At 40.0% G+C, this 126710-nt stretch overlaps 2 protein-coding genes across 2 annotated transcripts; one reads left to right on the top strand and one right to left on the bottom strand.

Moving 5' to 3' along the window:
- Positions 1-5261: 5261 nt before the first annotated feature.
- CEP126 (centrosomal protein 126) lies at positions 5262-50966 on the bottom strand. The gene is given in 13 exon segments (XM_063338363.1): positions 5262-5398; positions 8986-9050; positions 11495-11704; positions 12239-12326; positions 12623-12729; positions 15439-15543; positions 15546-15593; positions 17840-19964; positions 30599-30797; positions 36225-36330; positions 37678-37823; positions 50576-50701; positions 50938-50966. Coding segments are annotated over 13 exon segments (3459 nt in total). The 3' UTR covers positions 5262-5293.
- Positions 50967-55348: 4382 nt separating this feature from the next.
- ANGPTL5 (angiopoietin like 5) lies at positions 55349-68346 on the top strand. The gene is made up of 8 exons (XM_063337308.1): positions 55349-55447; positions 57173-57320; positions 58298-58401; positions 58981-59074; positions 59987-60087; positions 64949-65069; positions 66082-66267; positions 67471-68346. Exons 1-8 carry the CDS (start codon positions 55349-55351, stop codon positions 67788-67790), a joined length of 1173 nt encoding a protein of 390 aa, XP_063193378.1. The 3' UTR covers positions 67791-68346.
- Positions 68347-126710: the final 58364 nt, after the last annotated feature.

Genomic DNA, 126710 nt, shown 5'->3' with positions numbered 1-126710 from the left:
GTAGGAAAAATTAAATATGAATAGACATTGCTGAAAATTGGACAAAAGGCATAGGAAAGTGGGTTTTCTCTTTCTTCTCCTCCTCTCCTCTCCTCTCCTCTCCTCTCCTCTCCTCTCCTCTCCTCTCCTCTCCTCTCCTCTCCTCTCCTCTCCTCTCCTCTCCTCTCCTCTCCTCTCCTCTCCTCTCCTCTCCTCTCCTCTCCTCTCCTCTCCTCCTCTCCCTTTTCTCCTTTCTTCTTTGCTTTGCTTCTTGTTGCTTTTCTTTTTCTCTTTTTCTTTTTTCTTTTTCTTTTAACTTTTTTCTTTTTCTTTTTCCCACTCTGAAAAAGCATGAACTATTGGATACAGATTAAATAAAAATGTTGGACAACTCCTTCCTTTTCAAAACAAACACAAAATTAATATATACAATAATAGAGACTTTATATGTAGATTTGTGTCACCCACAGCCACTTCTGTCACCTGGATCATTGCCACCATTGTTGCTGGCTTGGGATTTATATTCAATATTGAAGGAATCCTGCGGCTACAATTTGAAATACAATTCCAAAACCACTGTGGAATCATCTCTAGTTATATGGGGTCAAATTCACCCTGGGTGAATTCTCTCTTATGAAGCAGTGGTGTTAGAACAGGAATCATTATGAGCCAGACTATTATGAATATGATGATGAGGACAATTAAAGAATATGGAACCTCCTCTCTACTTGATTGAGCAGATTTAAGTGTTTCAGTGTATTTGATGACAAGTGAGTCTCATTATTCCCACACACCAACAGCCATGTTTCAGATGGCAGTCCCCAATTCACTCCGCCCATATTTTGCTGATTTCTTTTCTAGTGTGCATTGTCATTCCTGTTTTGTCAGCAGAATTTGACAGCATCAGTCAGGTTCTCCTCCCCAGTAGGAGCTTTACCAAAGCTTCTGCCGCACAACTCAAGACTTGTGTACTAAATACTGGCCTGAGACAGGGAAAGCCACATTTCAAGGGTGCCTTTTAGTCTCAAATGCTTTGAGGTACCCTCAGTCCTGCGGCTGTGTAGAACAACAGTGTTCACTAATGAAATTTTACACAAAAGTTGGCTGCCCCCAGACACTGTCACAGAATCACAGAATCATAGGGTTGGAAGGGACCTCTGGAGATCATCTAGTCCAACCCCCCTGCCAGAGCATGAAGTAAAGGTTTATTTGTGCCCCCTTGGGCTGCAAACCATGGTGTTTAAAGTGGTTGAGACACAGAGTACAGCTGTCAATAGTGGCTCTGCAAAGGCCTTCATCCCTTCACAAGGCTGCAGTTCTGTTCGCTTGGGAATCTAGTAGCTACAGAAATACTTTTTCCCCATGAAAGCAAATTGTCCAGGAACAGTGGTTGGAAGAGGAAAGTTTCTGCCTCTCCCAGTTCCCCTCTTCCCTCCCATTACCACTGCAGTTCTTGCTACCACCAAGACCTTATCAACCAGCACAGGCCAAGACCCCTGCTGCCTGCTGCCCTTTGGCTGGCAGAAAGCTCCAGAAGAAGATGGAGAATCAGAGTCTTGTTCAGATACACCAGGCTGCTGTGGCAGCTCCAGCTGCAGCTCAACCAGTCCCTGTCTCCCTGCCTGTCCCTGCCAGCACTGAGGACATGGCACAGTCCCTGTGTGGCTGCAGCTTCACCCATCCCTCCCATCCACAGCGCCTTCATGCCTGTCACCTCTGCCTCCAGTGCCAACAGCAGGCAGGGGCCCTTCCCACCCTGACCCTCAGGTCCATTACCTCCTGTCACCCTTAACACCTAGCTGCAGGTGCTGTGGCTGGTGGCTATTAGCCTGTGGTGCCCTCCCAGATGTCGAGTGAGATAATATTCTTCCTGGCATTGGAGGCTGCTACATCAGAGATGGAGGAGAAGGTGGACCTTGGCAGGGGTGCTTTCACACCCTGCAAACCTCTGATGGGGCGTAAAGATTGTGTTAACATCAGGACCTTTCTTCTAACCCTGGCCTTCTCCTGGCCATGTCTGTGCTCAGGAGGCTGCTTGTCAATGACACCCTCATCTGGCTCTGCTCCCATCTGGTACATTCTCCCTAGCTGCCACCTTGTATTAGCCGATGGGCTGAAGGCAATGCTGTGTCTGTGTCTACACCACTACTGTAACTTTCCCTGAGTAAAACTAGAATGGATTTATCATCACACACCCCAGACTGCCACAGAAGAGCTGCGGAGCTGCCATCTTGTGCTGAAATCTTGCCTTCATTTGACCCTGGACCATTACTGCTCAATTACAGGCCTCAGATTTGTACGGTGTTCATCACAATCAAGTTTTCCTGGGCATTGCAGTAGTATAACAAAATATTATGCCACAGGTAAATTTCCTTTATAAGTCCATGATTTACGGATGGGCCAGTTTACTCAGCGTTGCGACTTAAGGAGCAAATTAGACTAAGAAGCTGAATGTAAAGCAGCAAATTTCTTTCCAAGAAGAACACGCTTGCTTTCCGTGAAATGTGAAAATTTAATTTTATCAAAGAAAAATTAATTATATGCTCCAGCCCCCCTGTACAACTTCATGTGACCTGTTGGTCTTTAGCCTTTTGCTTAAAGTGTATTTCGTTACATGGGAAAGGATATGTACTGAGGACACATGGCTATTTTTTGGGCTCATTTGCATGTCGTTCTCTGTAAAAGCACCGAGGTGTACTTGCACCTGAAACCATCCCTGTGGGTGTTCAATGAAGTTGAAAATCAGGCACAGAGGTGCACATTTAAAGAAGCTTTGTGGGTGTGTTGTATTTAGGCTTGTACTGGAAACTATAAGTTTAACCTGTTTTTCATGTTTTCTTTTTATGGCAAAATTTTATTGTAGAAAGTCATGGACAAATTTTTTTTAAAAAGCAGCAAAAATGGTGGGCAGAGTGAAGTTTTTGAAAGAAATCTAAGGTATGTAAATTTTAGTATGTTCATGTCTAAACCAAGCTTGTTGATTTTAACATAGTTTTCTTCATACTTGAAGAATAAAATTCAGCCTTTTACTTTTTTTTTTTTTAATTTCTATATGATAAACAGAAAAGCCTGGAAACATCAATTTGAAGAATAACCATCAACTAATGGGAACAAAAGACCTTGTTGGCTCTTCACAAGTGCTCAGAATCCAGCAGCTGCCTCTGGGTCCACTCACACATTCCTGATGCCCGAGAGTCACGCTGTTTAGACACCTAAACAAAAACTATACTTTAGTATTGTCAAAAGTGCCAAAGTGATCTAGGAAACAAGGTTATTATCTTTGTGTTGAAGCCTGTAACCCTAAATCAAATATAACTAATTTGAAAATATTTTCCTAGAACCATAAATGCAGGCATCTGTTTTTGAATGAACTCTCTCCGTGTAATTGAGGAAGCTGACTCATGGGCTTTGCTTTCGCCACCTGAACCGATTAACAGGAGAAGAAACCTGGTTAAGCTGGTGCTCTGGCTTGCTGACTAGCAGGGTTGGTTTTGATCCATGGCCTCTGGTATTTGGATTATTTGCTTTCCCCTCTCTTAAGTTCTGTGGGGAAACTTCCCCTCACTATTTAAATATTAAATCCTCACCCTACTGGAATGTCGCAGTGTACTGCGTACAGAGATGTAAGGGCTCAGTATTTTCAGTGCAAACCAATTTTGAGTTCCAACTCAGAAGGCCTTTGTTCATCTGCTCTGAGGAGACACGCATGTCTTTTGCTGGGAATTTTACAGGTCTTTGAGCACCAAAGATCCAATAAGTACAGACACACAACAGAATCCTTTAGGCATGGGGACTGCAGCTACAGTTTCCCTCTTCTGGCAGCAGCGTCAGGACAGATGGCAACAGCAAATGTAAGACACCAGGTTTCTATAATTTTGATGTTTAAATACAATTCATCTTAACAGGCTCCTGACTGAAGTCAGCCCCTTTGAGCCTACCAGATTATTCCTCCAAAGATGCTGCAATGCCTAGCTAGAGGAGAAAGGTAGCATTATTGCAGTCTTCAAAACATCGTTTTGAAAAAATTAATCTTTCCCTAAACCTACTTTGTAAAATTTCAGTTGCTGACTATTTGCTACGTATGCAACTCGCCTTAATCTTGGCTGATATCGCGCACTGGCAGGTAGCTCTAATCCTCTGATAAATTGTCCATTGTTATGATGGGCACGTGTTTTCCTCTTGTCTCCTTTTTACAGGCTGGTTCCCTCCTAAGCAATGACAGCACTTACAGTGTTGATGATCATGGTATGATCATGGTATGACCATGGTATGATGATCATGGTATGATGGAGAATAACACAATTTTTAAAATACTGTTGCCAAATAATTGTTTCTTTTGGGAAGATGCATTCTATTCAGAGAAATGCCAGTGTCCCTCTGGGTGCATGATCCCATGGGTGCACCAGTACAGCACTGAGCCCACTCCTGAAATGCAGCTCTTCTAAGCTCCCATACACTTTAACAAAGACTAACAGTAACGGTGTGGGGTTCAGGCACATTTCTCGTGGAAATACAGTCGTGTTTAAGTCCCCAGACTAAGCCCACAATTCTTGCTGTATAGCTACGAACAGAAAATCAGGCATCCAATATGGAGTTAATTTTCTTTAATTTTCTTTAATTTTTCTTTCTAATTTTCTGACCGTTTCAGCCTGGGGTTCTTCACATGAAGAGCCGAGTAAGAATTGCTCTTTAAGTGCGAGTGTTGATAAACATTGCTGTGAAAATCTGGAGAACAGGAATCTCCAACCAATTGAACAAGACCTACAGGAGCAGCTGCTGGGAGAGGTACGATGTTGGGAACACAGTCAGTTTTAGAGCCATCAGATGAAGCTACTGAGTAAGGGCAACACCCAGTCTGCAGTAATTTGCAATACAGCCACCAATATAAAGAGAAAAGGTGAAACTCCACGTATTATTTAGCAATAATCAAATCACTTTTAAAATATATCTTTTATGATTGTAACAGAATCTATTAGCGAATCTTAAAAAACTGGAGAAGTTAGGAAAGTAGTGTATACATAATCTAAATAATAAAATATTTGTTTTCCTTTCACTCTAATTACAGGCACAGGAAATTTACACAATCAATGCAAATGCTAAAAATGTGAAGTATTTTCATTCTTTTAATTTTACAACACAGTGCATCATAAAAAAGACTTAATTATCCTAAAAATGCTTACCAGTCAATTGACATTCATTATTTGAGCTACCGCTTTCATCTTTATTTTGTTGCTAATTTTATAATGTCAAATAGTAGATACATTATATATAAAGTACCTAAAGCTGTAGTATCCTGGAGCGGATAACGTCAGTATCACCTGTGCAGCTGCAGTCGATTGCTAACTGAGGCATTCTGGTACTGCTGTGAGGCTTTTGTAGTGTTCATCACCAAAGGGGAGGATAGACATTGCTGAATACTCTAGAATAGAATGGAGAATAATGAGGTATACATGTACATAAACAGAAATGCCATTGTGTATAATATGACATTCCAGAAACAACATTTGAGGACATCATGTGATTTGTTTTCTGTTATATAAACAATTGTGCTCCTTCATCTGGATTTAGAGGTTGGTATTACAGGGTACAGTGTCATTCCCAGAATTACTGAGTGAATATCCATCCTTCTTGAAGAAGTAAGGAAGGGGGTTAGTACAACTGCCACCTTGGACTTCTGAAGGTCAGACTTTGACCTGATTAGGAGACGGTTGACAGAGTCCCCTGGGAGGCAGTCCTGAAGGGCAAAGGAGTCCGGGAAGGCTGGACATTCTTCAAGAAGGAAATCTTTAAGGTGCATGAGGTGGCTGTCCCCACGTGCCATAAAACGAGCTGGTGGGGAAGAAGACTGGCCTGGCTAAACCGAGAGCTTTGGCTGGAACTCAGGAAGAAAAGGGAAGTTTATGGCCTATGGAAGGAAGGACAGGCCACTCAGGAAGACTACAAAGATTTTGTGAGGCTATGCAGGAAGAAAATTAGAAGGGCCGAAGCACAACTACAACTTAATCTGGCTACTGCCATAAAAGACAATAAAAATGTTTCTATAAATACATTAACAACAAAAGGAGGACTTAGGAGAATCTCCATCCTTTATTGGATGTGGGAGAAAACATAGTGTCCAAGGATGAGGAAAAAGCTGAGGTACTTAATGTCTTTGCCTCAGCTTTTATTAGCAAGACGCCTTGTTCTCAGGGTACTCAGCACAGAGCTGGATGACAGGGATGGAGAGCAGAATGAAGCCCCCATAATCCAAGACGAAATGGCCAGTGGGCTGCTACACCACTTAGATGCACACAAGTCTATGGGGCCAGATGGGTCCACCCGAGGGTACTGAGGGAGCTGATAGAAGTGCTCACCAAGCCATTTCTCATCATTTATCAGCAGTCCTGGCAAACTGGGAGGGTCCCAGCCCACTGGAAGGTAGCAAATGTGATGCTCATCCACAAGAAGGGCCACAAGGAGGATTACAGGCATGTCAGTCTGACCTCAGGTTATGGAGCAGATCATCTTGAGTACCATCACACAGCACATACAGGACAACCAGGAGATCAGGACTAGTCAGTATGGGTTTATGAAAGGCAGGTCCTGCTTGACTAACATGATCTCCTTCTGTGGCAAGGTGACCTGCTTAGTGGACAAAGGAAAGGCTGTAGATGTTGTAAACGTAGACTTTAGTAAAGCCTTCGACACTGTTTCCCACAGCATTCTCCTGGAGAAACTGGCTGCCCATGGCTTGGATGGGAGTACTCTCTGATGGGTAAAAAACTGGCTGGATGGCCAGGCCCAGAGGGTGGTAGTGAATGGAGTTAAATCCAGTTAGCAGCCAGTCACAAGTGGTGTTCCCCAGGGCTCAGTATTGGGGCCAGTTCTCTTCTTTAATATTTTTATCAATGGTCTGGACGAGGGCATTGAGTGCACCCTCAGTAAGCTTGCAGACGACACCAAGTTGGGTGGGAGTGTCAACCTGCTTGACACTTGCTAGGATGGCTCTACATATGTATCTGGACAGGCTGGATCAGTGGGCCGAGGCCAACTGTATGAGGTTCAACAAGGCCAAGTGCCAGGTCCTGCACATGGGTCACAACAACCCCATGCGACGCTACAGGCTTGGGGAAGAGTGGCTGGAGAGCTGCCTGGCAGAAAAGGACCTGGGAATGTTGGTCGACAGCCGGCTGAGTATGAGCCAGCAGTGTGCCCAGGTGGCCAAGACGACCAACAGCATCCTGGCTTGTATCAGCAGTAGTGTGGTGAGCAGGACTAGGGAAGTGATTGTACCTCTGTACTCAGCATTGGTGAGGCCTCAACTCGAATACTGCGTCCAGTTTTGGGGCCCTCACTACAGGAAAGACATTGAGGCACTAGAGTGAGTTCAGAGAAAGGCAATGAAGCTGGTGAGGGGTCTGGAGAACAAGTCTTATGAGGAGCTGCTGAGGGAGCTGGGGTTGTTCAGCCTGGAGAAAAGGAGGCTGAGGGGAGACCTTCTTGCTCTCTACAACTACCTGAAAGGAGGCTGTAGCGAGGTGGGGGTTGGTCTCTTCTCCCAAGTAACAAGTGATAGGACAAGAGGAAATGGCCTCACGTTGTGCCAGGGGAGGTTTAGATTGGATATTAGGAAAAAATTCTTCATAGAAAGGGTTATCAAGCATTGGAACAGGCTGCCCAGGGAAGTGGTTGACTCACCATTCCTGGAGGTACTTAAAAGACAGGTAGATGTAGTGCTGAGGGACATGGTTTAGTGGTGGACTTGGCAGTGTTAGGTTAATGGTTGAACTTGATGATCTTAAAGGTCTCTTCCAACCAAAATGATTCTATGATTCTATAGTTCTGTGGGTTCTATAGGATTCTATGGTAGGACAGGCTATGAAGAAAGTCTCAGAGAACATACAAGGTCAAAAATGCTTTAGTAAAACACAGTTAGATCCAATAAAGGTAACTATACTACACTAGTTGCTGGAAAACACAAAATTTACATGCTGTTAAGCCATAAGAAATTAAATTTGTAAGATAGGAGGCAGAAGAGAGGAAGCTGAGGTTCCAAGTCGCACCCACTACTAGGATTCACTAGAAGAGAGGTAATGATGTGCTCTGTGTTCTTTCCACTGTCCCATTTTAAAACCAGGCAATCATTTTGAATTTAGGAGCCTGGATACCGTCTGGGGTTTTTCAGTCTCAAACTCAGATGGCAAAAGCCTTCTTAATAAAGAGTATTTTCTCTAACATTTTTGGTAACATTTTATCCAGTAAAGTATATGAACTATGTGAAAGTATATAAAGGATGTGAAGTACACAGGCATCTGTCTATAGTTTTTCCTCAGTACAAATATATAGTAAAGGAGGAGACTAATAATACAGAATTATAAATACTAACTCCTGCATTATAAACTGAACATTTGAAATGTAAATTTTGTACTTCAGACACTCATCTGCCTGTTCGGTTCTTTATATTCCAGCTATCACGATTATTTTGCTTCAAACTGACAAGGTCTAGAATATACGAAAAAAATACACTTATTGAAGAAAGGTAGTACCTATCATCTATAGAACACAGCATATCTGCAGTCAAAGCAAGAATTCATTGAATTACCAATTATTTTATGCAGTACCATGCATCATTCCCCCTTTCATCTCTACGTTATTAAGAAATACAAATTAATTATGAGCTATATATAGTTCAAATCGACCCTGCTAAATTACTATTCCTTAAAGGTTCTTGGAACTTCCTGGACTTTGCAAGTGTCTTCAGATTCCAAAAGGAAAATGAAACCAGAGGATGAGGCAGTCTGGTAAAGCCTGTTTACAGTACTATAAAAATTCATATGTGTATTTTTTTTTAGATTTTTTTAACATTTTTTTACATACATACACATTTACAGAAATCAAAATCTGAAAATCTGTCAAGCCAGTGAATAGATTGATGTCAATATTTCCAATTATTTCTTTTTCTGTAAAATAAGCCATGAGATCAATTTGTAGGAACTAAAGCTGAACATATTTAAATTAAATACTTACTAAAGGGGTGATTAGCTGCAAAACATTTGAAGCAGATGGGTTTCTGGTAATGGCTTCTTGAAGATCTAAAAATTGCATGAAAGCGTATCATAAATATTATGTAAACCAAGTACCGCAATAGAAATGTGATTCACAGTCAAATATTCAACACAAAACTTCCGGAAGATTATGGAAATGTAGTTTAATTGCACTGTTCTTTTTTCTCCTACCAACAGCTGCTGAAGTGTATGTCATATCTGTATTTTTAAAATTTGCAGCTAGATATTATCATCTGAACAAAAAATTCAGTGTCCATAAAGAAATCTAAAGCTAGAAAAAAGAATGCCAGCTACTCAAAGCTGGCAACAAAAATTCCAGACTTTGGTTAGTGAGTGACTAACTGTTATTCATTAAAAAGACTGCTGTGAATGCACACAGTTTTAGTTGCTTAATTTGGTAACATGTGAAAACAAAGCCAAAAAAAGGGGTTCAAAAAGGTCACTGTTTAAAAAAAGCAATGTACTTACATGACATGTGAGTACTTACAACACTTTATGCACTTACTTACAGGTACCAACTTACATGTACTTACATGTCCTATAAGTCTACCTGTAAAATTCCCCAGCTTCTTGTTACCAATTTTAATCCCCAAATAATTAGGCAAGCTAATTACATTTCTAAGATACATACATATATATGTATTACAATCATTTGCAGTTTCTTCATTTGCAATCTGTTAACTCCTATGATTCTTTCATTGTTTCTGTCATATTCCTTATGTACTTTTCTGACAGTTTTCAAATTTTTCCTTTTCACGCTTTGCAAACTTCAGCTTTCTTGCTCCCAGTTCCTTTGCTGCGTTTGCCTTTGCTCCTGTTTCTTTGTTATTTCTCTGTTATTTATACAGCAATTTATTTTCTATTTTCTTGTATTTCTCTTTTCATATCTACTTGCTTAACCCGAGCACATCATACTAAATCTCCTCTCTGACAAAAGACAGAATTCTTCACTTCTATTTGCCTGGAAGCAATATCCATGAGGTACATACAGTAAAATGAAATTCTGAAGCACTGTTTGATGGGAGCAGGAATTGTAAGCCACAGCTGCAGAAAGTTTCTAAGCAGTTGCAAAGGTCTTTTATTCTGCTGTTGCAGTTTACAGGAAACTGAAGCCTTTTTCCTCAAAGTCAAGCAATCCACCAGTTGATGTAGAAATGTATGGATAGTGTGCAGGAGCTTAATAAGCTCTGCTTTAGTTTGATTCCAGTCAATAGGGAGGTAAATGTGGGTAACCTGATCGTGAAATGGTGCAGTCCACAAGGAAAAGAAGTAGAATAGTAAAATAAAATCAATGGACTTCAAGAAAGCAGACTCTTATAAACTCAAATAATTGGCATGTAAAATTTTATATGAAAAAAGTCCAAGGAAAATATAAAATTCATGAGAGTCGGCAGTTCCATAAACAGCAAAAATGTCAAGCAGAATTTATTCCAATGATATGGAAAGCCAGGCAGTCCAGTGAAGAGACCACAAGGTCCCCATTGATTTCAAATACAGAATGGAGCACACAAAATGCAAAAACTATGTCAAACTAATGAGAATTTTTATGGAAGACCCGTATGATCATGTTGGTCAAAGCAAATAGTAACCATTGGATACAGTAGCAAGAGACCCCAAAAGTAAGTTTGTTCTACGAGTATGTTAGTTATAATAGGATGACGAATGAAAGTGTTGGCTAACGAATCACTGGAGAGAAAAATATATCAAGAATGAGTACAGACTTTTATCCCCACATTCTTCAATGAAATGTCAACTGCAATGCGACAGCTCATATAAAAAGCACTTCTTAAAGCAGGTAAGAAATCATCCTGGGATACAAAAAGAATAGGTTAGGGAATGCTCAAGTAAGTTTGAGATTTTTAAAGTAGTTGTGCAAGTGATATTCACATAAACATTCAGATTTGGCTGCAGCAATCTCAGAACCGTATTTGTGATATGGAGAAGAAGAGGAACACCCTAAAAGACTAGAAGAAAGGAAATGAAAAGCCATTCATTATAAAGGGCTACATTTGCAAAAAAATATAGGGTGTATAATATAAAGCGTAATTACTTGCAAAAATAATTGCAAAAAAATTAAGATGGATAAACATTGGAACAGATTCCTAAGTGAGGCTGATACATCTGTATCTTTACACTTTCACTTTAAAGAACAGTTTTGACAAACATCTATTAGATACAACATCTACAGTTGGGCTGAGGCAGTTTCTGAAGGCATCCTGCAGTCACATTTTGAAATTTTTTTTTGACCAAGGCAAAGTCACCATTATTTTAAATTAATTTCATTGACTCTAAGAAAGGTTTCATGATTTTGATTTCCTGTTTGCTATATTTAGTAAAGAATAATAAGAATAAAATAAGAAGAAACATATTTCTACCACAGGATTCACGTTTTTAATCCAATTTAAGCCATGACAACAAATATAAAGTTACTTAATCACTTGATGTGGGATCCTATTTATTATCAAACTTACTTTGTAGCCTTTGATTGAGACGATCAAGAGACTGGAAAATCTTCTGTTCTTCTACTGAAAGTGCACTCGTGCCTAGACACGGAGCCCTGTTGAGCAGTGAGGGCTGGCTGGCTGGTTGCACATTTTCCATAGCTGCCAGGATTTCACCTTCTGAGGCTGGTGTACTTGCTAGTTTTTCTGCCATAAGAAACTGAACAGTGCTTTCTGAAACTGAAGAGATTACAGGGGTAACTTCAAATGAGAAGAGCTCACGACATTTAAATATGCTGCTTGTTTTCATTACTATAGGTCTGTGAAACCCACAAAATGCACATTAAAAGATCAACAAAGTGGCAAAGTCAAAAAGCACGACATGTTAGAAAATGCCATAATTCAGATCACTAGTGCATCTTACAATTGGCACCACAGCAAGTTCTACTGGGTTCAGAAACATATAATGATAGCAAGCAATACCTGTCCCTATCATAGTTATGTATGATACATCCAGCTATCATACAGTTAAATACAAACAGGAATGGAATGAAACTTGAGTATATGTTGTAGTGCATTTATAAAACCATCAATATCGTGACATATGACGCTATATCTTACATTTCCGTGGAAAAAAAACAGGTCTAGACAACAAACTACCCTTTCTTACTTAGAATCACTGATGCCAAAACACAGAAGTGATGTTACGCAGTGGATGTATTAGGTCACGACTTTATGTATAATAAAGAATTGAAGTGAGATGTGGTACTGTACCTTCATCAGACTTATAGGTGTTATTCCTATTTTGTACTGGATCAAATGCAGATTGAACAGGACTCAGCTCGACGGTACATAATGAATTCTATCAAAAATATTGTAAGAATATTTTAAGTGTAATTTAAGGTAACTATACTACTTTCTGAACATTTTTTATTTATTATTTCATATTACTAAATGTTTTCAGGTGCAAAAATATTAGTGTATATTAATACAGTGATGTATTCGAGTTGGTTTTATTCTTTTTATTAGCAGTGACAGCAAGCTGACTAAGCACATTGATTCAAAATTGTGTGACGCTGAACAAATCTTTGATATTCCTGAAACTCTTTCCATTTTGAAGAGAAATAAGCTTTTTTTTTAATAGTATTTAATATTTACCTGTGCATGATAAGTAGGCTTCCATCTTTTAGAGGCTACACTTTGTCTTCTGTGTTTATTTTCATGGTTGTCAAAAGCCTGCTTTTGTCCTGTAACAGGAACAACACCTTAAATAACAGGCATGCAAAAATAAACCAAAAATGTGTAAAAACATGATAAAGATAGTAGTAACAAATCTAACAATGGTGAGTAAACATCTCTGTCCAAATTTAGATGCTTACCTTGTATATGTTTACATCCGATCTCGCTGAATGTATTTTCTGATAGTAAAAAGATAGAAACAGGCACTTCTAAAGCATATTTAATTTCGTGTTAGCATAGGACTGTAAGATACAGATGTGGATCGTACGTGGACATTTATAAGCAGGTTAAGTGAAACCCCACTTTGAATCCCTCATAACAAAGATGGTCTGTACAATGATACAAGGTGGTCTTACAAAGTAAGAGGGAGAATGAACAGTGAACTATGACATAACAAATAGCACATAATGTACCAAAAAGTAATGTTTTGCCAAGATGCTGTGCCTTATATCTTAATGGATTCAACTTTTGTTAAGATTGCATAGCACCGTGCAGAAAATGTGTAATGGTTCACACAGTTTATTTGATTCACAGAATCCCAAAATGGTAGAGGTGGGAAAGGATGTCTCGGGATCATCCAGTCCAACACCCCTGATTGAAGCAGGGCCACCTAGATCTTGCTGCCCAGTACCATGTCCAGGTGGCTTTTGAGTATCTGTAAGGATAGAGACTCTACAAAGTCTCTGGGCAACTTATACCAGTGCTCTGTTACCCTCATGGTAAAAAAAAAGTGTTTCCTGATGTTCAGAGGGAACCTCCTGTGTTTCAGTTTGTGCTCATTGCTTCTGGTCCTTTCAGTGGGCACCACTGAAAAGAGCCTGGCTCCACCCTCTTTGCACCTTCCTTCCAGGTATTTATAGATGTTGATAATATCCGCCATGGCCTTCTCTTCTCCAGGCTGAACAATCCCAGCTCTCTCAGCCTTTCCTTCCAGGAGAGATGCTCCAGTCCCTTCATTGTCTTCGTGGCCCTTCATTGGACTCTCTCCAATCTGTCCGTGTCTCTCTTGTACTGAGGAGCTCAGAACTGAACACAGTCCTCCAGGTGTGGCCTCACAGGTGTGATTCAAATGCAAAGTCATGGTGTAAAACCTTAGCTCTACAGCTTGGGGTTTTGTAGTTAATCTCACTGATTTATACATCTGTACACTAATTTTAATGACAGTACTGCTGTATAGTATTTTCCCTCAGCTGGAGAGAGATGCAAATCAGCATTTTCGTGTGCACGTCATGAATCCACATATCCAAGGAGATATTACATTCTCATTTGTAAACACAGTTACTTGATTTGTAAATGCAGTTACTTGATTTATACTTGGGAAGATAAATTACCTATTTATTCGCATAATAAATATTTCCATATGCAGTTAAACTACAGTTCATGATTAGACCAATAGGTATTTTAGTGATTTTAACAGAATTTTATTTCTTTATTTGTTATTACAGTGGTATTTCGATTCAATATTTCTCAGTGATTGAGACAGCCAGCATGGCTTCACCAAGGACAAGTCCTACCTGACCAACCAGTGGCCTTCTATGATGGAATGACTACCTCAGTGGACAAGGGAAGAGCTCTGGATGTCATCTATCCGGACTTCTGTAAGGCCTTTGACACGGTCCTCTACAACATCCTCTTCTCTAAGTTGGATAGCTATGGATTTGATGGGTGGACTGTTAATGGATGAGGAATTGGTTGGATGGTCACATCCAGAGGGTAGTGGTCAATGGCTCAATGTCCAGATGGAGACTGGTGACAAGTGGTGTCCCTCAGGGGTCCATATTGGGAGCAGTACTGTTCAACATCTTCGTCAATGACATAGACAGTGGGATCGAGTACACATTCAGCAAGTTTGACGACAACATCAAGCTATCTGGAGCAGTTGACACACCTGAGGGACAGGATGCCATCCAGAGGGACCTGGACAAGATCAAGAAGGGGGTCTGTGTGAATCTCATGAGGTTCAACAAGGCCAAGTGCAGGGTCCTGCACCGTGATCAGGGCAACCCCCAGTCTCAATACAGGCTGGGGAATGAAAGTATTGAGAGTGGCCCTGCTGAGAAGGACTTGGGGGTATGGGTGGATGAGAAGCTGGACATAAGCCAGCAATCCTTGCTACATCAAAAGAAGTGTGGCCAGCAGGTTGAGAGAGGTGATTCTCCCCCTCTACTCTGCTCTCATGAGAGCCCACCTGGAGTACTGCATCCAGCTCTGGAGCCCTCAGCACAGAAAAGACATGGGCCTGTTGGAATGCGTCCAGAGGAGGGCCACAAAAATGACCAGTGGGCTGGAGCACCTCTCCTGTGAGGAAAGGTTGAGTGAGTTGGGGTTGTTCAGCCTGGAGAAGAGAAGGCTCTGAGGAGACCTTATTGCAGCCTTTCAGTACTTAAAGGGGGCTTATAAGAAAGGTGGGGACAAACTTTTAATAGGGCCTGTTGTGATAGTACAAGGGGTAACGGTTTTAAGCTAAAAGAAGGAAGATTTAGAATAGATATAAGGAAGAATTTTTTTTGCCATGAGGGTTTGCCCAGAGGGGTGGTAGATGCCCCATTCCTGGAAACATTCAAGGTGAGGTTGGATGGGGCTCTCAGCAACCTGATGTAGTTGAAGATGTCCCTGCTTATTGCAGGGGGGTTGGACTGGATGACCTTTAAAGGTCCCTCCCAACTCAAACTATTCCATGATTCTCTGATTCTATAGTTCTATAATTCTATGATTTAACAAAGCAGAATTCTTACCATTTGCAGAAAAAAAACCCAATTCATTGATCCTAGAAGCAGATTTGAAACTACTTATCTGGCTGCTGCCATCAAGAGTAACGTGGGACACCTTAGCTTTTGCCATTTTGTTATATGTGAATTACTGTAATGTGACACATGGTGCTGAATAGCACCTGAAAAGAAAAGCAAATGTGATCACTTTATATTGAGCACAGGGAGAAATTTAAAAAGAAGCAAAGAAGAAATCCCTTGTTATATTAATAATCATAGAATGTTTTTCTGAAAAATATAATCCAAAGTTGCTCTATTGATATGCATCGACACTTAATTTAATTAGTTTGAAAGACATGCTAGATCTACACCAAGAGACTCCTTTGAGAAATGTAAGACAAAAATATATTAAGTGATAGTATCTTTAAGGGCATGAAATACTGAGCAGTCTGCCCTTATTTAACTATAAGCATATGAATTAATACCATTTGTCACAGGCTAAATGTTAAGAATATTTTTAAAGCATTTTACTGATTGAACGCCAAAGTACTTAAAATAATTGTAGTATTCAGCTACAGTATAATATGTGTCCCCCAGAAGATACACCACTTGAAGACTGGAAGCCCAATTAAAGGAAGATCCTCAAGGGCAACAATTTTATTTATTCATCTTGTTCTCACTTTTTTTCTCTACATTTGGCCAAGCACTGCAATAGATCCCATTTTCTGCGGTGTCCTCACAGACCTCACTGAACTCTGTAATAGTGCCACAGCAGATATTTTACTCAAGAACAATGCAGTACTCAGTCTCTCATAGCAAGCACTTCAGGACAAAGACTTTGGTGATCTATGTGCATTTGCAGGCAATAGAACAAATAATAGCAAGTCATTAAGAGTTATCTAAAGTATTTAAAATAAAGAAGAATTACGAAACACTTTCAAACCTAAGCAGATATTGAGAGAGGGCCATCCCCCGCATTTTTGAAAAGAAGTTACTTGGTGCTTCCTCTAAAAGAGCTGGAGCTATGTGATACTGGGGATGTCACATTTAAAGTCGCAGTGAAGACAGTATTAGCAGCGCACACAACTTTGACCCAATAACTTTCCTGATTAATTGATCTGATGTGCAAATAAGGACATCAAGAGGCAAGTATCTCTGCTGGAGGCGAGGCATGGTAATGCAAGTCTTCAGTCATTTCCAATGTAAAATCAAACAGGTTAACTTAAGTCACACATATCTTAAGCTCATCTCTTTGACTTTGAACTGGAACGGACAAGCAGATAACATTTCTCATTTCCCACCCCTGCTTTAGGCCAAGAATATTCACCTGCCTCTGCTCTTACAAAACAGCTCTTCTGAATCACTTCATAGTTAAAACTATGTATTACTGTAGATAGATAAAACCAGAAATTTAGGGTTGTTTTTTTTTTTAAAGTCACGGGAATTACTTATTTTGGTAGAAAGTTTCTTTGAGCTGCACGGCTGATCCTCGGGGTGATGCCAGTATGTGAAGTGTTTTGGATACTGCTTGTACCTGAAGCAGGGTCTACAGCTTCAGGAGCTCTGCCTCCAGCTGCAACCCTCAATAGGAAGCAAACCAGCATACAACACACAAACTACAAGCACAAGGATGCCATCAGTGCCCGAGGCACAGAATATAGCTAGGCTGCAGAGGAGAAACAAGGCAAATCAAAAAGCCTGAAACCTATTTTGAAATGTAAAAACCAGGAAATTAAAATCTATTCTCCCAAAATTTCTTATGCATCTTTCCTCTGTTTTACCAATCAGTCTCTCCATTATATTGTTCCCAAGGTTAGTTATTAATAAAATGAAGGGTTATTCCTAAAATTTCCTAAAATTCCTTATAAATCAGACATACTTTGCAGCACAGCAAAATTTATCTGGTAGAAGCTCTTTATTTTTAACCTACATTTCAGTTTTTTGAGCATTAATTGGATTACTGAGACTAAAGCATAGTAATTTTAGGCATTTACTGTATCAGCATTTTAAAAACATGTTAGATCTACATTTCCTTCACTCAGGTGGCAGTGACTGATGGACAACAAGCTATCGCTCCCAGTTACCTTGCAAACTGGCTCATATAAACTTAGTCACTTCCTCCTATACCATTATTTAGACCACCTGTCACATCTGCTCATTAGCCAGGCATATAATCTCAGGGAAAATGCTTCCTTTTCATTTAATATTGTAGAGAGCTATTAAAAATGGGGATCAATGTTTGAGAGGCCTCTGGGCAGCACTAGAATAGAAGTGACAATGACAAATGGTAAAAACTTGTTAAAACTGGCTGTATTGTGTGAATGGATGAAAGGCTGGGTGTTTTAACTGAAAACAAATTTGTGACGTAATTGAAAAAGACTTTCGTCTGAACATCCCCCCACCCCAGACCCAGAAACATGACTCTTACCAGTGGCAGGGTCTTTTGGAGCTCGGGCAATATGCGCTCCTTGCCAGGAGGTGCTTGTTTTCCCAGCTGCTGGGATATGGTGGAGAAGTAATCCATTTTCTGCGTTAGCAGGTCTTCTTTCAGTGCAGGCTACTGAATGATTTTGACAGGCGCTTGTCTGAACATTATTTACAGAACACCTACATTTTGCCCAAGGTTGGTATTTGGCCATGCTGCAGCCAGGTGTAGGTATCCCAGTGGCCAAGTCCAAATGACAAGTAATTCTCTCACTGTTTTCTGCACCCTTTCTATTTAAAACCTGATCTGCTAAGAAAACATGCCTTTCATTTAAATCATTCTTGCTTGTAGTGGTAGCTTGAAGACTTGAGGGCTGACACCCAGGGCTGGCTGCATTTTTGCCACTTCTGTTTCCCGGCAGAGGTGCGGATGGTGGGTGAGGTGCCACCAATTTCCCTGGAGCTTTCAGAGTTTTGTTGGCTTCAGTGGCTGACTGTGGTCGGATTATAGTGCCTGTTCTCTTCTTGGGCATAAAACTTGGCTGGCCTTTTACAGATCTTGGTCTTCTAGTTATTTTTGCCTTATTTTTGAGTTGGTTAATGTCATTAATTTTAGAATTATTACTACATACTGGGGGATTACTTTCTTCACCTTGTGATACCATCCAAGCTTTTTTAGTAGAAAAGGAACCAGTAGACATAAATATATTCAGAGGCATGCATTCTTTCTTTGATTCTTCAGTATTAACATTTGGTTTTGATATATGAGAGTTTTCCTGATGATTTTTCATGAACAAGGGGTTTGAAGGTTGAGCAACAATACTTAAATTAGTCTTAGGAGCATCATTTGTAGTTTGAACATATTGCAGCTGTGCAGAAGATATTTCACTGGTGGTTTTTTCATAGCATTTTTCATTATTTTCTATTATTATCTGGTTAATTTGATCATGCCATCTTAACTTTGTATTGTATTTTTCATTTTCTGCACTTTTCTTTTTTATTTTTGCCAGTTCTAAACTGTCTCTGATAGAAGACACAGGCCGAGTTCCAAAACTGATCCCATGGTTCATAACCACAGCTTTGAAATGGCTGGGTTCATATTTAGATTCCTTCTTTAAGATACTTGTGAATAATCTTGCTCTTTTTCTTTCAAGAATATTGTTTTTCAGGGTTTTGTGCTGTGCACGAGTGCCAGAATTTAACTCTGTGTCAGACACCAGTGACATAGTTTCTATCATATTTCCTTTCTCTTCCTCTCTGTTATTCTGTTGCTTAACATCACACAGAACTGAGGCATTTGGTATGTCCTGAAATAAAGATGATCCTGGATTAGTGTCATCAATACATTTAATATTTTCTTCTTTTGTTTCAGTCATTTTTCCGGAGGTATTTTTTAAAAACTCCGTACTGATGTTTTTGTCCTTTGGTAACGTATCAGCTGTGCTAGGAATGCCAGTGGAACATCCCTGATTAGGAAATAGGATTATAGATGTTGCAATAGGTTGACTGGAGGTTTGCACAGATATACTTCTTTTTTGTGGGGTCATTTTAAAACTCTGATCTTGCATCAGATCCTGAACTCTTTCTCCTGGAATACAGTCAGGGCTGGCCCAGACTTTGCTAGGATTGAAAACAGGATGACCACTGGGTAATGTGCTGGCCGTTCCAGAAGATGGTTTGCTGCTTTCTTCTTTTATATTTTGCAGAAAACGAAATGCATTACTTACAGAGCGTTCTTGCTTACCAGAGGCAGAGAACTCTGCAGGGCTTTTTCCAGGTCTGTGAGAAGCAGATGATTCCTCTTCTGAATTGTTTACGTGTTCAGCAGGAGTTAGAACATTATATTTAGCTAAAAGATTATGAATAGGTAAGTTGTGGTTGTTTTGCAAATCTACATTTCTCAGACAATTATTTAGATGCACATTTTTAGAAGTACTTTGAGCTGTATAAAGCAAACCATTATTCCTAGTCTGTGATTTTTCTGGATTGTACAGGGCACAGTCACACTGTGTAGTCAAAGATGATTCACTCGGTGTTGTGTAATTTCCATTTTGTTCTCCAGCCTCAAGACTGTCAAGGCTTGACAAGCTTTCTGAATCATCTGTTTTCTTGACTTCTTGATGAAAATTCTGAAATAGAGGCATAAACCCAAACTGTTACATTTATCAGAAATGTTTTTTTTGCTGATATTAATTTTTCATTAATGAGAGCTTAGGCTAAAATACAATAAATATTGAGTATGGTGCTTTTACGACTTTGTTCATAGCGTCCTGAGTGTTTCCATCAAGTCAAAATTTACCTGTGTCCAATTGTAAAAGGAAGCGATATGGTCTGGACATGAAATTCAGAGGAAAGAGCTGCAACAAATTGCATCTTAAGTTTTAAATCAATTCTGCAATACCGAAAAAGGAAGAAGATTTGTCTAAACAACACCACTGTTTCCAAATTGCCCTGTGGCACAGGATGTTTTTTGTACTGTAACATGTAAGGCAGTTTACAAAATGAAAGAGAATCCATAAAAATGCAAATTTGATAGTGGATCTGCCCCAAAATGGATTTTTTTGATAATACCAGACTGAATATGTTTATTTTCATACAAAGTGCCACAAGTGATGAGGATTTAAACCTTGTTGTAGAAAACACATAAAACATCTCCCCGCTACCATAATCACAGTGATTAACACCTCCCCCCAGTGAAACGCCCTCTTCTCATCTTTCATAAAGAAGAAAATATCATCTGATCTGTGAGGACAGATCAGGTCTAAGGGCATATGGGAGTCCCATCCACTCCCCCAACTTCTTTGTCAAACTTTAATGTAGGATGAATAAGAGCAACTGGCACCATCAGAATCACCATTGGGACAACTTTATGTATGTACTATGTAGGCATTTTTTTCACTATTACTTCTCCATCCAAACACTGAGATGCCTAACATGGTTGAAAATACATACCTTTTTAAGTACAACATTTCAAAATACACATAAACATAATGGAAAACAAGCCCACAACCATTTTCACAATCTCATACTCTCTCTCTCTGCCGTTAAGTTCACTTCCATACAAGTGAGTAGCTAAGTGATTTTAAATGATGTGTTGGAAAAAACTGGGGTGGTGTTGGAAAAACTAAGAGAAGCTGCATCAGATATGCTATTTTATGCAATGAAGACCTTAAATCGAAAACGTTTCAAATAGCAAAATCTGTTAACCTAGGTAAGTGATTATGTAAGATATTATATATCCCCTGTAATTCTATTACAATAGAATTAACATTTTGAAAATTTACCAAAGAATGCATAAAATTAGTGAATAAGTACATATTTTTGTAGTAAACCATTTTAATATCCTAATAAAATTGTTGTACCGTGATGTTGCATAGTATATAGCTGTACAAATATTTTAAATTGCAGAATAAAAAGCTTCACGAGTCCTGAAAGACATTTTATGATTGAATTAAATCTTATCTTGCACTATATGTGTTCAGAGTTAGTGCAGTCTTCTATTATAGTTATGATCTGAGATAAGGAAACTAAATAGAAGAACAAAGAACCAAATGTAGAGAAAGATCCTTTTAAGGAACATTTTCAAATGGAAGGCATACAAACCAGTGTCTTTCTAATAGAAAAGAATAAATAACGCTTTGATAGGTATTTATTAACCTTTATGCTTGGATAAATTATATTGTTAACCTCTGCTTGAACTTCACCAAACAAGGAAAAGGCATATGCTCAGAGCTTTCTGTACCACACCAAATTTAAGAACTAACTTTGAAATTTTCAGATGGGAAAAAAAAAACAGTAAAAAGAAATTATAGGTGTCAGGCTTACTGCTTGTCTAATTTGAAACTGCACCTGTATAGCTGAACATGTGTTTCTAAAATGGCTAAGCTAAACAAAGGAAAAATTTTGTAAGGATTGATATTAAAAAACCTGTTCTGATAGCAGGTTAACTTAAACTGGTAAATCTGGAGGGTGCAAGAAAACTTGCAACTTCCAGAAATAAGATCAAAAAAATTCTACCCAGTTGTGCTCCAGAGGTTGAAAATAGACTTGTTAAACAAAACCTCATGGGAATACAAAATCTCAGTTGAGGCAACGTCCAGAAAAAAATTAGGAACTAAGGAATAAAGAAGGATTCCTCATTTAAACACATACTCACTTTTACTTAGTTCATGCAAATTTAATTAATTTACATTTATTTTGTTGCATCATACAATTTCATCATTTCACACATTAAAGATGCTTATCATTCTCATTAAAATATTTACATATTTTATTTCACTTTCTGGCTTACTCTGTAATGAAAAAGAATGTCACCTTTTTTTTGTAAAAATGCATAGCTAGAACTGCTTCTGCACACCTCAAAAACATTCAACAATTATTCTTTTTTAGCAGTCAACAGCTACAGGGAAATAAACCTGGAAATCCCAATGATTTAATTTGATTTAATCTGTGAGAATATTATAGGATGATAAGGAAATAAAAATGTTCATAGAGTGTACTATCTTTTGATTTTCTGGATTTGCATATTGTTCCTGTTACAGAAGTACAATTTATTGTACTGCCTGTTGCCTGCATTATCTTATGTCCTAATGCATGAAACCTAAACCCCGCCTGTCCACATACTCAGTATTCTAGAAAGGGGAACACTTAGGAGGAGTTAAAGAGGTCACTTTTATGCCTTAAGACTTGGAACAGCTGTGTCAAGCAATTTCATTTCAGTAAAGCACTAAAACAAAGAGAAAACATGAGCCTAAGAAATCCTTCAAGAGGTCAATGAAAGAACAACATGGCAACAAGTAAAATTTTAAGAGAACTCCACAAGTGAATTTTCTGCCAAAGGACTCTGTCAGATTGGTATTACACTAAAGAGCTGCTATATGTATATTTGACATTTTCTGCAATAGAAGTGCTGACTGTTCACAATTCCAAGAGGTGAATGGGAACACTCTTCTGAAGATAAATGCTGGAAAAGCGCTACCCACTCTGAAAACCCAGGCCCCTCACCTCTCACGCTACTTGCTGGTTTTGATAATTTCAACTGGTTTATTCGCAGGAGTTCTTTATGCTTTATATGTGTGTATATATAATGTTATACTTCATGCTCATGGTGAAGTAAAAGACTCCAGTGTTCATACAGATAAAAGGCTACCTCTCAAAGCCACTGAGGAACCTAAACACTTTTACTAGTTTTGAGTTTACCAAATATGGAATGGGAAAGTCCATTAGAAAATTAATAATCCCTTTTCTACACAAATTTGGAAAACAAAACGTACATGGCATTACACAATACTGATTTCACAGAAGATTTGGGCAGACCCAAGAAAGCAAATGCCACTGAGAAAGGACTTTGGTGCTTAGGTTACACAAGAGATTCATTATAGTGTTCCAAATCCACCAAAGAAGCTATGGAGGTATAGGATGACCATAAAAAAGCTTCCTATCAACACCCCTCTCTTTCCTAGGCTAACTCCTAGGTGCCTAATTTCCCCCCTCCAGCTATGTAGGATACAGAAACTAGCTATCTATGAACCTGAGTATTCAAAAGGACCTGATTTGCCTGTTCGGAAAATCATCACAGGATGCTAGAAATACAGGTTCAAACTCCTTGGGATAAAAAGAACTCAAGTTTCCAATTTCGTAGGCACTCAGGCACTTCAGCAGGCCATACTGTACTGAAGGATTTTTACAGAAAAGTGATCTGAACACTGACTGTCAGGGTTTCAAGTTCTGACTTTCAGTTTTCTCACTGTTGCTTTCTATTAATTAATTTAGCATCTCAGTACTCAGAGTGCTGCTTCTCAGGATTCCTATTCCAGGTGCCTAACTCTCATAGACTAACCTAGTCATTCAGCTCCACAAGTGGAATTCATAATGCTAGTTTTTAAATACTATTAAAATTATGAAATGATTAAATGTTGAGTCACTGAGCACAATAATTCATTACTGCCTGGTTTTGTTTCTAACCTATTAATAAATTTATTTTGAGCAGGCATCATCTACCCTGCGAATTTAGGAGATGGGGTCATGTAAAAATAGTTCGAGACTGCATAATTGAAAACCATCATAAGGCAAATAGCGCAGAGGAAAATTGGGCATGCATATGCAATATTAATTCTAGAAGTTTTTAACTGCTTAACTAATAATCATTTTAATGTTATATATAAAATGCAATGCCACAATTTAATGAGAAAATGCATGGTTACAATCTAATTCAATGTCATTGGGTTATCCCAAAAAAGGAGAATGCAGATCAGCTAAAACTTATCCATTTTCACTTCTTTGGAATTTGCAGGTTGTGGGAGAAATGATGTTTTAAAAAATATTTTGTAGATGGAGCTATCTTTAGACAATACTTCAGAGGCAGAAATTAAAGGAAAACAATTCTCAGAGATTTTTTTCCCTTTTAAAGCAAAGAAATAATCCTCTCTCTCACTGATGGTTAAGGTCTTAATGATGAGACTCAAAACCCTGAAATTATCCTTTTCAGAAAAGCTTTCCAACAAAATCTGATTTATGGGGAAACAAGAGAAGAATAACTGATGGAGGAAAGTATTTCTTCATCTTCTAGAAAACTCAGAATCTGTCTTCCTAGTTTATTCTTTTTCACAAATACACAAATAAGGCATTAGGGTTAACAGATTTGAATGAACTGGAGCTGTAGCATCACAAAAAAAATATACGAATACTATTTGACCAGTACACACCTCCTAAAAGACCCATAATGACATAGTATAATTTTTAAAATAATCCTTAGTTCAGCTGAGAGACTATCCTTCCAGATCTCTCTGACTTGCTAAAAAATTAGTACACATTTTTGCAGTCTATAAAAAACATTACTTTTTCTTTTAGCAATGTAAATACATTGCAGAGGTGGAACAATTTTTAACATATTTCCACTCTATCTTGTGCACTGCACAGCAGCAACCAAGGCAGAAAGTGGATTTATATTAGGAAATGCTAAAGGTCAGATACAGAAATACTTTTAGAATCATAGAATATCCTGAGTTGGAAGGGACCCACAAGGACCAGGCCCAAAGCCTGACTCCACACAGGGCAGCCTAAAAGTTAAACCACATACCTAAGAGTGTTTTCTAATACTATATATTTATACCTCTCTAGAAATAAGTTTATCTAATCAAACAGTTTCATGTAATTGCCAACATTCACTGCATGCTTCATTAATATAATCACTTATCTTGAAAAAAATATTTAGCGACTGTCACGTTACCTGTTTCACAAATTCCATTCTTTCATTCAAGACATACATTCCTCTTAAGAAACGTACAGATATGATTTATAAGCATACCTACAAGATTTCAGCATCTGCCTTCCCCTAAACAGCCTACTGAATTTAAAGGCTGATATTTATTATTTTTTCTTGCCACTATTTGAAAAAGCATAATTCTTTTAAGTTGTTTGTCACAAGATCTTTCAGTCTCCTGGGTCCCAGTTATTCTCTGCTTATTCCTGTCTCTGAACTCTGGGTGTTTGATTTAATGCTTTATTTCCCAGTATCAGGCATAAACTTTACAACAAAGCTCAACCTACTAAGTACCACAGAAGTGCTGCTGTGGGTTGATGATAATTAATATTAAAAAAAATATTGAAAGAATTGATTATGTTTCTGTGTACCCAGGCCACCATGAGCCTACTGGGACAGAAGCAGAATACTGGAAGAAAAAAAGTAGCTAAATTCTGTGTTTCTTTCCACTTCTCAAAAGGTTTCCCTCTTTTTTTAAAAAAAAAAAAAAAAAGCAAAACACAGCTCTGCTCTTCAGTGGGGTAGAATTAATCTGGACAGTGACAGTTTAATCTTGATAAGAAACCAATAGATTTCCTAACATCCCCTTGAGACATTATTATATACTATCTCTCACAATACCAAGTTATCATAATATAATATAGCATCCTGGCAGACCAGTATGCACAAACTTTTGTACCTTCCGCTCCCCTCCTTCAAGCAAACACTTTATTATTACCATAACTGCAGTAAACTAAAGATCAGATATGGCTATTTTTTTTTCTGTTCTTCTCCTTTAGCTACATTTATGAACATTTCACTCTGTTGCAGTAAAACAAATCACTTCAAAAATAGCTATGAAGTATGGTAGAAATAGTTTAGTGCATAATTATATATAAATATTTCATAGATACATACATATATATGGATATACGTATATGAATGTAAAACCAAAACCAAAGTCATGCTAATATGTATAGCAATTCTTATGAAAAAGTACATGCTGGTAAAGGAGGAGCAGGTATATATTAGATGACAGTTCTCAATTTCCCTGTTTCTGTGCTTTGTGAGCTATGCTGTATGTATAACAATCCTAACTTATCCACAAGTAAAGGCTTATTCATGTATTAATCTACCTGTGAAACAAACTCTTTTGTACTGAAAATGCTGTTTCAGCTCCAATCCTACGTTATCACCTGTTCAAGCAGGGCTTTGAGTTGAGGCAAGACACTCTTCAAATGACTGAACATCCAGATTGCTAGATACGAAGATTGTAACGTCATTTTATATAGCACAGGCTTGGGATAAACCGCTTTTTTACATAAAAAACACCCACAACGTACTCTTGAGGAATACACAATCAAATCAAGTTTGAGTATTTGGGCAAAATAATTTAGTCTGGAGATCCATTTCAATTTGCGTTTATAGCAAATGTGGATTTTGGATTAGTGAAATAACATGGAAGACAGTAGTATGTTGCAATATTGATTAAAAGCCAATAACCCCTCTGATTTTGCCAAAAGGAAAATAAGTAGGGAAATCACTTCAGTTTGTCACATAATTTAAGTGATTGTCGTGGTTTGGGCTGGGCTAGCTATTACACAGTGATCAACATAAAATATGTTAACATTCATAGTTAAAAGTAAAAAATGGCCAGTGCTTCTAGATTTAAGGTGACCATAGAAACCTCTTTCAAGTCTTTGAATAGTCTCTTCAAAATCAAGTGTGACTTCAGTACCAATGCCATTTTCCCCTAACCCCCTCCTTGAGAGTCTGTTTTCCCACTAACTAGCCCTGAGCATTCTACAAGTTCTTGACACTGGGGAGAGAGTCTGTACACAAGGCACTCCTTTTTTCCATGCTGGTCTTGTCCATGTCTCTGAAGAGCCAGACTGATACAATACACCTTGCAGAAGGAACCTCTGTTTAACTCATTCCAGACATACTACAAATGCACTTGAAAATGAATTCAGTTTTTCCATCGGTTACCTGAAACATCTCCATTTCATAGACACAGTCCAACCTCAACAGCACAGTGACACAAACAGCTAACAGTCATACAGGTCAACTCAATCGTGCAAGTAAGACGATGACCATACCTACGTGTTTGCAGCATCTGCTGCTCTCATTCAGTGGAACATCACTTAGAAAATATTCTTCATTATTTCTCAGAGACTTATTTAATTCTATATGTAACATACATAAACACACAGTATAATAGGATACAAAATTTTATTATATTAGAGATAATACAAGAATAACCCTCTGACCTCATGGTTTGGGTTGCAGTTTCTGAGAAATTATACCTGTGTTCCAGTCCCTGTTTCAATAAATATCGAAGCATTTTATGCCAAGGGGAACAGTATCCATAGAAAGGCTGATAGTGAGTACTTCAATGGCTGCACAATATGCTTGGGAAAAAAAGGAGTGTCAAGGTAAAATTCCTGCTTCAACTCAATCAGAAAGGGATTTAAAATTTGTATTTCGCAGATGCCACTTGAATAACCTAATTATGGTCATATAAAGGAGGGAAGAGGAAAATACAGTCTCCGTGTTGTAATCTATACCTATTTTGTCTGCAAATTAGCTCTTACTTCCAAGTATTTTGTTTAAAAAGTGAAATAATAGAAGCAAAATGTTATGTCAATCAAACAGTTTAATTCAAGCATAATGTATTTTTTGGGAAGAGCATTAAAATATTGTACTGATTTATTTTGTGTGGCCACCAAATTAAAGAGGTGATGAAAAGAAAAAGACAAAAGATAGCTGAATAATACTACTCCCTGTCACAGTAGAGCCATTTTAATGGAAATTTTCTAAATATTCCATTCAAGGCAGATGACAGAAATGGAAAATTTCAACATAAACGGTTAACATTTGGAAAAATGATAAGCGCTTTAGAGTAATGTCTTTTGGTGAAAAAGCTGCATGCAGCTTTAACTAAAGACCGTGCTACCAGCTCCACCTTAAAGGTTTTATTTATGTCTGCACCAAAACCAGGAAAGGACTATGTAACAAAACCTTTGATTGCGAATGAAATTAACAGTACTAATTTCTTCAAAACTGAACATACTGATGGATGTGTACCAAATAATAATTTGATGTACTGGCTCAGACATAACTGTTGCACAAAATAAAGTCTACTGCTCTCAATATTTTAAGCAAAATAATTCTGAAGAATGGCAGAAGGGTCACTAAAAGCCTTGGCTAACTGATGAAACTATACAAATTTTCAGGGATGGAAAACAGGGAACACACCAAATCTGCCGGTAAGGGTCTACATAGAACTTTATCGCCCTGTAGGAAAGAAAAGAATTTTAGGAATCTTTATAATCCTGCTGGGCCTGTAAAAACAGAAACAAAGAGAGGTCAAAGGATCTCAATGGATGGTTAGACTGCAAAGCATGTGCACAGTGAAACACTTTAACATTAGTTTCAGAAAGGCAAGTACTGTTGAAATGATTTTGGACGACAGACAGTAACAAGGCTACTGAAGCCTATTCATGTCAGTAAGAGTACTATAAATAATTACAATTCATAAATTTTATTAGTGAGAGTATTATAAATACTATTTTACATCACAGGAAGTCACAATGCACATGCACAGCAGCGCAATCCGAGTATTAAACTTCCAAAACTCAGGCCTTAGAACAATGACAATAACTTTTTTGACTGTTTTTCTAATCAGAGTCCAAAGCATGCAATTTCATGAAAGAAAGTCCAAATGTTTGAAGTATAAATATTTACAATTTGAAACTGTTTATCAGAGGGAAGAAGCTGAGCAACCCCTAGTGGTAGCAGAAATATGCATTCTGGAAAAAAAAGCAAATTTTTTACAGGACCAGAGCATTTTCAAAAATACAATAATTTCTAAACACAAATGCCTGTATTATATGCAGTGTCCAAAGCTGGTGATAACGTTTAGAAAAAACTATAAGTAAAAAATCATGCATGACTCATGGCAGTTTCCCCCTAGAATTCAATTAGAATATAATAATTGTGTTTGATAAAATACACAATATAGTTGTCTTGCAATATATTAAAAATAATCTTTTAATATATTTTTTTCCCAAAGAGATTGCATTTTTTTTCCCCTAATTCTATTAAGTCCTAATGCAGCTACTGCCAAATTAAACATCATCATTTAGGGAGGAATTTGCAAACACTATACCAATGAAATGCCCAATGTGGTATTAAAAAAAAAAAAAAAAGCTTAGACCTCTTTGGATTTTGTTTGAAAGTGGTTATCTAGAATTCAGTTTTATCAGCTCTCTTCTATAAATTGCCATTTGCTCTTCCTTCTTTTTGTGCTTGGAAATAAGAATGAACACTATTCAACAACCTTGCCAGTACAAACTACTTTCTGTCTCCTCAACCTTTTTGAAATTTACTCCAGTTGACTGAGATTTTCTGTGTTAGCCATCAGCTGCTCAAGATTCTTATGAATACCCATCAGAACAAAGTAGGTACAAAGACAGAGATGAATGTGGCTGAAAACACCAATATCAAAGAACTTGAAATATATCTGAACTGTATACGGTCTTTCAAAAGTTACCCATACACATGTATTAAAAAGAAAAGCCCTTGCTCTGTTGCCACCAATGATCCCATGCCTCTAGCAATCACCAATATAAAGGCACGGTGCTTCATAGGGTTAAGGTCATTTCAGATACCACGAGTCCAGATACCAGTCGATAATATTACAGAAATAAAAGAATAAATCCAAAATTATGTCCTCCTTTTTTCAAAAAAATCTAATATTGAAGACAATACTTCCAAAATCAAAGACAAGACTGACAGACCTAAAATCACACTTAAAAGTGCAGTTGTAAGAAATCACGTTTGAGCTCAGTTCTTCTTGATTTTCACTGTGTTTCTAAGATGACTTTTGAAACTCATTTTGGGTCCAAAAATTAGTTTAGGCAGAAAGTTAATGGGCAAAAGTTAATGGGCTTGTTACTGGAACATCTGCATCTATTCCAAAGATGACAAAAAAGGATCTCAAGAGACTTGAAGTCAATCCCTAAGAAATCACCACACATTGGAAAAAAACCCAAGAAACAAAAAAAACCCCAGCATTTGACCTACCATAATTATACCGCTATAGCATTTTGTGCTGAGCTGCAGCAACAGGCAAAGCAGAAACTTAAGTGCAAATTGCAAGCCACCAATTTAATTTTGGAGCTAGCACAAGACTCCTCTGATAGACTAATGGCTATCTACTTCAGACCCAAAGTCTGACATACAAATCCTACATTCACAGAAAGAAAGATAACACGACAGATATCTTTGAAAAATTTGTGAAAATATTCTTGCAAACATTTTTGAAGACCTCTGATTTCTTACTGAAAAATATGTATAATTTTACTATAAATAATCTATTGGTAAGGCATAGTACACTGTGCCTTCAGGTGTTGTCTGCTTGGTAGAGTGCTTAACAGACTTTTCATTTTTATCACATTCAACAAAATTTCCATTACATTTAAGAAGCATCATGTAATGAATCACATGGAAATATCATACCTCCAAGTTGCTGAGATGCTGTTTTTCAAGGAGTTGTTGCATTTCTTTCAGATTTTTCTGGAAGAGAGGTTGGTTACTATCCATGTTTGTTCTACTGCTCTCTTGTATTGTTTTATCCCAGTCAAGCATTGCTGAAATCTGCTTCTGATGGAAAGAACCGTTTCTAGATGCTGATGAGGATGAAGAGTCATCTGTGGTTCTTGATGCAAGCAAATAACTTATTACTTTGGCTTATTTCTATGCGTCACCTGTACACTTTTAAATATGTTCCTTTCCAAAAGTATACATCATCAATAAATGCCTGGAAAGTGAAAGACAGCTACACTATATGGAACTACAGGTGGTGCTGTTAGTACTATCTGAAACTGTGCAACACTTTCCATCTTAAACCTTCTCTTCTGTTATTTATAAATAGTCAGACTTTTCTGATTGGGTTGTTGGGTGACTGCCTCAGGCTGAATTAATCTGGAAAATGTCAGCCAACAGTTTGGTCATTTGCAAAAATGGAACACGGAACGAAACACAAGTAAAATGGCCTTTGTTTTTCCATAAGATTGGCTTATACTAGAGGACAACTATATATTGATGCTGTCAAATATATTCCCTTACTTCAAATAGCAAGTACAGCCCAACTGTACTGATAACGTGCAATGTCACTTATGTGGTACATTAAAGAATTTGTATTTGCTTCCTGAAAAAAAATATCTTTGGAGCAGCTAGTGTAGCTGGCTACTGTGGTCAGGGTGAGTCCAAATCAAGATAGAGGAAACCACAGGTTTCTACAGGCATTAGCAAGGACCATGTCTGGCTGACACGCAGGAATCAAAGAAGCCAAGAAGCATGTGAAGCCAAATGACAAGGAAAATATGCAAACAGAGACTAAGAAGGCAAGGAGTATGTAACAAGATCTGTTCAAGAATAAAAAGCAGATAGAACTGGAACAAGGCAGGGTAAGATCACTAAGAATAGGAACCAAGCTTTGGAAAACAAGAAGGAAGAACTAGGTAGATATCAAGGATGACAAAACCAAGAAACTTTAACCAACAAGAAAAGTAGGCTTTTAAAAAAAGCAAAAATAACCCACACACCAAAACCCACCAGCTCATAGGTAGATCAAGCTCCTTAGCCTTCTGGAAGTATAACTGTTACCAGGTTGCCAACTGTGCTTGACTGCCTAGGTGGAACAATTTAGCAAAGGATATTGATCCTGTTTTTTGGCTCCAATGTGGTTCAAGGACCCTAAATGCCCTTAGTCTGGCATATGCAAAATGGCACTTACAGAACCATGCTTTGAGTTCTCACATCTGTTCAGCAGAGCCATAACCCTTACAACTAGTTAGAAAGTCATGCTTATGTCTCACCGTTTTAGGATCAAGTATTTGTTATACTCCACAATGATTACAAATGGTGGTAGAAGGATACTAGAACTTGGAAACAGATTATCAGTATAAAATTTCAGTGAAGTTATTTGTAAAATGGGTACACCTTTAGCAAAAAGGGGAGATCCAACTTTTATTTCACCAGATTGATCATGTCCAATATTTGAAATGGTACTTTGACTCAGCAAGCATTGGATTTTGAGCAACAAACCAAACATTATTGTTCTTTCAATATGCAGATGCTTTCCAACATTCTCAGGATTTATTTCTCTTACATAGTTCCTTAGCAGCATCAACATGATACTTTAAATATTGCTCAACTGGGCAAAGGTGTTTAGCTAAATTTGTTGCAAAAATGAACTTTTGACTCTGTATGCAATTAAATATGAAAATCATACTTCCACATATTTCCCTCTTTTTTTTTTTTTATTGGAGTCTGTCCTGACAAGATGATCCACCACCCACATTTTACCCATCCTCGGTTTCAGTGAAGGTGATGGTGAAGGTGATGGTTCCTTTCATATAGGGGTAATATGCAATGTAGGAACTTATAAGAAGATGTGACTATTTCATGCCACACAAAGCTATCTTCGTTAACAGCTGGCATCCCTATTAAGCAAATTTGAACAGTGCAGTCACACAATACGTACACAGAGCTCATCCTCCTCTACTGTCTATCCAGCAGAGATGCATTATTAGGAAACATGTATTTTTCCTAGCTGGAGATGGCTACCATATGTCTAATATATGTACAGAAACTGAATAACCCCTTTCCTTCATTTCTCTCTATTTCTTCTGCTTAAGTTTCCACAGTTCCTTCTTCCGAGCCTTCATCTGTTTCATCCTCTTTCTATATCTAAAATTATACTCCCTGTTAAAATCAATCCCTTCTCTTTTTAGTACATATGTGTCAAATTAGACAAATGAGACCTTTTCTGTATTTATTATAACACAATTTTAGGACAATGGAAAATGTAAACTTTCATCCCATCAAGATTATTGGGGTTTTTTCAGGAGATTTTATACAATACTCCAAAACGTCTGGCTTAATTGCACTGACCTAAGCAGAGACATATATTTGGCAGAGTCTAAAAAGGAATTTATTATTTCTGATGAGATGGCTGATATCAAAAAGGGAGAACAACTTCCCCTATTTTCCTATTTATTTATAGAACTCAGAAAACTTCATTCTGTATTCTTTTGAATGGGCGATATCCTCCCTTTCCAGAAACTTTCTGTACCTATCCACTTTTAAAGACTTTATTACTGTGGACAAGACTGATATATACCTGCCCCACAAAAAATCTGATTGTTTTTTTTTTTTGGGAGGGGGTGGGTGGGCAGAAATTTCTTGCTATCTCTTTGGTTGTTTAGAACATTTATATTTATAGAAGTGTCTACACTTCAGTTTTTTTCAGAAAAAAATTTTGATTTGTCATAATTAAGTTTCAAGCCCAAGACTGAACCTAATCAAATACAACTGTTTTTAAACACAAACAGGGAAATCTATCTTCTACAAAGAGCAGCACACCATTTATACACCTAATGTGCACACATCCCAATCCCTGTCAGCTAATGAGTTGACCAAAATCTTTGCTTCAGCATTTAATAACTAAACCTTACTAGAAGCTGAGTAGCTCAACTGCAAGCACATAATACAATCTCTCTCTCATTAGGTGTTCCAGGGTTTTTTGCCTTTCTCCAAGAGGAGGTAATACATCTCCATTGCTTAATTTAATTTTTTACAACTTTTTAAACATAGACATTAGGAATTCTAGAACCTTATATAATCCACCTATATCCAGCTGGGTCTGCAGCCATATTTATCTTGGATACTTAATACAATATTCATTTCTTCCTTTAAAAGGGGACCGTCAATGAATTCTATACATTGTATTTCTGATGGAGGGTGAATTCTAAAGATGTACAAGATTTTTGGTTAAAGTGTTTTTAGAAGTGTAAGAAGAGATAGAAATACAGAAAGGGATCTACTACCTCATCTGAGTTAGTTATTGGCTGTCCCAAAATCTCCAGTTAAAGGGATTATAAGACATTTTTAAAGCTTTACAGCCCAGAACTGGTGAGTTTTGAAGAACTTTCAGCTTTGCAAACCTTCTCAAAATGCTTTTCTGTATCAAAGCTTACTTTGCTGTACTGATTTGCCCTCTAAGAGAATTTTGGAACCAAGTCTGAAAACACAAAAATGCCATTTTTATGACCCACACAATCTACGGTTCCCAGACCAAAACTAACAGGAACAACCCTGCACTAACATCTTCTGCATCAGACCAGAAGAATCTATGCTGCATAGCATGCGCTAACTTTCAATCTCAGTCCTTAGTAAGGGATTGTGTGAGATGTAGATAAAAACACATGGAGTATTTTCTGTCACAAGGAAGGGAGACAAATTGTTAGCATTAGAATAAGCAAAGCTTTATTTCATATTAATTTGTATACCTAGCCCCTATACACAAGCCTGTACTGCCATAACTTAATTATTTTCCTTTATTTCCCTTATTACTATACCCCCAATATTCTCTACACCCTCCTTCACTCAGCCCCTATGGCTCCTACCCAGGCCTCCTAGTTACCAGCTGGGGAAGAGGCAGCACATTCTGTGGCAGGTTCCAAGGTATTTGTGTGCTGTCTTATCTGTACTAACTGGCTTGTGACCTGCCAATAGGTCAATGTGGACTCCACTTTTAAGCCTTTTTCATGCTGGGGTCACCTGTTTGAATAACTTCTTCCTTGCTCAGTTGCCAATTTCAAACTTGTAGAAATATAATTATCTTTGCAATTCTTAGCTCTCTCTCAAATTTGGTTACTAGGGGAACACAAACTGTAAAAGAATATGAACATATACATTTAATTTCCTTAGGAAATCAGGTTATAAAAATGAAAATCAGGAAAAGAACACTCTATCATTATTACAGGACAGTGAATTTTTTAAATTACACAAATATAATATGGAGTGACAGCAATGTTATACTGTAAGAAATAAAGGAACTGGTAAGTGGTTTGAAGGTGTCTGAGAGAAAGCTGTGAGCCCTTGAGGCAGAAGAATCAGTTTGAAGAAAGTTGAAAAATAAAGAAACAAATGATAAAGGCAGTGTGAAGAGGCACAGAGCTGCCGTCCTTAATCAAGCCTATGAGTGAAATGAGACAAACAATCAGGAACCCTGAGACAGGGTTCAGAAACATCTACATTTTTTTTGCCATAATTTCAACTTATATTTAGCAGGTAGATTGTTTGCTTGTTTTCATGGCTGCAATCCTCCTTTATTACGTCAAGCCAGTGTGGTAGCTGCAGAACTATATGAAAGTTGACTAGCAGATAGCATGAATATTTAGCTCAGAGAGGTACAAAATATTTTCTCAATTGCCCAGTTTATCGGCTGCAAACATGCTTTAACCAGCAGTGGAAATGTAATCAAACTGAATATTAACATCACAAGAAGAACACGCTGAAGCTCAAAAGTAGGGAGACCCCTTTTAGATAGAATTTATCTCTACTCTGAACATCTGCACAATTTACAGCATGCAGAAAATAATAATAGTAATAAAAGCAGCAACAACAAAAATAAAACCCTGAACTGAAATATTAAAGAAATGAGAGATTAGGAAGGGGATAATCAGGAAGGAGTATCAAATACAGCAGACAAATTATGCATGAAGAAACACTCTGTGGTAAGTCAAGGTATCTTAGAAAAAGTGCTTGGGTACAGTGAAAAACGTGCAATTCAAATTGTATGTGATATAGAATGAAATTGCAGGCAAAATTGTTATCAGGATGCTCAAGATACATGTAGAGGATGAGAAATTTAAAGGAATGACAGCTGGAAAGAAGATAAGATCATGGGATGAATATACAAACTAAACTGTCCTGGTCTTGATGAGAATAAGAAATCACCTAGACATAATACTTTATTCTTGATACAACAGCAGATGTTTTGATAACCATGGCAGTCTGAGTCAGGCTGTAACTGCGTGAGGACTGGGTTAGCCCTGAGTATTCCCAGAATTCTGCTGAAGGGAAAAGGCTTGTGTCATCTCCTCTGGTGTTTTACCAAATGGACACAAACAACTCAAAGTTGTTTCATAATGTTTCATTGGAACAGTTCACAGAAACGCTTTCCTTGCCACTAGAGAAATGGCCTATAACTTCTTAAAGAGTAATTGTCTGCTGTTTATTGAATACACTTAGCAATGTACTTCCTTTGACCATCAGAGTAAACACACATGCTCACCTGAAGTTGGTTTTGTTTCTGCTGGGCAAGCACAGTCCTGATGTTATAACTGATCCTTTAATTCGTTCAAGAGCTTCTTCTAACTGAAAATCTGCTTTTGTCTGAACTAGAGGGATCAGAGTAAAAAACACAATGGAAAAAATATTTTTAAAATGGAATGTTTTACCATAAATGGTTTGGTTAAGTTTTTTAAGTTGGGAAGCCTAAATCCAGACTGTTACAATAAACTGAGTGGTTTAGCACCATTAGGCATGCTGGAGCATCTCTAGTTCCTCTGAAACAAAACCCCAGCCTATTTAAGTGTTTACAGTAACACACGTATTCAACAGTTTTGCTATTTGTTTCTAGACTGCGCTGTTGAAAAAGTAGGCAGTTAAAAAATCCAGCACTAACTTTATTTTTACATCATGATTATTCTGCTTATGCACTAAGCCCAAGTTATGGCTTGCAGATACTTTATAGAGGCCAAATTGAGACTTACTAATCCAACCAGTGGAGAAAGAAAGAGTCCAGACAGGCACAAGGTGTTGCCTTTTTCACATACGCAACAGTAGGGTAGAAAGTGGCAGGGGCAGAATTGCCATAAAGACAAAGCAAGAAAAAAAATTGTGATTCACCATATTGCTACACAGTCTGGGCTGTGAGTAGAACTATGAAGAAGCCCTAAACCAGTGCTGTTCTATTTTGTTATTTTAATCTGACATTTGATCCTGAAGTCAGAGACATTACCTCACAGTTGGCGCAACTGCAGTTGGGAGAGTAAATCTGTTAAAGAATACCTAAGTAATATACCATATCTTAAGAGTTTCAACACTGGAAAGTTGACTGGAAATCAGACTTGGCTGATGCTGTTAAAAACTCCTGCCAATCTGCACCGATTCCAAGAAAGCAGGAACTCAGTTGAAGTGATTGTTACTTCCCAGCAGCGAAAGAGCTTAAATAGCTGACTAATTCAGCAGAAGTTATGTAATACATTAACATATGCTAGGATTGCTTTTACTCAATGATAAACAAATGCACGTTCTTGACTATTTCATATTCAAGGGTTCAAATAGGGGATCATTATACTATCCTAGTAACTTCCAGTGGCCTTGTAACACCTTGCACCCAGCTGTGAAAGCACAGTATTGTAAGCAATAAACACATTGGAGTGAAAAAAAGTGGAGAAACCCCGGGAAGCCACAAGATCCCAAGGAGGTGCTGTACTTACTGTGAATGGAATATAATGAAGTATCTCACAATACCGTTTTTCAGAAAAAAAAGGTTTTTTTTAATTCCCTCTACCCACTTTTTTCCTGTGTACCAGATCTGAGCTTCTTGTCGGTTATGTTTTGCTTATACTAATGAATTAAATTAATCTGAGTGAAGTTAATTGTTCTATTTGCCTCAATTATATTCTATTAATAGAAAAACACTTGCATTGTGAATAATGGTTGAACTTTAATTTACAAACCTATTTGCTTGTGCTGAGAAAAAGGCAGATGAGCACGCTGGAACTTATCAGTTGCTTCCTGAAGTTTAATTTTCCTCTGCTGTAGAACTTGTTCTCTAAATCTTTGTTCTTTTTCTTCTTCTTGCTTCCGTCTTTCTTCAAAGGCTCTGTATTTAAGAAGCAAGAGTAGATGACCCCTATGTTTTCTAATTACATTTACTGAAATATTAGTAACTTACTTGCTTATCAATTTGCAATTTTAGTACAAAAGCTTTCTTGTCCACAAATTAAATACTATAAACTTCATCACAGCTGGATTTTTATGGTTTGTTTGAACGTGAAGGAGACAGCAGGTGATGAAGAAAAGACATCTTAAAAATAATCTTTTTTTTTTAGCCTCAACCAGAAATGTGATTCTTTCTTACACAAATTAACATGCAGACTCAACCAGTTCTTGTCACCCATGTGACTTTCGCCACAGTCTTTACATTACCACATAAATGTATCACCGTGGGCAGATCAATAGGAATGTGAACTGCAAATGCTGTGTGTGTGCGCATTTCACAAGCTGTTAGGGAAATAGTAACAGTTTAAAAGTTGTTATTCAGAAATAACACAAAGGAACTACAGCTTTTACCTATAAATAGATAAGAGTTAGTACCAACTTCCAGTTGTTGAGAAGCTTCCTGAAAGACAACCACGTTAGTAGCACAAAATGAGATAAAATAGTAACATGAAACTGATTGACAGAATCAATTTTTAATATCAAATATGTTAAACGTGTCCTTCTACCGGCTGGAAAGCAAATTGGACTTTAATCAAAACCAACCATCATCACAAAACTTTCCTTTGGTAGGCACAAGCTTGATGAAGTTATGTGGAATTTTTATTCCTGCTGACAAAATCACCAACTTTTGCTGACAAACTTAAATTAGCTCCTTGAGTGAAATATATCCTCTACCCATAAAGTTATTGGCACAGTGCCTATGTAGGCAAAATAATACTTAAATATATCACTATTCAACTAAAACTTCTAAAGCCTGCCATGCAAGGTTCACTACAACTGGAAGATTCCTGTTTTTAATGACAGGTCACTAGTACCCTAGGTAGGGTCCCACTTCTAGCCAGCACTAGCGGAATGAAAGGTATAATGTTTAGCCAGATGTTCTTTGTTTCTCTCATCACAATAAGATACCTTCCCTTAACTTTAATCACTTACAGTTGCTTCATAGACCTTCTTGCTTAATGGAGTGAAGCTGCTACTTAACAGAGCTACTCCTTAACTCAAGCTATTTTATTTATTCTTCCCTTTTCTTCTCAGGGAAAAAGTTCAAACTAAACTATTCAACTTGACCCACCCTAATGTCCCTTCAAAGTGCTGATCGATCACCTGTGAAAACAAACAGAAAAATAATTTGAAAGAGGTACTTTTTAGTTTAGAAAGTCTAAAGGCTGTAATTGCACAACAGCAAAAAATAGGAAAACAGACAACTAATCCCAAATCCACACTTCTACAGGAATATCCACTTTAATCCACTTGGAAGCCAAAGCGTAACAGACAGAGACGTAAAGAACCTTTGCTATTTTGAAAATTCATATATGCATGGTTGTCAAACTGAACTAATGACTGAGATTTCCCAATTTTATGGACAAATTATTGCATTTCATTAATAAAAAGTGAAGACAATAGATATATAGATATTTAAAGTGGAAATGCACTGTACACAGATACCATGCAGCTATTCAAACCTTCAAGCACAAAGACTACATACTTGCATTCCTGCCATCATTATGAGCGCACCTTAAAACTCCTCCCCTTATCATAAGGGGAAACAGGAAGCTGTTTTTCTGCAGTAATATTAAATATTAACATTACTAAAATTAATATTAAGTAAATAAACCTTCGATATTGCTAATATCAAGCTCAAGAGAGACAGTGGTGGAGCATATGAAAAGAGACAAAATGTGCAAAAGGATCCACTACTTTTGCTAATGGATATAGCAGTCTGGATTAATGTTCTCCAAGGTCAGAAATCAAAATGCCAGTGAACAGCATAAGCAATTACCACTTCTGCTTTGGAAGTACATTCCCCTCAGAAAGCTCCAAACCTCCCAGCAGCAGTATTCCTGACAATTGTCTTGGATCCTAAGAACTGCTGAGACTACATCCTCCAATGTATACAGACGGTAGCTTACATATTATTTTAACAACTTATTTATTGCAAATGACACTTAATTGTTACACTCTCAGAAATTCAGGTGAATTTCTACAATTTGAGGTAATGCTTCTTCTAGAGACTCTACAGAAACTCTAGAGAAACTCTACAGCTTCAAATGAAGGATAAGACAGAAGATTGACTTACACAAAGAAAAACAAACTAAAATACGGTCTCAAGTCTCATTTGCAAATTTCAGTTTCTCAGCAAGCAGGAATGGCTTCACTTGAGGCATGAGGTGAAGCCAGACGAGCAGCTGTCCAAAACCAGAAAAAATCTGCAGAGAACTCTATTCACATAAAATGTCTTATTGCAATTTGGTTAAAATTTCACAGGAACTTTAATTGTTCATACCATCCAGAAGTTAGAAATAAAAAAAATAGAACTAGAGTTCATGGTCAACTTTCAGTATTCCTGTATTTCACTCATGTTAAAATCTGATAGAGAAATCCGCAATATTTTACATCTTTATCCTGACTAAAGAAATAGGAAAATCACAACAGAGGAAACAGACTTACTTATCCTAGCAAGTACTTCAAACGCATTCTTCTTGATACCCTTAATACCTCTTGAAGCTGCTCAAGAAGGCCTTTAGTTGAACTGTAGTTGTTAAATTCAGACATGTGGGAAATTCTACAACTTTGCGCCTGGAGTAATTCCAGAGTATAACTCCAAAAAGGAAAGAGTAAATTCTGACAGAGCCTTTATTTATTTATTTTTTAAACCATTCTGGAGTATGACTTAGCTGTGCTCTTCCACATTCTTAATATCTGGCATTAAAAAAAGACTCTTGTTCCATGTTCCATATAGCTGGAAATAGGCAAGTCCTAATGCTGATGCAAGAGGTCTTTTTCACCACAGCTCATCACGATCACTGTTTGGTTTGGATTAAGACATGAGGGAGAAAAAGGATCTTATTTTAAATGTAAGGAAATGCATTGAAGATATGCAGTGAAGCCTGCATCATTAACTTCTTGACCTCGCAGAATGTAAATTGTGACACCCAGGTGTATGATGTAAAATAAATAATTTTACAAATGCACATTGACATCCTACAGAAAAACAGTTAAAGCAAATGTTTGTTCATCCACTATCCTTAAGCCACCAGCTTAGGTTCATATCACAGATGTAACATTGGCAAAAGAGTAAGGCTTGAAGATGGAGAGTTAGCACAAGAATTTCCTGACCGGTGTTTTTTTAACCCAGTTTTTCTGTCTACTATAAACAACCCAGCGGTGCAGCAATTTTTGAAACGGCTGCCAAAATGTTTATAGTGAATTTGGAATATGAAACTTAAAATATTTAGCAGTTTCACATATACAGACATTATGTGGAAAGCATTTTTATGTTAAAAACAGTATGACCAGATGGTGGAACTATTTCCTGGTTAATTTTATTAAATTATCTTCACGGTGAAGTGATGGATGCTACATTCCCAGGTGGACTAAATACTTACTACTACTTTGGATGAAAATAAAAAAAGGAATATATACAGTGCATATGGAATGCTATGGAATGAACCTTTTGATAATGAGTTGATATTATTCATCCATTGCCATATCATGTTTGCAAACCAGTGCACAATAATTTTAAAATTGAGGTAGGAGGGTGCTTAATGACTACAGCAAGATCAAGAAAAGGCTAGAATGGGGCGTCACGCTCAAAATCCCCTTCAGGGCAAACAGGAAACACACCTTATATCCTTAAGTATCTGCAGAGGTTGCCCATAAATCTATTTTTTTGTTTAATTGAGATACTTAGGGACCATAGGGATGCATATTAACTTTATTCCCTCATGTTCTCCAATTATCATATGATGAAGACAAAAGGACAGCCCCAAATTGCTGTAAGGGCTTCAGAAGGACTGACCCTTACGATGCCATAAGGGCTGACAGAGGGCTGTACTACAAAATGCCTCGCAGGTTCACACGACGGCTGCCCGCACCATCCACCAGTTGTTACACTCCAAATGTTATTTATGGGCAAAAAGTAAGCACACCTTATATAAAGCCAAGAATTTTTTTTTGTTAGCATAATTAAAATCTTAAAAGTTTAATCCCTATTAATCCAGATATAATTGTTAACAAAAATTAATAGTCATAGAAGCATAGAATGGTTTAGGCTGGAAGGGACCTTAAAGATCACCCAGTTCCAACCCCCCTGCCATGATCAGGGACATCTTCCACTAGACCAGGTTGCGCAAAGCCCCATCCAACCTGGCACTGAAGGCTGGATGGCGCTTCAAGGGATGGGGCCTCCACAACTTCCCTGGGCAACCTCTTCCAATGTCTCACCACTCTCACAGTGAAAAATTTCTTCCTGATAACTAATCTGTATCTACCCTTTTCTAGTTTGAAGCCATTATGCCTCATCCTATCACTACATGCCCTTGTAAATAGTCCCTCTCCAGCTTTCTTGTCGGCCCCCTTTAAGTACTGGAAGGCCATTATAAGGTCTCCCCGGAGCCTTCTCTTCTCCAGGCTGAACAACCCCAACTCTCTCAGATTGTTCTCGTACTTGAGGTGCTCCACCCCTCTGATCATCTTTGTGGTCCTCCTCTGCACCCACTCCATGTCCTTCTCGCGCTGAGGACACCAAAGCTGGACACAGTACTCCACGTGGGGTCTCACCAAAGTGGAGTAGAGGGATAGAATCACCTCCTTTGACCTGCTGGCCACACTTCTTTTGATGCAGCCCAGGGTACGGTTGGCCTTTTGGGCTGCAAGTGCACATTGCTGGGTCATGTTGAGCTTCTCATCCACGAACACCTCTAAGTCCTTCTCCTCAGGGCTGTTCTCAATCCATTCTCCACCCAGTCTTTATTTGTGCTTGGGATTGCCACAACCCAGGTGCAGGACCTTGCACTTGGCCTGGCTGAACTTCATGAGGTTGACATGGGCCCACCTCTCGAGCCTGTCCAGGTCCCTCTGGATGGCATCCCTTCCCTCCAGCATGTCAACCACGCCACACAGCTTCTTGTCATCAGCAAACATGCTGAGGGTGCACTCAATCCCACTATAATACACTTGGAATACTTCTATACAGAGAAAACCTAAATAATAGTGATAATACAGTTTGAATTGTTATTCAAACACAGAGTTTATACCCCTTTTCCTGCCACTCATGCTTTCATTGCTCTTCTGTGTCCTAAGGCTGGTTTTTGCATTCTGGTGGTGCTGGGGTGTTATGGTGAGTTGTTAGCATCTGGAGTCCCTTCGCCAGGAGCAATATGATGTTCATGTTAATGCTTTCTTGTTCCTCACCTCAAGATCCACGTGGAGTTATTTTTATATTTGCCAACAGGCTTTTGCATCTTTGCTCCCTCTTCATCAATCTGCGGCTCCACAGTACCTCCAAATATTCCATACAATGTTGCCTTTTGCATGTATTACATACTATTCCTCTGTTCTCTTTGTTACCCCTAAAGCCAGTTTTGTCAGACCCAGGCCTACATTTCTTTGACTGACTATCGGTGAGTTGTTTATGGCTGTGGGGTCTCCAGTGCCAAGCCTTTGTGCCATCTCTTATCAGCCCCTGCCTATACTCCTCTACGTCGCGTCCTGCACCTCCAGTTCTCAAGGCCTCTGCAATCGTACCAGGCCTGTATTTCCTACACTACATCATTATATAGAGTCATAGAATAACTGCTTGTTACTGCTATCTATATAAAACTACGGTCATACCATAAGAAGATAAACAAAGGCAAAACAAATTAGCCACAGACACCTGGTCAATTAGAGAAATTGCTGTTACAGCTAAACCAAGCAAAACAAACCTGTGGGCAGGTCAAGAAAAGTTCAGAGAGCACAAATTTGGCAAGCATCCGCCCTGAGACCTCGCAAATTCAGCACGATCCTGTGGCCCATTACCAGAAATGGTGATACTGGACTACAGGCCTACATGGTTACAGGGACCACCACTTTGCACAGTTTCATTCTGATGTAGAAAGCAATACTAAATTCTTAACACTTTGCCCTCTCTGTTTACCAAGTTCTAATATTTTTCTCCCATTTCTGATACGAGACTGCTTTTTGGTCTGCATCAACAACACTAATGAGTAATTTAAAGAGCTTTTATTAAATAATCAATGATAATCAGCCAGTAGGTGGAGCACAATACTTGTGCATATGTTGAAAAAAAAATATTTTGGAAAAAAACAACAGTAATAGGAATAGATTGGAAACTGATATAAACTGGGAAAGCGTTTCCTTCCCCAATTATAACAGATGGATCAGCTATTTAGATTTCAAGGCAATTCAAAACGCTGAACCAAGATAGCAGACTGTAAGATTTATTTAAAAATGCATATAGACAATTGCATTTCCAGAATGAACCAACTACCTACAGCCAGTAACATCACAGTAAAAGGGAATACACATTTTGCCTCCAGCAATAACAGCGGGATGGCTGCGGTTCCCAGCAAATCGGCAGCTGGTATTTAAAAAGGACTGCAGTATATAAACACAGAATATAATATCCTATTCATTTACTTAAAGTGGCTCTTATTTCTGGAATACTGTTACTTAAACAAAATATCTGTCATCTACTGCCCCAGAGCATATTTAATTCTTAAACTGATCCTGAAATTGCAACTTTGCATATTACTGAGACAATAAAGGGATTACTTCCTTGATATTAGGGCAACTTGTGTAAAAACAATCGGTAGGCTGATTGCTCACTATGTTGAAGCACTGCTGCTAACACAAAACTAAGGAGCCTGGCCAGTATAAGAGATGCAAAGAAACGGATGGCATCAGATACGACTACGGGTTTCTCTACGTATTCACTTTGAGAAAGATGTGTGACTTAAGTTACTGCGACTACTTTGCTTCCCAAAGCTCTACTTGCACTTTTCTGTGCAAGTAATGTTTTTGGTCTTTTACCAATCAACCAATTAACTGAGCACAACTTGTCAGAAGTTGCGTATTCCTAATGCTGAAGCCATTGATACTGTCTCCCATAAGATCCTTTTGATGTATGGGCTGGATGAGCAGACAGGGAGGTGGATTGAAAATTGGCTGAATGGCTTGGGCCCAGAGGTTGGTGATTAGTTTAATGAAGTCTGGTTGGAAGCCAATAACTAGCGGTGTACCCCAGGGGTCAATATTGGGCCCAGTCCTATTTAACATCTTCACTAATGATCATGGATAATGGGTCAGAGTGCACCCTCAGTAAGTTTGCAGATGACACGAAACCAGGAGTGGCTGATACATCAGAGGGTCCTGCTGCCATCCAGAGGGACCTCAAAAGGCTGGAGAAATGAGCTGGCAGGAACCCCATAAAGTTCAACAAGGAGAAGTGCAAAGTCCTGCATGGGGGGAAATGAACAACCCTATGCACCAATACGCCAGGGACCACTCCTCTGGAAATCAGCCTTGCAGAAAAGGACCTAGGGGTCCTGGTGGACACCAAGCGGAACATAAGCCAGCAGTGGGCCCTTGCAGCAAAAAAGCAAATGGGCTGCATGAGGCAAAGCGCTGCCAGCAGGTGGAGGGAGGTGATCCCTTGTGCAGCAGGACAGCTATGATGTAGTTGCCATCACGGAAACGTGGTGGGATGACTGTCACGACTGGAATGCTGCGATGAAAGGCTATCAGCTCTTCAGAAGGGACGGGCAAGGGAGGAGAGGCGGGGGTGTGGCTCTGTGCATTCGGGAATGTTTCGATTGTATAGAGGTAGATTCCAGTGATGATGAAGTCGAGTGTTTATGGGTAAGGTTGAAGGGGAAGGCAAATAAGGGAGATGTTGTGCTGGGGGTATGCTATAGACCACCCGGCCAGGATGAGGAGACAGATGAAGTATTCTATAAGCGACTGGCTGAAGTCTCGCAATCGCCAGCCCTTGTTCTGGTCGGGGACTTCAACCTGTTGGGTATCTGCTGGAAATACAACACATCAGAGAGCAGGCAGGCTAGGAGGTTCCTCGAGTGCATGGAAGATAACTTCCTGACACAACTGGTAGGGGAGCCTACCAGGGGAAGTGCCTTGCTAGATCTACTGCTCACAAACAGAGAAGGACTAGTGGGAGGTGTGGTGGTCAGAGGTCGTCTTGGGTTTAGTGATCATGAAATGGTCAAGTTTTCAATGTGTAGTGATGTAGGGAGGGGGGTTAGCAAAACCTCCACCTTGGACTTCCAGAGGGCAGACTTCGGCCTGTTCGGAACACTGGTTGAGAGAGTCTCTTGGGAGACAGTCCTGAAGGGCAAAGGGGTCCAGGAAGGCTGGACGCTCTTCAAGAAGGAAATCTTCAAGGCCCGGGAGCAGGCTGTCCCCAAGTGTCGCAAGTCTAAAGGGCAGGGAAAATGGCCAGTCTGGATGAATAAGGAACTTCTGATGGGACTTAGGAATAAAAGGAGGGTTTACCACCTTTGGAAGAAGGGACAGGCCACTCAGGAGGAGTACAGAGATCTCGTTAGGTTATACAGAGAGAAAATTAGGGAGGCAAAAGCCCAGCTGGAGCTCAACTTGGCCACTAACATTAAGGACAAGAAAAAAAGCTTTTATAAATACATCAACAAAAAGAGAGCCAGGGAGAATCTCCATCCCTTACTGGACGCAGGGGGGAAAGTTGCAACCAATGATGAGGAGAAGGCTTAGATACTTAATGCCTTCTTTGCCTCCGTCTTCAATAGTCAGACCAGCTATCCCCAGGGTGCTCATCCTCCTGAGCTGGAAGATAAGGATGGAGAGCAGAACGACCCACCCATAATCCATGAGGAAGTAGTCAATGATCTACTTCTGCACCTAGACACACATAAGTCTATGGGGCCAGATGGGATTCACCCAAGAGTACTCGGGGAGCTGGCAGGAGAGCTCACCAAGCCTCTCTCCATCATTTATCAACAATCCTGGTCAACAGGGCAGGTGCCAGATGACTGGAGGGTGGCTAATGTGACGCCCATCTACAAGAAGGCAGAAGGAGGATCCGGGGAACTACAGGCCTGTCAGCCTGACCTTGGTACCAGGAAAGATCGTGGAGAGGATCACCTTGAGTGAGCTCTCATGGCAAGTGCAGGGCTGCCAAGGCATCAGCCAGCATGGGTTTAAGAAAGGGAGGTCCTGCTTAACCAACCTGATCTCTTTCTATGACCATGTGACCCACCTTCTGGACACGGGGAAGGCTGTGGACATTGTCTGTCTGGACTTTGGTAAGGCCTTTGACACCGTCCCCCACAGCATTCTCCTGGAGAAGCTGGCGAATCATGGCATAGACAAGCGTACTCTTCGCTGGGTTAAAAACTGGCTGGATGGCCATGCCCAGAGAGTTGTGATTAATGGGGTGAAATCCTCTTGGCGGCCGGTCACCAGTGGTGTCCCTCAGGGCTCAGTTTTGGGGCCAGTTTTGTTTAATATCTTTATTGATGATGTGGATGAGGGGATTGAGTGCACCCTCAGTAAGTTTGCAGATGACACCAAACTAGGTGGGAGTGTTGATCTGCTTGAGGGTAGGAAGGCTCTACAGAGGGACCTGGACAGGCTGGATCGACGGGCCAAGGCCAACTGTATGAGGTTTACGAAGGCCAAGTGCTGGGTCCTGCATTTTGGTCACAACAACCCCAAGCAGCGCTACAGGCTTGGGGAAGAGTGGCTGGAAAGCTGCCCAGCAGAAAAGGACCTGGGGGTGCTGGTGGACGGCCAGCTTAACATGAGCCAGCAGTGTGCCCAGGTGGCCAAGAAGGCCAACAGCATTCTGGCTTGTTTCAGGAATAGCGTGGCCAGCAGGAGCAGGGAAGTGATCGTGCCTCTGTACTTGGCCCTGGTGAGGCCTCAGCTCGAGTACTGTGTTCAGTTCTGGGCCCCTCTGGACACGAGGGACATTGAAGTGCTGGAGCGTGTCCAGAGGAGAGCTACCAGGCTGGTGAGGGGTCTGGAGACCAAGTCATATGAGGAGAGGCTGAGGGAGCTGGGCACGTTTAGCTTGAAGAAGAGGAGGCTGAGGGGAGACCTCATTGCCCTCTACAACTACCTGAAAGGAGGTTGGGGAGAGGTCGGTGTTGGCCTCTTCTCCCAGGTGAATAATGACAGGACCAGAGGAAATGGTCTGAAGTTGTGGCAGGGGAGGTTTAGATTAGATATTAGGAAGAATTACTTTACTGAAAGAGTGGTCAGGCACTGGAACAGCCTGCCCAGGGGGGTGGTTGAGTCACCATCCCTAGAGGTATTTAAGAAACGTCTGGATGTGGTGCTTCAGGGCATGCTCTAGTGGCAGAGATTGTAGGTTGTATTGTTGGACTCGATGATCTCAAAGGTCCTTTCCAACCATGAAGATTCTATGATTCTATGATCCTTCCCCTCTGCTCAGCACTGGTGAGGCCACACCTGGAGTTCTATGTCCAGTGCTGGGCTCCTCAGTACAAGAGAGACACAGATAGATTGGAGAGAGTCCAGGACCACAAAGATGATGAAGGGACTGAAGCATCTCTCCTGTGAGGAAAATCTGGGAAAGCTGCGACTGTTCAGCCTGGAGAAGACTCATGAGGGATCTTATTAATGTATATAAATACTTGAAGGGAAGGTGAAAAGAAGACGGAGCCAGGCTCTTTTCAGTGGTGCCCAGTGACAGGACCAGAGGCAATGGGCACAAACTGAAATACGGGATGTTCCTTCTGAACATCAGGAAACACTTTTTTTTTTTTACTGTGAGAGTGACCAAGCACTGGCACAGATTACCCAGAGAGGTTGTGGAGTCTCCATCCTTGGAGATACTCACAAGCTGTCTGGACATCATCCTGGGCAACGAACTCTAGATGGCCCTTCTGTAGCAGGGGAGTTGGACCAGAGGTCCCTTCCAACCTCAACCATTCTGTGTGAAGGTTAGAAGTAGAAAACAAACTGTCATACTTCACTCATGTTTACTCTCCATATGTTGAAGTAAAAAAATATGAAAGAAACAATTTCAGTTTTGAAATTATAAAACAGCAGTGCAAAGAACAACTTCTAATACATGCCTGTAAGCCCTGTCAGGGAGAACTTAGGGTGCTGCCAGGTGAGAACGTGAAGCTTAAGGAAGTCATGCTACCCTTGAGAAACCATCATCATAGCTAACACGTTTACATATGTTACAAAGCTAATGGATCTTGTCTCATACACAGATTTGACACACGACCCAATGGTTGATCCATTACAAGATAAATCGCTTCCTACCTGCATAACTGTCAGGAAAAAATATTAAATTTCAAGGAACTTTTTATTTCCAATTACTTTTCTCCATATATGCAATGACACTTAATTTTGAATTATATTTCACAGCTTATTAACACTGTATGCTCTTACTACCTTTCTAACAACAGACAACTAACTCCTTTTCAGTTATTAGGGGAAGACTTGTCACCACAGACTTATATTTGAGCTGCTTATTATGCTTATAGTTATGCCATTCTCAATTATCACAAATGGAAACAATTTCATTTTATGAATACCATACCTAAATTCTTAACTGGCTCACCTGGGTAACTCAGATTGATACTGTGTTTCTTAAGGCTGCAATGAAATTCATATGGAAATGTATTTATGTATCAACCACTAATAGTTTAACTATACCAGTCTATCAAAAATACACAGGCTGTCTGGTATTTGCTGTTACATTGGAGTATAATATTTCAAGATCAGTAATACAATAAACAGTGTTCATCTGAGAGCTGTAGTGTTACAGCGGTACTGTTCCAGAAAACTAAATAAGGTATTTAACCTTTCAGCTCAGACTTGGTTTATTATTTGCAAAGGTTGTGGGTTGCACACTGTCTCTAATCACTCCCAGGTGATTACACTTCTTCTCCCATTTTTGTTTGTATTTCAAAACATATGCTGACAGCACATACTGTCAAGCTAAAATGGCAGTATAAACAGTATCTATTGCTTCTCTTATGAGTTATCGACATACTTCAGTAAGTAAACAAGTACCATAGAAGCTGGTCTGAGGTTGGGGGCTTGCTCTGAATTGTCTCAGGGAGGAACCCACCTGCCTCTACAGTATATGCAGTCTAGTCTCCCGTATGTGTGAATATGACCTCAAGGATAGAGGAAAAACCCTATGCCCATTAAACTACTTACAGCACTTCACTGAAACATCTCAATGTATTTACTTAATCCATTTGTCACAGAATATTTCATGACTTTGCGTTTTCATGTATGCAGAAAGGCTGAAGATCCAAACCTCTGTTTAAAATGTCAGTGTCGAATAACTTTATTAGAAATGTAATCCTGTACTAGAAAGACTTTGTGTTGTTTTTATTGGGAAGTGGGAGCACAAAGCCCCACCACGTTGGGGAGGCCGTGCAGCTGATATGCCATGCAGATGGTTAAGCATACACTTCAGAAGGCAAGGACAAACTGCTTGCCTGCGGAGCTGTACCGTGCATCTGAATGCATTTTTCACACATCCATTAAAGCTAATAAAAACCAGAATAATACTAGAAATGCAGATCCATGAAATGAAAGCGCTACTCTACTTTATAAGAAGTGACTACAGTGAGTTTCCAAAAAGTAGCAAGTAACTTAGAATATTGTTCTTTTTATATTTTATTTGCCCTATAGCAAGAAACTGGATTGGTGAAGATTTTCAGCCTAGATTCCTCTAGAACAAAGCAGTAAGGCTATTGAACAATGTGAACGTGCAAATAGTAGAAATAGTAGCTGTTTCAAGGTTTTGACTTGCCTTTTTTTTTTTTTTTACCATCTCCCACTAAAGGAACCCTAGTTACTTACCTTCTTCTTCTGTTTGTCTCTATAAAATATTTCTGTGCCCTACTCCGACATATTTTTTGATCTTCTTTCAATGCCTGACGTTCTTCTTCTAAATCCCATTCAAAATGAAATGTTAAAGCTCTGTCCCTAGCATTGTGTTAAGGACAACAGACACTGTATGAAACAGCTCATTAAAAGATTAAAAGCCTGTGTGACTGCCTTTACAGACCTTTTTAGGAAAGGGCAAACTTCATCCATGAGACACAAAATGCTGATACATCTTTTGACTAAGTACACAACAGTTGGTCCCACAAATGTCTATTACGGTCATATCTAACTTTATGTTTATCCAGAAAAAAATGTAATTGCATTTTACTGTTTACATTGGCTTTGATAGAAGTTTTGCACTCATCTTTCATGGTATCAGCAAACGAAAACACGGACCTTTATGATGTCTATTTGAATCTTTCTATTATTATCTAAATCTGTAACACATGGAAACATTTATCACAGGGAAAATAGTAAAACAGTAAAAGGATTAGTTGTTTACACTGAAATTTGCTAATATTGCCAGATAAAAACTCTCCACAGAGCAAGATAAAAGCTCTCCACAGTTCAAGATCGGTCCTGCCTCACTTCAGTCATGATTTAAGTAGCACCGTACAGGTGCAGCTTTGAACTTGTGTCAGTATTTATTATTACTTAAATTAAAAAAGTAAGGACCCCCGAGTTAGGACGGAAAACACTATGTCTTTCTAAGAGGAAAAACAAAGAAGATGACTCCAAAGCTGCCCGAGAAGCCAACTTTTCTCCGTCAGTTTAAAAAACCCAACGTACCAGTTTTACTCCACGCCCCCGCTGAGGCGATCCCTGGCGGCGGGGCAGGGCGGGGGCGGCACCACCGCCGCCACTGTCCCTCCTCCGCCCCACACGGGCCCCGCTCCGCCCCACACACCCGCCCGGCAGGACGGCCCTCACCGCCCCGCCGCCCCCGCCTCTCCACGGGGAGGCCATTCCTCCGACAGGCCGCCTCAGACCCCCCTCACCGACCGCCCGGCCCCTCGCCCCCGGCGGACGGATACGCGGAAGGATACACGGCGGGGGGCCGTCGCCGAGCCGCGCAGACCTGGGGGCGGCCGAGGAGGTTTGCCCCTCGCGCCGGGCCGCCGCCCTTCCCGCTGGGCTCCATTCAGCACCCCGGGCCCGCCGCCCCCGTAACGGAGCTCGCCGTGGTCCGTGCCGGCGGCCGGCCCGCTACTCGGAGCGACGCGGTCGCGGCGCCGCCATCGTAGCAACGGGAGACGCCGCTTCCTTCGCAACGGGGCGGGGCCGCGACTGAGGAGAGGGCGGGGAGCTGCCGAGGGGAGGGAGGTCCACGGCTGAGGGGCCGGCGGGCCACAGCTGAGGGGAGGGCGGTGGCCGTTTGGCCGTCGCCTCCTTTCCTCGCCTTCAAATCAGGCGCGAGGAAGAGGACGGGTGGGGCTTGGGGGGAGCGCTCCCTCCAGGGTCCCCGGAGGTCCCCAGCGGTCCCCAGCTGAGGGTGGAAGCCAGGGCCTGGGCACCTCGCTCTGCCGCCGGGTACCCTCCGTGGTCGCCTGCCTCTTCAGGGACAGCGCTGCTGGACTCCCAGCCAGGGCACAGTGCTTGGCCCTCACCGGGCCTTCAGTGACTTTTATAAATAACAGGATGCTTTTTTTTGTTGTTTTTTTTTTTTTTTATTCAAAAACCTGGTATCTGAACAGACACGTTTCTCATTAGTTTTGCATGGCAAACAAAAAACCTCCCTGAGCCTGTTTGTGGGTTTGCAGAGCTCTCTCCAGACATCAGTTAAGTCTGTTGAAGGTAAAGACTTGGAGCTAACAGGATAAACTTTTTTTTTTTTTTTTGACCAATGCAAAAAAATCTCAATGCAAAAAAATAGATACATAAAATATGTAAAATTCTATACGATTTTACACAAAAATGTATATAAAAAGTAAATAAGTTACACAAAGTAAAAAAAAAAAAAAGTAATTTGTTAGACTGAAAAACTTTTTTCAGGCAAAGCAGGGTGTGTTGTCTTGGGATATTGCCATGCCTCTGATGACTTGTCAGCAGAAGGCTAAATGCCTTGGTGATTTCCTGGCGAGACGTTTCTTGGCTGTTGTATTTGAGCTTAAACCAATTCTTCTCTTTTTCAGTGCGCAGCTGTTCTATGTCTTTGACTAGAAGGGTAAAAATAGTACTTGGCATTTGTAAAATACTTTTCTCTGCAGAACCCCCTACATATTTGCAGCGCAGCTTGTGAAGTAGGTGTTACTATTACCATTTTACAGTCAAGACCACTGATGCGCAGGTTGCCAAACGTGCTTAATATTTATAATATCCCAGTTACCACAGCTGAGAAGATGACCCCAAAATGGGAGTCTTTCACCTCTAGTTCAGAATAGCAGCCCCAAAGTCACCACCACTGTCTTGCAGGTTGAAGACGGGTTGTTGCTTTACTACCATGCACTTTTCAACCCACGTACACTTTTAAAATCCCAGTTTGCCTGTTAAAATGTAGTGTTTAGTTTAGGATGCAGTATAAGTATGGAGAACTGAGTCACCCAAACAGGACTGAAGCAGAGCTGGGAAACAACTGCAGAATTTGAGCCATATCACACCTAGGAAGATTCAAGATCACGGTCAACTCACACTGTCAGAATTTGAGCTTTTTTAGACTTACTGCAAATTTTGATCTTATCCAGTGCAACTCGCAGCTTCACCTTAGATACCTTCTGAAGTTTAGAATTAAGGATACTCTTTATAAGTTTTCCTGTCTTTCCCTTTTTTATTTTTGTCCACTTCTTCATGGCCTTCCTTTAGGGTTATTAGATAATTCCTGGTGGTGAGTAACCTCACGTCTTCCAGACTGGGATGAGAAGGTGACTAGTTGAGGACCATGTATTTCAGAACCATATGATTACTCGGACAGCAAGCAGCCTGATCTCAAGTGGTTACAAAATGGAAAGTCACACTCTGGCAGCTGGTTTGAAAGAAGTTTCATAAATTTTACTGTGGGCTAGCGACTGATATTCCAGTGAAGGGTAAAGATCACCTCTTAAATCTTTGTGAGACAGATTCTGAATTCATTACAAATCTTATTTAAAGGCTGGAGCATAGCTATGCTGCTGCAGAAACGCCTGTTTCTTTCCTTCTTGTTCTAGGGGGGATTAATCTGCTAATGCCCTTTAACTTTCTTCCAAGCTTCAGTTTAACTGTGTAGGCAACTGCATGGGAGGAGTTCAGCCAAGGTTCTGACCATTTTAACCTTGAAATTTGTCTCCTCTTCCTATTTCTGTGGATAGGAAGAGAAATAAAAACTGTTAATTCCCCCTTAATGTCATACATGGATAGCTACAAAAATCTTTTCAACTCTCTTACCTCCCCGAGACTGCACTGTGGATCACAACAGGCATTTTTTTTAAGACAGCATTAACTGATGCACTAGTTAAATTCTAGTAACTCTTATCTTGGAAAACTATAATGTGCCGTGCAGTACTTTAGAACAAATTAAAAATTTTATTTTGAGAGATATTGAAGAACCAAAGTTGTTAAAAATTTCATAGGCAGTTGAATGTGCTCCTCTCAGGAAGAGGCCAGGTACAGGTTCTTCGTGCCCTTTAGCTACTAATTTTGAAGAAAAACACTTGATATAAAAACGTTTAAAAAAAAATTAAAATCTGGATATAAAGCTGTATTAACCACCTTCTCCCAACTGCTTTCAAATCTCCTTGTAGCAAAAGCTATTTCCAGTGTATTCCAACTTCAGAGAGGGATGGAGATGAACACCGTATCAAGACCAATTTGGAACATTGTCTGGCTGTACCAGTGTGAGGGGATGTTGAACAGTGTATTCTGATGATTCTCTAGACAGTCTCCCAGCAGTAGACTAGAAGCTGAGGTTTCATTCATTTAGCCAGATCACAAACTAAATTCTCTAATATGCATGAGGAGCTGAAAATCTTTGGACTTTTATGAACTTTCCAAATAAACTTTCCAAATATTTTGCTTTTTGGTTAAAATCTTAGATCCAGTTTTTAAAATACAAAAATAGTGGATTTGAGTATGTGGAAACTGTAAGTTTAAATAGCTTTATTTAAGTTTCTGTGGACTACATTTAATCTTTTTCAGGATATTCTCTTGTATTTTGACATTTTTCAGGTGTAAAATCATTGTATTTGAATGATTGTCCCACTCTGAATACTTTTGTTCCTAAGGATGGGCAACCAGTGAGACCAAGAGACTGCTAGACTGCTATTGTCCTCCTGGTAAACAATTTTCAATGTAACCCAAAGTATTATTTTAAAGTAATGTTTTTCAGTTTTCTATACAGAATTTGCTTTTAGGACATATTCTAAAATCGCCTCCACAGCCAGTTCTAGTGCACTACCATGACACCAATGTAAATGCCTTAATTTTAGTGACAAAAACCTTTGTAAAAAGATAAAAACATTTCAAGTAGCTCAGACTACTCAATACCATATTTATACCAATACTCAAAAATAGTGCATAAGAAAAACAGTTTTATTACAATGATGTGTCACGTAAAGGTGATAATCAGTAATTGCTCTCAGGATACAAGCAGTAGCACATAAAATCTACCGTGCAATTGAAATGTGGTTTATTAAATCCAGGCATTAAAGGAGGGATGTGTTGGCTGCTCTTCATGCTGTAGACATTCCCAAATAGTTACTCAGGGCTTCATAACGTACAAGCCTTTCCACAGAAATTTGAAACCCGTCAAAACGTTTGCATTTCTTCAAGTAAAAGATGAACTGCTTTACGGTAACTTCACTGATTTGTCTTGATGTTTTTTTGTTCAGTTTAGGAGAGAGTGTCATAAGTAATGTCAAGCCTTGTTCATCTACGGTAAGATTTTCAATTACTTTGCTTAGATAAGATAATGAATGTAACTGAATGTTTTTTCAGAAAAGTGACAGATGTTTTTAAAATGCAGATTGCTTTACTCAGATATGAAAATTCAGAAGAATCAGGTATTTTCAGATAGAGAAAAGAAACTACATTGATATTGTAGGAATTCAGTATATTAGAACATTTTTGTCTTAATGTCCTTCATCACAGCTCAGTTGTTAGGCCGTATTTTTAATCTCATCTGCATGACTGTAAATGCAGAATAACCATTGTTTTTGGCAGAGTCACAGTTTTTGCTTGAATTGCTGAGGTCAGATTTAATCGCCTGTTTCATGTTGGCTTTTGTTAAAAATAAATATTGATTAAAAATATTTGCTTGACAGTATTTAATTGAACATATGGTGAGTGGCTGTGATAAAGCCCTGGAACAAACCGTAGTTTCAAGTGATCTATTTTTAAGTTTCAAATAATCTACTTATAACTTACAGACTTTTTCTTCCTTTATTTTGTGCTTATTTCAAAATTAAAGAAACATATTCTTTTAGTTCTCTAGCATTTGTCTCCAGACACAAAATGCAATTACATTAATAACTCATAAACCTTTTTTTTTGGTAAAATCTCCTTGTTAACAGTTTTATGCAATTTTTACTTTCACTTTTTAAAAGCAAAAATTAGGAAAAAACCTGTTCAGTGCTTTGCCAATGTAGTGCCAATACCAGAAAGAGAAACCTGAAGCAGGAAAAGAAAACAATTATATTGAAGATATATTCAAGTCTAAATAAGTTTTCTTTTTCATTAAAATCTTTAATTTTCTAGGGGTCCGATTTACATTTGAAAATACAGTATATGAACATACTACAATGCTTTGCTGAGATTATGGAATTAAAAAACGATTCAAATGCAAATATGTTTCTTTGTCTTTTTAAAATAACACATATTTCAGGAATGACTTTTAGCATTTCTTTAAGTGATGAGTCAGAGGCATTCCCTTATTTTATGTCAAATGGCACCACGGAAGAAAAAATATTAAATATGAAGATGCTATTTTAAGAGAACATTAATAGGTGTAACTACTTTTACCAATGCTTTTTTTGTTACTATTTCAGATAATTGTATGCCTATGAATTGTATCCCTTTATTCTTTCCTCTATAAGAGCATTTAAAGTATTTTTTTCATGTTGGGTTTGTCTGCAAATCTGCTTGGGACTGCTTGTGTGCATAGATTAGTAACTTGTGTAAGTATTTCTATGATCAGAGTCTAAGCAATTAATTTAGGGACTTGCAAGAGTGAAAGTGTTTTGTTAATATGTGGTAAATCCAGAAGCCTGCTCCTTTCTAGGGAAAATAACTTTGTTAGGATTTGAGATGTCTTGTTGGGTGTGGCGATTGCTAAAATGTGAGCTTCTTAAATGCAAGATTTGCAAGTTCTTGCCTCCAGTTCGCAGCGCTCACAGGTAGAATACTTTACCAGAAATGTTGGTGGTATTTTTAAAATTTATAGAGATTATTCTTCTGACATTTTTTCTCTTGTGAGGTATGGATAAGCAGAAGACACCTAACAAGTCTTGGTCTCAGCTCTGTCAATTATCACTTGATAAAGCTTTAAAAGAACAGGTTTTGAAGAAAGACCCATGGGGTAATCTGCTTCATTTTGGCAGAATGAGCTATTTTATATCTGTTTTATGATAAATTTATTTCCCCCTCCATTGTTTGGTACAACAGGGCACAAGGAATGTTGGAGCTGTGGAGGAACCACTCAAGGCAGAAGAGAAAAATAAATCTGCAGATATTTCAAAACAAAAAGAACAATGCCTTGTACCATGTGATGTTCAAGCTAAAATTTTACGAGGGGAAAAACATTACATGTGCAGTATGTATTCATAAAGAATACTCTCAGCGACAAGCTATGCAATGCCACGCTCTGCAATCCTCTGCTATGCTACGCTATGCTGTGCTAATTTATTTTTTAATCTTCTTGAGCACCTGTGACAGCCTTTGACCCTGCTGCCCAGGCTGAGTACTGCTCAGAAAACTTGTGGTGCCGTGGTTTTGGGGTGCAGCTGGTGTGACAAAGTTCAAGTATAGTCATGCTAATCTCTCTTTATACTCACTGGTGAAGACAAGCAAATCCAGGCAGCAGCTTAACCCACCTACATCTTTGTTACCCTCTGAATGTTGGTAGCTCTCTCCATTGGACAGGAAGAGTAGGGTGTCTGCCCATGATTTAAACATTATAGTTAGGTGTGGGGGAGTTGAGTGGGAGTTAGTTAGTTGTTAGTTAAAGTGGGAGGAAATCTATACTTTAGCTTGCCTTTTATAGATACTTATGCAGGACATTCTCTATTCACTGCCTTGACGAACTACACAGCCTCAGAAAAAAATGGTCAAAATTCTTGTCTTTCCCATATGATTTTTTAATATGTATTATTAATTACCTGACAGGTTTACTTTTTTTTTTTTAGCATCAGGGCAAAAACCAGGACTAGCAGAATGAATGAGTAAATGTAGGATGACAGGAAACTTTAAATATCTGTCTTTTATCATTTGCATTTTTATTTTTGTGAAATCCATTAACTGGTCATCCAAGTTGCCCAAGGACAAGATGAAATTATTCTTCAAATCTTAAGAAGAGCCATCACTTCTTAAGACATCTTCAGTGCAACCAGCAAGGCTGAAGTTTTTAGCATCTTTGGCTTTAATCTGTGGTCTCTGTACTGCACTTTTAGGTACCCTAAGGCTAAACGCCTTCAATATTCACTTAGATATCATAAATAAGTGTGTTGTTATTAAGTCAAGAATATTTCTAGATTTATGATAACAAAATGGATGAACATATTTCTTTTAAAGGAAATTTGCAGAACTCTCTTGTTGAATATGCAAGAAGTACAAAAAAGCTAGTAAGAAACATGATGGATGATCAACAGTCTTCTTTGGATTACCTTTCTAATCAGGTACTTCTTTCTTTATCGTAAAGATTTTTGTTTAATATTTATCACTACAGGTACTGTCTAATTGCGGAAAAATAAGCATTTATATTGTAATTGAAACAGTAGAATTACAGTTTCTATCACCATTCCATGTACCTCGGTTAGGTGTGTGAGTTCCATTTCTATGGGGAGCGATAAGCATCCCCTGGTCCACAACTTAGTGGCATACATGGCAACAGGGTAAGTGGAGGACTGCTCATCCACATTAGTTGCTATCTCCAGTCCTGTCGTATTTGTGCAGATGGCGTATTATATTATCGTTAACTCTGATAGTAGTTTACAAACACTGTGCATCACTCAGTACAGATAAAAAGCCTTAATCAAGCTGAAGGACTTTTTTTGAATTAACCGGAATTGTGCCTAAAAATGATTTTGGATGAAAAAAGTAAAAAACCAGACCAATTCAACTAATGAAGGTACGAATCACTAACATATCACAAAAATGAACTTCAGATTATACTTACTAGAAGTAAAAAGAACATCTTTAGAAATGTAAAATTCCTCGTTGCAATGTAATTAAAGATCTTTTATTTGAATTTGCAGGTAAATGAACTCATGAACAGACTTCTTCTTTTGAACGCAGAAGTTTTGAGAAAGCATTTGGATACTCTTCCTTACAAAGCAGTTCAATCTCATGGTAAGTATTTTTTGCATTTAGCCTCGACCTCTTCCCTTTTTGTCTTTGTATCTTGACAAAGAACTAATTAAAGCAAAGGTAAGCAATTATAACATTTACAGTACTTATTCTGTGTTAGTAACATATAAACTCTGGAAAATTTGTGAACTGTTTTAAGAATATCATCATAGAGACTACTTTAAATCATTTGCAACTGATAATTCTGGGCATCCTGTTTAGCATCTTGTTGATTTTTATGCAAAATGCCAAGTCTGATCATCGGTTCGTAAGTGATCTGATGTTGCTAAATGGCACTTTATTTTGCAGTGAAATAAAGTGTGCTCTGCATTTGCAATATGCTTCTTCAAAAGTCACTTGTACACTGGACAGTTAATCTTTTTTTGTAGCATTCATCCCAGCTAAAGAAAACTACCTCTAAGCAGAACTCCTGGTCGTAGAAACTGCTTGTTGGAGTATGTTCAACACAGACCTGGGTTAACACTTAGAAGCAAAGGGTTTTTTAAGTATACATTATGATGTAAAGGCTTTTACAAGTATAAATACAAATATCTGCAGGAAAAAGACATCCCTCCCCAGACAATATGTCTTTTTCTCAGTACAAGTGTTACCCAAATAAAATCTGTAAAATGACACAGATACATAATTTTTAATTTCTGTATCATATCTGTTAAGATTAGAAAGAACTCTCTCTATACAAAATAATATATACTTCTTTCTCAGCTTAATGGAGTTCAGAGAATTTTCATTTATAATGTAAATTCTTGACAAAACATTATTTTAATGTTTGCATGATAGGAAAATGCTATTTGAAATCATTCCTACATTACCAAGAGAAGTAATATTTCTGTGCTTAAGCTGTATGTGTTTAAACGTATTTTGCTAATGAAATTCCTCAAATACATTGTTCTCCAGGGTTGGATTGCACTGATATTAAAGATACCGTTGGTTCCGTTTCAAAAACTCCAACTGGTCTGTACATTATCCATCCAGAAGGATCAAATTATCCTTTTGAGGTAATAATTTTTTCTCTCAGGATAGTCACAATTTGCTTGTGAATATGCACTTAGAATATATTTAATAGATTTAAAGTGTTTTCCTTGACAATTACTCAACAGATGAGTAAGAAATGTATTAAATCATGCAAATGTGTCTGCCATTACTATAATTTTGATTAATTTCTCATTTTCTACAAAGAAATGTCATCTCTGTCATAAGATCCTATCATCAGTTTTCATATACAGTGAAAAATGTACCAAAAAGGAAAACCCAAGGTATTTTCCAGCACCTCTTTTGGACATTGAGAAGTGCTGTTCTTTTCTATTTTAGAGATGGATAACTGAGGAGCCAAGTGACTGATCCATTTGGCTCCTAAAATGTGACCTTTGGCTTTTTAAGTTATCCTGCTGGATAACTGTATAGCGTTGTCCTCTCTTGAGAGGTTACTCCACTGATGCCTATAGCTTGGACCATATTGTATAGGCATTTAAATATAGGTGCAGATGTGCAGAGGAGTAGGTGCTTAGCTCTTGCTGAGCATCATTATAACTGAGTCTTGAGTTATACAGAGAGTTATACAGAGGCATCTAAACTTTTAGTTTTTGTATCCAGTTTGCAGGATATACATTATTAAGACAAAAGAAAAAGGATGAAATTCAGCACGAACCGCAGCTGTCATGCTTCCTATCACCACCTGCATTTTCCGTAATTGCTCAGAGTTATGCTGCTCATCTAGGAGAAGAGAGTTTTGGGTTAATCTCCTCAGGCTCAGGACATTCAGATCCATACAACCACAAGGAATACTTTGTTTTGTCTGTTTATTTCCATTTCAGGCTGTTCTACTTAAGGAAGTCCTTATGCATAGTGGAAAGACAGATATGGCACTTTCAAACCTTTAATTTTGCAGTACGTGCTGGGGTCATTAGTTTTTGGAGGAAAAAATGTGGAGTTTAAGCCAGCTAATAAATAGCAAAATTTAATATCTAACTTTAGTCTTCCTTTATATATACAAAGGAAGGATGAATCCCTTTATCTCTAGCCAATTGGAACCCTACAAAATGCTACAAAAAAAGAGCTCAAACTGGTTATGAAAAGGCTTCAGAAGTATGCTGGCAATTGAAAAGAAAAAATGAACTTGGTTCTGCAGACCGCTAGTAGAAAAATCAGTCATTCTCTCTATACAATGCCGTGAGCTGAGGGAAAAGATCTGTAACTCATTCACAAGTTCTTCCAGGTAAAAGAAAGGCAAAGACAGGTAGAAGTGTTCAAAGAACAACCGTATTTATAGTATGAAGAAAATGCTGTGTGCCTCACCCCAGGATGAACCGTAGCACAAAATGCATCTGTTTCAGAATTTCTTCTGGATTGTGGGGGATTCATACCTCACCCAAATTACTTTTCCTGAGAGATGGTATGACTAATCTATGAGAGAAAAGTGATTTCTCAGTTCACTTACAGTTTTTGGCAAATACATCTGAAATGATAAAGTTCCTTTCACTTCAAAAGTATTTTTTTGACACTTTTCCACATTGGAAGTTACTGCCAGAATCTGAGAATCAGTTATATGAGTGGAAAGGTTCCTTAAGGAGAACAAGAAACAAAAGGAAAAATCCTAATAATTTGATTAAAAGCACAAGGTAACAATAAATAATGAGAAGAAACGTCTGCACTTATGAAGTGAGTGTCTCATTTCTTGTCTCGTAGATGTTACACAGAACTGAAAAGATAGTGCCAAAAAGTTCTCAGAGAAAAATATCTAAAATATGTCTGTTCCATAAAGAATGTTGTTTTAAGGAAAACTGTTTAATGCAAATTCTTCCATGTGTTGAAGCATAAAAAGGGTACAAGAGAAATGATAGATGAACAAAAATATCAAGACATTAAAACATAAACAAGAAACTGTAATGCATTTTAAGGGGCTAATAGCCAAGAGTTCTGGAAGTTCTGCAGACTAGCAAAATAAGAAAAATGCAAAGAGGCAGAAAACCATAGTACGAAACTAAAAAAGAGAAAACAAAGCCAGCATGAAACAATTTATTTCAATGAGGACCTTTTCAGCAATAAGCTGCCCTTTAAACGTAACTGAAACTAACCCAAAATGTCTTTAGAATCATTTGCATAAAGATGCCAGATAAATGAAGAAAACTACTTCGACAACTTGATCCTGTTCTCGTGTTTTCATGTTTGAATCCTCACGTTTTCAAAAGTGAGTATGTATTTTGATGCTTAAATCAGGCTAATTGAAACCTGAATTCCAGGAGCTCTAAGAATATGCAGGTTTAGTGGCTGTGGCAGGCTCTTGTCATCTCAGAAAACTGGTCCCAAATGGGCTTTCATCTGAGCATTCAAACATGAGGCAATTAAAACCAATTTTGTTTCTGGAAAATTGAATCATGATCACTTTCTGAGACATTTTTCAATGAGTAAATTTAGATCAATGATATTTCTAAGGTGGGCCAGACAAACTAAGGTGTTTGGAATATACCTCTTATACACACTAAAGATGGAAAGGGAAGAAATATTCAATAAAAGCATCCTCCTGCTCATTTAATTTAAATTGTACCTGTAACAGTCATGCCCCTCATACCTTTCACAATGTGTGACATAGAACAAGCTGTAAAGTGGATTAGCTGTTATAAGGCTTTAAGAAAGAAAATTGCATCATTTCCAGCATATAAGGGATCAAGAAACTATGGAGCGGTGACTGGTTTTTGTGTATCTCATATTTTTACTTAGCTGGTGTATGTTTTGGTGCCACATCTAACTGGCTGATGACCTTTCATGTAGAACCAAATCTCTTCCTTCTGAGAATTATCAACACTGCCAGTGATTTATACTGGACTGAAGATTGATATTGTGACCAAGTGGTCTCCTCTTTGTATTTCTGACTTATAGAGAGAGGAGTAGCCAAGCATGCAGTCGTCTTCTCAAGACAGCAGATGAGGCAATGGGATTATTTTTAATGAGTTTTAGGTATTTGCATCTAAATATTCATTTTGGAATCATCGGTATGTCTCTTTATTTCAGTTCCACCCTCCTTGGGTGACTGAAATAAGCATGTGATTCTCCAAGGAATAAAGCCCATAATTTTCTTCCGTGCACATGACCCTTACTATGATTAATTCGTTATTTGTGTTGCAAGGATTGCTCAGAGCATCCAATGGCATTGATTTACCTGAAGATCCAAGATTCCCAGGTTGTATTAGATCACATTGCAGCTCTGTCCTGTTGCTTTCTTGTTGTTCATAGAGAAGCTGTTGTTAAGTCACAGAGGTTCTGAATATGATGTTGGTGTGTTCCTGCCAAGGAACAAGTCTTTGGATTCAGGAAAAATTTCTGGCTGGTACAGGCAATAGGGGTGCAACATATAAAGCTCAGACTGCCACAGTTTTTGTGAGGGTTAAACTGACTTCCACCTAGACTCTACTTCTAGCAACTGCCTAAGATTGCAAATCTCTCTCTTTTCTGAAACATGTTCCATTGTGCACATTTCCTGTAACATGAACAAAAAATTAATATTTTACTCCATCACTTGTGCATCCGCCTACTGTTATGGTTTACTGATGGCCAACAGTATATTCTGAACTTTTGTTATCACAAGTAGCTTAATGGCTCCATAGCTGTAATGATTTTCCAGGTTAATTCTTCTGATATTTGTCACATCGGGAGATACCTACAAACAAGCCTTTGTTTTTAAAAACTAATTAAGCATGGTCTCCCCTAGAACTACTTTGAACAGTTTAAGTGGTGCAGTGCCTAAATGTGCAATATGCACTTTTCTACATTAGGATGCCCAGACTTTCTAATCCCTGTTAGAACTGGTCAAGATCTGGCACTGGGGACGTACTTGAAAAATACCCCGAGTGACCTGGATACATTCCATCTCAGCTGAAATCCCTGGAGAGCAGCCAAGGGTCTTGGGGCCCTTTCTGTAGACAGTGGAGGTGACTGACATCTGCAGAGGGTGATTTTGATCTTGGTTTCCCAGAGCCACGCTATGAATGCACATTTCTCTGTATGAGGGGGATTACAGGGCAGACAAGGTCAATAAGATGCCTAATTTAGGGAACTCAATTACGTGTCTAACGTTAAATGGGCTGAGGAGAAAATGTGCCACATAATGTGATATTCCATAGCAGAGCAGAGGGCTGCTGGACCACTGCCATTTGACATGTTGTTGGGCACAAATTTTAGCGAAGACTCATAAAGACTCATAAATCTGAGTTGATCTTATGTATTCAGTGGGACTGCTCGGTTGCAGGCTGTTAAATGTTCACATTGGGACCTCCCTGGATTGGGGCCCCTTCTTATACAGAGTTTTTTTTCTGCTCCAACATAAATTATTATATACTGGGTTATTGCTATCACTTTTTCCATTTCCTCAACTTTATTAAGGGCTCTACATTTCCCAGGTGTCACAAACACAGTATTTCTGGGGAATAAGGTATGATAGTGAGGGAGAACACATAAAAAGTTGTGTCTGTTTTGCTTTGCTGAAACAAAGGTATATGCAGTGTTAGTGCCTATATCTGTAATATTTTACATGATTAATACATGACATTGCATGTTGCTTCCACTTCATGCTATTATTAATACACAGTAATATTTATCAAAGCTTATTTATTATATCTGATATGAGCAGACATTTGCACACAACAGTTTCTACTGGTTGAGGAAATATCCAAACCAAGCAGTACAGCAAGAACATCCAAGAAAATACTTCAGCTTCATTATTTTATTTTCTTTGAGCTTTTTCTTAAGATATTTGAAAGGTATGTTACTTAGCAAAACCCTTGATAGTCCACCTTTATTTAATTAAAATGTTTTCTTCCTAAGAGCTGCTTCAAGAATGCTTAATCATAACTATGTCTATTTTAGGTTTTGTGTGACATGGATTTTCAAGGAGGTGGATGGACTGTGGTTCAGAAAAGGACTGATGGAATCATTCCATTTCAGAGAACATGGTTTGAATATCTGGATGGATTTGGTGACCTTTCTGGTATTAATTTTAAATACTCTAAAGTGCTTTGGACCCAACGTTTCTGCTGTCTTTATGTGAGCTACATTCCACTAAATTGTGTGAGATTTTTAATAGTAGAGAGAGTAGAGCTCTTGTTTCTAAAAAGTCTTATTTATACTTAAGTGGTTTTTTTCATCAAATCTATTGTGTGATCTTCTCAATAATGACTATCGCCCTCCTAGAGTCTTCAGCCATTGCCTGTCCTCAGTCTCACAAGAGGTGTTTAAAATGTTGTGAAATTGTCTTCCTGAAATAATGTACAAATTTTATTTCCTCTTTTTGTCAGATTTTTAAAAAAAAGCTTTAGTTGGTTTTAATCACATTTGGGAAATATTTCCTTAAAGCAGAGAAAAATCAGTAATATTTCACCATAGGGCATGCGCAGTTACAAACAGAATGGAAATAATTCAGTAGCTAATACCAACACAGCTGTGATATTACTTCTTTACTGCCACCTAAACTAAAACCAGTTGTTTTTTCAGCAGTTTAACTGGGATTGCAATGGAAGCACACAACTTCTCCACTGTAGAAAAAAGCGCAGCTCATATGGGGCAACCTTTCATGGAAAAAAGTGTGATTTACAGAGGCAGCAAATCTCAAGGAATAGGTTTGAGTTTTGTTGCATTTCCTCGAATGCTAACATTTATCATTTCTCAGTATTGCCCTTAGGAATGCTACTGAATTCTGTTTAATCAAGTGGATCTTTAGCACATCCAGTTTTTGTGGTCTTCTAAAGGCATATTGAAGATGAACACTTGGAAGTTATCACGTGGACAATTTTCTAAAAATGTAACAGAGAAAAAAGATGATGCTCACATATTTCCCATTGAAGTAGGAAGATCACTCTGCACCTTCATTAGTTTTTCAAAGACATCAGACAACTTTTATTACACTTGGTTCAGGAAGGAAAGTACAAAAATTAGAGGAATCAATTTTTTTCTTTTACACTTTCTGTTTCTAGAAGTTTATTGACTATATATTTCTGTTTTAGGGGAATTTTGGCTTGGACTGAGGAAGATTTTTCACATAGTAAATCAAAAAGCCACTAGTTTCAGTCTTTATGTGGATTTGGAATCAGAAAATGACAAGCATGCCTATGCATCGTATGATGGATTTTGGATAGAGGATGAAACATGTTCTTTTAAGATCCATTTGGGGCGTTATTCAGGAAATGCTGGTAAGAATCTCACCCTTGAGAGTATTTAAAGATAGCTGCTCCCTTTCTTAATTTGAAAAAAATGCATTCAAAACAGCAATACTTAATTAAGATAACATTAAAAACGTTTATTTCTAATCTGTTTTTCTCTATTTGGTGCATAATGAACACAGATAAATGGTTAATGATGTAGTGATTGGTTATGCCAAAATCCATCTTTACATAAGAAATAATTTTATTCTATTGCTTCAAGGTATTCAATGGGATAATAATTGAACAAATACTCCTTTAATAGAGGGTAAATTAATAAAGAAAATAAAGGAACTTTAATGGATTCAAATCCACAGAATATATATGTAATATGCATGGGATTTTGTGTGTGTTTGTGTGTATCTATCTAATGGTCCAATTCTTTAGATGTTCATTATCTCATCCCAAATTTGCTGATGTTAATGGAAGTCTTCCTGATGTTGTTGCTTTGGTTAGTTCAGAAGTGCCCAGACAGTGGTGTACAAAGGATAGAGAAAGAAACTGACTGGAACAAATCGGGCCTACAGTGTACAACAGTTACTGGCTGATATATAGAGACAGATGAATTTACAATTCCAGACCTCCCTTAATATCATAACTATACTAAATGTGTAAAGATTTGTGTTGTTACACCATGTCTTACTGCTATTTCAAATTTTTTTTTGCATCATATTTATTAATATGCAAGAATGTTCCTTATTACCAATGTAATAGTTATTCTCTAAATGTGCTGATGCTTTACTCTACCTGTATTTGTAAGAAACATTATTTCTCTAGTAAGACAACAGAACCAGTATCACTGACCTCTGTGTTTTTATAATTCAGTTTTATCTCATGACTCTGGAGCTTTGGGCGCATCATTGGAAAATCTGAAGTTAGCAACTCTTTTCTTTTATCTTTTCTTCCACTGTCTTTGAGGACAGAAGCCTTTACCTTCATCGCTGGTGTGCATCACTAAAAGCAACAATATAAAGATATTCCATCAAATTTCAACTTCTTCCATATTACTCAGTATTTTATACTTTTTCTTTCCTATGCATTTAACACATTGACAGCTCATTATTTGATGCTCATGAACCACTTCTGAAGAAATCAATTTTTCTAATAAATTCAAAAGAAAAGTTTGCGAGGTATGCAACAAGTAAGAAACGTTATGTTTCTCCATAAATAACTTATCCTTCTGTTTGTACTTAGGTGATGCATTTAGAGGATATAGAAAAGAAGATAACCAGAATTCAATGCCTTTCAGCACGTTTGATGTTGATAATGATGGATGCAGGCCAATGTGCACTATTAAAGAACAGTCTGTAAAGAGCTGCAGTAACTTCAGTGATAGCACTGGATGGTGGTTCAACCAGTGTGGCCTTGCAAATCTTAATGGTGTTCATCGCTACACAGGTAGATTTCTTGCAACTGGGATTCACTGGGATACATGGACAATGAACAATAAACCAGTCAAAATTAAATCAGTTTCAATGAAAATTCGGAGAACCTATAATCCATATTTCCATTAACCTATGAAAATAGAAATATGTCTCTTCTTGCAATTATGTGGGATAATAACTGCATCATAAACACCTTTCATTTTCACTTGAACAGTTCAATCTTAACACTTTGTTAGATATTTCCGTAATACAGTTACTAATTTTTATTATGAAATGTCAGCATTTGTAGTGTTCCCACTTGAGTTAGAAGGTCCTAAGAAGAACAGGGTTTTCAGAAAATGGAAGAAGCTTAGTGTTTGTCAGCTTTTATTCAACTGCCTCTTATGCAATCTCAGAGACAGCAGAAAAATTACAAAAAGGAGTGAAATGCTGACTTTTGAATGTGTTATTCTGCGCTCTCTGCATATCTCAATTGCCAAGAAATTTTAGCAAATTTTCTTTTAAAAAAACATACACCTGCCATTTTCATCATTATATTTAGGAAAAATAACCTAGGTTAATTTTCCAGAACCAGCTCTTCTTTCTATATTCCTTATCAGGCAAAATAATGCTGACTTATTTCAACATACATGTAAGGTTCTGTATACTCTCAGGGCCTGATTTTTATATAAGTAAGGTAGACACTGACATGCAAGAACTATGGTCTGTTTTATATTTAATTTTCACAGTCAATGTGTTTCATAATCAGATTTTTACCATTGTCTATTTCACGATTCACTACAAATAAACACTTTTTCAAAGAAAATGTAAAACATTTCATATAACCTTTGAGTTTTAATTTTTGGATACATGGGCCTGATCTTATGTTTTTCATTCTTATTGGCATTCACTTTGTGAACGATCATGTGGTAATGAACAAAACCAGCTTGAGTTGTGTAAGTACATTTTAAATTCAATAGTGTGAGTTGTTTGAATTTCTATCAGTAAAAATAGAATGATATCAATAAAAATGTGAATGTTGTCAGCACAGCAGCGTTTCTGGAACCTGCCATCTATTCTATAGCAAATAGGCACGCTATTTCTCATCTTTGCTTCAGTTTCAGGAGATCAGCTCTGTGGTAACATGTGGAATGAAATCAGTTAAAAACTCTACGGATTTCCTCTTTGCTGTCTTGCACTTTGACCAAAGATTAATACACTGAGCAGAAACCGTCGTTATTTCAGAACCACCACGGTTTAGAACTTCTGTCCAAAGTTACATGCAGTTATAGGAGGACATTAAGCTTCTGATAGGGTGCATATACTGTTACAATGTTAAGGGAGAGAAAAATTCCCTCTTTTTTTTCTATGCTTGACTAGTCCTTTTACAATTGGAGTAAGAAGTTGCTAAAAGCAGAGGGTTTCTCTCTGCTAGAGAGAGAAGTGTGGGCCTATGGTAGAAGCACGGTAGCTTGAGGAAAAATGTCACTGGGATTGTAAGAGAGGGGGTAGCTCACACTCCCTGGGAGTTCTCTGAGTGTGTGGGGATTTTGTTGTCAGACCCTGTAGTTATTGGAATTAGAGGTCGAGAGATAAGTATATACACCCTCTTTAGCCCTGTCTCTCACTTTAGGCTTATTAGGAATGCAATCCCTTCCAACAGCAACATGGACCCAGCAGACCTATAAAGGTAGATACTAAGATGAAAAAGCTTCTGCACTAAGATTAACAAAAATTAGAGCAGTATGTGGTGGTTTAAAGAGTATTAATTCTGGCTGCAAGCCCGGATGTTGCACTGTATTAGGGCTACTATGTCGGAAAGAGTCCCCAGGCTGCAGTACAACAATCCTACTGGAGAATACTGGAAATTTAATGGCTTTGATGAAAGCCTCAAACTTTGATGGTGGGACCTCTGCTCTGACAACCAGGTCCAAGCCTGTGAGCAGAGAGGAGTCTAAGTAGGGAATCAGGATGCTGAGTGTAGAGCTAGAGTCTACTGACACCCTGAGGCTCCTTTTGGCTTTATTAGAATCACTGCTTAAAAATTAAGGTGGCGAATGAAGATTGTAGATCTGTGCTGGCAGATATTACCACATTTAATGACTAGGTTTAATTTCTCCTTTGTCAGCATTGGTTAGATTAGCTGGCAGTAACAAATCACAGAGGAAATGGGCCTGAAAAGATAAGTAAAGCTTGAAGGATCATTCTTGCAAACAGACATTGGATCTTAAAGTCAAGTCAAATTGTAAACCTGTACAAAAAATGATTTGAATTCTCAATATCAGTACTGGGGAGGCATGGGAATGTTTACTGTTCCTTGGAAGATAAAGACGTTTCCAAGACTATTTGCAGAGAGTTCTTTGAACTCAGCACATATGCTTTAATACCATTAAGTACTGCTCTACTAGCAAGGTCACAGGTAGAAACTGTGTTCTTTGTGGCTTAGAGTTCTTTCCTTTCATAGATACAATTAATTCAATTTGCCCCAGGCTCAACTTGAGTCTTTATTGGGCTGTGAGAGCTGGATCTGCAACGTAAACTGCAAACAGGATGAAGTCCAAATTGCACATACTAGTCATATTCTAACTCTTTTAAATAATTCAGGTATGAATTTTCAATATAGTGTTCTTAAGCAAGAGATGGACAATGCTTTATTCCTTTTTCAGATTAGAAATCATATATGACCATAGAGATTGTTATGAATTTCTGTTTTATTTGCCATATTATCTACTAGTCATGATCACTCTTAGTGCTTCTGTGGCATGAAAACAAGTAATTAGATAATAATTCATATCATTTGAATATTTTATTTCCTTTCATGGAGTCTATCAGCTGGTAGGATCTGAATAGGGTTTCTATGAAAACCTTTTGAGCATAAGAATCTCATAGTTTATCATCATTTGAGTGTGCTGAAATGTGAGTATTAGTATAGACTGGTTTTGTTTCAAAATTTAGCATATGCTTAGAAAAACAGCGTCCTAGAGATTAGTTGGCAGCTTGCCTGGTGCAAATCTGAAACGCAGCAAAGACAATAGAACATTTTCCATGTGACAGATAGCTACTGTCTTCAAAGGTTCATTCCATTTCCTCTCTAAGAATAAAACAACTCTGGAAACAAGTAATTTTTTAGTTAAACATGGAGAATTTACAAGGATATTAAAATGTTTCCAGGGGCCCATGTTCCATATTTACAGCTGATGGTTCCCAACCACCATACGTAAGATTTTTGTGGACATATATTTGGGACTGGTAATCAGCTGGTTATTGCCCAAACAGTCTTATTTCAACTAAATAAAAAGGAGCACATAGGGTGTAGCATACTAAGAGAAACTGATTGAGTGTTCCAAAAAGTAGCTTGGTTAAACTACACTTACTATCTATTCCAGGAATGATACTCTAGGCTATGAGAAGTTGTCTTTAAAGGACATATAATCTCTGATGTTAGGAAACTGCATTTCTTTCTTTTGTTTTCTTTTTCCAAGAGTATGTCTTCAATTTGTAAATCTCAGTTTAGTGAACTCAAATTTTATTTGACCCAGTTTATGATGCTACAGTAATATAAATAAATGACAACACGGTTTCCACAGCCTGAGTACTACTGACGTGGCAGTGCAGGGCTCAGTGTATTAGACATCTGGAAATAACAAAACAGTACAACCAAAGGCATTTTACTTTCCACTTGGAAAATCCTTAATGGGACAGTAAAAGATCCTCTAAACTACTTAGATTACGTCTTTTTTTTTTTTACTGTAAATTCTGGCATCTATTTAAAACTTTATAATCAGTCATGTTTCATTAACATGGAAAAACATTTTAGCTTATTACCAGTTTCTGTTAGGGAACATATTTATGAAAAAATACTCTAACACTACATTGTATTGATGCTTCACTACAAAATACATAGCATATTTATGTGCATCGCACAGTACTCCAAGTTGCAAGTAGGAAACTTTGATGCATAGTTTGACTCTAAATTTTAGTTGATTGCATGCAACAGTTTCCATAAGTCTTTCCAATTATTTAAGGATCACTAACGTAATGCACAATTAACATGCAATTGTTTAAACTACCGTCTCAAGAACTCTTGCTTGAAATCTACTTTGTTGGATGTTCTGCAAACGGTGGCAGCATGACATGAAGATGCTGCAACCTGAAAAGCACAATACCAAAGAATTCTGATGCATGCCTCTGGTGGGTTAAAGCAGAGTGCACTGCTCCACCGCCGGCACACAATGTGGTCTGAAGTACAAAGATGTATGAAGAAGTTTCTGAGACTGAAGGAATATCTGCTTTTCCCTCCTCCCCATCTGATACATAAAAATAAAATACTAAAACACTAAATGCAGTAACACGGTAAAGTTACCTTTAGCTGCACCCTAATCTCTGTAGATTCCCTTGAACAGAATCTGAAGTGGTTTTAATGGAAATATTAGCTTGTCGGGATGCAGAACTCAACAAATCTGAAGTGGTTTTAATGGAAATATTAGCTTGTTGGGATGCAGAACTCAACATGAACTCAACGCTGTAGTGAGCAAGGAAGGAAGAATGAAAGGTGAAGTGAGACTGGGCCTATAGTTTAACTTATACATGACCGTTTTGAAGACAAGAAAAAAGAAGTAATGGCAGATGATTAAAATTCAAGATCTCCCCATGGCTGCTTGTTTTGAATGTCCAAGCCCACAATTCTTTTCATGAAGGTTCTAACTATCAATTACATGTAGTTCGTCATGTAAATTCCCACAGCTTCATCTGAAAACTCTGTTCAGTGAGTGATCTGTGTAGAGCCGGTTAGTTTTCCTGCTTATTTAAACTGTATTACCTAAGCCCATAGGTAGTCTAATTAGCATGGGCTCTCATTCTTCCTGACCAAGGTTACTGGATGATCCAATAAAATAGAGGCAGTCCTGACCTGTCCTGATCTTCAGAGAAAATTGTGATCCTGTTTTGTACAAGTCATCCAGAAATATCAGTCCCAACAGGTACTGTCTTTTATCAGCCTTTACCTTTAAGAGAAACCTAAATAGGTACTAGTAGCTCCTTGTGACTCCTGTGGTCAGACAGCTCTGCTGGGTCTGCTTAAGGGACCAGACTCCATTCAGGCTTACATAAAGCTGGGAGAAAAAATTTACGTCCTTTAGAAGATTTGTGTGTGTGTACATATGTCATTGCATATATTTTGATCCTTTAACACATATTTTCTGGAAACCTTCACTGTAGCCCTTATTATCTCTTTTCTAGCTGTTCTAGTTACAGTTTGTCATGGTGCCTGTAAAAAATGTAGAGACCGAGGTATTCATTATATGGGGTTATAAACCAAGGTAAAGTTCGTAGAATCGTAGATGCCTTGCAGAGCTCATCTAGAGCTCCCTGCTAACAGCACATCTAACTAGATCAGGTTGCTCAGAGACTCTTCAATTCGAGTTTTGAACAACTCCAAATATCCAAATCTCACAATCTCTCTGGGCTACACATTCCAGTATTTGGCCACCCTCATGGTGACTTTTTTTTTTTCCTAATATCTGATTGGGATTTCCCATGTTCCATCTTGTGTCTGCTAGCTCCTGACTCTGATTTCTTGTGTATGTCTGAACTGGGTTAAGTGATCCCTAACTCTCTCTTCTTCCACTGTGGGTCCTGCTTCACGCGCACGGACTCTACTGCTAGGCTTGGGGGACTAGGGAAGCCTAAAGACAAGTCTTGCCAGTGAAAACTGAGGCAAAATAGGCACTGAGTACCTCTTCCTTTCTCATCTCCCTAGTCACAAGGTCCCCTGCCCCCTTGAGCAATGGGCCCACATTCTCCGTACCGTTGCTTTTTGCTTTAGCTGCCAATGTCATTATAAAACCCTTTCTTGTTGCCCTTCACCTCCCTTGCTGGTTTCACCTCTGGCTGAGCTTTGGCTTTGCAAACTACACAGACATGCACAGACAACATCTTTGTGTTCCTCTCAAATAGCCTGTTGCAGCTTCCACCTCCTGGGTTCCCTGTGTTTGAGCTCATTCAGGAGATCCATGTTCCTCCATGCTGGCCTGCCTTCTGCCGTGCTTGCCTCGCTTCCTGTGCTTTGGAATGGATAAGCACATGTATGCATTTTGGGGTGTTTGTCTAGATTCTAAAACTCTCCGATGATTATCTGTCTTATTGTATGTTTTTAACAGCAGGGCCTGAGGGCATTACTACATTTCATCTTCAAGAACTCTACTTTTCTAAGAACTGATTACTGCCCTTTCAGGAGAAAAGTCTGTCTCTGGATAGTATATATTAAGTCTTTAATTAAAAAAAACCCCTCCAAGTTCATTGCAGTACAATATTTGTTGCAAAAGTAGTGACACCATCTGGGTTACAAAACTACAGAACAACAGCAAACAATAACTTCATTTTTCTTTGTAAAGTCAAGTTTCTGCAACAAGTCTCTAATGCATAGGGAAATACATGTGAGTCTTCCTGTCATAATAGTAAATTGAATGACTTTTCCAGGAATGAAACAGGAGGATCAGATTGTTCCCTTAGACCAAAAAATCCTTACTTCTTCAGTAAGAACTTCAGAAGAACTTCTTCATATAATTTTATTTTTCCCTACTTCCAAAGTTGAAAGTTGACTGAAGAGTAGTGTGACAATGGCAAAAAATAAGCCCATGGCATACAAAATATCTACCCTGTACAAGTTAGATTCTTCAAATAAGTACTAAAACTGCAGTGTGGTGATTTTTTTTTCTGAATATCTGCCTAAAGTAGGAATTTAAGGTAGGATCAATTCTCCACCCAGCCTGTATTTGTGCTTGGGATTGCCCTGACCTGAGGAAATATTTTTCATATATGTGATTAAACTGTAAGACGCATTGCCGTCATGTATTGTGAAGGCCAAAACTAAAAGTATGTTCAAGAAGGGACAAGACATAATCATGATTCTTTAGGCACACGATACAAACTCCAAATGTAAGATCCACTTCAGGAAGTTCCTAAATGTCAAACTCCTGTAAGGTGGGAAGGTATGAGGGGGAAGTCACTCTTCAACTGCTCTCATCTCACACTGATTCCTGCAGCTTCTGAAACACCCACTGCAGGCCCAGTCGAACATGTGGTATCAGGCTGGGTATGTCTCTGAGATGTGCACAGGGTTTGGTGCTCAGTGCATAATAGAGATAGATTTTCTTTCTTGAAGCAGTGGAAAGAACTCTTTTTAACAAAGATGAATTAAATTTCAAAAGAAGTAGGTAGCAATGCTCCCAAGCACTTCTTTGGAATAAGTAAAATTCCTGACCTGAATGTATCAAGAATAAGTGAGATACTGTGGACATAAGAAGAATGCATACTGTGAGGGAGAAGACAGAGGAAGAGAAAAACAATGACTTTTTTTGCTCTGAAACCAATGAAGGTAGAGAGGGTGGCAAGGGTAAGTGTGCACACTAAGCAATTTATTATCAAATGCGAAGGGAAGAGACCAAAGCAGCCAAATCACCACATTCTGTGGCTTGACTGAAAGAGACCTGTGAAGGCTGTGGTGGAAAGTTCTTGTCTGATCAAAATAAAAATAAAACCACTGTGTAAAGCTGGCATTCAGCACCAAGAGGAGACTGCAGTGGGTAAGGAAGTTTTGATGTGTGGGCCCTTCTCCTTGTGGGCAAAAAGAATGAATTTACTAAGAAGAACCGAGATAATATAAGGAAACATTCATTACATCTGGACACTGTGTAATTAGAATTTTTCCATCATTAAAACAGAGAACAAAATCATTACTTTTTTTTATCAAAACAGTGATCTGACCAGGTTAGGCCTATCGCTTAGTTTTTTATTGCAGAAAATCTGCAAAGTACTCACTTCGAGTCCTGTGTTCAGTTCTGGGCCCCTCTGGACACGAGGGACATTGAAGTGCTGGAGCGTGTCCAGAGGAGAGCTACCAGGCTGGTGAGGGGTCTGGAGGCCAGGTCATCTGAGGAGAGGCTGAGGGAGCTGGGCATGTTTAGCTTGGAGAAGAGGAGGCTGAGGGGAGACCTCATTGCCCTCTACAACTACCTGAAAGGAGGTTGGAGAGAGGTGGGTGTTGGCCTCTTCTCCCAAGTGAATAATGACAGGACGAGAGGAAATGGTCTGAAGTTGCGGCAGGGGAGGTTTAGATTAGATATTAGGAAGAATTACTTTACTGAAAGAGTGGTCAGGCACTGGAACAGCCTTGGGTCACCATCCCTAGAGGTGTTTAAGAAATGTCTAGATGTGGCACTTCAGGGCATGCTTTAGTGGCAGAGACAGAGATTGTAGGGGTTGTTTGTTTTTTGTGTGTGTGTGTATGTATGGTTGGACTTGATGATCTCAAAGGTCCTTTCCAACCACGAAGATTCTATGATTCTATGAAAAATGATACAGGAAATAGTAAGGTAGTTTTCTTTTGAGCGGCTGCTCCCCCAATATGAATAACAACGGGCAGCATTTTTTAAACTTACCTTTAGTTGGATTAGTAGGAAATAAGATTACTTGGAAAACGTTGCATGTAAATTGCAGAAGAGAGAAATAAACCAATGCTTTCCACATGCAAAAGTCAGAAAGCCAGCCTTAACATAAATTAACCAAGTTTTCTAAACTTGCATACCTCAGGACAGGATAATATTGCTTATAGCTCATGACTTTGTGTGGATCAAGATTATTTTGTTTTAGCGATAAATCAGTAAAATCAGTAATCTGCATCAGAGTGGTGCTCCTCCAGCACCGAACCTGTGCTTATGCAGAGGTTTCCATCTGCAGGTGCCTTGAACTCCTCGCATACTTTCCGAATTTGCGAACAGTGCGCAGGCTTAACAAGTAACCACCAAAGCCGCCATAATTTTATGCTGGCCTCATCACTGGAATTATAAAAAATTAAAGAAGTTTAAATTCTGACATGCTGAGACTTTTAACTTGGGAGTGTAGTTACTCAGTGCTCCCCATCTCATCCGTGGAAGGCATGCACATCAAGAGCTTGAGCCAGCCCTTAAATGGCTCTGAGGAAAGTCAAATTGTCTCTGTTGATTACACAGGGAGCAAACGAAACCTGCACTTCTTTCTTACCTGAGCTCCCCTGAAGGGTGTCTGGAGCTCAGCAGGCTAAATCAAGTCCTGGGTGCATGGAAACCTTTAGAAGGGGATTCATTTGCCTACACAGAGGCATCAGAGCCTTTGGAAATGCTCTGGCACATCCAAGGTATCTCACACATGTCCCATAGGATACACTGGCTGCCCTGGAGCTGCAGTGAAGGCCTGACAGGATATCTGAGGACATCTCAGATGGCTTGAGATGGCTGAGCCCTTCCCAACAGGAGAGGTCTGTCTGTCTGTAATGAGAGAGAAGAGGTTAGAAATTACTTTGACAGTGACATCCTGGCAGGGCAGGCCAGTATGAAACAGGTCTCCATGGGAGTGAAACTGCGCCTCCCTCTGAGGTCTTGTGAGATACAGACTGATGTTATCTGCTCTCCCTTTTATCTCCGCAGTGGTGGTTCATACCAGAAATGTTGTCATAGATGTGTTTGGTGTCATGACTAGAGATGAGCTTCCAGCTGGCAAACTGCATTGAACCATGTGTTATCAGGGAGTTACCAAGATGTTGCATGTATGCCAATTCTACTTTTGACTTAGGTCCTTTCTAAATGCTGCCACTGCAACTAGGTTTATATTCATTACACCTAAACCTGAAGAATAGGAGCTATTTCGTAGTTACCATCAGTGAATCAAAAACACTCCTGGTGACTTTAGCTTTGTTTTGCACCGCTGCCCCTGGAGCATGTCCCACAGGAGACCCATTAACGAGCCAGAAGCCAGCCGGGATAATCCATCGGGACTGGAGAGCCGCTTTGTGGGATTTCTGTTTGCACAGCTGTACAGAGAGCGGAACTTATTTACAAAAGGGTACTGGAAACACGCACGCCCGTTTCCAGGCTGGGTATTGATCTGCCATGTGTTCTGATCTATAAAGACAGGCTGCACTTCATTTTGCAGCTCATTGTAAAATGAGTTAAAATTGAGGAAAGAAAGGCATCCTTGGCTTTCAGTGGACGCAGGTTTTGCTGACGTTCTATATTCATTGACCAGAAGTTATGTTCTTACTTTACCACATGCTCTAATAAATCCTTCTTACACGGAACAGTGCAAACGACACTGTACTGTGCAGTATTGCGTGAAGATATAATTTGTAAAGAAGAGAACAGTCCTTTCATTAAAGGAAACTTTTTTTTTGCTCCATAATTTCAAATTCACACACAGCAGATGTACCCAGGTACATATTTCTAGTGTAGTTCTCGCTGAGACAGGAGTCTGGTCAGACCAGTGTAAAATGGGCTTGCAGGAATTTATTTATTTTCCGTGTGCTTTTCTCCATTGCCTCAGCTTTTCCCCAGCCTCACATGGTCTGACATTTGCGTTTTTTATGTCTGCAGAAGCCTGTCCGTGGCAGGTGGCTTGCAGACAAGACCGCGTTACAAAAACAAGCCCTCAGAAGCAAACACCAGGCTTGGCTTCCAGGCCAGCAAAAGCTTTGTTATAAAAACCATTCAAAACTTAGAGGGTTTTTCCAGGTACACGTCTTTCTTCTGTCAATTACTGAAGGCTGCCAAGTGCATAAATGCAGCTCGGTTTCAGCCCCAGGAACGCGGGGGAGGGAAGGCCCGGTAGTTTTCACCCAGTGGTTTCACCACTTGATCAAAACAGGTGGAAGGGCCCGGCTCGGGTGGCAGGGCCGCCCCGGCCCTCTCCCACCGCGCAGCCCGGCCTCCGGGGTTTAACTCCTGCAAAGCGGGGGAGCACGGGCCGCCGGCAGGCGCCGGGTACCCGCGGGGCGCCGCGGTGAGCGCTGCCTCACGCCCGGCCGGGAGCGGGTGCGGGGTGGCGGGGGTGGGGGGCGGCTGCCTCGTCGCCCTGGTAACGCGTGTGCCACAGGGCCGGCGCTGGCTGTTGCGCGGGGCCGGCCGGCAGGGGGAGCCAAAGCCCCGGGCGCGGCGCGGCCTGTTCCCCGCCGCCGGGCCCGGGCCCGGGCGCGCGGTCACTGCTACGCGCAGCCGGGGTCCGCTTTTCATTTTGGGGTTTTGCTTTTTTTTTTTTTTTTTTTTAACTCTGAGCGTATTTGGCACACGGTATCCACCAGGTCTGATGTCAGCTGTTACCTACCTGCACGGCATCAGCCCGGGACGCACGGTAGCAGAAGGCACGGGCCTGTGCCGGGCTCCCCTCGCAGCCCAGAGCCCAAGTCACCGGTGTTTGCTTTCCATGAGGAAAACCCCAGAGCTTCGTCAGAGCTTCCATGCACTGCGGATTTCACACATTTCCTTTTGGTTTATATTGTATATTCTTGTATTTACCCAGTGCAGGGTCGTGGAATGCTTTAGGGGGTATTTTACGTTTAGCACTAGAGAAGAGGGGCTCATGGTGACGAATCTTCCCTCATAGAATTAACCGCATTGGGTTCTCTGCAGCTGATGGAGCACAGGCACCGAATGTTCAACAGTAAAACAGAAGGTACAACTGCACTGTACAACTACAGTTGCACTGGATGTTTCCAGGGTGTTCGAACTGCCATCACCAAAGTCACCGAGGCACCTTCACAGGGTCCATCTGCAGGAGGCAGCTGAGGCCACCACCCGCTCTGGGTGGGTGACGGAAATTGGGGCAGGTGCTGGGGTGGCTGGGAAAAAAATCATGATCCTCTCTCTGTAGGCATTCTGAAGATGAAACCAGACATCACCGCCCTTCAAAAAATAATAAAGCCACTTCCAGACTTCCTGGGATCCCAAGCCAAAGCCCTGGTGGTGAGGCAGAGGGAAGAACGGGAAGCTATGCAGTCCAGTAGCCTCAATGTTCATCTGATTTACCCTCTTCCACTCATGGTGGTCATGGCTATTGTAGGCAGTTCTGAAATGAGTCATTAGATAAACAAAACGGCACAAGAAAGACTCAGTCAAACAGTTCTAGATATTTTCTTGCCAGGTGGTGTGGAGATCCCTGATGTGACGCCTGTGTGCTGTGAATGAGGATGCACCTTTTTGTGCATGCTGACTTCTCCCTGTGGGTGAGCCTTACGGCCAGACGCCGTTAACCACAGTGGTAATCAGGTTAGTTGGCACATCTGAGTCGTCTCGGTTTCTGATATATTTAACTGTGTCATTTCCCGCAAACTAACACATGGACACATTATTCTGAGACAGCAATCCCTGAATCTTGGTTAATATTATAGTACAGTTCAGGCCGCCAGCACTAGGCTTATGCAAAACCTTTTGTAAATTTTCACTGTCTAGGAATTTAGGAAACAGCTAATGTGGTTGCTTTTGCCTTTGAACTGCAAATCAGCAGAGATCACTGTAAGGAAGTTGTTTCATGACTGTTCTAAATAGAGCAAGTGTGAATTTATAAATGGGCACAAGAAGAGATTTTCTTTATAAAATAATTTCTTTCCAACTTCTTTTTGTACTTTCCCCTTAACCTTTCTCGCAGATTGTAATTTCATATTTTCTTTCAACACTCAGTTGACAACAAACTTCTGACAAAGTTGTTAAACTGAACCAGGATTGGGGAAATTATGAGATATAGAGGAAAACGCAGTAGTTGTTCGCAGGTCTCAGCTTTTTTATGGTATGTAGCTTCAGATAAAGAATGTCAAAACCCAATTTTCAACAAGGAGCAAATATAAAATAGAAGTTATTTTTTTCTCCTGTGATTTTTTTGGTTGCAAAAGCAAATACATGAGTTACAAAACAGAACTCGTCACAGACATACAAGTACAAAACTAAATATCTAAAAAATAAGGCTTCATTTTTTATGTCTTCTGCCTATGACAACAGATGTATTTTTATGTTTGCAGATATTTTTCCCTCGCAATATTCAATAAAGTCCTGCATTATTGCAAGGTTAAGTATTTTGCAAACCTTTCTAGTGCTCTCATTTAATTCTGATCCAACCACATCGATGGACAGTCCACTAAAATGGTGATAAATGAACAGAACAGAATTCATCAGACCAGAGTACAAAAGCCGAGAAGGGTCAAGTAATATAAAAGCATATTTTGATACAAAGCCTGTTAGATATTACAATTTTAATAACTTTTTTCTTATTAGAAAATTGCAATCAGAAGAAAAAGCACACTATTTTCTAGTGAAGTATTTGAAGGAATACAGCTGTGTAATTGCTCAGATTTTGCTTTACATTCTTTTGCTAATATCTTTTTAGATGCTTAAACAATTTGTCTCCACTTCTTTTCTGTCCTTTTAAATTAATAATTAAAAGGCAGAAGCAGAAATAACTCCTTCATTCTAATAAAAAGGAATGATTGATTAGTGCTTATCATTCTAAACCACCTTTTATTTAGAGGATTTTAAAAAAAAATCAGGTGTGACCTGTTTTGCAAATCATTGCTTTGCCATGGTGTATATCAAACAAGCACTTTAATTCCCAGTGAGGTACAGATACCGTCAAGGTGAAACAAAGCAGTCTGCTCAGTAGCCTGATCCTGACTTTGGTAATACAAGGAAGGCAGCACCTGATTTACACCCGGCAGCTCGCCAGAGCATTTTACAACAGCTTGGCTCTGGCAATGAGCATTAGCAAATCCTACAGGGTTTTTCAAATATGTTCAGCGGGGATCTGCCTTACAAGAGAAAACATCTCCTGGGCTGTCTTTATGTTCTCCCTTCTTAGAAACAATGGTGTGTGTAACCAACCCCCTCTGCAATGGCATAGCCTCTATGTACAAAGCATAACATTTATTATGGTGGGAATACTGAACTGGTGCAGTGAAATACTGGTGCTTAGTGGTCTAGGAGGTGCTGGAAATTGGAAAGCCGTCACTGTCATGAGGGAGTAATCCACGGCCTAAGTGGAAGCTGTCAGTTCTATGATGGGATGGCTCTGGTGTATAAGGGAGATCTGGCGTACTGGGGGTTTCAGTAGGTGGGCACAATATCCTCTCCTGTTGGACATTGAGGTTAGTGCTCAAATTAATCTAAAAATAACAGTCACATTTTTAATGATAGCAAATGGATGGGAGCTTGGCTTATTAATAGGCCTGGCAGGAAAAATGTATCAAAATTGCTGTATGAAAGAAGATATAGACTCTGGGTCTACAGCCAAAATTTTCAGATTTTCCATTTTTTTTGACAAAAAGTCACAGTTTTTTTCGGGGGGAAACATCTTCCTCTGTGCTCCTCACAAGTGATTGAACAGACGGGCATCGCGGGAGCCTGCGGAGCCCCGCAAGGCTGCTTCCCTGCTGTCTTGGTGCTGGCTTGGTGGGCTTGGGCAGCCCAAGCTCCAGAAGGACGTGAGTGGGTACAGAGCGATACCGTGACTGCTGCAGCCTGCGGTCTCTGGGCCACCGGGCTGCCGAGCCCTGGCCGGCTGCTGGCAAACTGCCATGGGTCTGGGGGCGGCTTTTCTGTCAGGTCTGGCTTTGTGGAAGGAGTTTCCCTCCCAGCTGAGAAATTCCCCATGGACTGTCCAGACCCAGTCGGTAAGGATGGGCATGTCAGGGTAGGCTGTGCTTAATCCACCTCCAAACATAGGAGGTGTGTGAGCTCTATTATTTATAACGTTTTTAGTTTCGAACTCTTATTTTAAAAAACAGTGTGGATGTAATCATCTGCTCATCTTTATTATTTTGTTTCTCAAGAATTATTTCTCAAGAAATTTCTTTTCCTTTGGAGGATTCTCTCGCTCGCATCCATGTAAAAGTTTAGGGAGGTGGTGCCCCTGCACCACATGCAAAGCTGCCCCTACAGACCAAGGTCCCCTCTGTAGGGCATATAAGCTACAGTTTTTGGGGACTGAAAGGAGTAAAAAGCAGTAACCTAATCCCATTCTTCCATTTAATATAATCGCACTGTCTTCAGATGAATATTTAGGGAGAATTTTATAAGTGTTTGTAAGAACTGGAGAGAGGTCTGCTTTCAGGTTGTCCACTGGACTGGGCTGGGTAAATTCAGATGGTAAAAGCAGTCTGTTCTTAGCCATAAGAGGGTTTAAAAATGCTATTGAAAACCCAAAACAGAGAGGAACTAGACAAATACTAATTCGATTTACATTTTTATCTATGTAAATCCCCAGTAAGTCCATTTTTTTTCCAGTGCTAGATGTCCTTTTAATGAGAGGTTTTCTCAGAACTGTTCCCAGTTAGCCTGTCTTAACTCCTCTTAGTGTCTTTCCCATTAATCTGTGATTGTAGGAAGGAGTAGGGGACTGGAACTTCTCTCTTATGAAGAAAGGCTGGGGGACTTGGGTCTTTTTAGTCTGGAAAAAAGAAGTCTGAGGCAGGATCTTATCAATGTTTATAAATACTTAAAGGGTGGGTGTCAGGAGGATGGGGCCAGGCTCTTTTCAGTGGTGCCCGGGGACAGGACAAGGGGTAACGGGCACAGATTTGAACATAGGAAGTTCCATCTCAACGTGAGGAGGAACTTCTCTACTTTGATGGTGACAGAGCACTGGAACAGGCTTTCCAGAGAGGCTGTGGATTCTCCTTCTCTGAAGATATTCAAAACCCGCCTGGACGCGTTCCTGTGCCACCTGCTCTAGGTGACCCTGCTCTGGCAGGGGGGTTGGACTAGATGATCTCCAGAGGTCTCTTCCAACCCCTGCCATTCTGTTATTCTGTGATTATGGAGAGGATTTATGACCATTTAGTGCTGGTGTGAGGGGGAAGTTCCATCAGTTTTTATTCCCATGCAATACTTATTCTTTCCATCAAAGAAAGAGGCAGGTTTTGTAAAGCCATCTCCATTGAATTTTTGTTTCCAGCAGTGTCTGTCCCCAGCACACACCTGGAGTGGGAAATGGGGCGGAGGCTCTGCAAAGGGGCATACATCTCTGAGCTCAGAAGTGATTGTCCTCTGCTGCGGTGTGCTGAGGAGCACCTGCAGCATTGTCAAGCCCAGCAATAAAAAATCATTTATGGGCAAATTTTTAAGATATCAAGCCAGAGGAGGTGGGTGAGTACACTCTCAGAGTACAGATTGATAGGATATTAATACCTAAATTTAAGTTATATTTTTTAAGAGAGTAAAAGAAATGGCTTCAGCCTCAGGACTTTTTTTCCATACCCCTAAGAAAACTGCATGTGAATATGAAATGCATTGGAACTGACAGATAAATAGTAAAAAGGAGCTAGTTCAAAAAACTTTGTCTCATATTTATTTTGCTATAACTGCGGGTGGAAATTTAGTCATGTTGCCTCAGTTTAATTTCTGTGACAAATGTGATTTAGCCATATAAAATAGTCAAAGCCTGCAGCCAGCTTCATTGAGAACGTAACTTCTTGATTTACACATATAAAAATGTCTTGGAGAAATCTATAAATACCACCAATAAATACTATTGCCTTGAGACAAAATACCTATGCTTTTAGATTTTAATCTATCCTGCTCACCGTTAATTTCCCTGATTGAGATAAGCTTTTCTCTTTGTCTTCAGTGTGGCAAGAAAATAGGGGGTGTAAATTTGTGGTGTGACAATTGTTGAGCCTTTTTGCCGTATTGCAGTTACAGCCCCAATCTCATAAAATGAAATAGAAACCTGAGTGAAATTAAGAGATGAAGTCCAGCCAGTAAAGCAGAGCCAGCCTTCTTGTCATGGCAGCCTTTATGAGGGAGTGGAGCGGTAGGACGAGGGGTAATGGTTTTAAACTGAAAGAGGGGAGATTTAGATTACATATTAGGAAAAATTATTTACTCTGAGTGTGGTGAGACACTGGAACAGGTTGCCCAGAGAAGCTGTGGATGCCCCATCCCTGGATGTGTTCAAGGTCAGGCTGGATGGGGCTTTGAGCAACCTGGTCTAGCGGGGCGTGTCCCTGCCCAGGGCAGGGGGGTTGGAACTAGATGATCTTTAAGGTCCCTTCCGACCTGAACCATTCTGTGATTCCATGATTCTGGTGTCCTCTGGACTCTGGCAGGTGAAGGTGGGTATCTGGTAAGATGCTCATTCCTTGCATTGGATATGTCTATATTGGGAATCCAGGGACACCTGGCCTTGTGCACCCTGGATTTCCCTATCTGAGCGCTGCGAATGGACCTTCCCTCCGCACAGCTGGAGCCTTGCTGGGGCTGGAGGGTGGGAGCACCTGCACCCTCCAAGGGCTCCTTTGCCCTCCTGCAGCTTGGGTACCCCTACACAAACTAGCTGCAGGTTGAGTTAATTATATATTTACCTGAATCAGTGTCTGTCATTTTTCTGGAAGCTGAAGCCTCAGTTTAGGACACAAGATTAGGCAATCAAGGCAAAAAAGATCTTTAGCTGAAATCTTAATTAAATTTAGTGCCAGACATATTGGTGCAAGGTGTTCCTTTGAGTTGCATTCATAGAGTGTACTTCAGCTTTGTTATAAAGTGAAATCTCTAAGGAATTGAATTAACTGTGATTAAGCTCCTTCACAGAAGTAACTATGCAATAATTTTAAACTTAAAAGGCTGTATGTTTGTGTTGAGTTTGAAGAATGTGTATGATAAACTTTGTTTTAGTGAGTTTGTGGATAACTTTTAAAGTGTTACTTGGAGAAAGCCTCAGGTTAATTTATTTTCTGGGCTGTAATGAAAGAACATTTAAAAGGATAGGAAAATTCCACAGGTAATTCAGAGGCAATCGAATATAGTTTTATTGACTAGTTGATGCTGTTCATTATAAAACCTCTTCTTTTCCTATATCACTACTTACAGAGTTACTGAAGACAGTCATTCTATGTATGACTACACTAACACATGTAGTTAATGTTGTCAAGAGCAGATGATATAGTCCAATTATTTACAAACTTGCTTTCAAATTACATCAGAAAAGGAAATGCTCAAATCCTGGATTCGACTTTTTCAGAAGCCATCCAGGAGTGAGGAAAGCTCACAAATATGCATCACTACCTCGAGCCAAATATGTACCATTCCTGATTAGAGTTACGGAAAAAAATTCAGTGGAATTTGGTCTCTTCCTTGTAAGGAATCTCTCTAAGACAAGGATGTGAAGGAGGGATATCCAAGTCTGCTTCAGGCTTGCTCCATGGTGTCTGGCAAAAGTTGGGTATCTGAGCATGGTATCCACAAAATAAAAGCATCAACTGAAGAGGAACTTAAATTAGCTACCATAGAAATGACCCCAAACTGAGCAGGGGCCACCTGTTCCCCCAGGACCCCGCTCGCAGGCCTCCTGGGGAAGCCACTCCTGAGTTCAAACTGGAGAATGGGGACATGCTTTCAGGATCGCGAGGAAAGCCAGGGGAGGGCCAGGCTTGAGCCATGCCCTCCTTCGCAGGGTTTCTTTGGCTGGCTCCCCACTGTCAGGTTGGAGGCACCCCACTGTGCTGGGGCTTCACGTAGGCAGGGTACTCAGGGCTGTGGGATCTTACAGGGGTACCTGAGGCTTACAGACAAGCGTGTGGCACTCACTGGTGCTGTGCCTAAGCCACATCGCCCAGCAGACCCAAGCCTTGCCAGCTGGGCTTGGTGCGGGACGGACCGGGTGAGCAGGAAGGAGGTTTTGTTTGGCAGCGGTAGGCTGGCACCAGGGCAAAGAAGGGAAGAGACCTGTGGAGCAACACATCGGTAGAGTGATGGAAGGAAAACACTACTCTCTGCCCAAAACCCTGCTGCAGAGCTTGTTTTTTTCTCTTTAAATAACTTCAGAGCTGCATCTGGATTTCTTCAGGAGTGAACCGGAGCACCCTGCACCAGCCGTGCTGGGTGCTGTGGCTGTGCATACAGGTGGATACAATGCAATGGCGATGAACACCTCTTCCCTTGCCACCCTGAACCTTCATCCACCATCGCACACTGGATTTGGGGGCCGACTGATGCATCAGCTGATGCTTTCTGTGCTCCTGATGGGGTTTACCTACCATAAGCTACTGGGTTGGAATGGACTCTCCATACACGGTGAACACACGGTAAACTGATGGCACAGTATGCAATGGAGTGAGTAATTTGGGGCATTTCTTTTCTCAAAGGCCAATGAATACTGTGCAAAACACACTGATGTCCACTGTCTATAGCATACTATATGGTTCTGTCATGGTTTAAGATGTCATGATAATGTTATCCCTTTGGTGGCAGAAAAGTTGTCTGTAAGCTGTTGCTTGAACAACTGTGAAATGGTGTAGCCAGTGCAGAGGAGGAGATGTTGTTTCAGTCATGCTGATGTAACATTTCTAGTAGTTTCCTCAAACTTGAACCCAAAGTTGTTTTCAGAAACTCCTATCAACTCTGACATAACCAACCCCATTTTCTGATACTTGCTTTCCTGTCATTTAGAAGCAGAGAAGGAGGAATATTTTATACCCAAACAATTTCTGTATTGATGAGACAGCTCTTCCACTGGTTTTTGTCTTCATCTCCTAGAAGTGGGTGAAGACATTTTGCCACCAGTTTTCTTTTGACCTGCCAAGTATTTGAGTGATCTGGGACTCTGTGTCAGTCAGAGTGACATTCCGACAGCATCCCTCTTAGGGTACTTTCCTGAGTTTACATTTGCTGAGAGCAGAGATGCCGTTTGACACAGCCTGCTACAGTACTGCAGCCAGCAAGTACAGCTGTAGACATCAGTGACCTGTGTGCTAAAGAAGCAGGGCAAGAAAGGGCAGTATATGCCCAGGAAATGCGCTGGGTATTGATCCACAGCGTATTGAAGTCATCAGAAAAAAATCGAGTCTGTAAAAAATGAATTCCTTTTGTGAAGCTATATTAATAGGCAGGTCTGCAAGGATTATAGTTTAGGGAAAAGATTGTCATCTTGGAAAAGAAGCAGAAATAGCTGATGTGATCTTAGACAACAGGAAAACCCAAAATCACAGTCTTTCCTGGAAGGACAGTGAAGGGCAAGGGCATATTACCTACTTTGAGCTATGGGCTGGACCCTGTCCACACAGATGTTGGCAAAGAATAAAGTAGGGCTCATGCTCGTCTTTTCATTGGGTGTGAAGAACATCTGTGAATCAATGTTAGTCACTGGGGAAGCTTTACAGAAATATTTACATTTGGAAATAATTCTCCAGTTAGCAGCTAGCAGATTTTGCACCTACTTTTTAGCTAGACTCTGTTTAATTGACACGTTAGAGTACTCGTTTTTATTTAGTAATATTGAATAGTAACAAGGTGGATGCCTTATAAACTCATATTTTTGCTTCTGCCTTTGTAAATTAGGTTCATAGTCTGTGCTGTCAAACCGAGTTCATTTGATGAGATCTGGTTCCTTTAAAGCCACGCAGACTGGTATTTTGCTATTCGTGTTCTGTATTAATCAGGTCCCTTGTAGAACTTGCTATTTTTTCCCCTGGGATTAACATCAGGCAAACTGTCATCTAATTCTGTCAGACAACCTGCTAGCCTTTTTTTTAGTATTGGTACAACTTTTGAAGACCTTTAGTCCCCTCATATTTCAAGATGTATTAAAATTTAATACCAGTAAGTCATATTTCTCCTCATCAAAACATCAAAACTCTCTATGATATGTGGATGCAAATTAATGAATCCTGTTGATTTAAAATGCTTCTACCTGATAAATGCTGTTTTACCTCTCCAGGTAATAATGATAGAACATATTTTGCCATCCTCTTGTGATACACATATTGGGTTTACCTGGAGCCAGCTGCATTTTCTGCCAGATACTTATTTGTTTCTGCGCTGGGAAATTGGAAGGATGGGACTTTCCATTTCTGCATGTGTATGTATAATATATGTATTTATTGTATAGCCTATGTGTACAATATATGTATGTGTAATACCACTATATGTGTTCAGCAGATCCAGGAACAGGTTGCTGGCAGCCCTGGGAGCGTGGCAGTTCAGCCAGCTTTCGCTCCACCTCACTGTTGTCCATTTATCTAGTCTGTACTTCCTCAGCTTGTCTTGAAGGAGGCAGCAATGGGAATGATTATCCAAAGCCTTGCTGAAGTCAGGATAATGGCTCTCCCCTCATCCACTGAGCCAGTCATCTCCTTGTAGAAGGCTACCAGCTTGGTCAAGCATGGTTTCCCCCTCATAAATCCATGAATTTTGGGGAGGTGCCCACTCGATTTCCCAGAAAGGGTGTGAGAGCTTCCCCCATTATCCTGTCCTCTCACCACTTCTGTATTTGTGTACATATGCTTGCGGTGGGCCTCCTTCAGACCTGTTTTGCCAATTATGAGGTCTCTCTTGTCCATGTCAGCCTGCTCCCTTTGCTTGCCAAGCCAGGCCACCATGCCCTCACTTGGCAGTGGTTTGTCATCTTCCTTCCCTGTTGCTCTTAGTTTAAAGCTCACATTTCACAGGATACTCCTGAAGACTTGTAATTATGGACAGGTGAAGAAGAGCAATGCAGATCTCCTTCTGAAAATCCTCTTGGGAAAGAGAGAGGAAAAAGAAAAAAGTTGTGCTTCCTGAATGGGAGAGAGCCTTGCAGTGCACTGAAGCATGTAATCTTAGATTAAGAAATGGGATTTTTTTTTTTGACAGAAAACCTTCAAAAAAGATTTTAACTGGGAGTAGAGTAGGTTTTTCTGTAGTTCATAATAGTCAGGATTATTCTGGAATCAGATCTGATGTAGAAATACGTGATTATTCTTGTTGTTAGATAGGCAGACCTCAGCTGATCCATTTGGGCTAGGTATATTTGTAAATTGCTTAAGTCTTTTTTGAAGAGGCTAATCTTTAGAAAATTTCAAGTTCCTTAGATATAAAGAAAACACAAAAAATATTATGTAAGTTTTTGAAGGCACTTCTACAAAATATCCATCGTGTTCTTTACAGATGTAAGTATAATGAGTTGATTAAATTCTTAAGGTAGCAGGATGTTTCCTTGTTTGCACACCTATGCAACGATTTTCTCCAGAAATACTGAAAGCATTTTAAGGTGTTTGCTTGTTATCTGAACCTCTGTACGTTGTTCTTAAGAAATAAAAAAAAAAATCTCTTTTACAGCTGGGAAAATGTAAATAAGTAAATTTAGTGGAGCTGGTCAGAAGTTTTTCTCACCAACAGATTTTTATTGAAAAATGCCGTTTTTAGAAACTGTTGGAAGCACTTACTATCTCGGTTTCTATTTATTTGCTAGTTTTTCAGCTGGATTCTTCAGTTGCTTTTCAGAAGCCCAGTGTGATCTGAGGTCTGGGACCCCACAGGAGATCTGAAAGTCTCCTCTGGCATGTGGAGCAGAAGCCTGCAGTTATTTCAGAGGTGGCAAAAGCACAGCAGTAGTGAGCAGGCCCTGCAGCACCTCTTCTGCTCCAGGGAAATTAGGTGTATCCCAGGGGCAATTGGCTGAGTGCTGAGACCAAAAAAAAGCCCAGCTCCTTGTGAGTGGCCCCACTGCCCTGTGCCAAGCCCAAGCCCTGTGTGCCCCTGCTCCCCAGCTGCACCAGGGCCGGGGGCTCAGGGAGGCAGCACTCCTCTATGCCTTCCCAGCCCCTGCTGGGAATAGCTTCCCTTCCACCCCCCGGTATTCTGAAATGCTGACTTTGCAGTTGTTTTCCAAATTCATTTGTTCCCACATGCTTCCCACTCCCAGCATTTCCTGTGGAAGAGGATTTGGGGAGGAGAGGCTGACTCAGGGCATGATAAGATTTGCTAGAACTTGGCATGGAGATATCTGGAGGGGGAAAAGGAGGGAAAACTGAGGGTGATTTGTTGATTCAGACAGGATCAGGGAACCCTTCTTTCTCATGTATGTCATATTTATCTTTGTCCAAGCATAATCCCTTAAAAAGGCATGAAACTAAATGTGTTCACTGGATACCTAACACATTGCTGTCCCAGGAAGAGCCGTCTTCATTTCTCTGTGTCTGCAGTGCTCTGCCAAATGTTGAAACCATCTGATCCACATCAGGAGAATCATCTCCTGCTTGTAGCTAGCTGTGCTTCTCACCTTCGCTATCTTGTTGAGTCTTTCTAGTTCATCTCCGATCTCAGCCTGACCCCTAAAGCCAGTCTCTGCTCAAGGGAGAGCATGGAAGTGGTGTCTGTAGAAACAAGTCACAGGAAAAAATATGTGTATTTATGTTCATGAGGTAAGCTAGGCTTTTCCTTCCAAGATTATTATTGACCTGACCCCACTAAGTACTCAGGTACTCCCCTGTATCCTCTTTGAGTGACTAGCCCAGAAATTGGCTAATTCTGGATGATGTCCACTTTGGGATTAACGTCATGACAGAGAAGTCCCTGCTCTCAGCTGATGATGATCTCATTTGAACAGATGATAGAAGTCAGACCATTGTCAAGGGCTTATCATGAACCTGGGAGTCAAGGAGAGTCATGAAGACAAGACACTGAATTTTTAAGGAACTAATATGGAGAAACATAAAATTACCTAATGAAGAGGGGCCGGGAATCTGTTCAGTGTGTTGGCAGAAAACAGGTACAAAGGACAGGAAAAGGTGCAGAGGAAGTCAAGGAGAGGACTGAGCAGAAGGTAGAGGTGGAGAGAGGTGGAGGATGAGGCAGAGCTGGAGACTAGACTATAGGCAGCATCATCCTTCAAGAACTAAGAAGGTGAGGTCAGTAAGTTTGAATCTGTTGCAAAAATTGAGAGGATGCCAGTGCAGGCACAGGAAAAGGCAGGAGGTGTACTTTTTTTGTAGCTGTGGTTAGACAGGTGCAGGATGTTTTGATTTCTAAACTGAACTTTTCACAGAGCTTCAGAAAAGACAGAACCAAATTTTGTCTTTGTCAACAAAACTTGGCTTGCAAGAACACGTTGCCATGAAGATGGTTAAGCAGTACAACAGTGTCAGTTATACACACTCTGAGTTAAATGATATCCTGTTACGCTTTTATTATAGTTACCATTTTGAAAATTATTCAGGCTGGGAAAATATTGCTTATGAGTTCTTACTTGACTTTGCACAAGGAGGGAGTTTACGGCTGCTGTTGTTTTCCCCTGAGGGATTGCTTTGCCCTGTCCAGCAGATCTATGCCTGCTGTGAATAAAAGCTTTTGTATGTTCACTCATTTACTTGAACAAAACCTGTCACCGAATCCCGCAACCCCCCAGATAGCAGGGTCATGTGAACAGAGGGTCTTGTTAAAGACTTCCCAACTAATGCTGGTTTGTTGAAAAGCCAGTGATAACTTGAAGATACCTGTGCCTTATGTGAGTCATTCCTAACTCAAACGAGTAATGCAACATCAATGGAAGGATTGGTGAAACTTAAAAGCAGCAGATCCCTGAAGCAAAGAAGTTAAAAAATGGAATTAATTTTTATTGCATTTAAAAATTAGCACACAAATACATATAACTCACTTTTGTTTTTAACAGTGCTTTAATGAAGGATTATCTCAGTACAGTATGTATAATTAAACAACAAAATCGTGAGGTTCATTTCTCACCATTTGACTATTAAAACGTTAGAGGAAAAAATAAAGTAAATGCTTTCAGAACTCCCCTGAGAAGAAACAGTGCTGATGCAAAAACCAGAAATGCCACTGCATGTACGGGAGCTCCAGCAGAGGAAGCTTTTGATATACTAATAGCAATGTTATAGGATAGGAAAAAGAGGAAGTAGTTTTTAATGTTAAAAGTCATTAATGTGAAGATTTTCTGAAGTGTTCCTCTATATATGTATAGATAGATGTGTGTGTGTATAGATACACGCTTCTCTATCTAGTTATGCATGAATGTATATATAGATAAATATTTCTATTGAATGATCAAAGACTGGGAAAATTATAGAGCAAAACGCTTGAAAATACATGTGTGCATGACTAAATGTTTCATGACATGATTGCATATTCTCTTTGCAGGGGTGAACTGCCTCATTCAGGGCACAAGACAGACTGACTGTGTTACATTGGCCAGTATTTTGGTTTATATTCATTGTTCAAGCTGTGGCCTTGTCCTTCATTTACTATATGCCCCTCTGAAAATAAAACTAATCATTTCCTTGTGGTGTTTCCATGGCAATGATCATGTGGATAATATAAGACTTTCTAACATACTAATTTAGCTTCAAAAAGTACTGTTAGATGAAGGACTGTTTTTATCCCCATTGCGCATCTTGGGAACTGAAGCACATGGAGATGTCTGCTAAATGTGAAGTCTTTTCAGAATACTTTGCAATATATAACACAGATGGAAACACTCAGTGCTTCAGAAAAATAGACCCTGGAGCTGCTTGTCAGGTATCCAGAAAACAACAAACATGCAGTTTAGTTACACCTCATGAAAATCTTAAGTTACTTATACATAATTAAATTGGTATTCAGAGGCAGATTCAGGAATAAATCCGTCTTGTAGACCAATCATTGAGCTGATCTCCAAGACCAGCTTTACCTTTCCTCACTCAGCATCTGCAGTGCATGAGACAAGCTCTTAGGAGCAGGAGAGGCTGTTCCTGCACGTCCCTGTCCCAGCCTTGGTGCCATCTCCCTCCTGTGCGTTTAGAGAGGATATCCCCTCTCTAGAGTATATCCACAGTAGGATGGGTTTTTGAGATGGAAAGGGAGAGGACTTGAGTATTTCTCCTTCTCCCATGTGAGACTGACTGGGAATCACAGCTTGAAACCCTATCCATGATTTCGGTGCTTTAATTGTCTTCTGGACGGTAGACAACTAGCTCATACTTTGTTTCCTGAATGGCAGATGCTTTTTACAGGTTGGAACAAGTGATTAGAGAGCTCCAGAAAGTAGGCTGCACTCTCCAGCCTGAGAGGAATCAAGCTTACATTTTCCACTAGGTGCATGATGTAAGTTTAGTGATGTACCCAAGGGCAACATTTCATATTTCATTAAAGCTTCCATTTCAGCTTGAACTCAGTGACCCAAGAGATTGCTCCTGCTTTGAATATCTGCTGCATATGGCAGTGATAATAATGATGATTGTGATTCTCCAGATGAGGCCGGTGTAGTTTGTGTGGCTGGAAGAGCAGGTGATCACTATTCCCACACACAAAATCCAGAAGTATGGTAAATTAGACAATAGAGACCAGACTAGACAAGTAGGGAGAGGTGAGTGGGCTGACACTCTGGAAGAAATAAACAAAGAAAAATGAGGAAGAATGGGAGAGATGATTGTAAATATTCCGAAGAAATTTATGACACATTATTTATTCATACTGGATCCTGCTTTGTTGAAGATAGTGTTTGCAACAAAAAAATGTTGAACAGCAAGGGGATTTGAGAGGAACACAAATTTCTCTAAGCCAAGTTTTGCAATGAGGCTATGGCTGCCATGCGGTTTCCAAGCAAATACCAGGAATAAGTACAGTCATAAGATGAGCTGGGACATGGTAGTCACAGAAGAAAGAAGCTTCATTTAAAATTTCACCAGTATAAGACAGTCTCTGTAAGGAGAGACAACATCTTAGCAAAACGGACAGGCATTTACAGAGACTTAGAGAAGGAATGCAGAAGAGGGCTCTTTAACTTAATCTAAACATAAACAATTAATGTAAACTTCTTCAGCCTCATGATAACTATGTGTAACACGGACTGAAAATCCACATGCATTCAGTCTAGGAGTTATGCTGCTGACTGGTTGCTTTAATAATGTTCAATATATCTGAAACCTGTAAACAGAACCTGTATCTGGAACCTGTAAAAGGATCCACCTGTGCAGGTCCTTCATCCTGCTCATAGCAGTAAATTGATGCAGGGATGCAATCGTTCTTCCACTCTCTGTGCAGGGTCAGGCGCTTTATTCTATCATCAAATCAACCCAAGTTACTGTAGTCACTAATAAGCATCTCTAAACATGGGCAAGACCATTCAGGAACACCGTGGGTCGCATACAGAGACAATGGCTGTCCAGGTTCTTACAGCTCCAAGTTACTTAGGGCGTCACATCCTGCAACGGGAGCACAGATCTTTGTCAAATCCTTGATTAACTCTGTATGGATCTTGCCATTCAAATAGTTTTGGGAACAACTTGCTACATCATTTGACTACTTTTCTGCTGCTGCAGAATGGGACAACATAGGTGATATTCAGTCGGGACAGACAATATTTAGCTTTTGGTTGCTTTTGGCTCCATCCTGTATGAGTGATTCCACTCAGGCTGGTAACTTATATAAAGGAAGATAAACATATATGTAAACTTGAATTTGGTGCTTGGTCATCTGAATTGGGCCAACTGAAAATGAAATACCAATTCCTTGTGTAAGAATCTAAGACATTTCTTGTAGGAACAGAGCACCAACTCCCCAGTAAATACATCAGTAACCCATTTAGATCAATAAGATGTTTAATGAGAGGGCTTTAAGTAAAATTTCTGTGAAAACAAACTGGACATCTCCATCTTTTGCCCTGCCTAACATTGCACTGTGAACTATGTGGAGGAAGCATCTGAGGGTTAGCCTGTACTGGACAGATCATAGAATCATTTAGGTTGGAAAAGACCCTTGGGATCATCAAGTCCAACCATCAACCCCACTCTACAAAGTTCTCCCTTACACCATATCCCCTAACACCACATCTAAATGAGTCTTAAACACATCCAGGGATGGTGACTCCACCACCTCCCTGGGCAGCCTATTCCAGTATCTAACTCTTTCTGTGAAGAATTTTTTCCTAATGTCTAGTCTAAACCTACCCTGCTGCAGCTTGAAGCCATTCCCTCTTGTTCTGTCGCTAATTACCTGTGAGAAGAGACCAGCACCAACCTCTCTACGATGTCCTTTCAAGGAGTTGTAGAGAGTGATGAGGTCTCCCCTCAGCCTCCTCTTCCTCAAACTGAACAGTCCCAGCTCCTTCAATAGCTCCTCATAAGATTTATTCTCCAGGCCCTTCACCAGCTCCGTTGCCCTCCTCTGCACTCGCTCCAGCACCTCGATATCTCTCCCGTATTGAGGTGCCCAGAACTGGACACAATACTCAAGGTGTGGCCTCACCAGTGCTGAGTACAGGGGGACAATCACCTCCCTCCTTCTGCTGGTCACACTATTTCTGATACAAGCCAGGATGCCATTGGGCCTCTTGGCCACCTGGGCACACTGCTGGCTCATGTTCAGCCGCTTGTCAATGAGAACCCCCAGGTCCTTTTCTGCCAGGCAGCTCTCCAGCCACACTTCCCCAAGCCTGTAGCGATGCATGGGGTTGTTGTGGCCCAAGTGCAGGACTTGTTGAAGCTCATACCGTTAGCATTGGCCCATCGATCCAATCTATCCAAGTCTCTCTGTAGTCTCTCCTACTGTAATGGTGTGCCAATGTGCGCCATGGAAATACATGGGAGACTTTGTTGGTTTTACAGCCATTTAAGTCCATAGTTCTTAGTGTTGCTGCCACAGTCTTCTTATGGTGTGAATAAGAAAAGAGAATTAATAATACTTAGGGGATCCTATCCTTTGCTTGCTTATTCTTACTGTAAAAGGAGGCTAAAAAAAGAGGTAGTTTTAAATCTTAAAAAAACGGTGAGGAATGATCAACTCTGGGTGTTCTTAGTGTTACTGGCTAAGCTGCCAAATGTTTACAAAAGATTTACTGGTCTTGTGGAAATTGTAGGATTTGATTACTGGTAATGTCTTTAGAATTTTTTTGTGCTTTGCTAAAATTTGATTTTCTCTCCACCAATATCCGTTGTGTTCATCATACCGTTTACTTGCTTTTAACTTCTACAAGGTCACCTTCATCAGAGTCATGTTCTAAATACTTCTCTTAAGTCTGGTGATCTCACACTTCTATAAATTTTACTTAGCCAATCAACAATATTGGATTGACCACTACCCTATTTCGTCATAATTATGAGAAACTGCACTTACAAATTTGGTCAATGCCTTAATGAGGCCCCATTTCTTGCTAAGTAGTTCCTGACTATACCTAATTAGTACCACAGGGCATTATTCTTTTCTTTCACTTCCTGACAAGAGTAGCAATAGTGTAATTTTATGAAAACTGATACCCAGCAAACTGGGTAATTTCTAACTCTGCATAATAATACCTACTCTGATTTACAGTTAATTACTTCATGATTTATAGAAGTATCATGCTTTCTCTTGTTTCCACCCAGAACAGTAGCAACACATAAGGCTGGAAGCAACACAAAAATAGCGGTTCTTAACAGATGTCTTTGATTCCTCCTGAGTGAATGTTGGACAGTAATTCAGTTTTTAAGAAACAATTGCTCCAGAAGGACGTCTTTAATTTATTTATACCGCATCTTGTTCTTCTTTAAGACTATACTGCCAGTCAGTTTAAACTGAGTAAACTCTTAAGTAACATTGCTTTGACTTTTGAAGACAGAAATCTTTGCAATATATGTGTGTATGTGTGAGATATATATATATATATATATATGTGCAAACACAAAGGCTATATTATGGAGATGAAATATAACAAGTCGATAGCAGTATTTCCATCACAAATAGAAAAATACTGATGTTACAACACCAAACATATTAGCCCTTAGTATCTAATATTATTTTTGAAATGCTGCTTTTTTTATTTCTTGGGGAAGGTGGAAGATTTTAATGCAGAAGAACAAAACAGTGAATCAAACTACTAAGTCAGTGTTAGTATTGGGAATACTACTAGTGTTTTATAGGTATTTATATAGCCCTCCTTGTTAGGGTAACATCTGAATGCCTTGTAGTTTTTAATATGTTCTTCCTTATCTGTAAATCAGAGGAATGCTGTTGTCTACAATTTACCAACTGGGAAGTTGAACCGCAAAAAAAGCAAACATGGGGATTTAGAAAGTTTAAATTTCTCTTACATCTCTGATCTTAATATCTACTGGATGCCTGTGAAGGCCATCAAGCCAGCTAGAGCCAAACCACTAGAAAATTAGTCATGGGAAATTGAAGCTGTTTGAGTACAGCCCTTACCTACCATCTAATAAGCTTTTGGTGATTCCATCACTTTTGGTGATTCCCATCACTCTTTAGCTCTACAGAAATTTCAGCCCAGTGTCTGGTACCAGCGGGTGCATGGGGGAGACAGTATGGGTGGCTGGTTCACCTGACCATGGGTATTTTTATAAAAAAATCTCTACTATTATGATTTCATCATTGTTTGAGCAGTAGAGAATCAGGCCAGAGGTTGCATTCCTGAATTCAGTTTTGTAGCAGTTTCTCACTTTCCACGTGTGCTGGTGGCACCATTTGCCTTCATAGCACACACCTAGTGGTGGGAGTGGAGTCGATCATTTCTGTGATTTTCTGCTGTTAGTAAGTTTCAGCAGATGAAGTGAGAGAAACTGATTGTGATCTTACACTTGTGTCATATCACCAATTTCAAAGACGAGATGTTGACATAATATCAGTGTGATTCGCTGGCCAATTGGGATCCTGCTTTCCATTTGTTTCATAAGAATGTCAGATATGAGAACTCAATGCTATAGTTAGACTCTAGTGCAGAAATGATTATTCATTTTATGTATAAAGGAAAGAAAGATGGAAAAATAGAAATGATTTTTCAGTTTGAATAAATAATAGACAAGCAAACCTTGATATTTGCTACCCAGTGATCCTGAGCTCTAGTAGCTAACAGAGAGAGAATGAAGAAAACTGAGGTTAGATTTTGACATTTTCCATCACAATAAAAAAGGGATTTACTTTCTTAACATGAGACGTGACTCACTTCATTTTGTATTGTTGGTAAATTGGAACATTTTTGCCCCAGTGATTCATAATGCATGAGTAGACGGTCCTCATTAGATATGCTTCTTTTCTCATTAAAATAGAAACGTGAGCTTGTGTCATCCACCACAAGCTATTTAAAGAGTTTGTCGGTATTTAAGGTCACTGGATTTCAGACAGGAAATGGAGGGATGCTGTGGGAAAAATCTCTAGTGTAAATGTTTGAATAATATTGACATAGTGTAAAAATCAACTGCATACAAAGAAATTACAAGTAAACTCTTAGTGCATGTGTGCATCAATGATACACATCCAGCAGTGGTTAAGATAACAATTTAATTGTTACTATGGCTTTTATGTCTGTTACTATGATTTCTCTCATTAATTAACCATTCCCTCAGGTCATGTGGACATATGCTATCTTCTGCTATTATTTATTCACATTCTTCGTAAGGTCGCTGAGTAGAAGAATATTCTGATGAACTCCTGAGTCACCCTGAGGGACATGCATACCCTTCATTCCTTTGGCAAAATCCCTTGGTCTGACATGGCTGGGCCACTGTTCAGAGAGGAAGGAAAGATTCAAGGGGCCAGAGACAGATGGAAAAAAAACAAGAGGAAACTTGACTTCCAGGCCTGGTGGGATGGAGACTCCCCAGAGAGAGAAGGGGTCCTGGTTTTAATCCTGTCTCTTACTGCTGATTCTCCAAGGAGAATGCCTCAGCAAATTGAGGAGAAAGGATGGATTTTAGGGAGTTTCCATTCCAGTACATTTCTGCATTCAGTCCCTGCTCTGTGCTTTTTTTGTCTCCAGGATTTTTGCTTTGCTTTCAGTAGCAATGCAGCCCACTTGTTTCAGTGATCACTTTTACGGAGCTGCTCTGCAAACAGCTATCTCAACGCAGCTAATGGGGCTGCAAGCTGTGGCACTGGGGAGGGAAGAGGTGGGACACAAACATCTTCAGATGAAACGTGAACGGCAAACCCTCAGAACAAGTGGTCTGAGTCCAACAGGTTCAGTTCCCTGTCACTCTTCCTTGGGGATTTGGTGCAGAAAGGTTACTTTACTTGGGGTTTTTTCATGTTCCAGCTCAAGCTCAGGAAGTTGCCCTCGCTAATGGGATTTCGTATAGGTTCAAAGAATCACTTTGCTGCCATCACAGCTTGTTAAGAGGTAAGGAGGAAGGCTTCAGCATCATCTTCAAGATCAAAGTTCAAGAACTTTATAGACCCTATTGGGATTAGCCAAAGGACACCAAGTCCCAGTACCAAGTTGCTGGTGAGCGTTATACCATGTTTTGCAGCCAGCACCAGTCCTGAGCAGTCAGTTTCCACAGCAGTTAGCATGGTGCTGGCTGCACATCTCTGATGAGGCCTGTTCTTGCCCTGTCTCTTGGACATCCTCCTGCCACTTTTTGTGATGATAAGAATTAAATTGCTTGTTTTCCATTGGTGAGTTAGTATCTCTGCTCAGTCCTTGCTGTCAGACTAGTAGTTTCATGTTCAAGCGAATGCTGAAATTTGTTTCCACCTCAGGTTTGGTAATTTCTGTTTTCTTCTCTTTCCCACTAGATAAACTGACTTTGCCTCCAAGCTCAACTTTGTAAGTATGTGTTCAGGTAAAGAAGTTATTGTGGGATCACGTGGAGGTTATTTATTATCTGCTTGTCCTCGTTCCTCAGAAACCCCATTTTTTCCTTTTTTCACTTCCTTTATCCTTGCACTCACTGGCTTCATTAATCATTGATTTATTTCACAATCATCCCTTTTTTGCATTCTATATAGACCTGCTGTTTTTTTGGTTCTTAAAACTTCCATAAGATTCTTTTTCTCCTCTTACCTGAGATACAAATTCAAGCTAGAGTTTGCCTTTTTGGCTTGTTGATTAGGTACCTGCTATCTTTTTAGTTGGACATCAAGTATATACAGACTTTAGAACATACTTTAAGGGAAAGAATTATCAAAGATATAGAAGTGAGTGGAAAATGGGTTAAAATCCTTCATGAATTTACCAAAGGCACATTGTACCTCATTAGCCCCATCTCTTTATTTGAAAAAAGTAACTATTGACTACATCAAAAAAAGTGATATAGCACTATGGAAATTATTAATTAAATGGAGAAAGGTGGGGATTAAAGCAGAAATTATAAACTGGGTGATGAATAGAGTAAATGCAAGGTGACAATATGTAGAGCAAAAAGGGTAGGAATGAACCTTAAGGTATTTTACTAGTGGAGTTCCTCAAAAATTATTTTTGGGATTGCTTTCTTTAATATTTTGATTCATGACTTGGGCACACAACGTTTGGATTGTCAAAAATTGAGACTGATTGCCGACATGAAGGAAGATCAGAAAAGAGGAGGTATGGGACAGCACTGAGCATTGATATCTCACTTTGAGGATGACCGTGAGTCTCAGGCCTTCTCCCTTCTCTTCTGCTTGTTGGAGGAGCCTCTCTTCCTGTGTTACCACCTTCCAGAACAGTCCATGCACGTTCATAATGAAAATCTCTGCACACTACTGAAGGGACTCATGATACTCTGTGGAGGGTTGCTGTGCTAGAAAATCAGGCAAATGTTAGCGCTTCAGACCTCAGCTTCATGAAGAAAATAAATTATGTGGTTTGTCAGACATCATGAAACCTCTTTTAAGACTACAAAAACTCTGAGTAAGATTTACATGAGTTTATTATACTGAAATGAAAATGTCAAGAAATCAGCTTCTGTACTTGAGCAGATACTAGATGATGAAGTCAAAGATGCTTCAAAGGAACCCAGATCCTGATACAACTTCAAGTTGTTTCCACCATTCCCTACAGTTAGCAGAACTCAATATCTAACATAAAATTATGTAAATATTGCTGCTTTATTCTTTCTGTTGTTATGCATCTCTTCCTGTTGTTGTATAAAATAAAATATAATAGAGAAAATTACCAGAAGCTGAATTTATCCAATTTCCTTGAAACACTTTCCCTGTTAGTGATGTAGGACATCATAAGTAACACAGAGGCCAAACCTTTTTCATGTTGCTCTAAGTAAGTTTTCACAGACAAAAAATGTATACTGCATAATTCAGAATCTAAAATCTTCTCATCATTATTGATAATTTTTCTAACTTTTGAACCATGTGGCGATGCAAAATTCTTCCTGAAAGCCAGTAACTTGCATGAATACACCCGACAAGCAGCTCTTTAGATGGGAGCCAGATGCAGATATAAATATTTTCTGTTATTTGATACTCTACACACTTCACGTCACTGGTGGAATTGCTTGTGTGAGTAGTGATTCAGTAACTTAAATCAGTATTGATTTACATCAATTTATTTCATACTGTACATATTCGGCATTACACAGGGGGCCTTAAATACCCTTTCAGATCCACAGAGACAGCCCAAGAGTGCGCCCACAGTGTTTAGTGTGCAGCTTCTTACATGTGAAGTATATGAAGAAGCTTCATCCTGCATCCCTGCCGGCTCTTCCCCATGCATAGATGCGTATGGATGCAGCACTGGAACAGCTGCCGTAACCTGCCTGGCTCACTGGGGCCTGAGAGAACGAGAAGGAAATTTCTCACGTCACCTTCGGTCAGTGAGAAATGAATCAGTGCCATTTCCCTGGAACAGGGATTAATTCCTAGTGGAAAAAGCTTTAGACTAATGGTCGCACAATCCTTGAACTAGCAAACAAATGAGCAAGCACAATAGCAACCAGTGCCGTCATTAACCAGGGATTTAAGGAGCTGGGGAGACTATCAAATTGCTTAAATTGTTTCTTCTCAAGGAAATTCTTGTGCTCCAAAGTAAATTGTTGTTATTCAGTAATAAGAAGAGGTAAGTATGTTTAAAAACAATTTGGATTTGTGTAAAAAAGAAAATTGTGTCAACACAAACAGTGGCTGTTTCGCATGTTGTCTAATGTGGCCCTTCCTATTGCTAATGCACTTCCTGGAGAGTGGGTTTGATGGATTCAACTGCTGATCCAAAGCCCATTTGCTTATTAGTTGGGATAATGTCAGCAAGCCTGCTGAGAGCTTGTACTTTTTAAAGTGAAACATGTGCTCCACAAACATCACCCTTTCTTCTCCAGCTAATGGGCATAAGGGTTTAATTCTGAACTGATAATGGGCCATTTCGCTGCAGTACAACCCACTGCTCCCATGGAGACCACAGAAAGCAGCAGGGTTGGACCTTCTGGCTGTCCATGGTTCAACCCTGACAGTGAAGCCCAAGCACAGACCTTTTCCACCTGTAAAGTAGAAACAGGCTAAGAAGGATTTAATTAGTATTCACTTGCTTTGAACTCAGACATAAATACAGTAATATAGGATAACTGGTAACCAAAGTATAACCGTTTTTGTACACAGTGTCCCAGTGCAAATAATATTAGTGGTGGTGCTAGTAGCAGGACACGTGCCTTGTGCTGTCTTATGCTAACTACACAAGCCCCAGTCTAGGTTTGTTGCCAGCTTGCTGTCAGAGCTTGCTGTGTGAACTGGAACTTGGTACCAGGTGTCTCCTGTAGTGATGTGGTGTTGAAGCATGGGATAACAGCGAAGGCCTTTGAGGTATGGGCACAGGTTGAAAAGAGAGGCCCGAGAATAACGAACAGCAAGCTGATGGTCACCTACTGGTTAAGAGCTGTCAAGATGGCTTTTGCTTTAAGACAAGAAGATGCAGTTATGCAAGAAAGAAAAACAACCAAAGGACAGAATAAGGTACCTGCTGCAGCCTTGAAAATAACCCCACTTTAACATCACCCAGCCTGTAGTTCAGGACCAGAAGTAAAGGGCTCAGAACCGTTCAGAGGTCTCAGGTTTCAAGGCAATGGGAGGGGAGAAAGAGGAGACCTCTTTCAGGTCCAGATTCCCTTGTCAAAGTGCTCTCAGGCTTGATTACCTCCACCTGGGTAGCTAAAACCATCAATGACCATAGCCATTAGCACCGACTGTGTGCCTTCAGCCTCATGATACTGTATAGCAATACGTATTTTAATCAATGTCAGTGACTCTTTTGTTTTGAAGTTTGATTAATCAGCGTTTTGAACACTCCCATTGCAGCAATCTCTAATTTGTAGATATATTCAGTTGCAACAATAAGCAAACAATGAAGACACATTTTGGAAAATATTGTTATCTGTGTACTTTTTGGTGGAAGTGCTAGAAATTCATTACTATGGTCTTAAACCCTTTAAGGCTAGACGTTTGTCATGAGCTGCCACATACTCTGTGAAGCATCAACCAAACTACTGCTATTATTGCTCCATGTCATGTGTTCATTGAAGCGGGCCTATGTTAGAAAACTGAACTTCAGCTTTTCTTTGCTATATTTGGAAATGAAAAAATGTATCAATTTAACCTGTCCATTCCCAACATTTTGCAGAATGGATAATTTTTATGCTGATCTACTTGAATTTTATTCTCACTTGTCTTGGATCTTACCTTGCTTTTGTGGTGGACTCAGCTCAGAACTCTTTTGTAATATTTTAAAACCACAGAAACCTAAATGTTCCTTCCCACATACGCACACATATTATCAGGATTGCATCTCACTTTCCATGCTTTTTGTCTGCTTTTGCAGAAGGTGCAAATGGTATTTGCCTGTATTTTATGACAACATTTCTACTTGCATAGTTTTGCAAAGTCTGTGGTAGCACAACTAAAGGTGATTTGTTCAGCAACAGCGACAGGTCTGATTTTATTAAAATTGAGAGTTAGCATAAAGAATATTAATGGTAAGACTAGTTCTCAGCCAGTCTAGACTCATTAATTTCCATGTTGCAAATCAGCACAGGATGCAGGTACCTTTGTCTTCCAAGGGCTTAATTCAACAGAGAACTTGGCCATTTAATGTAGTAATTGAGGTACTTAAGTCCAACATTACTTCTGCAATTTGTCTCACCTAACTTTAAACATCAGGTTTTTTTACTCCTACGTCTACACTAGACACCTGAGCTAGCATTTGTCTTGAGCCAGTGAAGAAGAACACCTTGTTTTTCAAGTCTAGTCCCTGGTATCCAGGAAAAACATGAACTTCTCAGCCTGGGCAGCTCTGACCATGTATAGCTGCAGATGCATAGAGGCAGGATTCACCTGCCCTGAGGTAGGTCTCTAGGAATAGGAAAGACCCCTGAATGACTCGATCCACTAGGCCTGCTCCTTACAAAAGACACTTTTGACGGTGGTAGTGTCTATCTTTTAGAGTGCGGAGGGCACTCATCCAGGTCTGAGTTGAAAGCCCTAAGCATGAGATCATCCTTCTGCCATGCATAAGGTAATAATCTCAACCAAAACGCTACAGGCTAGGCTATCAGCAAATACTTTCCATCCTCTGTGCTGAAGTTGGCCATGGCACTTGAATTGCTCTGTAGCAAGTGATTGTGGTATTCAACTACGCATGTGAATGCTGAGCTCAGTCTTCTTTACCTGGATCGTATCCAACATTTTATCTACATAGTCCTTAATTGTATAGGACCTGGATGCAGGCACCAGCAACCAGATCTTTTGCTTTCTAGCTGACATTCCTTGGTATGAATTATAAACATCAGGTCTTATCACTCTGGATGTGGACTCTGTCTGAAAAATACACCGTTAATTTCAGAGAGTTCAGTCAGTTAGAAAAGGCTTAGCTGAAAAGTAAAATTACTGAACAGAGAATTGGTTCTGTTTTACCTCAAACCAGGACAGCTTCTCATTGCACCTTCTGTAAGACATTTTTTCCCAGAATACCTTTTTAGGACTGACTCTACGTCTAGGACTTTCAAGCAGCTGGAGTCCTGCAATAGCCATTTTGTTGCTGATTACCTTGGCCTATTCTTCCAAATTGTAAGTAGAGTTTAATCACACAAATCTCCCCCTAGTACTGTAAAACCTATGCATTTACAAAACATTGGCAGGGAAGAGAACACATCTTATTAGGAAACATGTGAAGACGAAGTATTTTTCAATGTTAAACAAAAAGTATATTCTTAGCTTGAGGAAGAACACTGAAGATCTTAGAGAAAAGATCTGAGCTCGAAATAAAACATTTCAGAAAACCCTATGAAAGAGAAATCTCCTCCAGGCCTCTCTCTTCTTGCTGTGATGCCTGTAATATTTTTTGCTTTGTAAGCAATGTGAAAAAAAAAGTCGGAATTCCAAAGAATCCTTTGGTTTCAATCCAGTCTAATTATTTACATGATGTAATGAGCTAAAACCCACAACTTTGAGAGAGACAATTCCTACAACATCTGCATTATGGAAAAGGAGGCAGTAAATGGTCAAACCGGACTCAGCCAAATGGTTTGTCATCAGGGACGGAAAACTGATACTGCTCTGCAGTTCAGGCTGAAACGTTTATGGCTAAGGAATTGCAGAAAAACCTTTCCTTGACAGGAGGTGTAATGCATAAAGACAAACTCCCAGTCTTTAACACTCCTCCCAATAGGGAATTGGAAGAGTGTAAGCTCTCACTAAATTCATTGGCCATCAAAAATGCTCAGCATATTTGTTCCTAACAATATTAAGTATTTTAGAGGCATCCCCTGCCTTTCAGAGATACCTATTGAACTGGGCAAGTGACATGCAGTGTCTCAATATTATATTTTCCAAGTAGATAACAGGAAAAGAAGAATGAGCAGATTGTGCTGCAGGAATAAAAGAGAAGCTTGCTCTTCCCAGATGATAGGAATGATGGAATTCCTTATGATTTTTTTGGTTAAATAGTTGTCTTACCTTTGGCTTGTACCTCCCAAGATACCTCCATACAGAGTCTTGCCCTTGAAAGCTGTAAAAGTTGATGGGAATCAGGACTTTCCCAGTTTTGCTAGTGCTGTGCTTTAATCATACCGTTTTTTCGTATTTCAATTTTCCTAGCTATAACTTTTTTTCCTAAAGGTCTGTGATGCTTTATGTGTTCATTTCAGTGCTTTGAGATCTTCAGCTGAGAAATATCTAGGCTGTTGTTTTATTACTGTTATTAACTCATCTCAGTTGGAAATTACTTGCTCCGTATTTTACAACTCTTTCAAAACTTGCTACACTAAAAGCTGCCTTAGTATCCTCAGAATCAAATGGTGAACATAAAACAGGAAAAATGCAGAAGAAGAGAAGCAGAAATATGCAGATTTGTTTTAACCTCTGTTTTTCTATACTCTCATGTTTCGTGTCCAACATTTTGTTGTAAGTAATTGGCAATTAGAATTACGAAATTCCTACACGGAAGAAGTAGTTTGTGTCTGCCAAGTACTAATAAAATATACAAGAGCGTGTGTACCTTAAAGAGCTGTTCCATCACATGTACTCCATTTTGATGTGTCTCTGTCTATTGATGCCCTAGCCCTAGGAAGCTGGAGAGAATGTACCCCTGATGTTTATTGGAAGAAGAAGAGGCAGTGGTTGCTGAGAACTTGTCTGCACTTCAATTATTTGTCTCACTCGAATTATACAAGCAAATCTAAAATAGTAATCTTCCCACACCTGGCAATGATAAACCTCGAAGTATTTTTTACTGTAACAGCAACACCTACAGGAAGAGAATACAGGGCTGTTGGAGATGTTTGTTCAAGCAGACAGCTTCATGGGTTGATGGCATGTCTGTCCTACGGCATGTCTGTCCTACTGCTGGAGGTTACTGCCCCTACAGCTTTTCCTGAAGAGTTTTTCATCCCTGTGCCCTGCACTCCGCTTCCAGCAAAACTCTTTTAAACAGTATAACAAAGGGTCTTTATGGTTCTGACTAAATAGACTAGGGAGACACCACATCATCCACTTAATTGAGGGAAGCTGTAGGGACAGTTACCTTCAGTGAGGAGGGGACAACAGGGACCGGGACGGACGCAACCAAGCCATCAGTGTCACCAGCTGAAGCCAGGGAAGTGATGCCTGCTCTATTCCACACCACTGTAAAACTTCTGGGACAATCAACCTGCGTTCATCTGGATGGGATCTTTCTGGGGGTGGATTCCTACAGGTGACTGGGTTGTATCTGTAGGTGGGTGGACTGACACAGGGATAACTAGTAGAAACGCTGTGAGCTGTGTTTCAATGTTACCGAGTGCCGGCTCTGTTCTTGGCTGCCGCGGCCACTGGCCTGACTCTCCGAGGTCAGCATTGCCACTGCTGTGCGTCTCAGTGCCCCGAAGACTAAAAGTTCCTCCCCCCAGCCCAATACACGGTCTTTTCATTTTTCTCCAACTCCATTTTTAACACCAACAGAAGATGAATCGACTGCTGCATGAACAAGAGTCCTGGAGGCTGGTGCGCAGCAAATCTGTAGCCTTGAATAGACTGGCAAAACCCAAGCATAATTATTATCAACTTTATTTAAAATAACAAGCCTGAAATAATGCCTTGGCTTTACCAGCTGGTGTTTCCTCTAAGCTAATTTAAAGTACTAAGCCTGTTATCAGGCATTCATTCTGAAGCATTTTAACTGCATTAATGGATACATGCAGAAGCGTATTGGCTCGATGTTGGCTGTCAGTGCGTCAGATGTGACTCGTAGGGGGTGTGCAGGAAATCTCATTGCTGCTAATGAGGGCTCTAACGCTATGTTGAGTTTTGGGGGCCCCAGCGCGTAGTGATTGTCTAGCTGTAAATGGTGTTGTAAATGGTTGTGCTTTAGTATTACTGCCAGCACTAGCTACATTAGCAAGTCCATTGTATCTCTTTTGTGTTCGGTACTTCTATTTTCTGTGGAGTACAGCCTCCACTGATGTAAATTAAGTTAACTTTCATTAGTTTTGGTGGGAGCAGGCCCTTAATGACGGCATTTGTATGTGTATGCATCTAGCGCATGTTGCTAGGTTTGGTATTGAAAAGAGGTGTCCAGGGGGCAGCTGGAAAATTTTGGCTTCATGTGAGTACTGCTAATGTGAGATCTTGGCATCAGAGGCCAAGAGGAATACCAGAGGGCCCGTGGTCGAAGTCAAGCTGGTGACAGTACCCTGGGCTATACTGCAGCAAAGTGAGTCGGTGCTCGCTCGCCCCGTCCTCTCAAAGGAGAGATGCACATCCTCTGCTGACTGATGAGCGTGTGTGAGAGGCAGCTCAGGAGGGCTGTAGCTCAGCAATCACTTCCAGTCATTGCAGTCACACGGAGTCTGGCCTTGTCAGGAGCTGAGCCAGCTCTGTGCCTCTTGGGCTGGGAATGGCTGCAGTGTGCCTCCATCCACGCGAGGAGTCGGAGCTTGGTTCAGGCTCACGCTGGTATAGAGAGGAGGCACTGTATAGCTTTTTTTTTTTTTTATAGCTTTTTATTTTAAGGTTCCTGAGAAGCCAAAATTACCTGACATCTTTTAATCGAGCACTTGCAAGTCCCAGTTGACAGCCAGCAGCTGAAATATGCAGGAGAGTGAGCCCCATGTCCTTTCTGGAAGTTAATTTAGGTTATTTGATAGTGCAGTAGGAGAGCAAAAGCTGGCTTTTTCCAGCAGGCTGCGTCATCAGAGAAGGATTTAGTTTCTAAATGGTAATAGCAAGTGATGGCCTTTACTGGTGAACACTGCTTGGAAACTGGCTTCAAAAGTAGAGGTAACACAGGAAAGAGAAGAAAAGTAGGACACAGTTAGCAAATTGTTTCAAACACTCACTAGCTGCGTGGTGATGTTGAACACTAGAAGCTTTTGATAACCACTGAGCTGAATTATTTTTGTTGATATCATTGTATTTCTGCCAAATGGACTGTGCCTGGCCTATAAAGAGCATCCTCCATGGTCTGCAGCACGTCAGGTTGGGAGCAATCGCTGTGACTGGCTGGTGTGGCAGTCTAATAAAATACACTGTCGTTTGATTAGCGCAAACCTATCTTAAGGCCGAAGGCAACTTGGTTTTGGTAAACTTCTGTGAGCTGATTGTTATCAGACTTTTGATCCCCACATACAACAAATCTCATGGTGCTGGACTCTGTCTTGGAATGAGCGGTGTTATACTCGGCACCACGTCAGGTGCGGGAGGGTGAGGCACCTTTGAGTGCATCTATGCTAGCATCTTAATGGGGGTTAGGAGTGCACTTCAGAAGTGAATCCCAATCTTAGTGCACTTACTGTGCTTTAGTTTATATTGTGGTTTGGTCTCATAGCACAAAGACTCAATTCATTCCGGAGAAATTTGAACTATGAGATATGCTCTGAGTCCTCCTCCCATGCACTCTGCCTGCTAAGGGGTGTTACATTCCCAGGGCCAAACTATCTCTAGTCTGAAGTTAAACCTCCCAGGGTGCATCTGCTGTGCACGTTGGGCCTTCGGTCGCAGCTCACGTCCATTGCACTGCACTGCTTTTTAATGTAAGGGAAGTCTTAGGGCAGGATCCAGCGCGTGAAGCAAGCCCGGTGCCGGTGCCCGGCGGGCAGATGAGCGTGCAGCCAGCTGCGCTCAGCCCAGGAGCCTCCCGCTGCCCCAGAACGGCCGGCCAGGACCTTCTCCGGAAATAAATGCCCACATCTTTTTCTTTTAAAAACTAGAGAAAGGGTCAGTCTTCATAAAAGAAAAGAAAACAAAAACTGGGTGATGAGCCTTTGCTGATGCCCTTTTTCTTCAGCAGCTAGGAGGTTAGAAAATATGCTTGTCTTTCAGGAGGTTTTTAGGGTGGAGGTTGAAAGTTTTCCTTTTTGCATTTGAAAGTCAGATTTCTTGCTTCTACTTTTGTATTAAAACTCCATGGACAGACCACTCCTGGGTGCTTGCATCGCATATTTCTTTTGCCTCTACTGAATCATGCAGTAGAGATATCAGACAATATTAAACATATTAAAATTAGTAATGCCACACATTCAGTTACTTCACAAATTCATCCTATATCCCTACTGCTAATTTATTACTTTAACATTGCAATGTTAATGCCTCAAAATGTACTTATGGACACCTTCATTTTGGTAAAAGCCTAAAAGTACAGTTTGAATAGCTGGATGACTCATTAGATAGGAATATAGCTTTTGCTTCCCATGACCTGTCTCTATATTACATTGAACTTGGAGGGTGTCCCTCCAAATTTTCTAGTTATATTTTGTAACGTCCATTATGGAAAGGGAAAATAGTTTACCAGTTTGGGGCCAGTCCCAAAAAATGTTGACAAAATGTTCTGAAAATGGAAAAACACACCATTTTGGCCTCTCAGAATACAGGATTCCCAGAAGGGGATGCAGTTACATGCTGCTCCATGCGCTGTTTCTGAGGGCTGGTTATTCTACACTAACCCATTTACAGAGTTTTTTGAAATTACTTTTTGAAAAATTTGAATAAACAGGCTGTTTGCAGTTTCAAGGCAGGAAGAGACCGCTTTGCGAGGTATAAAATCTTAAGACAATAACAGGTCTGTGTGCTGTGACCTCCTCAGTATTTTTCCAGTCCAGTTTCTTCTCAGATACAGGACTTATACATCAGAGCCTTAAAGACAATGGATTTATAATGGTATATTTCTCTAGCTGGAGAGTGGGTAGAACATATTTTTCTCCTCTTTTTGTCTGAAGAATAGCAAAACTCCCTCTCCAAATAGGCTTTATAACAAAAACCGAAAGACAGAGCTGAGTTTCTCATGTCAGTTTAACCAGCAAATTCACTATGTGGAAAAAAAAAAGTGGCAGTGGCACGGCCACTGAATCCAATGCTTTTTACAGTTCGTGTGCAGAGGCAGATATTTTGTCTAAAACAAAAAATCTGTATCGTAGAATCATAGAATCATAGAATTGTTGAGGTTGGAAGGGACCTTTAAGATCATCGAGTCCAACCTTTAGCCTACCCTGACAAGAGCCACTTCTAAACCATGTCCCTCAGTGCCCCATCTACCCTTTTTTTAAACACCTCCAGGGATGGTGAATCCACCACCTCCCTGGGCAGCCTATTCCAATGTTTAATAACCCTTTCAGTGAAAAAATGTCTCCTAATATCCAATCTAAACCTCCCCTGACGTAACTTGAACCCGTTTCCTCTCGTCCTATTACTTGTCACCAGGGAGAAGAGGTCAGCCCCCATCTCTCTACAACCTCCTTTCAGGTAGTTGTAGAGGGTGACAAGGTCTCCCCTCAGCCTCCTCTTTTCCAGGCTAAACAACGCCAGCTCCCTCAGTCGTTCTTCATTCCAACATGATTTATACAAAGCTTAAGGAAACTTGTTTTAAGGATTTGGACCAACTTTATTTTAAACCAGTTTCAACTCGTTCACTGCTGACCAGTCTAACAGGGGAAAACCCTTCAGTCAAGTTAGCTTGAACTTAAGTTCAAATGTGAAACTTCGCACAATGTAAAATAAATCAAGAGGCTTCTTAAAAAGAACCTTAGCAGACCAAAAAGGCTGAGTTTTTCACTACCCTGGTGTGGACTACAGCCAGCTGCTCTAATTTCAAATACCATAACATTGTTAAAGCAGCTTTAAATTAGTTACTGTGATTTGGAAAATGTTTGATACAACCACTTCGGTGTAACTTGTTAAAACATAATTTGGAAGGAAGTCTGATTTTGACCTTGTTTGTAGTAGCAACTAAAATATCTCCCCAGAAATTGATGGTTACCTTTACAGAAATGTAAATGAAAACAAACCAGCTCCTTTAAGTCCACACTTTCAAATCATCTGTTACAAAATGCAGCACAAAAAGAAAATCAAGGTCCTGCAGTTAATAGCATAATTGGAGAAATGCAGCATCAATAACGTGAATCAGGTTACGTCTTAAGAATGGGGAGTAAATTACTTTCCTACCTGATAGCAAATTTTGAAAAAATTGAATTCTGTCTGAAACTATCCTCAAAATTCTCAATGTTTTCATGAGTGAGATTTAAAAATGTCTGTTCCGGACAGTGACACTTTTGCTCTGAATTTAACACGTCTAAAATTTTAACTTTTTTATCTTAGAGTATACTAGATTTTGTAATGAAAATTATTTGACTTAAAAGCAAAATTCTTCACATGGAAAACAGGTTACTGTGACATTATGAAATGATTAGGCAACAGAAGCATATCATAATTTTATTTCCATCAATTTTTCCATTAAATTCATGATTAAAATGAAGAGGTATTTTTTGACAAAAAGCAGTCTTTGAAAATTTTGTAAGCAATTCTGGTAGATACATTCCATTTTTAGAATGCCATTCATTTGATAAGTCAGTTTAAAGCACAAATGGAGTTATTTTCCAGAACCTCCTTTCACATTCTGTGTTTTTATTTTGATGGTTCTATGAATGTGCATGACTTACATTATCTAAAGACTCAAATGACCACTGTGAATTACTGTGTCAATGCCTTCTGCACGCAGAGGCAATGCTGTTGGGGGAGCAAAAGGAAAACCAGTCAGAATTGTCTTGTCTGCTCTTAAAAGAGACTAGGAGCAATGGGCAAGTCTGCGGTATGTGTTTTTTTAAAAGTCAGATTCGAGTGCTACCTTTTGATCTTTTGGGGTGGTTTTCCAGTCAGTCTTTGCCTCTTTCATGTAGTACAATTTGACCCACCTTGATCCCAGTTGCCAGTTCCGAAGCACCCAGTATAAAGTTGTGGAGCAATCACTCTACATAGCTGGCGAGTAAAACTTGTGCACTTGTATTAAAAACACTGTGTGTGCACGTGGAAACATTTAACTGTTCCTCAGGAAAAAAAATGCATACAGGACTTTTGTAGTTCTTAGGATCTGTGTGTTAGATAGAAACCACTGTGCTTGTTTTGAACATATCTCTCAAAGGGAAGTCTGTGAGGAGAAGAGCGTAGAGGATGAAATCAACCATATCGATATTGGCAGGTTATCTCCTGAGGGCCTTGTGGTCAACAGCAAAACTCCTGTGATTAGGATGTAGTCCAGAAAACATTAATACTATGCCTGTACCTTTAAATAAAACATCCTTGATCTCTGGGGCAAGTGGCCTGGCAATGTGAAATGTCTTCTCTGTATTAGTGTAAGAGCTATAAAATCTTCTTATAAAAAAGTATTTCCTCTGACCCATTTCTCTCTGACCCATTTTGTATGTCAGTTCTGGCTGAGTCATCAGATCTTTCACCGCTCACAATCTGCAGCTAAATGTGAAGCTGAAGACAGACATGGTGTTCCTACCACTCAAAACATGTTTATTTTTATCAAACACAGGATTTTACTCTGTCAAGTCCCCTTTAAGTGTATGAGATTTCTTTTCCTCTGATTTCATTCCAGCTTCACTTAGGAAGAATAATAGTCTATGGAATGATATAATGGATTCTCATGTAACAGAAAATAACTGCTATTGCCTCTGTGTGAAAACATCGCTAGTTTGGGAAAAGGGCAGAGAAGGGCTTCTGTCCAGTGCACGTCTTGTCTTTATAGAGTGTAACAAGAGACAGTGAAATATAAACCAGATATCTTTCTGGATACTCTTAGTGTCACCTTTTTTGGTTTTAATTATTGGTATGTAATTTGTTAAGTGATGACTTCCCATTAAGCAATGCAGTGTCTTAGTTATCCATCTTAGATGTTCCATAAATAGCAAATAGAGAGACATGGTAACTCAGATGGTATGAGCTTGCTTTTCTGAATTTCCCAAGACTTTTGGGAGGTGTTTCAGTGTGACTGGGATTTACGCTTTGATATTTAGGCAGGGTTGACAGGCCTTACCACATGCCCTGTTACATCTCAGATGAAGAGCTACCTTTCATTTGATCACAGAATAACAATTTAATGCTTCCCACATAAAATAACCAGAGTTAAAACAGGAGTGAAAAGACACGTGGAAAAACTAAATTTTGGGTAGAACCGTCCCACTGGTCGTTGTAATGTTTATAGCTAGAGATTTCCTCTTTCAGAAACCTGTTAGTTCGGTTTTTTGAGTTTTTCCAAATTTTTTCCAAATTATTTGGAAAACTGGCTGAAGGTAGACACAAGGCAAACCAGAAACCTTTAGTAATCAACTTTGTGATTTGCATAGTAGAGAGTTCAGATACTTGCCAAAGCCCTTGTGTTACGGAGCTACTGGACTCATTGGGAATAATCCATACGTAGTGTGGTTGCATTGAGTTTTCCCAAGTGGCTGTAGAAAATAGGGAATGGTAGCCTAAGCCTAAGATTGCCTTAGCTGTGACTCATGTTTTTGTGATTTAACACGTCACTGTGCATCACAGAGTAGCAATATCTGACCACATGCATGCTCTTACCTCCTTGCAAATGTGAGATAACACGGAACTGCTACAATCTCCTTCATCAATATGTATTATCTTGTTTTCCCAAAACTGAGAATATAAACATGATTCGTGACTGTGGCTCAACTGATGAACAGCAGTTTATGAAACTGGAGAAATCCTTCCTGTGTCCCGGGCTTTAGACAGGAGGTAACTGGTGGTGAGAGTCCTTCAAGATGAGGTGTCTTACCAGTGCTCCCTGCCCTTCCTTCCCATGTCTGGGGTCAAAGGGTAGAAATCTGTGTACAACCTGTGGGAGGGAATTTGCTTTGTTTCAATACCAACTTTTATTGAATATGCTAAAATGATATTTAGGTTGCTGTAGGGCAGAGTGCTGTGCTCCGTGGCCTCTGAAGTGCATGGGTTAAAAGTATCCACAGGAGGTGAAGAGACTGTAAAAAGCTTCTGGAGGAAAGTCTGGGTTTGAAACTAGACAAGTATCAGACCTGTTTGGTACAGTTCTTCCAAATACAAGTGTGGCCTTTGTTAAAAAATGTTAGCTTCTGGTTAACAGTTATCGTACATTTTATTCCCAGAAAAATATGGAGCACTGTTGATCTGCACTATTTTTCAAGCTACACTGAAAGGTAAAAAAGTCAGGAGAACTTGTTGAACTTATACTGGGTTGCTTCGGGAGCAGGTGGAGGGCATGTTCTTTGGAAGCAATCTGTTCAAATGGCTCCATTTCAGGATCATTAACCTTATGCCATAGGCCACAGAAAATTTCAAGAGAACCTGACTGAGCCTGTGAATTTTAGAACACGCTTTGATAGTGACCTTTTAAATCATTCTATGAACTGGAAATAGTAGTGTTTCACATCATAGAAAGGAAATGTACAGTACACTTGAACAAGAGGATCGCAGTAGGTCATGGAAACAAAGACCGTATAACCCAAGGGAGCAATTCCACTCTGCCTCACAGTCTCTGTTTGTAAACGCCATGTGGCCTGGATGTCAAAACACTTGGCATCTCTGCTTTAAATGATTTGTCATGATTGCCTTTAAAGTTCAGAGCACTTGTTCATGGCCTCTCTTGAAAACCCACAATAAATATTTTCATTGCAGATGAACTTTATGGTCTTTGAAGTTGTTTTGATTCTAAAAATGGTAATAGACCCTATGTGCAATATTTAATTTTCCAAAATTAAGACTCTTGTACACATACAACACAAAAAATATGTACAAATCCTTTTTTTTTTTTTTCCCACATGAGATTCATTACTCAAGAAATACTGCGGTAGGCTGCACTTGCTAGCACTTTGCCTTCCAGTGTGATTTTGCACAGGGAATTTCATTCCGAATGGCAAACAAGATCAAGAGCCCAATTCTGCACCATTAAACCCCTAAACTCTTACAGCTAGGCTTAGTAGGAACAATATCAAAGCTAAACCCTAGGTGGTCCGTTGGTGGCAGGACCACTGATGCTCCACTGCACAGGGCAATCAGTACAGACATGGTAGTAACCAGTTTCAGAAGGATGAAAGCTGGGAAACAAGTCTGACGGGGTTGGACTAGATGATCTCCAGAGGTCCCTTCCAACCCTATGATTCTATGATTCTCACAATATTTTTTTCCTTCTTCAGTGAAAAGTAACCTCAAGAGTCACTGCAGAGTAAACTAGTTTGACAGCAGAAGGATGATTGTGGGATGAGAACTGCTGGAAGGGAAAAAGCAGGTATCTTCTTGGCAAGTAGCAAAGAATCTAACCTGCAAGAGTGTTTCTAACTTGAGACCATCAGAAAGAAATGTCTAAGCCTGGTGTCGTGGTTTGTGCCAGACTGGCCCCTGAAACGAATGACAGATGCTACCCCCAACCTCTCCCTTCAGGGAGAGAAGGATCAGAGAGAAAGAGACTTATGAGTTTTAAAAGAAACTAAACTACTTCAATTAAATATTAATAATAAAATAACAAAAATAAAAGATAATAGTATCAAAAAGAAAATAATGAATATATGCAAAACCATATCGAGCTCCCAGGTTGACAGTCGCTTCACCAGCAGGCACTGGGAAAGTCCCAGACTGGACTCAGTGGTGGACAGGAACTGGATTCTGCATCTGGATTCAGGAATGCACGGATCAGGATCAAAGGCAGATGAACAGAGAGAGTCCTCCTTGGACATCGGCCATTGAAGAAAGAGGCTGACCCCTTTGATCCCTCAGCTTTTATACTGAGCATGAAACAGATGGGATGGAATATCCCGTTGGTCAGTTTGGGGTCACCCGTCCTGTCTGCTCCTCCCCACAGGTGGGACCCCTCTACGCTTTTCCGCTTCCCACGCTCCAACGGGGCAAATAACAAAGTGAGGTGGCCTGGGTTGTTACAGCAGTAAGTACAAGCAAGAGCCTCTCTGCGCACCATTCCTTGGTATGCGTTATAAACATCAGGTCTTATCACTCTGGAAGCAGACACTGAAAAATACACGGTTAATTTCAGAGAGGTCAGTTAGAAGAGGCTTAGCTGAAAAGTAAAATTCCTGAAAAGAAAATTGGTCCTGTTCTACCTCAAACCAGGACAGCCTGGAAAGCTGAACAGTGGGAAGACTGATTAGAAGAGCCTCAGTTGACAGAAGAAAGTTTGATCTACAGCCATTTTGTGACCTGTGATTATGTGGCGGTGTGCTCTCCCCTTTTCCCCCTTTCGCCCTCCCGGCTCCTGCTCAAGCCATGGCCATCAGCGGGAGTTGTTATGAGTTGCACTTGAACTACAGAGGATGGCTGGCAACATAACCAAAACACTGTCTGGAGTGTGAACCTAGGTATCTTGTTCCTTTGCGAATACGACTATAGGGCAATTCTCTTACTCCATGAATAGTGGACAGCCCAAGAGCCCTTTGAGCTCCCCGGCACGGCAGCCGGCTGCACACCAGGATCTCTCCTTGAGTGGGGACGCTTGCTTAAGGTTCTTCTCCTTGAGGTTGAGAGATTCTTTGCCGCAACAGATTCTCAGTAAGTGGTTAATAGCATGTTAAACTTTGAAATCTTAGCTAAGTGATATAAGGATTGATTGTGCATATATAGAGTCATAGAGTCATAGAGTCATAGAATCATAGGGTTGGAAGGGACCTCTGGAGATCATCTAGTCCAACCCCCCTGCCAGAGCAGGGTCACCTAGAGCAGGTTACACAGGAACACGTCCAGGTGGGTTTTGAATGTCTCCAGAGATGGAGACTCCACCACCTCTCTGGGCAGCCTGTTCCAGTGCTCTGCCACCCTCAGGGTAAAGAAGTTCCTCCTCATGTTTAGGTGGAACTTCCTATGTTCCAGTTTGTGCCCATTGCCTCTTGTCCTGTCCCCGGGCACCACTGAAAAGAGCCTCGCCCCATCGTCCTGACACCCACCCTTTAAGTATTTATAAGCGTTGATAAGGTCACCCCTCAGACGTCTTTTTTCCAGACTGAAGAGACCCAAATCCCTCAGCCTTTCCTCATAAGAGAGGTGTTCCAGTCCCCTAATCATCCTCGTAGCCCTCCGCTGCACCCTTTCCAGCAGTTCCCTGTCCCTCTTGAACCGGGGAGCCCAGAACTGGACACAGTACTCCAGGTGCGGCCTCACCAAGGCAGAGTAGAGGGGGAGGATGACCTCCCTTGACCTGCTGGCCACGCTCCTCTTGATGCACCCCAGGATGCCATTGGCCTTCTTGGCCACAAGGGCACATTGCTGGCTCATGGTCATCCTGTTGTCCACCAGGACTCCCAGGTCTCTTTCCACAGAGCTGCTCTCCAGCAGGTCAGCACCCAACCTGTACTGGTGCATGGGGTTGTTCCTCCCCAGGTGCAGCACCCTACACTTGCCCTTGTTGAACTTCATAAGGTTTCTCTCTGCCCAGATCTCCAACCTGTCCAGGTCTCTCTGTATGGCGGCACAGCCTTCCGGTGTGTCAGCCACCCCACCCAGCTTGGTGTCATCAGCAAACTTGCTGAGGGTGCACTCTATCCCCTCGTCCAGGTCATTGATGAATATGTTGAACAGGACTGGACCCAGTACTGACCCCTGGGGAACACCACTCGTCACTGGTCTCCAACTAGACTCTGTGCCCCTAATCACAACCCTCTGAGCTCTATCTTTCAACCAGTTTTCTATCCACCCCACTGTCCATTCATCTAACCCACACTTCCTAAGCTTCCCTATGAGGATGCTGTGGGAGACCGTGTCAAACGCCTTGCTTAAGTCAAGGTAGACCACATCTACCGCCCTCCCCTCATCTATCCATCTAGTCATGCCATCGTAGAAGGCTATCAGGTTAGTCAGACATGATTTCCCCTTGGTGAATCCATGCTGAGTACTTCTGATAGCTTTCCTTTCCTCTACGTGCCTTGAGATGACACCCAGAACGAGCTGTTCCATCATCTTCTGTTCCATCCATATAATCCTTTAGACATAAACCATTGACCAAGTCTGGGACTAGGATTGGATCCAGCCGCACCTAGGCTCCTCTCTGAGAAGGAGTTTAGAAAGCAAGGGGGTCCTTTCTGAACCTCAACTCAACAGGAGGGTCTCCCGGACAGCTTGTCTGACCCTGGCCTCTCTGCAGTAAATAATCAATTGTACCCTGGCATCGAATCTCATAAAACACTGTCATGTTCACTACTAACTGTTAAATCAGTGTTTTATGTTAATAAATATTTCACTACTTCTCTCTTACAAGTGAAGTTAATCACTCCGCCCGCGACAGATTACCAATATTTCCAGTCCCAAATATTGAACAATGATGAGACAGGACCTTACTCATGAGAATGGTTTTAAAGTTACATTTTGTTCTAAATGTTCTCATGAATTTGTCATGTTTATGCTTGTCAAGCTTAAATAAGAACCACTTCTATGGTGTCACTGGAGGTTGGCAACACTATATTTTCTTGAGATAACTGAGCTGTATTTTATCCGTAGTAGTTTTCTTTTGCCCATTCTGTTTTGCCATAAGGCAGCTTGAATTTCAAATACTATCTGAGAAAAAAGCCTGTAAGCTGTGGTCTCATTTTGCTAAGTAAATAAAAGTGAAATGACTCTCTAGACTATAAGGTGCTATGAATGTCTAGGTGCATTTTTTGCTTTTTGCTTGTTTGGAACTAACCTGCCGGGTTTTCTTGTTTCTCCCCGTTCTTAATTTGTTTTGATTTTTAGAATTCTTTCTAAATTTCTGCTTCTAAGATTTCTGCTCCCTTGGGGTTCAGCTCCATCAGGTGTGGGTACATCACGGCACAGGTCTGAGCCCTAGCTTTGTCCTTGTTTATTTTTGCATCTTATTAGGATGTGTTTCATAAAGAGAAATCATTCTATCATTCTCTCTTGCTGTTGAAGGTATTTCTGCTGTGTTTTGCATGAAAGATGCTGTATGGAATGAAGCTGCTGTTTTGTACAGTTTCCTTGCCGGAAGCACTAGTCAATCTCAGTCTGATCTAACCCTCGTCGACTGTGTTTAAATAGTAAAAAGGACCAGGTTCAATTTCTAAGGGTTTCCACTAAAAAAAGGTAAAAAACCTGCAGGTTGTGCTCCATTCCGGACACTAAATTACACCTTCTGGGTGCTTCAGAGCAACCAGTGCTCACACACAGATATTTGTAAAGAAGATGATAAAGGTCCCCCTTTATCTGAGGGAAGGAAAGCAGAGTTATAATATCATCGTAGAAAAACAGCTGATGGTAGAGTTAAAAGTGGGAAGGACCTTAAAAAGTGGTGGTAACAGTCCTCGAATGAATACTCCTCCAACTGAGATTTACTGATGTGGTTAAAGCCACAACCCTTCTTCCCTGTTTCTGTTGCACTCTCATTGCCTAGCTCCTAGTCAGCTCACTATCTCATTCAAAGAACTGCTACTTGTGTTGCCTGCTGTCCTCTTGCTGCTCCTTTTACTGCCTCTGAACACTGCTTCCATTGCTGTTCCTCGTCACCGTTTGGCTGTTGCTGTTCCCGCTTTGCTGAACACATCTCAGCACAGCAAGATTTCTGCTCCCTTGGGGTTCAGCTCCATCAGGTGTGGGTACATCACAGCACAGGTCTGAGCCCTAGCCCACACCTCTTGACTTTAAAACCCCAAATCCAAACTTGAATACAGGTATTTTGAATGAGGTTAATCTCAGATAACTTCATCTGTCTCTTACAAAGATTAGCCTGAGCTAATGCTTGGTTCCCTCTATAGTTCAAGGAATAAGTAACCACTTTTAGAGCATGATTCATCTCATGCTGATAGTGATGCCTAAAGTAGGTCGGGTAAGTTTCACCAAATGCATGTTCCATGTGACAGGGTTCCCAAAGTGATTTTCTCAGAGGTAGAGATCTTTGTTGCGTATGTCTAAATTTAGGTGAGAACTGAATCAGGAGAGTATTAAAGTGAAGTATCATATATATTAGTATCCTCATATGTGTTCTTTTTCTAACAGCAGAAGATGACTAGCAAGCAGAATGCAGATCCTTGCATAGATGGGCTTTTTGTTAGACCCAGTACAGCCATTCCCATGTTCTGGAGGAAACTCACCTTTTGTGCCTAAAATTACATTTATAGTGTGTATTCAGAAAAGTGACCGCAACCATCTAAATTGAAAGATCAAAAGATGAGCTGTAATTTCCAGAGTGAGCACACTGCTGGGGAGCAAAGTGTCACACGAGCCCTCTGCTTCATCCCTCCTGCCGACAGGGAAGAGTCTTTTTCTCTTCTGTTGTTTTTTGCCTTGTTTTAGATTTTCAGTCTGCTGTGACAGCTGTGTCACTGTTTGGTGTTACTTCTTCACCTCCAGCATGGAGCAGGATGTCCAATAATCTCTTAAATAGATATACAGCTATTATATTAATCCCATCTTCAAAATGTAGGATTTTTTTTTAACATAAATGACCCATAATGTATGTAACATACAAGAAATGAGAAAAAGAGAGAAAAACTACAGAATTTAAGCAAATATTAGTCAAGCCATTTCCTCTTCACTTAAAACCATGAAAATATCAACCAAGCAAAAATCAGGTCAAACAGACAGGTTGATATCAGATGAATTTCATGAAAGCAATGAAATATGTAGTGATCTTGGAATTTACTCAAATCACTTCAGGTCTTCTTATGAAACTATGATTTTTTTTCTATTTTATTCAAATTGGATTCTATTTTCGTCTCATTTAAAATTCAACAATTCAGAAAAATCAAACATATTTTGTCTGCCAGTGAATAGGGTGGAGATAACAAGCAGAATGAGACAGCATATGGAGATGAGTGATAAAAAGCTAAGTGATAGAAGTCCACTGAGAAAGGATTTGACACCATATGTGGTTTCTTTCACTCAAAGCAATAATGTTGCGATGACAAAGACATGATTATAATCAGAAAGTAGTTTTACCAGATACACAGAATTGCTGAAGTTGGAAGGCACCCCAGGAGATTGTCTAGTTCAACCACCCTGCTCAGAGCAGGGTCAGCTAGAGAAGGTTGCCCAGGGCCACGTCGGTTGGGTTTTGAATACCTCCAAGGGCAACTTCAGAGACACTCTGGGCAATCTGTTTCAGTGTCTGACCACCCTCACAGTAAAATTTTTTTTCTTATGTTTAAATGGAATTTCCTGTATTTCAATTTGTGCCCATTACCTCTTGTCTTACTACTGGGCACCACTGGGAAGATCTGGCTCTGTCTTCTTTACTCCCACCATCAGGTGTTTATATCCATTGCTAAGATCTCCCTGAGCCTTTGCCTTTCGAGGCTGAACAGTCCCAGCTCTCTGTCTCTCCTTGTGTAGCAGATGCTTCAAGAACTTAATCACCTTCGTGGCCCTTCACTAGACTCACTCCAGTATGTCCATGTCTCTCTTGTACCGGGGGGCCCAGCACTGGACCCAGCACTCCAGATATGTCTCAGCAGTGCTGAGCAGAGGGGAGGGATCACCTCCATTGACCTGCTGCCTGAATGCAGCCCCGGAGGCTGGTGGTTGTCTTTGCTGCAGGGGCCCATTGCTGGCTCATGGTCAACTTGTTCTCCACCAGGACCTCCAGGGCCTTCTCTGCAAAGCTTACTTTCCAGCCAGTTGGCCTCTGGTTGGCCAGAGTTGGTTGGCCAACTCACTAGCTCCCATTGTGGGAGTTTCCATTTCCCAACCCGATGAGAAGTGGTGCTGCAGGCCCCTCCCTCAGTGCAGCTGGAGTTGAAGCTCATGAGACTGCAGGTCTCAGAGAGGATCCAGCCACTCTCTCCCTCATCATCATCCTGATGCTGTGCAGGCTTCTGGCCTCCTCCCGCTGCGAGTTTCCTGGTGGTCACAGCCTCGTGCAGCTGACCTTTCCAGGCAGCAGCAGGCACCCTGGTGTTCCTCAAAGGGTTCCCAGGAGTCCCTTGACAGTCTCAGTAAAAGTTCCCAGAAGACATACAGGATCTCGAAGTGGAGCCCAGAAACCGCTGGATGAACTGTGGAGTCTGCCAGCTGTGCTGTGCTGTGGGGCTCTGTGGGACTGGAGGAAAGCAGCTGCTGTCACGCAATGTTTTCTGAGAAAAAAAAAGAAAAATTATGAGGATGAAGGAAAACTAACCGCAAGCAGAGGAAGACAAATTATTCTTCTGTGGACAATAATACACACTTCTAAAAATACTTTTAGAGGTCTTATCAGTCCTTGAAATTTCTGAGAATGTTTGAGAATCTTGATATATGAGTGTATTATTGTGTTAAAGACCTCTGAAACCTTTTCTCTTTGAAAATCAAAGATCAGATTATGTCACGCTGTTGCAGGAGCTGTCAGTTCTCATAGTCAAGTAGCTTCGTAATGGAGTGTTGTGGTAAAGCTGAAGTGCTTTGTTCTGCCTTTATCATGTTGACTTTTATAGTATGATTTATCATGGAAAGCTTTAGTGAGAAGAGGCCTTTTGATTTATTGAAATGAAAATACAGATAATATCCAATATTTCTGAAGTGAGCTTTTCTAGAAATTTCACCTCATGGGAGGTTTTGACTTTTTATTCCAATTTCTGTCAAAAGGAAATGTTGAAGAACTAAATGGCCACACAGAACAGAAATGCCAGAATTTGGTCACCTGTGACATGCTTTGGGATAGAGATTGTGGTGTTTGTTTCTTCTTCTGCCTATCCCATTCATGTCATGTCTCTTATCAAATTACGTTTTAGTAGTAAAATTGGTACTGGGCAAGAAGATTTCAGTGTCTGCTCTAATGAGCTTCATGTGGGAACAAAAATTTTGTGTTTGCAGAGTTGCTTGCATTTCTGGTTGCATCTTCCATGTTTGCTGTGTTTGAGCAGCTTCACTACATAAAGTTCCGTATTTTCCCTGCAGTCTCTTACAAAGATTTAATTGTTTTAGGAAAAAAGATGAGTTTTGTCATTGAGAAACCAAAAATTTAAATACTTCTATGTCTAATAAAGTGCCAATATTTTCTCTTTGCAGAAGAACAGTTAATTATAGTGATCCTATTTTCTGTTCCTCTTGACCATGAAACAATCAAAGGACCGGAGGAAACAGAACTGTGTTCCAAAGAAATGTTGCATGAAATTCTGTGAACTGATGCTAGACAGAGAATACGGACAGGACTGATGACTCGAGCAGAGGGCTTAATTTGGTAACTCCATTAATTGTTCTGTTTTGCAGAAAATAATTTCTGATCTGCTCTGGCAATAGCTATCTTCTTTAAAAGATTATTTCTTGGAAGTTATAACGCTTTCATTTGAAGATATTTTCCTATTTAAAGATTATAGAATTAAGAAAACCCCAAACATACTGTAAATAGTGTTTATTCCTGCTCTAGTGTGACAGGCCCATGGAAGTAGAATTATATGTGAGGAATATAACATTTAATGACTATCATATCAGTTTATAGCTGATTCTTGGATCTAAATCCTGAAGGACTATACAAATGAACACAAGCTTTTCTCTCAAATGTCTTTATCTTTTCCTAATTATTGCCTCTTTGAAATGTCACTGCAATAGGCAGGTTTGGATGTGAAGGCTGTTCCCAGCTCCTTGTTTCTTCCTCTATCAAGCCTCTCATATGACCTCTTTCTAGTGCAGCCTTAAAATAAACAGTCACATCACTGAGAAGTTGTCATTTCAGAGGCATCCTCCCACCCTGTGGAAAAAACTGGTAGAAGGTCTGTGATAGGAAGGGGCTAACTTTTAGTACTGAACAGGTTCCCAGTCCTTGGGAATTTTGTTTCTGTGATTTCCCTAAAGAGGTTGTTTATGAGGGCTCAATCATCTTTTATTAAGCAAACATGATGGGAGCTTAGGGGTCAATAAAGACTCAACAGCCTTTATGGTGCTCCCTAGGAGAAAACAAGGGAAGGAGGTTACATTTCCGAGTTGGGGTGCCTTCCTTTATATGCCTGCCTGGTGATGCCTCACTTTTTTGACAGAGCATGTAGGAAACCGGATCAATTTGCAGTGTGGATGCCTGAATTAACTGCCTACAGCTAGCTTTTATGTATCCATGCCACAGCTTCCAAACAGTACCAGGGGAAAGGGCTGACACTTTGCTTTCCAATGCAGCACTGGCCTTTATTTTCCTGCTAGGTGAAGGTTTTCTTTCCACTGCAATGTGTTAGGTTTTAAAACAACGTGATATATCTCTGCAGCCTTTCAAATGGTCATATAGCTGAGCCCCCCAGGTCCAATGGAGGTCCATGAGTGTTCTATGAGCTTTTGTATTACAAAATGACCAGCTAAAGTTTCCCGTAGCACTGCTGGGTCTTGAATGAGTTGGCTTGGCTGGTGCTGACCCGCCTGCCCTTCCAGCCCTCCAGCTCTGAGGAGGTAATCTGTTGGTACACCTCTGAGCGAGGGTGTCAGCACTTACGGACAGGCTACATAGAGGTGGACTAATCTAGGCTGACCTCACAAGTACTTCATCTTGCTTGCAGAGGTTGTCTTATATTGAATTGCTGAGTAAGATGCTATTTTTAATTGGGATGCGCAGATGAAAACAGTGGCAGAGTTTAGGATTTAGTGATGTACTGACATTTAAAATCATTCTTTGATTGTTACTACATACCATTCCAAATTTTAAATTTCTTTTATCCTGTTATAACATTTGTTTTAAAGCTTTTGAATATTTTTCTGGCCTTGATTTATTTAGTATTCCTAGTATTCTGCCTATTTTTAGGCAGGATACCAGGAAAAAGGCTGCTTGTATCTCTGTTGTTTTGATGGCTTCTTTTTATGCCTTATCCCCCAAATCAAGAGTGATTTGTCTAACATTCTCACATTTCTTTATTATATTTTTACCATGAGATAATTAGAGATAGTTATGGAAGAACTGTTGTCTTCTTTCATTTCTAAAAGTTTTTATAGAAAATCCATACCGTTATTATGTAAAATGAAATTAAAATGATACATTTTTGTTTATAGAAAAATACTTAAAGGAAGAAAAAAGTAAAGCATACTTGAGCCTTTCTTACCAAAATTCAAATACAGTATGATTTAACACTAATTTGGAGTGATTTATCCTATAGGATTAATCCCAGGATTAATAGTATTCCAGCATGTGCTGGAACTGGGGACTTGATTCATCTTCTTAGCTGTATTCACAGTTGTTTTCCAACTGAGGTCATGAAATGTGATTCTACCCAGAATGAAAACAAATTCTGGATTCCCTCCCCCGATATGAGACCCTTTGTAACACAATTTGATTTGTCTGTCATGACAGTGTTTTTCAGACACGTCTCTTTTCTGTGAATAACAACATTTTACTGGTCATCTCTAAGAAACGACTACTGTGGGTCAAGGTCACTGGAATCCTACCTCCCCAGGAGACACGTTTTGAGCATCTGTCACTGGGAGCCTCACAGATGTTAAGTTTATTATGCATCCCTCATTTTTTGGCACTCTCATTTATTTCTCTGTAACCACTGCAAAAAAATTTCCATTATCATTTCCAGCAGTAGTCAGAAAATTAAGCCAGAAAGTTAATCATTGAAAAAGCCATTACCAGATCATCCTACAATTCACTTCATGCCCAAAGCGTAATTGTTACTACATAGCTCCTCCCCACACCCTTCCTGTTTTGTGGATGACTCCTTAGGTCTCCCTTCTCCCCAACCCTGGTCTTGGTGGGTGCCTGAGGACTTCTCCTGTTCTGGTGTCCTCCCTGTCCCATAGATGCCCTGGTCCCCACTCAGGAAAATCACCTGCTTATATTTGTGAAAGCAAACTGAAATCCTATTTTAATTCCCCTAGTTGGTAGGAGGGCTGGAACAAAAACCTAAGGGGGTGGATTTGCACTTATCTTTAAAAAAAAAAGTTGAAATAAATGAGAAACTCACTGTATTTTAATAGAAGCTGAAAGCTAATGAGCTTATTTATACTTTTATAAAATTGGACACTTGGAATAAACAAAATTTCAGAATAAAAAGTTACTAATTTGGGAACATAAGAGTTAAAACCCCCCACAAATTCTAAAATATTTCATCTCCATGAAATGGAGATGATGAAGATGATGATAATCAAGAAGATGCCAAAACCTCAAAACACCTTACAGGCATACTCCAGTGCTAAAAAACATGGAGCATCTTCTTTGCTGCTGCCAAACCCATCAACTTTC

This window comes from Chroicocephalus ridibundus, chromosome 1 (genome assembly GCF_963924245.1).
Source record: "Chroicocephalus ridibundus chromosome 1, bChrRid1.1, whole genome shotgun sequence".
Lineage (NCBI taxonomy): Eukaryota > Metazoa > Chordata > Aves > Charadriiformes > Laridae > Chroicocephalus > Chroicocephalus ridibundus.
This window is presented reverse-complemented; position numbering and strand designations above follow the sequence as displayed.

Coding starts and splice junctions, on each gene's coding strand:
- ANGPTL5 (XM_063337308.1), top strand. CDS start 55,349: ATGAACTGCTTTACGGTAACTTCACTGATTTGTCTTGATGTTTTTTTG. Junction 55,448..57,172: donor TCAAGCCTTGTTCATCTACG/GTAAGATTTTCA, acceptor TTGGTACAACAG/GGCACAAGGAATGTTGGAGC. Junction 65,070..66,081: donor TGGATTTGGTGACCTTTCTG/GTATTAATTTTA, acceptor TTTCTGTTTTAG/GGGAATTTTGGCTTGGACTG.